Here is a 126427-nt window from a genome sequence, read left to right on the forward strand (position 1 = left end):
TGGGTGAGCAGGTCAGCCTGACTTGTAGGCCTAGCTGTCTTCATTTCAGTTCTCAGACCCCACAGCCAGCCCTTACACACAACTGGACAGTGTGGCTTCCTAGCTGAGGAGTCAGCAGCTTCTGACCCCCACCTGCCCAGAGCAGTGGTTGGGGAGTTGGCCTAATGAGATCATAGAGGATACTCAGGGACCAGGAGCCAGAAGCCAGCTGAGGGCTCTATCCCAACTTCCCTGGAAAAGGAAAAAAAGCCCTCAGGCCAGCAGAGGCGCAGAACTGAGACTGACAGAAACCTGTCCCTCCCCAGGCCTTTTCCAACCCACAATCCTCCCTACCCAAGAAGCAGCAGAGACAAGGCCCAAAAGAGGAGGCTTTTAATACAAAGAGGGCGGGTCTGGCCTGGAAAGGACTCAAATAAAGGGGACGAGAGTGTCAGGAGCCAGCGGCCGGGGGCCTGGGGGCCCTGCGGAGTGGGATGATGCAGACAGAGTTCCGAGCCTCCTTGATCCGCCACCATCGGCCAAGCCTGCAGGGGACGAGAGGAGCAGCTGAGGCCAGACTCAGCTCCACCTGGTCTCCACCCCATTCCCACCCAGCTGCCCAGCGCCCAGCCAGTACCACCTTACCCCACCCTCACCCCTCAAGGGGTGCCTCATACCTGTGCTCCTGCCCCACCCCGGCCACCAGGAAGTCCCCAGTGCTGGAGAACTTGAGGCTATTGATAAAGCCCACCTGAGAAGAGGGAGGGACAACATAGTAAGATATGAGTACAGATCCTGCCACCACAGCCCCAGCATCACAGTCAAGGGCTTGGCCGTCCCAGGCCTGGGTTAAATCCCTGCTCTGCCTCCTGTCACCTGGGCCAGCTCTTTACCCCTCAGGGCCTCAGCTTCCACATCTGTGAGATGAGGGACACAGAGCACCAGCCTCACAGTGAGTTTGTGAGGATTAAAGAAACAATGTACACCAAGTATGTCAGGCGTGGCCCAGGGCCTGGCTCCTGGCTGTGGGGCCCTGGAGACCCCATGACCATCACTGTTGACCCAAGCCCTGCACTGTCACCAGACGTCACTGACAGAGCCTGCCACTCTCCCCTAGGTTGCCCCAGGTCCCCACGCCCTAGCTTGGCATTAACCTGGCACCAGCCACAGGATCACAGTGCCAGGCCCTCCAGACCTTTGGCCACGCTGTTCCCAGCCTTCTACCTCAGTACCCAGGACAGTCTAGGACAGGGAGGGGAGTGGAGGAGGGGATGAAGGGAGAGGAAGAGGGGGGAGGCTTCCCACTAGGCCCTGTGCAAGGAGCTGGGACCATAAAGGGAAGTCATAGCTGGCCCTGCTCTGGGAAGGCCCCCTACCATAAGGGGCCTGGAAGTGTGGCAAAGGCTAAGCATTCAAGCCCCACTCACCAGGGGGATGTCGCAAAGAAGGTCAAGCCGCCGGAAGCCCTCCCCACACTGCCAGAGCCGCACACAGGAGCTGTGGGAGCCTGGGGGGACAGGGAGACAGTGGGCACCTCCTGCACCAGCCCACCCTATGACCCCCCCCTCTCTGCGGTACAGGGCACCCACCTGTGGCCACGAGGTCTGTATTGAGCAAGGCTGCCACTGACGACACCCAGAAGGGCTGCTCCAAGCCCAGCTCCCCCCGCAGTCCATGGGCCTCACGCTGCAGGGCAAGTGGCCGCTTCTTGGAGAGGCCCCACAAGGCCACGGAGCTGTGGACAGAGAGCAGAGTCAGTGAGGGGGCCACAGACAGGGCAGAAAGGCCACAGGCAGGAAGGGATCAAGTGCACACCAGCCATGGGAAGGAGACAAGGTCACCTGAGTTCTCTGCCTCAGGATCCTCATCTATGAAAAGGGGTTACCACAGCTCCCGAGCAGGGGAATCCTATGAGGCATGTCCAGGAGCAGTGGCAATGGTGGGAGGCATCCAAAAGGCAGCTCTTACCCATCGTCTGCGCCCGACACCATGTGCTCCTCGTTGATGAGCTGGATGCTGTCAATGGAGCCCCTGGAGACGGGAGCAGTGAGGGGCATGGCCCACCCTCACCCCCAGCCCACCTCGCCCCCACCTGGCGCAGCAGGCCGCCTTACTGGTGGCCATAGAAGACAAGCTGGGACTCCTCAGGGATCTTCCACACTCGGACAGTCCCGTCCCGGCCCCCGGCCGTCACACAGCACTCCCTGCTCAGGGCATCCAGTGCAGCCACAGCGTCCTGGTGTCCGAAACTGGAGGAGGGACAGAGGGAGAATGGGGTCACACGTGAACTCGCACACACACATCCGCACACCCTCTCCCCGCGCACACTCACAGGGTCTCCACGTAGGAGTTCTCTGCCACGTTCCAAACCTTCACAGAGCGGTCGTGCGACGTGCTGTAGAGCTGGTGGGTGCCTCTGCGGAACGCCAGCCCCTAAGGGTGCACAGAAAGAAGGCAAAAGGGGACATGGACTACAGCAGGCAAGACAGAGGTCAGGCCTAGGGAGGACTTCCTGAGAAAACAAGTCACAGGGCACAGGGAGCCAGCTCCCCGCGAAAGCTCTGTGGGCACTTCTGTGCAGCTCTATCCAGAGCCAGGGGCACACTCACCTGCCCTCGAGCAGCTGCAGACTTCTCAGAGGCCTCCCTGCTCCCTAGGCAAGTTTGACTCAGTCTCCCCCACTCTTCCCTAGCCCTTCACTCTGTTTATGTCCTCTACAGAGCCACTCACTACGCCAAAGTGCAGGTTCCCTGAGGACAGGGACCCTCTGCCTCATTCATCCCATTCCACAGAGCCCAGCACCAAGCCTGGCTCACTCAGGGTAAGTGTCCATGAAAGAAGGCCCAGCTCCTCACCGACACGGCATCCCGGTGTCCCGTGAAGGTGTACAGGTGCCGGCAGCTCTGGGCATCCCAAATGAGAATGAGTTTGCTGCGGTCGCCAGAGGCCTGTAGGGATGAGGACAATGGCCACAGGCACCCACTGTGTGCCCAGACCTCTCACTCGCCCCTGGGGCCAACCCTGCCTTACAAGGTACTTGCCGTCGGAGGAGATGGCCATGCAAAGGACATGGCTGCTATGGCCAGGGGGCTGCCCCTCAGCACCCTTCTTGGCTCGTGGGATCACATGAAGCTTCCGTCCACTCTCCATGCTCCCTGACACAGAGGGAAGAGAGAGGCTATTAGGATGGGGGACAGGACTGGCTGGCAAGCTCCCTCAAAGGCAGCATGGGGCCATGGGAAAAGTCCTGGCCTCAGGTCAGATCTGGCTCAGCCACTGTCAGGCCCTGGACAAGTCACCTCAGTTTCCTCATCTGTTAAGTGGTGACAATAATGCCAAAGGGCAGCCATGAAGCCCAGAAGAGAAGGGATAGGAAAGTGCTTTGGGACTGATGGTGCAAGTTCTCCCTGTTGATGAACAGGGAGGATGAGGACAGCACTCAGTTGTCGAAGGTTAGGAACCCAGGAGGACCAAAAACTCAATTCCAGGACTGTGCAGAGTCTTAAGCGTCCTCCAGTCCAACTGCCCACCTGCAGCATCAATTCTCACAAATCATCATGCTGCCTCTGCTCAATCTCCAATGACAGTGTCGGGGAGCTCACGAGCCCCACTCCTGAGCAGAAGCTTCCACTGTCACACAGAAAACACCTCTTTCAGAGCAAACCTGCCTCCAGAAGCCTCCCTCATTGGGCTTCAGTTTGCCCTGATTATTCCCTCCTCCCAAGACCAGCCCTCCTGGATGACCCCTGGGGGCCACACCCCCACCCAGGCATTCACTCACACTTAATAATGGTGCAGTCTTTGGCAGCGGAAAAGATGGCCGAGTCATCAGGGGTGATAGCCAAACACGTGATGGAGAGCTGGTGGCCCCGTAAGATTCGAATGTCGGCTGCTGCTGGGGCCTGGATCTGGTCAGGTGGGGGCTGGGTCACTGCGACTGGAGGCAGGAAGGCACCCCTACACACATACGCCACCCTTTCCCACCACCCTGCCCAGAAGGAAACCCGGACCCAGGGCCACAAAGACCAGACCCTTACCTGACTCTGTCTGCCCAAACGCCCACCATGTTCCAGACCAAAGACCCCGCAATGCAGCTTGAGTACCCAGTTGGGCCATCTGCCCACCAACCCGGGTGAGATCCCCAATTCCCTCCAAGGTACATCAAAGTGCCCTGCCCACTCACCTCCTTTGCCACCGACTTCTGCAGCCTGCCCCTCTGCTCGAGCTGCATGGAGAAGAGAGGTGAGATCCCAGGAGCAGGACCAGCCCCATCTATTCCCTCCCATCACCCTCCCTCCACACTCACCACATCCTCCTTCAGGCGTCCCGCCACCTGGTCCTCCTCAAATTCACGGGCTTCAGCTTTCTCCTCCTCTGTGTGGGACAGACCATACCAAGTAAATCCACGCCAAAACCCCACTTTTTCCTTCCCATCCCCACCCCACCACCTCAGTCCTGGACCCTGGACACTTAGGCTGTGTCCCGAGGGAAGTTCAGGCTGCCTCAGGCAAAGGGCAAGGAGGGCTGGATGGTCTCCTCCTGCCCACCCCCTGCCTTTACTTATCAGACCCTCCCACAGGGCAGCCAGCACCAGCAGCCCTGGCAGCCCACCAGGTACCTGACTCAGTCACCCATCAGGTGGCTGAGGCTGCCCCAGGCAGGCTTAGGCACAGGCCCCGCCTCTCACCTGCCCTGCCCATGGGCTCACCTTGCTGCCTGAGCTGCTCAAGGTAGAGCTTGGCCAAGCGCAGCTTCTTCTCCTGTGCAGTCTCCTCTAGCTCCTCCTCCTCCTCCTCAGTCCTCCTGGGAGCTAGGCTGTAGGCGGGAGGGGGCTGGGCTTGAGGAGGGCTCACCTTGCTCCTCTGGCCACTAGGACCATACCTCCTGGCTGCTCCCTCAGCCATTCAACCACCCCCACCCCTGCCAGCCCTCATGGCCGATGATTACACAAGCAGAAAACTGAAAGGGCCCACCCAGTGCCTGCCGTAAGGGTGAAAACAGACCCAAAACCCAAAGGGATCACTGTGAAATCTCTCAACTCTGGAGGGAAAGAGAAGGTTCTACAGGCTTCCAAGAAAAATCAGGTTGTGTACAAAGGGTCAGGAATCAAAATGGCTTCAGACATCTCAACAGCCACACTGAAAGTAGCAAGACAAAGGAGCAGCACACACCAAATTCTGACGGAAAATGCTAACCCCTGGAATGCCATGCCAGTTAAACCATCAACGACCAGTGAAGATATTGTCAGATATACAAGTTGTCAAAGAATTGGTCCTTCCTCCTTCTTTTAAGGATGGAGGATGTGTTCCTGAACAAGAGGGTAAACTAAGAATGAGGAAGGCAGGCAAGATCTGAAACAGGAGATCCAACAAGGAGAGCAGAAAAGGTAGATCCCAGAGCAACTGCCCCCAGAAATGGGGGAGCAGCCAGCCCGGATCCAATCCAAGGACCCGAGACACGCTGAGATTGTCATCGCCTCATCCTCAATGCCACAGCACCATCCTCTACCCTGAGGACGGGATTCCAGGTGACGTTTAACTGGTCTTGGCTTGACCTTGTGCTGGTGAAGTTCCCGCCTTCCCTTCCATGCCTCAGTCCCTGGACCAGCTGACAGCACTCACTTCACTCAAGACGAGGCCTACTTTGACTTGCTCCTGGCAGCTGCAGGTAGGTCATGGGAATTCAGAAGCAGAAAAGTCAGGGCAGCCCGTTCCCTCTGATCACGTGCCTGCAGATATCTAGTCCCTGTCAGGTGCCCCAACTGTTTCCCAGGACTCATACATGACCTTGCCCACGACTTCCCCAGAAGGGACCTTGGAAACTCTCAAGGAAGCCAAGGCCAGACCAGGCCCCAGAGACAATTTAGTACCCAGTGCCCAGCAAGCCTTCAGCCAATAGGGTTGGTGCTGCCCTTCCCATACCCAGCCAAGGTCAGAACTTCTACTCAGTTTACCCAAACTAATAAATCTATTGTGTAGGGGTTCACACATAGGAGACAGAACTCCACAGAAAATCAGGGGAAGTGGTCATTGTATGAGTCCACTCATATGACATTCTGGAAAAGGCAAAACTATAGGGACAAAAGTTACCAGGGGCTGGGGGGAGAGGGAGAAAGAAGCACAAAGGAGCAGGGGGGAATTCTGGAGGGTGATGAAACCCTTCTATAGCTCCATAGTGGTGGTAGTTACAGGACTATATACATCTGTCAAAACTCACCAAACTGTATACTAAAAAAGGTGAATGTTACTGTAGGTAAATTATACCTGAATGAGAAGACGAAAAAAAAGACAAAAAGGCAAGGAAGGAAGGAAACCAAAGAAAGGATTAACTCAAGTCAGGAATGGCAGTTGGGACTTCTAAGTTTCTGCAAATGGTCTACTTCTTAACCTCAGTGGTGGGTGCACAGAGGTTCATCATTCATCATTACCCTCTACAGTACAAATACATTTCATGAACTCTTCTGTATCTAATATATTTCACAACATATTTTAAAAACATTTAAAAGTGCTTAGCCCATGGCCAGGCACAAGCCTCCCACAGTAACCTTAGGACTAAGAAAAGTATATTAAGTCTTTCTGTGAGCAGGCTAAGGCCAACACGTATTTCAGAAGCAGAATTTCCAAAGTCAACTCTTAAAAAAGGCACCAGGATTCCCTGGTATGAGGGCCGCCATTCCACAGGGTCAGGCCTGACACCCTGCTAGTCCCCTCTGAAATCCTGCAACATACCCCACCCCCGTCACCTGCAGAATGAGGCAGGTATTCAAAGCCCTCCACAATCTGGATGCACCTACCACCTCTCCATCTCCCTTTCTGGTACACTTACACCCTAGACTTTTCTCTGATCCCTGAATGCCTTCCCTAACTCTCCATGAAAGAGTCCTCCTCATCTCTCTAGGCTCTATTTAAATGTCCCCTCCTCTGTTCCCAGAACACAAGCTGTAAGATATGCATCCCATTATAAGACATTTGGCTTTCACCTGCCTGCTCATCTCTTTACTCTCAACAGTGAAAAGCCAGTGCCTGGCATATGTTGAGAGTCAGGGGGCAGACCAGTCATTGTGAAATCGTGGGAAAACAGAATGAAGAACTAGCTAGCAATGCTTGCATCCCTCCCCCTTTGCCAGTCAGTCCAGCTTGTGTTCAGCTCCCTGCCATGAGCCAGGGAGGTCTCACTGGTCTCCCATTGGGGCTGGCCGTCCTCCCAACACAGAGACCCTGCAGGGAAGGAGATAAGACTTCTCAAGGTCAGAAACAGGAGGAAAGAGCCAAGGTCTGAGAGCCAAGGGCCAGAGTTCTGGGTTCTAGGCCCAGTTCTGCCCCGACTCATTGAGTCTTCATACACCATGGGCCTCAGTGATCCCTTCCACTAGGTAGAAAAGAAGAGCTCACCTCTCACTCTCCGAGTCGCTGGAGATCTCCTCATTCATCTTGCTGCCACCCTTGGACTTGCCTCTGTCTCCAGTAGAGTCGGCCTGGGAATTAATTATATGATCTCTTCTTTGATCAAGGGTCCGGACCACATCGGCACTGATCAAGGGCCCCTTCCGGTTTCTCGACAGCGCCGGGACTGGGAAAGATGGTGACCCCGGCTCAAGTGCAAAGCCTTCCAGGATTCAGCCCGAGGAGAGAGGGACAAAGCTGACTCCAGCTGGGGTCCCAGGAGAAGGGCCGGGGAGGTGACCGGGCCCCGGGGCCCGCGGACGGGATGGTGGTTCTAGTAGTACTGACCCCGACCAGCGGAAGCGCCACTCACCTTTCGCCGCCGCTTGCCGGCCCCCGCACTGGCCCCGGCCCCCGAGGCCGGCTTTCCCCGCTTTCGTGCTGCCGCTGTCGCCAACATGCCGCCCGCCGTGTGTGTTGCAGCGGCCGCCGGCGAACCCACGTGGCGACTAAACCCGGACCGTCTGGCAAGACTCCGCGCCCTGATAGGTTCCCACAGCCCGGCACGCCCCACCTCTCACAGCTCCATTGGGTCCTTCAGTAGGCTCTGTCACGCCCCCAAGTGTCCATAGGGTAAACGCCTTTGGCCTCGCCTCCTGGAGCTCCTATAGCCTCCCTCGCCAGGCTCCAGCAGGAAGCAAGCCTCTTCCCGGCGCTTCCGCCCCAAGGCTGTGGCGCGTGCGCTCTGCTACTTAGCTGACGTCTAAGGAGGGGTCCGACCAGGAGGGCCTTCTCTGTGTTTGCGCCCGTTGGACGCTGGGGGGCGCCAGAGATAGGGGTTCCATGTCCCGGAGCGTGCCTCCTCCTTGTCGGCGGCGGGGGCGAGAGTGAACCAGCCTGGCACTAGATAACCGGGGGATCCAGGTAGCCCCAGGGAGAGGGAGGCAATGCCCACACCCGGGCCTGAGGTCGTTGGGCAGCCAGTGGACACGTATTGCATGCCACAGGCCAGACGAGCAGCGCTAAGGGCGCGTCAGTCCCCTGGGTCCCCATCAAGTGTCCCCATCAAGTGTCCACGCATCCGTGGGAGATGCTGCCCGCCTCGGCCTGTCCGGCTTCTGACTCACCAGACTGGTGAGCACATAACTGGAATCCTACACTCCACCCTCAGCTCCACCCCTCTGGCGGTTGTCGGGAAGCCTAAGCCTTACAGAGGGTTGCAGAGGGGCCCTGGAACAAGGACTACCAGGAAGTCCTGATACTAGGCGGGGTAACCCACCTCTGCCAGGTCCCTGCTTCTCTTAGGTGAGTGCCCTATGGCCTGCTCACAGCCCTCCACAGGGCAGAGCTGGGTGGGACTGGCCCTTGACCTCTGGCAGTACAAGGGTAGTTGTCTGGGACCCTGGCTGGCACCCTAGAACTCTTGAGTGCCTTGGGAAAGGTTTCTACACCACTAGGTCCCAAGCTCTTGGGGGATATGTCTGGCCCAGGAGTGCTGGCCCCCGGACAGCTGCCCACTCTTCTCCATAGCTGGGGTGACTCAACCCAGCAACCATGCCAGGTCCGAGTTAACTGAGAGGGGGAGGAGCAGGCAGTACCCAGAGAGTGCTCTGGAGGGAGGAGGAGCCCAGAAGTGGTGGGGGAGATTCTCCTTTCACTTTCCCTACCACTTCTGGACACACTGGAGAGCTAGAGAAGGTAGGGAACCACTCTTCCTTGACCCGAGTTGGCAGACTGGACAGGGTCATGGTCTGGCCACTGTGACTGGGGAAAGGGGTATATCTGGGGTGCAGAGAGCCAGTTTTGGTCTGGGGCTGGGAATGGGGAAGTGGAGGCAGGCGGAGGCAGTGGGAGGTCACCAAAGGGCAAACCTAGGGTACAGCCATTTGTGCTGTGCCAGCCAGGTGGGGTGCAGAAGCTGTGGAGGCCTAAGGGCCCCCACGGTGCCCCAGAACAGCCATGGCTCCAAAGCGCAAGCCCTCTGTGCAGCGTGAGGGCCCTGAGAAGAAGAAACAGGGGTCAGAGGAGGACAGCTTCCACTCCACTGCCAAGGCCCTCAGAGCTGCGCCCACAGAGAAGCACATAGTCTGAGTGGACCCCGCATGCCCACTCAGCTGCAGCCCTGGGACCCAGGTAAGCTATAGTCCCCAGCCAGGCCCAGAGCCTCCTAGGTACAGATACTTTCAGACCTTCTCCCCTCCCCACTAGGACTAGGCTCTGGCCACATAGCTCATGGCTCCCAAATAAGCTATGTTCTCCTGAGACCCCAAAGGTCAGACGGGCTATATCCCATCAGATCTGGGCAGGTCGTGTCTGCTCTTCAGACCCCAGCACAGGCCCCTGCGCTTCTCAGGCTTCACCCCAACACACTTAAGGCAGGGCTTTAACCCCCTCAGTCTCCCCAGGGCTCACATATGTCCCCTCAAAGCAGCCACACAGGGTAGAGCCATGTCCCCTATGATCACCAGCAGGGCAGAGTTTTGTCCCTGTCAGAACCCCTAGGGCAGAACTATGTGTCCCTCAGATTCCTAGACCCAGTCATGTCCTCCCAGAACCTCCCCCCACTGCCCAAGTTTAGCCATATCCCCTCAGACTGTGTCCCGCAGGCCAGAACTGTGACCCCCTCAAGCCTTCCGAGACAGAGCCTCCTCTGACACCCTAGTACAGTCTGACTCCTGTTCCCATCAGACCCCTGTCATTTGCGGCCGTGTACCCTATCCCACCCAAGAGCAGCCCAAGCCAGCCTGCCCTCCCCACGCCCCCTCTGGCCCCAGGTGCATGAAGACTACGACTGCACCCTGAACCAGACCAACATCGGGCGCAATAACAACAAGTTCTACATCATCCAGCTGCTGAAAGACGGTGACCGCTTCGTCTGCTGGAACCGCTGGGGCCATGTGGTGAGTGCCACCTGCCCACCCTGTGCCTGCCTCCTACCCCACCTCTCCCTGCTCAACACACATCCCCCCTGCTCCCCAGGGTCCCCACAGGTTACTCAAGCTGAAAGGCCATGGCTGCTGACTGTGCCCCCTCTCCACCTCCAACTGTCCAGGGCCACTCAGCACAGGCCCTGGCACAGCTGGCACAGCAGAGGCCAGCAAATGTTTACAGTGGGCACTGTAGAGGGCACACCCCTGAGGGCTGTTGGTTGCAGGGAGAGGTGGGCCAGTCAAAGCTCAACTACTTCGTGTTACTGGAGAATGCAAAGAAGGACTTTGAGAAGAAATTTCGAGACAAGACCAAGAACAACTGGGCGGAGCGGGACCACTTTGTGGCCCATCCCGGCAAGTACACACTTGTCGAAGTACAGGGAGAGGACGAGACCCGAGAAGCCGTGGTGAAGGTGGAATGGCCAGGGAGGGTGGCTGGGCCCTGGGCTGAGGGGGGCATTGGACAGACAGACCCAGCCGGTTGGGCTCTGCCACTGCCCAGCTGTGCAATCTTAGGCACAGACCTCCCCTCTCTGGCCTCAGTCTGGCCAATCTCTGTCTAATGCAGGGCCCTGCTCCAGGTGTGGGTGCCCTGCGCAGCTGCTCCTGCCCACAAGTGCCCTCTACCCCTAGGTGGACGGAGGCCCAGTGAGGACCGTGGTTCAGCGGGTGTGGCACTGCTCCCTGGATGCAGCCACACGGAAGCTCATCACCAATATCTTCAGCAAGGATATGTTCAATAAGGCCATGGCCCTCATGAACCTGGGTGAGGGGAGAGGAGCTAGGCAGGGTGGCAGGGGCCCGGGGGTGGCAAGGCTGCAGGGCTAAGTCTGCGCACTCTCCCCTTTCCCTTAGATGTGAAGAAGATGCCCCTGGGAAAGTTGAGCAAGCTGCAGATTGCACAGGGCTTCGAGGCTTTGGAGGCACTGGAGGTGGCCCTGAAAGCCCCCACAGATGGTGGTCTCTGCCTGGAGGAGCTGTCCTCCCGCTTCTACACTGTCATTCCCCACAACTTCGGCCGCAACCGGCCCCTGCCCATCAACTCCCCTGAGCTTCTGCAGGCCAAGAAGGACATGCTGCTGGTGAGTGATGGCAGGTGGGCAGACAGTGGGGGTACCAAACAGACAGACTGGACAAGGGAGATGGGGGACAGATGGCCAAGAAGGCCCAAATAGATGGACTGCCATGGGCAAGCCGAAGGACATGAGAGGGGAAAACCAGGCAGATAGATGGGGTGGGGGTGAACAGGTGGACAGACAGGTGGGGTGGCCATGGTCTTAGTCATTTGGGAGGGAGAGGAGAGGCCGGGGGTCAAGTAGACAGACTTGCTAGTGCCCATCATCTTAGGTGCTGGCAGACATCGAGCTGGCCCAGACCCTGCAGGCAGCCCCTAAGGAGGAGAAGGTGGAGGAGGTGCCACACCCACTGGACCGAGATTACCAGCTCCTCAAGTGCCAGCTCCAGCTGCTGGATGCAGAGGCACCTGAGTACAAGGTGGGCAGGGCCCCACAGAGGAGCCCGGCTGACAGTGGGCTCTGCCCCTCTGCCCTCCAGGTGCCCAGAGGAGTCCCTCGCCCTCAGCCCTCTCTCCCTGTGTCTCTAGGGCCTGAGAACAGTTCTGGGACTGGGAGGCCAGTGGTAGTTCGTCCACACGTCTCTCACCCTTGGCACCCAGCTTCTGCTGTCCCCGCAGGTGATACACACCTACTTGAAACAGACCGGCAACAACTACAGGTGCCCTGCTCTTCAGCATGTTTGGAAAGTGAACTGAGAAGGGGAGGTGAGAGAGAGTCCCCCCAACTCCCTCCCCCATCCCTACCTCATCCCTTATGGAGGTGACCTTGGCTTATCTGTCCCTTAGTGACTCGGCTTAGGCACTCTGACCAGTTTCTGCCAGGCCTAGGTCTTGTGCATGTGTGCATGAGTGTATGTGAGTGGCCAGGGGGGCCCTCGGCCTTGGTTGTACCCTCTGAACAGCAAGGAGAAGCCCCTGAGTTTGGATGGCATGACTCTCCCTTTTCCCACCTCCTCTCCCCCCAGGGACATAGGTTCCAGGCCCACTCCACGCTGGGTAATCGGAGGCTACTGTGGCATGGCACCAACGTGGCTGTGGTGGCCGCCATCCTCACCAGCGGGCTCCGCATCATGCCGCATTCTGGTGGCCGCCTTGGCAAGGGCATCTACTTCACCTCGGAGAACAGCAAGTCAGCTGGCTATGGTGAGGTGCCACTTGGGGCCAAGCCCTGCGTGGGTATGGGGACGCTAAGGGGGCTGGGCCCAGTGCTTGCCCAACTTGTGATGAATCCGGGAGAGGAACCCTTGAATAGTTACTGCCCAGAGTACTCATCCTGCAGCTTGGGGGGACTCAGGGGAGGCGCCCAGTGGTCAGGGATGGCTTCCTAGAGAAGGCAATGCAGATAGGATGAGTGTGCCAACCAGACCTGGAAGGGGGCGAAAGAGGAGCCTTCGAGGTAAAGCAGCCAGGAGGTGGCACAAAGGCTGGGAGGCTGTGGCAGGTGAGGACCTCTGAGCATGACCTGATGATAAAGCTTAGAGCACATGCCTGGGGTGGGCTGTGCTCCCGGGGCTGGGGCCTGGGAGGGTCAAGGGAGCCTCATCTAGGGAGCAATGGGGAGCCCAGTTAGACTTGTACGTAGCAGGGTCTCAGTGGCTGCAGCTGTGGGGAGGGTGGCAGAGGCCAAGGCAGTAGAGGTGGGGGAGGAGAGAGTCCACAAGAGGGATATGTGGGAGGTGGGACGGGCAGCATATGGGAAAGGGTCAAAGGTGTCTCTAATGACCCCCAAGTATTTGTCCAGAGGTGTCCTCACTGAGGTGACCTCCCCAGACAGACTGCTCCTCAGCCTAGGCTGACCCCATCATTGGATACCACCACCACCCAACCATCTAAGAGAGCAAGGTCTGAGGATTCATCCAAGGGCAGGTGGGGCTGAAGTTCTAGGATGTCTGAGGCTGCCCAGGAGCCCACCTGGAGGACAGAGGAGCCTAAGAAAGAGTGGAGGGTAGCCTCAGGAGAGCCAGTGCAAGGGGGTCCCAGGGTAAGGGGTGAAGGATGCCGGTGGCAAAATCAGCAAAGCAGGCCAGGGAGAAAAGCCCTTCACCCCGGATTTGGTCACTAGGAGGCCATTACTGACTTTGGTGAGGGCAGCAGGGGGTGTAGAGGCCTGACTTCAGGGAGGGGTGGGAGAGAGCATGGCCAGAACAAGGGGGTGTTTTTAAGGATGGAGGAAGAGTGGGCACTTTTCTGGGCTGTGGCAGCAAAGCCAGAGGAAATAATGATGCAACAGAGGGGCCCAGGGAGTCAGGCAGGAGGGCCGAGCTGCCTACTCTGAACCTCCCTGTGTCCCCCGGTTACTGGCATGCACTGCGGGGCCCACGACATCGGCTACATGTTCCTGAGTGAGGTGGCACTGGGCAGAGAGCACCGTGTCACCACCGATGAGCCTAGCTTAAAGCAGCCACCCCCTTGCTTCGACAGTGTCATTGCCCAAGGCTGCACAGAACCCGGCAAGTCCCGAGAAGCTGGACAAGCCTGAGGTTAGAGGTGGGACTGAGATGGGGGACCGGACGCTTTCCGGGAGGAGGTGAGCAGGGAAGGGGCTGTGGAAAGGGAGAAAAAGAAGCAGGCTTTGTCACTGCAGTTATTCACTTTGTCATTTACCAAACACTCACTTATTTAACAAATGGTTCCTGGGCATCCGGGAGGGCTTCAAAGAAGAGGTGTCATTGAGCTTTGAAAGATGAGTGGGCATTTCCCAGGCAGAGAAATGGGGGAGGATATTCCAGGCAGAAGGCCCAGCCTGTGCAGTAGTAGTTTGGAGGTTGGCAAGGTGGGAATGAGCAGGCATGCCCTGTAGCAGAAGTGGAAAGCATGGGGGCCAGGACTTACTGGTAAAGCTGAGGACCAGTGACCCTTGGGTAACCATGGCCCTTGCTGTGCCCTGCAGATCCAACCCAGGACACCAAGCTGGAGCTGGATGGCCAGCAAGTGGTGGTGCCCCAGGGCCGGCCAATGTTCTGCCCAGAGTTCCGCTGCTCCAGCTTCTCCCAGAGTGAGTATCTCATCTACCAGGAAGCCAGTGCCGCCTGCGCTACCTGCTGGAGCTTCGCCTCTGAGCTGTCCGCCGGCCTCCCGTCATTCTCAGTCTTCCTGTCCATCCCTGGTGCCCCCATATCACCCGTTCTTGCTCCCAAATCTCCCTCCTGTGTCCCAGACAGTGATCCGACCTCCCTCCAATCCTTGTTAGTCCTGGTGTGGCTGTGGCCCCAGCCTCGCCCACCTCCAAAGGTGATGGGCATGATGTACCAGCGTTGTTACTGGGACACACATACAGTAGCCTATTCAAGGCTGTTTAGTTAGAGGGGCACAGGCTGAGGGTGGGTGGGATCCCACATCCACCTAGGCCATCCAGATTTGCCCAGACTGTCCATCTGAGAGGTGTGATCACCAAGGTAGGCTGAACTTCAGGCATGCACAGACAAGTTTATTAAACATTGTGTTCGCTCGCCTCCCGGCCTCTGCTTATCTGTGCTGTAGCTGCACCAGGCCTGGGCCTCCTTTTTCTGCACGGTGACCCACCACACCACACAGCAGCTCCAGCCCCACTCCAAGGAGTGAGTACTCACAAGGGTTGATGTGGGTCACATACACGCCCCACCCACCCTGGCCGATCTACATCCATTACTACAACAACCGACCTCCTCTGATCATTGAGCCTTCAGAGGAGACCATCGTCATCAACTCAGAACTGTGGGTCATTTGGGGACCCACCCAGTGATTCTATCATTTAGCCCAGACGTGGCCAGGCAAATCAAGCATTGCTCATGTCTTGGCACCAGACTTCCATGTGCATCTTATAGCTGAGTATTATAGACAAGTTGAGCACGTATCCGAGGGACACAGCTCTGCAATCAGGAAAGGAATGCCAGTTATCACCCCAGGTCACCCTATCCACAAACGAGGGGTGCAGGCGCTAGAGGGTGGGCCAGGATCCAGTCCAGGGTCACATGCTGCGTGTACTTGTCATGTCTCTTTAGTCTCCTTTAATCTGAAACCATTCCTCGGCCTTTTTTTTTCCTTCATAGCTTTGACATTCTTGACACTCCTGAAGAGAACAGGCCAGTTGCTTCCTAGAATCTCTCTCAATTTGGGTTTGTCTGATGTTTTGTCATGAATAGATTCAGGGCTGCAATTTGGGCAGGAACGTTACATAAATGATGTGTCCTTGGTGCATTATATTGGGAGGGACACGCCCCACTCTTGGTGATGTTAACTTCAATTGCTTAAGGTGGTGTCCACCAGGTTTCACCACTGGAAAGTTACCATTTCTCCCATTTAATTAATCAGTAATCTGTGGGAAGATACTTTGAGGTGCAAATGTCTCATTTCTCATCGACTCTCACCCACTGGCTTTAACATCCACTGATGATTTTTACCTGAAATTGTTGACTTGAGTCAATTTTTGCTAAGATGGTTGCAAATGATAGTTATCTAATTCCATCATTTATTTTATATTTATAAATTAATATTCTTTCTTTATCAGTACGGATTTGTGGGTTCTTATTTTATTCCGTGGGTTATAATCCATTACTGTCTTTATTTTGATACTTAAATTGTCCCAGATATGGCCAGCAGAAGGTCCTTCAAGCTGACTCCTGTGTCTACATCATTTTTTGAGCACTTCCTTACTTTCTGGCATCACAAGATGTTCCAGGCTCATCTCACACACACCTGGAATCAGCCATTTCTCCAAGGAGCCCTGGTTCCCTAGAGTAGGAAATGGTGTTTAGAATCCAAGATCTGGACAGTAGATATGCTCCTTGGTACTGGGGTGTCATTGCTTTCAAGTCTTTGTAGCAAAGAGAGCTAGGAAACATGTATATGTAAATAAATAAACACATCTATCTATATCCATTTCTCCAATTCCAGTCCAACACCACAGCGTTCTTCCGTTCTACCCCAAATCCATATTTATACCTCCCTTCTCTAACAGTTAGAACCTTGGTTTTCATCAACATCAATATATTTACTTATTTGCTTAATCCCACACAAAAAGGAATTTCAGAATTGCTACACCCATACCACTGTGAAAAACAAACTTTCTAAGCAGAACTCAAGATTTATTGAATCTTATTCAAGATTATCTTTTTGTCTTTAGACTGAGGGTCAGTGGTCAAGGTAACAGTTTGAACACAGGTTCAAATGTTACTTGGATTAGTTATTATTTCACTTTGGTGCCGTATATTATTCATTTGAAATACAGGTAAGTTCATTTGTTTCTGTTTATATTCACTTTTAGGGTGTTTTCCTCATCTCCATTGATTTTTTTCAATAATTAGAACATTAACATAGTTCCAAAAAGTCCCATCTATACAAAAATGTGTGCTCAGAAGAGTGTCCTTCTCCTAGCCCTTTCACCCCACTCCCACCCACTTGCTGTAGTTTCTGGTTTATCCTTCCTGCATTTCTTTTTGCAAATTAAAAAATAAATAAACTGCAAAATGTTTTAACTTTTCATTTAGTTGAGTGATTTTGAAAGGAGCATGCACTCTCCAACCCACCATAGCCCCCATCACTCCCTGTTGCCTCCCCTAGTCCACTTTTCTCGTTTGCCATACCCACCTGGCCCTGGTGAGCCCTCCCCAGGCCCTGGTGGCTCAGCAGCTGCCCCAGGTCTGCAGGCCTAACTGGGCAGGGAGAAGGCCAAGGCCTACTCCTTCCTCTGAACCAAGACCTCAGAAATCCAGCTCCACCTCGGAGAGGCACATGCCCACGTTCAAGTTGTGGCCAACTACAGGAAGGGGTGCCTGTGTGGACAGACCTAGGAAGCAGGTGACCTGGGTTCTAGGTACAACTCAGCTATGTGATCTAGAACACATTCCTTCCCTCTCTAAGCACCAATTTTCTCATCTGAATAATGGAGAATTGGACCAGAGCCCTTCGAATTCCAGTAGGAAACAAGTCAAACCTGGAGGTCCACGCCCTGGTGTCTACCACCTAGATCTGTGCTGATGCTGACCACGTGCCTGTGCTGGGCTCTAGGGGCACAGGCATGAGCAAGATGCAGATGAGGCCCCTGCTCTCCCGGAGCTTACATTCTAGTAAAACAGGTTTTAAACAAACACATGTGTAAATGTGAAATGTGATAGCAGGTAGGAAAAGTGCCAGGAAGAAAAATAAAGCAGGGTAAAAGGATTAGTGACGGGAAGGTAGAACAATTTTTAAAAAGACGGTCACTGAAGGCCTCTCTCAAGCAGAGACCTGAACTGGCTGAAGGAGCAAGCCAGGGACAGATCCGAGGGAAGGGAGTTCTGACAGAGGAAACAGCAAGTGCAAAGATCTTGAGACGGAAACCAGTTTGACGTGTGGGAGGACCAGCAAGATGATTGCTACGGCTGGAAGTACAGGAGGCAAGGAGGAGAGAGAGGTCAGAGGTGGGGAGAAGGCCAACTCAGCACAGAGGAGCTGAGACTCTGTTCTGGTGATGGGAAGCTCTGGGAGGGATGCGAGTAGGGTCATGATCTGACCTGATTTGTTTTCAGAGGGATCCACTTCAGCTGCTGTGTAGAGTGGACTGTAGGGTGTGTGTCAGTCAAGATCCAGTCAGTGAAACAGAAATCACTCTAGGTATTCCACACAAGGGGAATCTGATACAGGGAAGGAAGTGAACTACCAAAGGGATGGTAAGGCAGTCCAAAGATTGGCAACAGCAGGAAGTTCCTACCACACTTAGGCTAGAAGGGTAATGGAAGGAAATGGTATTCCAGTACCCAGAGACCAGGGTCACCCTGCAGGCCCCAGAACCACAGAGGGGGTCGCCTGAAGGAGAGAGAGGCTGTCTTCCACAGACGCAGATCCAGAGCCCCAGGCTAAGCATGAGAAGGAAAATACCCCGGCTTCTTCTCTCCTTGCATCCTCCAGTCTTCTGCTGATAACTTCCATTGGCTGAATATACCCAAAAATCAACTGGCAAAGGAGCCTGGGAAGTACAGTTCCCCGGAAGGCACAGCAGCACTGGGGAAGACTGCTAGGACCCAGGGGGCTGGTGCCAGGCCCTGTCCCTCCCTTGCCAGCTCTGTGTGTCTCTAAAGGGCAAAACAGGCAAATGACCAGCACAAGGTACAGGAGCAGAAGCCAGGAGACCAGTCAAGAGGATGGTGAAATGGTCCAGGTGAGAGGTGCCGGTGGCTGGGACCATAGTACTGAGAGTGGTGAGAAATGACTGGATTCAGATACGTTGATGGATTGGATGTGGAGTGTGAGGGAAAGGGAGGTGTCAATGAAAACTTCTGAGATGGAGTTTACCAGATGGGAACGCTCCTCCTCACTGAGAGGAGCAGGTTGGGAAGGGGTCAAGAGTCATGGTTCTGTTTTGGACAATAGGATGTTTGAGATGCCCAGTAGTCAAAGTACTGGGGGAGATGCTGAAGAAGCAGCTGGATCCCCAAGTCTGGGGTTGGGGAGAGGAAGGAGCTTCAGATACAAATGCAAGCCATCAGGGTATAGATGTGGTTTTGCCATGGGACTGGGCAACTTTACCTGGGGGCATATGCCCCACTGGAGTCACGTGGCTTTCCCTGAGCCAGCCACATTGCGGGGATGCCATACACTGACTGGCCAGGACTGGGCTTTGTGCCTAATCAGGAAAATGGAGGGTGGGGATCTTGCTCACCCAAACCACAAGTCCTGAGTGTTGGGGAGGGGTGGTTTCCTAAAGAAAACACAGGTGCTCTTAGCAGAAGGGGACTTACTTGCTAACAGCAAAAACAAAACAAAACAAAACACAACAGTTGCCCCCTAAGGCCTCCTCTCATTAATTCCACACACTGTCATGAAGCAGCTATTCAGTGCCAAGCTAATACGGCTGAGCACCACCACGGGCCAAGTCCTGCGATTTTTCCCTCACTTTACCTAGCCTCCTCTCCAAGAGAACTAGCCCTCCTGGGGGCCTGAGGGTACCTAGGGGTCTCCCTGCTCCAGCTCTTTCTTACTGGTACCTCAGTTTCCCCTCAGTACAAGGGCTGGATGATCTTATTACCCCCACTGAGGGGGACGGGAGAGGAGAGCAGATGGGAGGCCACTTCCAGCTCCTGGGAAAGGCAGAGCAAGGGATGGCTGACTCCAAAGCCCACCCTCTAATGTCCTCAGTCTAGACTCCAGCCCGTGCCTGCTCTGAGCCCCCCTCCAGAGGCACCCCCAGCACTTCCACAGCACAGCCTCTAGCCTCCAGCTGGCAGCTGCTAGGACCCAGGGGTCTGGTGCCAGGCCCTGCCCCTCCCTTGCCAGCTCTGTGTGTCTCTAAAGGGCAACATCAGAGTGACAGTCAGTACCATCTCCAGCAGGAACTGAGTTGCTGGGGCAGAGGAGAGAGCCGCAGTCTCAGCCTTGCACTCCTCCATGGGGCCAGCCAAGCCCGCAAGAGGATGGCAGCCTGGGCGTCGGAGCCAGCGCCTGGGCAGCCTATGAGGTGAGGGGCCAGCAGAGCAAGAGACGGGTGATGGGAACGGGGGGAGGGGGAGACGCTCCATTTCGCTCTCTGCATCCCAGCACAGGGTGAAGCCTGAACGCCCGAATGGCCAACACTACAGGGCTGAACGCCACAGAAGTCGCAGGCTCGATGGGGTTGATCCTGGCTGCTGTCGTGGAGGCAGCAGCAGTGCTGGGCAATGGCGCGCTGCTGGTCGTGGTGCTGCGCACGCCAGGACTGCGCGACGCCCTCTACCTGGTGCACCTGTGCATCGTGGATCTGCTGGCGGCCGCCTCCATCATGCCGCTGGGCCTGCTGGCCGCGCCGCCGCCCGGGCTGGGCCGCACGCGCCTGGGCCCCGCGCCCTGCCGCGCCGCGCGCTTCCTCTCGGCTGCGCTGCTGCCCGCCTGTACACTCGGTGTGGCCGCGCTTGGCTTAGCGCGCTACCGTCTCATAGTGCACCCGCTGCGGCCCGGCGCGCGGCCTCCGCCCTCCCTTGTGCTCACTGCCGTCTGGGCCGTGGCGGGGTTGATGGGCGCGCTCTCCTTGCTCGGGCCGCCGCCCGCACCGCCCCCTGCCCCAGCTCGCTGCTCGGTCCTGGCCGGGGGCCTCGGGCCCTTTCGGCCGCTTTGGGCGCTGCTGGCCTTCGCGCTGCCTGCCCTCCTTCTGCTTGGCGCCTATGGCAGCATCTTCCTTGTGGCGCGCCGCGCCGCCCTGCGGCCCCCGCTGCCAGCGCGAGGGTCCCGGCTGCGCTCCGACTCTCTGGATAGCCGCCTCTCCATCTTGCCGCCCCTCCGGCCTCGCCTGCCTGGGGCCAAAGCAGCCCTGGCCCCAGCGCTGGCCGTGGGCCAGTTCGCAGCCTGCTGGCTGCCTTACGGCTGTGCGTGCCTGGCGCCCGCTGCGCAGGCCGCAGCGGCCGAAGCGGCCGTCACCTGGGTAGCCTATTCGGCCTTCGCGGCTCACCCATTTCTGTACGGCCTGCTGCAGCGCCCCGTGCGCAGGGCGCTGGGCCGCCTCGCCCGCGAAGCACTGCCCCGACCCCCGCGAGCCTGCACTCCACGGGCGTGGCACCCGCGGGCCCTCTTGCAGCACCTCCAGGGACCTACAGAGGGCCCTGCCCTAGGCCCTTCTGAGGCACTAAAACAAGCTCCAGATTTGGCAGGAAGGGAGAGCCTGAGAAGGCCAGAGACCACCTGAGAGATCTGTCTCCCAAGCTGAGCTGGGACTGGAGAACGGAGGGCAGTACCAGAAGGAGCCCAGCCAGGGCCGACCCCGTGGCTTAGCGGTTAAGTGCGCGCGCTCTGCTGCTGGCGACCTGGGGTTCGGATCCTGGCGCGAGCCGACTCACCGCTTCTCCGGCCATGCTGAGGCTCTGTCCCACATACAGCAACTAGAAGGATGTGCAACTATGACATACAACTACCTGCTGGGGCTTTGGGGAAAAAAAAAATAAAAAATAAAAAAAGAAGGAGCCCATCCAGCGTCCTGCACAGGTTGTGGCAGGTGCCTAGCCTGGACTTCTGACTCTGGAACATGAGAAAGAAAAGGGCCTGCAGGGCCGGCCCTGTGGCTTAGCGGTTAAGTGCGCGCACTCCGCTGCTGGCGGCCCAGGTTCAGATCCCAGGCGCGCACCGCCGCACCGCTTCTCCGGCTATGCTGAGGCTGCGTCCCACATACAGCAACTAGAAGGCTGTGCAGCTATGACATACAACTATCTACTGGGGCTTTGGGGGAAAAAAAATAAATACAAAAAAAAAAAAAAAGATTGCAGCATTTTAAAAAAAAGAAAAAAGAAAAGGGCCTGCAGCCTCCTGAGGCCCAGAGGCTTCTGGGAACTAAGAATCCTAGATTCTGGGCCCAACTCTGCATGGCCTTGTAAAGAGACCTACCCTTCCGTGGGCTTCAGTTTTCCCATCTGTACCCGGGACCATCTCTAAGGGCTCCTCCAGCTTAGGTGGTTTGGACACTCACGGATGATCCGCAGGCCAAGGAAAGAGCAGAGGTGGGCAGGATCACAAAGAAGAGGACCTAAGGGCTCACAGCCAAAGGGATGGGCCAAGCAGGGCAGGGTCTGGATTACAGCCACAACAGGAGAAACCAGTGGAGAGACACTCAGAAAGACTTCCCTGACATCTGCACCGAGGAGAGGCTGAACAAAGCTACTGGAACTCCTCCATCAGCCTCTAAAATACCCAGAAAACAACCGGATCAGTTTGGTGCTGGAGGCAGGAGGCTGGACAACATGACCCCCAAAGGACCCTGAAGCCCCAGAACTGGCAAATGGAAGGAGCCAAGGCCCAACCAGGCTGGTGGATTCACAGATGGGGGTCCTCTGGGGCCTCGGCTGCACCTATTTTCTGAAGGTTTTGCTAACACCCACAGTGGTTCACAGCTTCCTGGTCTCTGAGAATATTTATTCAAAAACAGGGATTGAAAAAACTGTACAGAGTTTGTCTGCTGCTGAGAACTTGGCCCCTGCCCCACACCACTCCCCCAGCTGCTCGGCAGTGCCCCCTCTCTGGGTTGCCCTCTGCCAAGCCCAGCCAGTCCATTCCAGTCAAAAGGGTATCAGTGGAAGCAGCAGGAATCTGCAGGGAGGTGGGGAAAGAAGCATGGCCCCCAGCCACCCCCAGCCCTCCTCCCTGTTCCCCACAGGGGGGTAGTAGGCTGGGAAGCCCTAAGGGATGGGGAGTACATGAGTGACCTCCCCCAAAGTGGGGGCACTAAGGATGCTTCCTGCATCCAAGCACAGAGCTAGAGGGGGTGGAACCCCCTATTCCTGGGGCTGCCGCAGCTCCTAGAACCCTGGGCCAGAAACTGCCCCCACTCTGAGAGGAGGAACTCCCACAGACCAGGGCCAGATTGGGGGTGCATCCATGCGTCTGGGCATTAGCGGCATTTGGGACTCCACAGTGGAGTCTCCTTGGGCAGGTAGGGTGCGGAGGCAGCCCCCTGCCAGCGGTCCTGCCTGCCCCCGCGCCTGTGCCTCAGCTGGCCTCAGTAGGGGGAGAATTTCTGCCGCTCAGCTTTCTTGCTCCCATTGGCCGCTGCCATCTTGGCAGTGTAGGCTGCCAAGCCCGGCGGCGGCCCTGGGGAGGCAGGTGGTAGAGCCAAGAAGGGCACAGGCTTGAGGCCGATGAAGTTGGAGAGGGAGATGGCATAGGGTGTGCCCAGCAGGCCTGGGGGAGCCGTGGGCAGGGCCGTCAGGGGCGGCGAGAAGGGGGCAGGCAGGTCTGCAGGGGCTGAGCCAGGCGTCCCCCCAGAGGTAGACTTGGCCGTTTCTAGACTGGAGAGAAGGATATGGGGGGAAATGAAGGGGAAGGTGGGGGTAAGAGAGGGGGCAATGAAGGCAAATATAGGGGGCAAGATTAGATGAAAGAGACAAATTGCCAACAATGACATGGGGCAGATGTGTTTGGGGAAAAGATAGGAAAGTGGGAGATGGGGATGGGAAGAAAGGACAAGTAGATACAGTATGGGGTGAGGGGAGAAATGAAGAGGCCAAAAACCCAGGGAAAAGAACCAGGGATGGGGAAAGAGGACATGAGGGACGGATGTAGACAGGGAAGATGGGGCAACATGGAGTGAGTGAGGCAGGGTTAGGGGAGGAAGACGATGGACCCAGACAGAGAAGGGAGGTCAGCTCTCCCCACCCGACCTGTACCTTTCCCAGGCATTTAAGCCCTGTGAAATGTGACACACCCAGCCCCCAACTCACCAGGCAGTGATGAGGTACTGGGCCAGGGCGATGGAGACCGGGGAACCAGTGATGGTCACGTGCCGTTCGCCAGCACCTTCTGCTTGGTTCCCGATCTTGATATGTGCCCCTGACATCTGCCGGATCTCACTGATCTTGCTGCCCTGGCGCCCGATCACGCAGCCAATCAGCTGGGGGGAGGGCGGAATTCAACCCTAGGCGAGGCTCAGACCCCTGGGCCCCCCTACCCACCCTCAAACCACCCCATCCTCTGCTCACATCGTTGGGAACCAAGAACTCCTGCGAGCTGGTCTGTGCACCAGGATCCAGTCCTGGGGGGGAGAAGAGGGATTGGGCGTGGTTCTGGGCCTTTCCTGCCTCCCATGTCCATTCCAGGGGGGCTCCCTGGCCCCTTGGAATCTGCCCCCGCCTCCTTCTGCAGGGGCTGCTCACCTGGCACCATGCTGGGTGAGGCAAAAGGGACTGCGTGGCCAGAGAGCTGCTGGAGCTTGGTGACCTGTGCCAAAGAAGAGGGGTTAGAAGTCAGAGGAGGCTTGGTTCCGGAAGTGGTGCCTTGTGCTGTGGGTCACTCACCTCAGCTGAGGTCACAGCCCCATACTGACCCTGGACAGAGAAGCCCTGTGGGGACAAAGTGGATGAAAAGGGGGTTACTGCGACAGGTCAGGACATTTTAGCCAGTTACTCCTCCCCCCTCTCCCTGGACCTCTAATTCCTTCTTCCATCCCCTCCCCCATCTCAATCCCCCTCCTCCAGTAATGCCTCCTACCCCTCCTGCTGTTCCCCCTCACCTGGTTGGCGGAGAGAAGGACGGTACCTAAGGAGAGGCTTGGATGATATGGGATAGTGGCTCCTTTGGGTGGGGACTGGAAGGCACAAATAGGGAGGCTCTATCAGGACCCTCTCAGGCCTCACTGACCTCCCCAAGGGCTCTATATTCTCAAGGCCCTCCCCATGGCCCCCAGGTAAATGCATCCCAATATCCTGGAGCTCCTAATCCATCCCTGCAGCCCCACCCTGCCCCCACCTGGTGTCACAGGCATAGGATTTGGGGGCCTGAGAAGGCAAGCCCAGGGCCCATCCCATGTCCACTCTCCCTGTCCCAGGGCGGCACCTCCAGGATAACAGCGCAGATCTGACGCACACACAGGATGATGGCATCAGGCACCCCAGACACGGTGACAGCACGCTCTGTAGAGTTGGGGAGCAGGTCCCCTGCCACCTGCACCTGGGCACCTGTGGTCTGCAAGCAGAGAACAGAGGCCATTTCTGGCTGCTCCCATAACCCAGAGTAGTGCTGCCCAGGCTTGGAGCTCCCCAGGGGATAGGAAGCCATGAGCCTAGGTCCCCCCTCACAACTGGAGGGTGGGACTCCCAGCAGGTGGTATCCCCTTTCCCTCACCTCTCGGATCTCCTTGATCTTGGTGCCAGCCTTCCCAATCAGTGAGCCACACTGGCTTGCAGGGATGACAAGGCGCAGGGTCACCGGAGGCCTGGAGACATTCCCACCATTTGCAGGAGCAGTGCAAAGGTCCTGAGCAGGAAGACTGTGCGTTGGCCATGCTCAACCCTTCTGCTCTCTTGCCCCTGGAGCACCTTTCTGCTGAAGGATGAAGGAAGGAAGCCCTCCCCCAGTCCCATTCCAACGAGAGAACCCTGCCCTGGGCTTGGCCTCCTCTCCCACCCATAGCCACTGTGCGGAATTGCAGTCCTGTTACTCCTGGGAACCACCTTGGCCTCTCACCCCAGCTTGCTACACACCTCGTCCAGCTTGAAGGCGATCATGGAGACCGCATGGAAGACGGCTGCCGTAGACCCAGTGATGGTGGTGATGCGCTCAGGGCAGGAGCCCTCAGAGATGGTGATCCGGGCACTGCTCTGCAGGTACAGGACAAGTGCAGGGCAGCGGGGCTCCTTCTCCGCTTCCTGGCCAGGAACCTGTCTGCCTGCCCCACTCACCGGGCACAAGCCAAGGCTGGAAACAGCCACCTTCTAGTGGCACTCACTGGTCATCCCAGATGGTGGGGTTCAGGGATAAGGTGGAACAGGGACCTCCCCTTCCCTCCAAATCAGGTGCCCTAGGCTCCTCTCCCAAACTCGATCCTCACCTGCTCCCGGATTCGCTTGACAGTCTCTCCTTTCTGCAGGAGACAAAATAGAGAATGGCTCTTAGCCTGAATGGTTATTGCCTCCTTTCCTGGACTGAGGCCTCAGGTCGAAGGGGACACACAGAACAGAACCGGGTACCTACCTTCCCAATTATGCTGCCCACCTCCTGCAAACAAGACAAGAGTGGAGTCAGGGGGACACCAATCCCCAGACCCTGCTCCTCCCCGCACCGGGGGCAGGGGCTCCACAGGAGAGAGGCCACCTGAGATCAAACTCCCAGTTGGTCAGGCTTTGTTTCACCTTGCCCTCTGCCCCCTCACAAGCCACAGTGGAGCCCCCACCAACTCACCTTCCCATGCATCAGCATCCGCAAGGTGAGGGTGATGCTGAGCTCTGGCTCTTCCTCCAGCCCCGCATCTGAGCCGCTCATCCTGTCAGGCGGGGCTGGGGCCACAGTGGCCTGGGAGTGTGTCCACGCTGCGGCCTGGCTGGCTCTGGTGGGGTGGCAGAAGAGGGGTGAGAGAGCAGCTCAGGTCTCCTTTGGGTCCTCTGCCCTTACATGGGGACCCCAGAGCCAGGCTAACCAAACTCCCAGAGAGGGAGACAGTGTGGACTCCAAGTTTCAAATGTCATAATGACCAGTGTGTGCTTGTGTGTAACTCACTAGCTGTGTAGCACTGGACAGCTCATTTAACACATCTGGGCCTCAGCCTCCCCATCTGTAGGAAGGGGGATACCAAGTCCTACCCCCAAAGAGTTATGAGAATTAAAATGAGATAAGCACACATGTGGTAGGCACCTAGTCCCCATGAGTATCCTTCCCTTCCTCTCGCACATTAGAAGAAAGAATTAACTAGGAGGCCTATGGGAGTCCAGAGAGGGGGAGCCTCCTCCCTGACCTCTTGGAAGAGGGGACCTTGTGGATTGGGCCTTGAAAGTTGAGTTAAGGCTGAAAGGTTACTTCAAACAAGAGGCATGGCATCCAGGGGCCAGAGCCCCCACTGGCCAGAGTATGGAGGAGAGCTGGAGAGGAAGCAGCAGCAGCCATGGGGAGCCATGGGAGGTCTTGAAAGAAGGGTGGAAATGAAGATCATGAGGCTCTAGGAGGGGTCCTCTTGCCCCTGCCTTCCCCAGACCTGGCAAAGTCTTGGGGAGGGTGGGGGGCAGGCCAGGAGTCCCACCGCCAGAGGCTACGCCTGTCCACTAGAGGTCACTAAAGCAGAGGCTCCCTGCAGACAGCCGTGAGCAGGGTTCATTCAGCACCTGGGGGTTGGCGGGGAGGTTAGGGGAACAAGAGTCTACATAGAGTTTTCCAAGCACTCTCCTCCATGCTGAGGAGGCAAGAAGTGTCCAGGCTGGCCACATTCCCAGCCTGGAGCACTTTCTATTACACCAGAAACAAGTCACTTGGACTCTTTTCCTCACCCATAAAATGGAGGAAATGCTTCCCCCCAGGACTGGGTGATAGGTGATGGGTAAGAAAGGGACCTGGGGGGCTGGGGAATGTCAAAGCCATTAACTGATGGAAGAAGGAGGAGCCAGAGATTAGCTGCTGGGATTAGCCCAGCCGCCAGCCCTCCCCACCAGACCCCTTTTCATGCCCCGACTTAATCCTGAACCTTAATCCTGCTTGGAAATCCCTCTCCTCCAGCCGCTGTCTCCTGCCAAGGCTCAGCCTTGATGGGGAGCTCACTGGGGGACCAAAACCCGAGGAGGAAAACAGAGAGTGGGACCAACTGGTGCCGAGTCTGAGCCAAGACCAAGCCCTAACCCTGCAAATTCCTTCTGCAAAGGATGAGTGTGCTGGGCCTGGAGCACTCTGGAGACCTCTGGGCACCTTCCCCTCAGCCCCCTGCCCTATCCTCACATGAGGGTCAAGGGCATGGAGCTCTGTCGAATGCCCTCTCAGGATCCAGAGCTTGGGCATGGAGTAGGAAGGGGGTGCTCCCAGCCTGGCTTTCTCAGGAAGCCTGAGCAAGCCACTGCAAGTATGAGGCTTCTGTTTCTTCATCTGTACCATGGGGGTGACAATCCTGTCCCCCTAAGCACCCAATAACTGTTGCCTCCCCAGCATCTGCTCCTCCCTCCCACCAAGTAGGCTCTCCAGAGGGCAGAGGTCAACAACGGATGCAGGGACTGTGCTCTGCGAGCATCCTGGCCAGCCTCATGCTGGCTGCCCTTGCTAACATTCCCCCAGCTGCCTGCACTTCCCCCAGCAAAGCACTTGTGATGACGTGCTTGGTTTCTGCCTCCCTGGACAGCCAAGCCCAGGAGCTCCTTAGAACAGCAGCCAAGGCTGCCACTTTCTCCTTGTGTCCCCAGAGCTCAGGCCAGAGAAGGTGCTCAGAACATACCAGTTAGCTGAACAGATGAATTCACCAAACAGGAGGGGAACCTGATGTCTAGAGAAGATCTGTAAGCTGCCCAAGGTCACAAAGAGGTGGGACATGGTAGCCCTAACAGGGTCCTGCCTGCTAGTGCAGAGTTCCATCACATCCCCATCTGCCTCCCCTTTCTAGCTGTCCCATCTGGGTTTGTCAGTTCTCATCCTAGAGGGGGTCTCTTCAAAGGTGGAGAGGAGGCTTTAGCAGTCCCTGAGACCCCTGCCTGGCTAGTAGATGTGGGTTGTGTTTGGGAAGGACTGACAACTTGTCCAGAGCCACGGTCTTGAGCTCCAGAATTTTCTGGGGCTCAGGGACCCCTTTGGGGTGGTAAACGGTGGGGGACCTGATATTGTCCCCATTCTATTTCCACATCACCTCTTGTGGGCATAAGCCTCCAGGAAAAACAGGGCAGAAGGGCTGGAATGTGGTCAGAACTAGGGCTCCTGCCCTGAAAAAGGTACCTGGGTCTGCAGCAGAGCCCCAATGCCCCAAATTCAATGGGTAACCTTTACCCACCTGTGCTATGTGGGGGTGGGGGGGAGTGGCGGGGGGGAGTTGCTGGTCTCTCTGTGTCCTTCCTGTTCTGATGGACTCTCAAAGTCTTTCCCGTCTTTAGGAGAAAACAAGGCTCCTGACATAGGTTTCCCAAATTATTCTCCTAGGGGCCCTAAGAACAAGCAGCCCTATTAGGCATTCTGGCTCCCCTCCTGCCCTCACCGGGGCTCTAGGGAGTTATTTGCTGCTCCAGCCTGGTGGGCCCTGGGTCCCTGCTGGGCCACCCACATGGCAGCCATGCATCATGCCACACTGACCTCCAGCTCACCTCTGGGGGTGCCCAGCCCCCTCCTGGTCAGCAGGGCTCCCTGGCAGAACATACCAAGCCCAGAGCAGGCCTCTGATCCCAGTGTTCCCTCCGGCTCCCGAGGCCCCCTCCCCAGACCCAGTGCCCACTCCTGCAGCCCCTGGCTTACTGCCACTCAGGAGTAGGGGGTGGGGGTGGGGTGACAGCTGTGTAAGCGATGGCGGCTGCCCCTTCCTGCCCCTCCCCCCCAGCTGTCTCTCTCTCATGACAGCTGCCCAATCAAAGGGCCGGGGGCTTAGCCAGCTCCCCACCCCATGCAGGGATCAAGTGTCCACCCGGCTTTGTTCTGGAGCAAGAACAATCCAGGGGAGGGGAGGGCTCCTGGGGCCAGGCGACTCCAGTAGACTGGCCCGCCCCTTGGGGGATTCCCTTGGCTCTGCTGACCAGAGCGTCTGGACCAACTAGGGCTTGTAGACCCACCTGGGCTGGGGAGAGAAAGGGAGGTCCAGTCTCCAAATTCATCCCCCACCTCACATCCCCTAACATCCCCCTCAGCACCTCCAGCCCCCAACTAAGCAGCCTCCTTCTACTCCTACTCCAAAAGCAGCCATGCTGGCCACACCCAGTGATGCTGGGGAATGGCTTAGGGCATCAAGTAAAGCAGGGCGTGGCAGGGGGGTGGACACTGGGCCTGGGGGCGATCAGCGTTAAGGGATCCTGACTCCCCTGCCCCTCCCCTTCTCTGAGCATGCTCATCCTTCCTGATTAGCCAGGCCTCCACAAGAACTGCCCCAGCATCCTTAGACCCAGGCGCCCAGTCTCTCAGCCTTACAGCCTCCCAGGATGGCCATCCATACCCACTTCTTAGGAGAGTTGGGGGAGAAGGGGCCTGCAGGGGAGCAGCCTGAGGTCTGCGAGCTTCAGCCTCTGCTTTCTTGACCCAGGGCTGCCCTGTAGACTCAGTGCTAGGCAGGGAACAGAAGCTCTGACAAGCTGGCTGGTGCCAGAAATGCTACAGCCTCCTTAGAGTACCGTTAGGCAACCCCCCAAGAGTCCTCACAGCCAAGGGAAACTGAGGCAGGCCCAGGCCCAGACTGGGCTCCAAGAGAAAGGGCACAGCTTCATAGTACAGCCCCACCCACTGGTACCTATCCCCTCACTGTCTGACCCAAATTGAGAAAGGTCTCTAGCTTCTATTCTCCATGCTGGAGACTGGGTCACTCTCCCATTCAACAGCCATCCTTGGCTCCCCAATGCCCAAGGAATAAAGCCTGATCTCCATAGACAGGCACTCAAGGCCCTTTATGATCTGGCTCTTGCCAACTTCTCTTGTCTCATCTCCACCCCATCCCCCACACACACCAGGCTGCAAAACATGCCTAGCACCTCCAGGCCTCTGGGCCTTTGCCCAGGCTGATCCTAGTTTGAAATGTCCATCCTCTCCACTCTCTGTCAAAGTCTTTCTCAAATGCCACCTCCTCTGTGAAGCCCTCGCCAACCTTCCAAGTCAGATATAATCACTCAGGCCTCTGCGCCTCCCAAAGATATGCCTGCGACTCAAAGGAGCCCCAATGGGACATTTCTGAGCCTGTCTTTCCACCACATAGATTGCTCTAGGAGGGCAGGAGCTTCTCCAGGGAGGCAGGAGCCAGGAACCAGCTGAGTGTGCAGGGAGAAGACAGGGCTCACAGGGCTGGAGGCATTAGGGACCAGAGATGAGGCTAAGGGTCCCAGAGGAGCAGTGAGGGTGGAGTGAGAAGACCCAGGGCATGGGCACCAGCCACATGGGAGAGCCAGGCTCTGCCTGGACAGGATCCCTAGCTCCCATTCCTCAGCACCCCCAGCCCCTGCTCCTGCTGTTTCTCTGGGTCTAGGGCTCCCCGGGCATGTCACTAGGGTGGGGGATTTGCACTGTGCTTTGAGACTTCTGGGGGCCCAGAGTGGGTTTCCCCATGGGGAAGGGGGGTTGGAAGAAGAGCTGGGGTGTGGCATAGGTTTCACAAAGTCAGGCTCAGCCTTTCACAGCTGAAAGGACCTCACCAGAGAGGAACCTGAGGCCCAGAGAGGAAGGGGCTTGTTTGTAAGGCTACATGAGCGGCAACTGGGAGAGCTGGGAGAACCCAGGGGTCCACCTGTGTGGCTCAGAGCTCTTTCCTCAAGAGGTCAGCGCCATTGGGCAACGGTGATGGAGGCTGGAGGGGGGCCAGTGATGGGAGTAGGGAGGGTGGACAGAGCCTGTCTGGGGACACAGGGCGGGGCAAAGCCAGCCTTCCTATGGCCCGGGCTTGCCAGGGTGTGTGGGCCGCTGCTCCCAGCCCCCACCCTGAGCATGCAAGAAGAACAATCCCCTTGTGTTTGGGCAGCCTGAGCCTGCATGCTGATGAAGGCCAGGGGGGGCTGGCTGGGGTGCCTTGGAGGTCGAGGGGCTTCCAGGGCCAGGAGGGGCTAGGGGGACCTTCAGATGGGAAAAGGATAGGGCGCCAGGTGCTGGCCCTGAAGCAATGAGGGTAACCCCAGGAAACAGTGAGGGCTGGAGCTGAGGTTTAAGCTCCTGGGGAGTCCTTGGGGTCTAGGAGTTCTTTGCGGGGGAAGGAAGGCCCCTAGGGACGCATGCCCTGTTGGTCCAGCATGAAAGTGATCATCCTGGGCATGGTGGGGACCAAGGGTCCACATTCTGAGAGGAGGGAATACAACTGGCCCTAGGTGCATCCCCTTGAAGACCACTACCCAGGGTGGTGCAGCCGGGCAGGGCACTGGGTGCCACAGGTCTCAAGATGGCGGGCCTGGGATAGGGGAGTGAGGAGGCGGGCACCTCCCTCTCCTGGCCAGGCAGGCATGAGGGCCAGGCTGAAGTGAGTAGCCAGAGCCCCATCCACCCCCCAGGACTTCAGCTAAGAGGCTAGGTAAGAGCTGAGGGAGTGAAGAGCCGCAGGGGACGAGGGACCACTCTGAGCCTCCAACTGTCACTTCACACACTCCTGGCCTGGAGGTCTGTGTCCGGCCCCGCAAGGACTGCAGAGAATGGGAAGGGGTGTGTGCTGAGCCAGGAACTGCAGGGGAACGGCAGATGGGGACAGAGAGGGAGCAGAACCAGAACCCGAGACAGGAGGTCGAGAGAAGAGCAGGTCCAGAGGACAGAAACAGCAGGTGGGATGAGGGCCTCAAATCTGGGGTCTCAGGTCCAGAAAGCCCCTCCCTGGTGCCGGGGGCTCTTCGCGCAGACCAGCGCCCCCCACCTGTGCAGGCCTGGGCCCATGTGGGACAAGGAATGTGCTCCTCAGTCTCCCAGTCCCCCAAACCCGGGACCCGGCCTGTGGACTCGGGCGCGAGCTCCCCGCCCCTGGCCGAACCCCCAAACTTCGCGGCCCGCGGTGCCCCGCCCGCCCCGCGCCCTACCTCGCTGGGGCTGTCCTGCGGCGGCGGCGGCGGCGCGGCGGCTGGGCCGCTCAGTCCCACATTGTCCCCGGGAGAGGCGGCCGCTCACAACTGCGAGTGACATCAGCTGCGAACAATGAGGGGTTTGACAGGCGCGGAGCCCGGCCGGCCCGGAGCCCGGCTCCGCGCCCCCCCCACCCCCCGGCCCGCCCGGCCCGGCCCCTCCCCGCCCCCTCCCCGGATCGGATTACAGCGCGGCGGGCCCGCCCCAGCCGCCCCAGTGCCGCAGCCGCCCGCCCCGCCCCGCGCGCCGCGGTGCGCCCGGAGCGGCGGCCGCTTCCGGGAGGGCTGGCCGACCCTCCCCTCGCAGCTCCTCCAGCCCCCGGGAGTCGGGGGGCCGGGGGGGGGGCCATGAAGCGCGGTCCCAGCCGCGGTCCTCCCCGCGCCGCCCGCGTTGCGTCCGACTCCGAGTCCCTCTGCTCTCGGCCGGCCAGTCCTTCCGCCCGGCCCCTCTGCCGAGCCCCCTGCACCCCCATCTCGGCCTCGGCCCCGCCGCCAGCCCCCGCGCTGCCCCGCTCCGGCTCAGGTCGCTCGGAGCTCGGGCTTCGACCCTCCGCCGGGCCTGGTTCCCGGCTCTCCTCGCTTCTGCGCCATCCATCCCCGCGCGTGGCTCTCACCCACCAAGACCCGCACCCTTCAGCCACCCACAGCTTCCGCGAGGCCCGGCCCTTGTCCGCCCAGGACAGGTTACCGGACCAGCTGGAGGAGGAGTCTGAGAGCGGTGTGACCCTGTGCACCTCAAACCGTGATTCCCCCAAAGCTACCCCCAGAATTCCTTTTGGGGCTAGGGTCGCGGCACAGTTGAGTACTCTACTCAGGAATGGATACGGGGAGGGGGAGCAGCTGGGCTATGCCCAAGCCCTCTCCTTGCCCCACTGCACCCCTGCCACTGCCCCCTAGAAAGCAAATCTACCTCCCCCTCTCCGTAATCGGCTCAGCCTGGTCCCACTGACCTCCACCTCCCCCCACAGCTGAGTCTCTTGGCACCTGGATGTGTGTGGGTGGTGAGGGGAATCCAATCTCCCTTCCCCTCCATCTGGCCTGGTGGACAAAGGGCAGGGGGACCATCTGGACCCGCTACGGTGGGGGAGGGGCCCGCAGTGGCGGTCCCAAGGGGTGGGGGAGGGGCGGCGCTCTGGAGACAGCAAGAGTCTGGGGGGTCTAACTGCATCATTTTATTTCACCGACCTCCACTCTCCTCTCCCCACCCCCCAAACCTCAGAGCAGAAAACAGGCTTGGCTGAGAAGACCCAGGCCTAATAACCTGGGGAGGTGTGGGGCACCCAGAAGGACGGAGAAAAGCAGGGAGATCTGAGGGTCAAAGGGGTGGCCCTTCCCTTTTGCGGGGCAATTCTGGTCTGGGGCCAGCTGCAACCTGTAGGTGAATGGAGTCCAGGGCTGGCCACACTCTAAGCCTGGCAGAGGAACTCCTGCAAGAGCTGGCCCTGGGGGGCCCCACCTTCCCAGACAGTGGGGTGCTGCATGGTTGGGAGGGCACATGTGCCTGTGCAAGTGCTTGTGTGGAAGCACAAGTATCCATGTGTGTATGTGCATGCAATGCAAAGCTGCGCGTGACAGTGTGCGTGTCATTCCAGAGTCGCGTGTACCTACGTGGTTGCTCCCAAGTGAAGAGTCACATTTGGGAACATAGATGGCTCCCATGTGTAAGCATGCATGTGGGCATGTATGTATCTGTGGCCTAAGATGCAGGAGTGAGGGGTGTGACGGTCCTGCAGGGTAGCCAAAGGAGGAGGTAGGAGGTAGGAGGGGGAGGCTGGGCAGAGCAGAGGAAGGAGTGCAAGCCAAGCAGGAAAGCCTAAAAGAGAAGCTCAACTAACGGATTACCCTCCACCAGATTCCGTCCCTTGGTTCCTGAATTTTTTTCTCTTGATTTCATCTCTTCAGTCTGTCACTGCAAGAGAAAGAGGAAGAGGAAAAGACAGACCCCAAAAGACAAGAACCAGATAGACAGACAGACAGACACACCTGTTGCATGTGCATGATGAGCAGGTGCCCATGGAGGGAGGGGGAGAGAGAGAGAATGAGAGAGAGCCAAGGCAGGCAAGCAGCCCACTCAGACAGCAGGGCTGGGCCTCACAGTCCCTGCAGGAAAGCCAGCAGCCCTGTATGCCACTCCTCGGGTTTGTCAAGATAACAGGGGTGCCCTGCCCCCTCCATGACCAACACCCGGTGGTTGGGCAGCTGCTTCAGGTGCTCAAAGCTGGTCTGACCCATGGGGTCCTGGTCTCCATATACGATAAGAGCTGAAGTCTAGAGAAAAGAAAGGGAGGCAGAGTCAACAGGGACCTGTCACACGTGCCCCAGCCTCCTAGACATCAGCTCCAGCCCTCCCCATCACTTCAGACTCTCTCCGGGTCACCCCAAATGAGGGGGGGAGACAAGCTGGCCCATGGGGTGGGGGAAGAGGCCCCCGCTCCCAAGGGACAGGGGCATGGATTTGTGTTTGCCCCAGCACACAGTTTAGGACAGGGCTTGGCACAGTAATCTGGTGCTAAGTAAACCAAAGGGCGGAGTTTAGTGGTTCAGCTCCTCCTAGACGCCACCCCTTGGTTACTCCACCCCCAGATGAGGAAAGGCCCCGGGGTGGACCCTTCTTTGCTCCTGGCAGGGGCATCTCAGCCTCCCACATAGGAGTACCTTCACACTGGCATAGTCGGCAGCATTGATTTTGTCAGTGCAGATAGGGGCCACCGGCACATAGCCCCGGACCTGGGAGCCAGGGGCCGTGAGGAAGGGCAAGGAGTACATGCCACTCAAGGATGGGCTGATCACAACCGGGGGTCCCAGGTCCAAGGCATCCACCACAGCTGCCAGGAAGCTGCTGGGGGCCAGCTCCCCAACAGGGGCAGGGGCTGCTGCTTCCTTGGAGCGCCCCAGACCTGCAGGGATTCAGGTGTGGGATAGACAAGACAAGGCGGGTGAGTGGGAAAACAGAGGCGAGAGGGTCCCTTCCTCCAGGAAGCCCTCCTAGGTCAATCTCTCTATGCCAGGTTCCTGCAACACGCAGTCTGCCTGAGTTTATTCCTACCAAAGCCTAGATCTGTCATATCTGTGGCAAGCGTGAGGCATTTCCCTCCATGTCTATACCCATCTCCTCCAGCAGGACAGTGTCCTGGAAAGAATCAGGCTCTGAAGTCCAACACTGCTGGGTACAAGTCCCAATTTTCCATTTACTACCTATGTGACCTTGGGAAAGTCCCCTGAGCCCTCTCTCAGCTGCTCAGTTTCTCCATCTGTTAAAAGGAGATAACAAAAGTATCTACCATTTAAGACTGTTGTGAAAATTCGGTGAGTTAACTGCTTATGAGGCACCTATCCCAGGGCTGGCAGGGTGGGTGCCTCGAGGACAGCAGCTCAGGGGCTGGCTCTGCACACAGATCTCCCCTCCAATTAGTCAGTTTCTACCTTCCCCAGAAAGATTAGCTCAAGACATTTGCCTTGAAGCTCAGCCCAACCCACTGTCAGAACCAATCCCATCCAGGACTGGAGGCCCACCCACTGGGCACTGAAACCATACCAGCCCCAGCTGGCAAGAGGAGCAGGTCAGCCATGCTGCCCCTTCCACACTTGGCACCATGGGCTGGGGCCTGCTGGTCCAAGTTATGACTAGCAGTCTGGGGCTGCCCCTGCCTCCCCCAGAACCCAGCTTAGGGCTTTGTACGTGGGATCATGACTGGGGGCTTAGCCTCCCACCAGGCCGTGCCCTGCTCCAGGAGGCTCAGTCTCACTCCTCAGGGCTTCCAACAGAGCCTGTAGTTATGGCTCTGTCAAAATATTTCACTTCCAATTGGCTGAGTGCCAATTATGATGTGTCAGGTACCGGCCACATACTCACATGGATAATCTCATTCCATTCTCACTAGAGCCAACCCCTAAAATGAGTGTGGTTATCTTCCATTACAGATGAGGAAATAGAGGCTCAGAGACACTGAGACACTGCCCCGGGCAACACAGTTAGAAGCAGCTAGCCAGTGTTCAGACTACATCCGGATCAAGGCTAGAAAAGCTCAAAGGCCCTTGCCGTGTGCACTGCGCCCTGTCAGTCTCAGGGCCCAGCCTCGCTAGGTCTTCCCAGTCCCACAGTCCCCAGCCCTGGCTGCCCAGTGAGGCCCCACACCCCCCGTCCAGAAGCCTGCCCCAGAAGTACCTGGCAGGTCAATGGCCACAGCCCGGTAGCCAGCCTGGGCCAGCATGTGCAGTGTACCGAGGTTCTGCCAGGTCTCAGAGGAGAAGCGGATGCCATGCAACAGCAGCACAGAGAAGCGGGCGGCCTGTCCATCGCCCGGCCGTGCCTCTCGGAAGAAGAGGCTCTGGCCCTGCACCTGGATGGTGCCCTCCTGCTGCTCCACGCCCGCCATACCTGCCGCTGTGCTGGTGAAGCGCCTGTGGTTCAAGGCCAGGCTGATGAGGAGCCACAGAACACCCTGCCCAGGTGGAGCAGGGAGACTGCCACAGAGAGGGGAGGGTCCCTCAAGGAGCAGCAAGGAGGCTCCCAGAACTCTGGAAACATGCTTGGGGGTAAGGCAGACATAGGTGTTATTTCTGCCTCCGACACTCACTTAATTGTATGACCTTGGGCCTCAGTTTCCTCATCTGAAATATGGGACAGTAAAGCCTACCTCAAGAATTAACGAGTTAAAAAAAAAATTGACAAGTGAAGGTGCCTGCCCTTGGAAAGAACTCAATACATGGGGCTCCCATTACGCTTATTGTCCTCATTGTTGTTATTCTTTTCTACAAATGGGGATAATACAATAGTACTTAGTTCATAGGGGGTTGACAGGATTATATGAGGCCACGCATGTAAAACACTGGCACCGTGCCTAGCACATATTAAAGCACAGGAAGTGCTCAATCAACAGTAAGTAGCTGACTATTTTGTTTATCAACCTCTTTCTCTTCAAGGCACTGTTACAGGGTCGTATGTTGGCACCGCAGGCCGGAGGGGGTAGGAGTTGGAGTAAAAAAACCATTTTCCGGAGGCGGAAATCGGAGCGCTGAGCTGGGAAAGGCTTTGGATTTCCGGCCCGCAAGGGACGCGGGGTGCTCAGCGCGCTGCCCACTGGGACCCAACGCGCTGACGCCGCGGTCAGGCGCGCGGTCACCGGCGGCGCCACGGCTCGCTCTGTCCCTTCCGAGGACCTCAGTTCTGGCTCGCTGGGCCTGGTAGGGCGCACGCGGGAGGGGTGAGGGGAGACCCGAGAGAAGGGACCTGGGGAGCCAAGATGAGAAGGGGAGAAACTTGAGGTAGGTGGGGGTGGGTTCTAACTGGAGAGAGGAAGAGAGGGTCGGGGGCGCAGAGCGGGTACCTGGGGAGCTGCGTGGGCTCGCGCAGACAGCAGGCAAGCGAGTGCTGGCGGCGGATGGGGCCAGGGCGGGGAAGCAGGGACGTGGCCCCGGAGCGGGGGCCAGGCCGTGCTCCGGGGCGCCCTCTTGTGGCCACAAGCCATCGCAGGGCCGGTCGGTGCTGCTAGACCTATCTTTCTTCTCACAGCAGCTTCAATTTCCCCGAGCCCCTCGGCCCCGCGTGACCCAAGCACCGGGCTGGATGCGGCCCCGAAACGCTCAGCCACCTGTCCCACATGCACGTAGCGAGGAGGAGGGTTCCTTTGGGGTCGCATCCCTGCTGCTCCCTCCCCCACTCCTCCCCACCCCGCCTCATCTCCAGCCTGAACTGCCTGCGCCCAGAGTGGAGCGCCTGGCACGCAGTTGAGGCCCGACAGGTTTGAGTGCAAAGCTCTGCCAATGTCCGGCCAGGTGCCCTTGATCGTTTTCCCAACGCCTCTGAGCCTATTTCCTTGCCTGTAGAGTGGGTCTGATGTTGCCCACCTCGCAGGGTGCTAATAAAGAGTGAATCCTGTGTGCTCCGCGCAGCCTCCCTTTGCTGGGCCTGGTTGCCTCGCTGAGCCCTGAGCCTGGGGGCAGACAAGACGTTGGTCACACGTCGCCAACCAGGATATGTGCCATAAAGAGACGTGAAGGAGCCTAGAGGTCACCCCGGGCTCTGACTGAGTGGGTGTGTATTTGTAGGGGTCAGGGAACTGGTTGAGAGACCTGGAGCTGCTGCATAACAATAATATCTGGCATTTACACAGCGAGGCCTCCGCGCCAGACACTTTTCTAAGGCTTGACCGGTCCTTAAGTCCTTAAGACAACCCTGTGTGGTGGTGACAGACGAGACACTGAGCGAGGGTGAAGACGTTCTGGTGGGAAGAAGCCGGGTGGCTCTCCCCCCGGCTCTCAGGCCGAAAACAATCCGGAAAATCTGGACAGGAGGCCGGCCTGCGTGCTTTGGGGCGCCGTTCTCTAGTCCCCCCCTCCTTCGGGGCCACTAGGCGCGAGGCCTGCGCTGCGGACTGCGCAAGCGCGCCTCCGTGGTCCTGCTCTCCGCCTCCTAGTGTCAGCCGCAGCCTGCAGAGCGGAGGAGGCCACGGTCGCGGCGCTGTTTGGCTGCTGGTTCCGCGTGGGTGGGGTCCCTCCCGCGGTGGCTGGCCCGGTCGACCCGGTCAGCCCGGTGAGTGTCCCCGGGGAGTGAGGCCTGCAGGGTGCCCGGGGGTGGGCCATTCTTGCTCCGCCCCTTGCCCCGCCGCCCTGGAGCAGAGTCCTGTGGGAGGGGCAGGCGCTGGGGCCGCGAGTGTGCGTGTGTTTGTGTGGTGTGTGTGTGCGCGCGCGTTTGTCTACGTGTGTTCTTGAGGGTCTGGGTGTACGTGTGTCGGTGTGATGTGTGTCAGTGTTTCTGTGTGCCTATGTTGGGGGATGTGTCGGTCTGTTGTGCCCGCTTGTGTCTGTGTGTGGCTATTGTGTATATTTCTGTGTGTGCGTGTGATTTTGGGGGTGTGTATCTACTTGTGTGTCTTTGTGTGTATTTCTGAGGGTCTGTGTGTGAGTGTCCATCTGTCTGCCTGTGCATGTATGTTTCTTGGGTGCGTGTGTGATTTTAGGGTTGTGTGTATGACTGTGTGCTTGAAATTTGAGTGTCTGCGTATGATTTTGAAAGCGTGTGTGTGTCTATCTTCCCACATGCCTTCCTAATGCCTGACTGTGTGCGTGATTTTGAGAGTATGTATTTCAAGAGATCGATTGCGCACAGGCGTGTGCAAGGAGGCTGCGTGTACGTGCAGGGAATAGCTTATGCAGCAGAAAAGGGTGTGGAGCAAGACTCGATGTTTGTGTGTACACCTTTGTGTCATTGTCAATGCATACGCCAAGGACCTAACGCGGGTACAGCTCCCCACCCCCGCCTTGTATCTTAGCGTAGACACGGTTGCCAGCTACCCGCGCCCTATGCCCTATCGTTGTCTAGAGCGCCCGCTGCCCGGGTTGCCAAGGCAACGGCCGAAGTCCCGCCCCTCCCTACTGGGAGAGGAGCCCGGGTTCCCCAGGCCCACCTCAAGGAGAGGTACACCGAGGATGCTCCCCCTGGTGTGAACCTAGGGTAACTTCGCGTTGGAGGCGTATGTCAGAAGCTGTTCGTGGTCAGAAAGAAGAGAGGAGTGCGCTCTTCCCCTGCTCAGCTCCTAGCTCTCCATCAGCACCAGAGGGGCTGCCACTGCCCACTCACCACCTGACCTGGGAGCCTGGGGGTGGGGGCTTGGGAAACATCCCCAAAGCGCCTTGGAGAGGTGGGAGGGGCCCGAGACAGTCCCCAGCTCCTACCTCCAGCCATTGCCCAGTTGGCACTCAATAAAGATGTGTTTACTGGAATCTGGGAAGAAGGCAGGTGTGCTCATCCTAGGCCCAAGAAATGATGACAGGACAGCCTGTGTTCAAGTCTACTCTATTATTGAAATCTCACAAGAGGTTTGCGAGGGCAGCCAGAGGTTATCCTTCTCCCCATTTTACTGACAAACTGAAGACACGTGGCCAGGAAATGGCAGAGTGGAGTCTCAAAGCCAGGGCTAACTGCTCCCACTGGGTCCTGGGTCCTGAGGTCTGTCTTCTGGGCTGACGAAGGACCCAGACTGGAGAATTCCATGAAGCAGGTCATTTGGCATGAAGCTGTTGGGGGGTGGGGGGCGGCATTCATCTCTCCAGCCTCTATGCTGCCCTTTCCATTTCTAGGTGTACCATGGTCCTCCCTGGCCCCACATCCCGTCATGTCTTGGCATTTCCTCTATCACGGATATTCTCCATGAGCCTTCCTCCCACTTAACATCAGCTGGGGTAGAGCACTAAATATTCCCATCAATTGTAAAACATTCTGGTTTTAGCATTGTTGTATGCAGTGATAAAAAGAATCATTTCCAAACGTGCCCTCAGTGGGACGTTGCTTTGCACATAGTCTTTCACCTTTGATGACCCGCACCACTCTGTCCACCAGCAAGGCTCTAGTTCATCCATCACTTCCCAACCCCATGGTTTCCTCCTTGGCAAACTGAGTGTGGCCTGGCAGTTAGGATCCCAGCCTAGGTTCAAATTTGAGTTCCCCCACTTGCTACTCTGCACTCTGGGCAAGAGAATTTACCTCTGTGAGCTTCAGTTTCCTTGTCTGTAAGAGATCTGTAATCATATCTGCTCCCCCCTGTTCTTGTGTGGACTCATGAGCCCTTGTAAGTGAAGGGTCAAGCACAGGGCCTGGCTGTCATCAGCACTCAATGAACGGAACTGGTTTTAGCTGGCACAATGATGATGGTGGTCACTGAGCATGCTTTGTGCCAAGGGGACATCTCAGATGCTCCTTCTCACACTGTGGGGCATCTGAGCCCTTGCCCTGGCATGTGGAGTAGTTGGGTGTGAACCCTAGACCCTTGCCCAGAGCAGAGGAAAAGGCAAGGGCTGGAGCTTTTCCTCTGCTGGGTACTTCTGGTGGGGTTTGGGATGGGGTCCAGAGAGCCTTGTGGGGGCTCAGCCCCAGCTTCTTCTCCCACTCCTCTCCTCTCCTCTCCTCCTCCAGACTGTGGTACAGACCTCCATGAGCCGGTCCCGGGTAGCCTTGCTGGGCCTGGGCCTGCTGCTCATGCTGCTACTGTATGTGGGGCTGCCAGGCCCCCCTGAGCAGACCTCCTGGCTCTGGGGAGACCCCAATGTCACAATCCTGGCTGGTCTCACCCCTGGCAACTCCCCCATCTTTTACCGCGAGGTGCTCCCGCTCCACCGGGCACACAGGTGGGTGCTGACCCCAGTGTGTAGTAGAAGGACTAGGCCCAAGGGGAGTCCCTGTGTGGAACCCCAGCTCAACTCAGGGTGCTCAGGGCCTGGGAGGACAGTGGAAGAAACCTAGGAAGAAAGAACAGGGGGCCAGTCCCAGACCCCCAGGACACACACTCTCCTGTATGCCCACAGAGTGGAGGTGGTGCTGCTCCATGGAAAGGCCTTTAACTCCCACACGTGGGAGCAGCTGGGCACACTGCAGCTGCTGGCGCAGAGGGGCTACCGGGCCGTGGCCCTTGACCTCCCAGGTGAGAGCCCCGACCCCTAGGTCTAGGGAGGCAGCGTGCAACAAGTACAAGGGGGGCAGCTTCTTGAAGGGGGGTATTGGAGCGGTAGGAAAGCCCTAAGGTGTGGCTGGGGGGTATCTGGACCCCAGTGTCTGGACAAGCAGTGGCAGGTTGCAACAGAAGATGGCAACATGAAAAGGTCTGTGTTTTTGTTTCCTACCTTTATTTTATTTTCTACTTAAAACCTGCAGTGTGGATTGTTCCGGTCACAGAGCAAATAGAAACATGGCTTACTTCACAAGCGATTGCATGGGGAGATCTCACTGTACTTTTTATGACAAACTAGGTAGCTTTTTGGTTTTTTAGCTGCACAAATGATTTATGCCATCATTCTTGTCGTTAAAAAATCAAACAAGAGGGACGCCCTCAGAGACCCGTGCCACCTTTCTCTCCCTCTCACCTCTCTGAGCAGTTTGGGGGTACCAGGCCCTCTTGGGCATTTCCATACATAGAGTTACAGACAATATGCAGGATTGTGTGGTGGGGTCGCAAACATGTTTGGTGTCCTGCCTGCTTAGCAAATCTATCTGCAACTTGGTTTTCTCCCCCTATGCATGTCTTATGGATCGTGCCAGTCACTATGAACCTCCCTCTCTGTAGTGTGTGCCACTGGAGGGATGGCCAGGTTTTATCTGGCCATTCCTCTACTAGTGGATACGTAGGGTGATTTAGAGTTCTCAGTGTCAGTTGAAATGCTTGAACAATGAAGCCAAACCATCTTGGGACATGCTTCTTTGAGCATGTGGGTAGCTCAAAGGACAATTGATGGGTCAAAGGACACACATTTTAAAAATTTTGACAAATATTAACTTACCCTCCAAAAATACTATATGGACTTATCCTCCCAGCAGTCATGTATGAAAGTGCCCTTTTCCCCACATCTTCCCTAACACTGCGTATTATCAGTCTTTTTTAGTTTTGCCAATGTGATGAATGAAAGATGTTTTTCTAGCAGGCCTATCACATTACAAAAAATGGCTTCTGGCAAGTTTGGGGTAGCATGTGCCATGTGCCACTGCTCCCCATCTCTTTCCCCCACTATGGTGGGCAGGAAGTCCTGAGCTCCTGCCCAGCCTCCCTCAGCTGGTGCCTTCTGCTGTTCCCAGGTTTTGGGAACTCGGCACCTTCAAAGGAGGCAAGCACAGAGACAGGGCGGGCAGAGTTGCTGGAGCGAGTGCTGCGGGACCTGGAGGTGCAGAATGCTGTGCTGGTGAGCCCCTCCCTGAGTGGCCGCTATGCCCTGCCCTTCCTGATGCGAGGCCGCCACCAGCTGCATGGATTCGTGCCCATCGCACCCGCCTCCACCCAGAACTACACTCAGGAACAATTCTGGGCCGTGAAGGTACTGGGAGGAGGGTCTCCAAAGGTCCTGGCTTCCTGCCCCTGGCTCGAGTCATGGGGGGAGAGGACTCAGATCTCACTTGGAGGACACACAGCCCCATCCCTGATCTGGATGGAAGAAATGGGGTGTTTGGGGAAGATTTTCTAAGGAGGAGGCTTGAGGGTCAGTCCCCCTCAGGCCTCAGGACCACGGTCTCTTGCCTTGCCCTACAGACCCCGACTCTCATCCTGTATGGGGAGCAGGACCGCATCTTGGCTCCGGAGTCACTGCGGCAGCTCCGCCACCTGCCCAACCACTCCGTGGTGAAGCTGCGCGACGCAGGCCATGCCTGCTACCTCCACAAGCCTCAAGACTTCCACCTTGTCCTCCTTGCCTTCCTCGACCACCTGCCTTGAGGTCGCCCATGGCCCAGGCCCCAGGCCTGGCCTGAACTTGGAGGGGCTGGACCAGCCTCCCACCAAAGAGGCAGCCCCCGGTATTGGAGGGCAGAGGCCGGAGGGCCAGGCCCAGTCAGGACCTCTCATTTCATCTCACAGGCACAATAAAAAAAAGCATTTTTGTCATGCCTGAGGAGTGACAGGTTCTATTTCCTGGAGTTGCTGCACGTGGGGCAGGAGTGGGAGGCAGGTCTGCAACTGCTTCGGGGCTGGGAGCTGGAGGGAGCGCTCCAGCAGCCTGGGAAGGTTAAGAACATGGGCTACTTCCCAGCTCACCACTCTGTGCCTCAGTTTCCTCATCTATAAAATGTTCATGATGGTAACACCTAGCTCAGAAGGTGGTTTTAGGATTGAATGAGTCTGGGTAAGTGGAGCACGTGGCCACACAGGGCTGGGGGTGGGGGGAGGGAGGCAGGAGTATTACCACTGCTGCATGACCACTGGGATGGGTGGGAAGCTGAGGGTCTGGCAGCTGAGCTAAGTCAGGAATGCAGGACCTATGGCCAAAGGGAGCAGGATGTGTAGAGGTGGAGTGGAATATGGTTTAACAATTAACACAGTATTGTTGGTGAACCACCAAGCTTGCTTGCCCCTGTGTGTGTGTGGGTCAGCAGCCCAAACTTAAACCCCAGGAGGGCTGGGATTGACCCCTACCCTCCCGGCTTGCCTCCTCTGGGCCCAGAGGTTGAAGTCTTCAACCCCTGCCCCTCCCCAAGCTGACAGCCTCTGGAGCGGAGGGAGGAACTGGCTGAGAGATAAAAGGCAGCTGGAACTACAACTACAACAATGTGGGCAGCTACAACTGTGTGCAGCCTGTGCGTGACCAGTGGGGCACCTCCCTTTATCGATAACTCCCTCTCTCGTGGCTGCGGAAGAGCCAGGGAGCCTGTCACAGGGTCAGCCAAGAGTGTGCCACCTGTATGCTTTTGTGCTGTTTCCCCACCTCTCACACTGTCTCACAGCATGGTGATTACATCCTCTCGCTGTGACATCCTCTGTCACACAGGTGCTGTCACAACCAACCACCATCTCACACTCATATTGTCATACCCACTGTGTCACTGTTCCTGTGTCATTGTCACACGGTCATACCCACTGACATACACTCTTAGATTTGCCCACACAGTGGCACGTTCACATGATCACACACTCGGTCTCACAGGCGCCCGTGTGTCCATTTATCCTTCATTCCTGGCACGCTCTCCGGGCATCAGCTCTGTGCCCTGCCAGGGACAGAATCCTGCAGGTTCCTGGACCAGCCTCCTGGAGCTCACAGTCTGGCAGGACAGATATGAACCAATAACCTCTCCATGCAGGGGCCGAGGCAGACAGGCAGGACCTCCCTGACTTGCTGAGGCATTTTGCAAAGGCGAGAAGTAGGAGACTCACGGCAGGGGGTAGGGGGGCAGGCAGGTGCTAGCTCTGGCAGGACTTTGCACTGCTGTACCCTGAGAGCAAAGGGGCCCCAACGAGGCGGCCGCGACTTTTCGGGTCAGTGTCTGCCCTCCTCTCGTCCAGACCCAGCCCAGAGGTTGTAGGAGATGGAGCCCTCTGGGGGCGGGAGCATCCGGAGCTCTCCGCCTAGGTCCAGGGGCGGAGCCTGGGGGGCGTGTCCTGCTGGGCGGGACGGGGCCTGCGGGGGCAGGGCCAGCCGGGAGCTCGGCGTCCGCCACGGGAACTGGCGGCGGAGGCAGCTGCCCGGGGGCAGGATTCGGTTTCCCAGCCTCAGATTACCAGGCGGAGGCTGGACCCAGGGACGTGTGGAGACGCCCGCACCAACGCGGCCGTAGAGACTGGGACGGCCTTTATTCGCAGTCTTCGGTCCCGCCCTGCGATTCGGGTCTGGCCACGTGGTGGGCGGACCGGGGCGGTCCTGAGCCTGCGACTTCTCAGGACCCTGAGTCCCGGCTCCAGTTCCGGGCGGGCGCTGAGAGGCGAGTGCGGGCCCAAGACCAGCAGAGAGCGAGGTGCGGGGCTCTGTAGAAGGGTGGAGAGATCTGGGGCTCCCTGGCATGAAATCCGGGCAACTGGGACAATTTTTTTGAGGAGAGTGCGGGGAGTCAATGTCTGGGTTTAAACCTGGCACAGCTATTCTCTAGCTGTCCTTGAACCTCTCTGAGCTTCAGCTTTCCCCTCTGTAAAGTAGGCATTCAGAGGCAGAAACTTCTTGGGGCCCTTTTTGGGAATTAATAAGCACAGCGCCCGAAACCGAACAGGGCTCTGTAACTGGAGGCTCCGAAACAGGGCGTCCTCCCTGTGGGACGTACGGGGAACCGCCCGCCCTGGGGAGGGGCTGTGTGCAGATAAAGTCCACCAGGCCTCAGCAGCTGGGACGGGTAGGCAGCCACTCGCTTTGCCCGCAGCTCACCACGAGCAGCGCCATGGCCAGCAAGGGTCCCGAGGGCGAGCACCCATCCGTGACGCTCTTCCGCCAGTACCTGCGCATCCGCACCGTCCACCCCGAGCCCGACTATGGTGAGAATGCGGCAGTTCCAGGGCCTGCGGTGGGGCTACAGGCGCGGGGACTGTGCTCTAAACAGGCTCCAATCCATGTCATCCAGCCGAGCCCCACTCTGCTGCCCGAAATGGCGTCCCATCCCCTCTAGCCATTCCCCAGGTCAACAGACTGCTCAGCAGCCCCTCCCGGCTCTGGAGGAACCATTTCCCCAGAGGCTGTGCTTCTCCAAAAGTTACTCCTGGCAGCTATTTAAGCAACAACACCTCACTCCCCAGGGCTTGGGGTGGGGGAGGGAAGACTGGGGCAGCCACAAGGGAAGAAGACTCTCCCAGAAGCCTACTGAGGGTGGACAAAGGTCACAGCCCTTAGGGAATCAAGCTTGGTGGCTGGGAATTGTATACATGGATCTAAGTCCGTGCTCTGTGATTTACCAGCTGGGAGAGGTTGGGTGAATCTCATGTCTCTACCACCATAGTTTTCCCGTCTTTAAGGAAAATAACAATGACACCTGCTTCTAATCCTGGACTTCCCACCTGGCCTTCCACAAAGGGTCATTGATTAGCCAAAAATATCATTGTCCTTGGAGACAGAAATGCAGGTGTCTCTGAGGGATGTGGAATTTTGTTGAGGAGGCAGCAGCCCATTTCGGGGTCTGTTCCTCTCTCTGGATGTACCCTCCAGCTCTGCCTGGGCCAGTGGAAGGCGTGGGTAGGTAGAAACAGCCCCAAGATTCTCTGTGCTCCCAGGGGCTGTGGTGGCCTTCCTTGAGGAGAGAGCCCACCAGCTGGGCCTGGGCTGTCAGAAAGTGGAGGTGAGCCTGGGGCCCTGCATAGGGAGGGGAGGTGGGCCTGGGACACCTCCCCACCCTGTGCCAACTACCCCCTTCCTGACCCTTTCCAGGTGGCACCTGGCCGTGTGGTGACTGTGCTGACCTGGCCAGGCACCAACCCCAGACTCTCCTCCCTCTTGCTCAATTCCCACACAGATGTGGTGCCTGTCTTCAAGGTGTGTGTGGTGGTTGGGGAGTGGTGCAGCCCTTGGGGACAAAGATAATGCAGACTTCTAATCAACCTCAGGGAACCCACAGTGCTGGTCCTGGTCGTGACTCTCAGCATCACATGGCATTACTCCATTCAAGCAGCCTTTGTCCAGCAGCCATTCCATGTCCAGGGTGGGGGTGGGGGTGGGAGGCAGAGATGAGGGATGGCAATCAGCTGCCCTCTTCTGTCCCCTTCACCATCCCACCTGTCACCCAACCTTACAGTGGGCTCCTAGAGCAGGGCCACAGTTGACCAGAGTGGATTAATGACTAAATTTGGGGCTTGGGTCGCTCTTCCCATTTCTGCTCCCAGGAACATTGGAGTCACGACCCCTTTGAGGCCTTCAAGGATGCTGAAGGGTACATCTATGCCCGGGGTGCCCAGGACATGAAGTGTGTCAGCATCCAGTGAGTGTCCTCCATTCCCAGTCCTGCACAGTGTCCCCACTGGCCCATTGGATTGACCCAGGACCTGGGGTGTGATTCGAGAACCTCAAGGCCAACGAACATCTTAACCCCTTACCTTGGGCAGAAATTCCTGCTGTGACTATTGCATGATGGGGAGACTGAGGGACAGGGACTTTCCAGAGTCCCCTGCCAGGCTGTGGCAGAGCAGGGCCAGGGTCCAGGGCTCTAGCCTGCCTGCCCAAGCATCTGGTGGCTCCCCTAGCACCTGGCTTACACCCTCTCACTGCCCCTTAGGTACCTGGAGGCTGTGAGGAGACTAAAGGTTGAGGGCCACCATTTCCCCAGAACAATCCACATGACCTTTGTGCCAGGTAGGAGTGGCTCAGGGAGGGGGGAGGGTGTGTTGGAGGGGAGGCCCTTTCATCTCACATTCCTGCTGCTTTCACAGATGAGGAGATTGGAGGTCATGGAGGCATGGAACTGTTCGTGCAGCGGCCTGAATTCCAGGCCCTAAGGGCTGGCTTTGCCCTGGATGAGGGTGAGCAGGGTGGCAGGCTGCTGAGCGGCCAGCATGGAGTAGGGAGACTGCTAGTGGAGGCTGGGCTGCTCCACCCTCTGAACCCCCTTTCCCTCTTCAGGCTTGGCCAACCCCACTGATGCCTTCACTGTCTATTATAGTGAGCGGAGCATCTGGTGTGAGTATGGGCAGCAAGGGAGGGGGTCACTGTGCAGATAGGAGACTAGGCCCAGAAGAGGCAGGGACCTGCCAAGGGTCACACAGCAACTTGGGGCCTGAGTAGGCCTTGAACCCAGGGCCTTTACCTCCCAGCCTCTTCCTACCTGAGCTTCTCCTTCCTGAGCTTCTGAGGGTAGGCCCTAACTGTTGGGCAGAAACCAGCTCTACACTGGTAACCCTTTGAGGGGGACAGAACCCTGCCAGAGGAGCTTGGAATGAGGGGAAGATGCGGGCCCACTCCAGAGCTGATTGCATTTCCAGCTCCTCCCATGCTGAAGACACTCCCTCCCCCCTGCATCTCCCAGGGGTGCGGGTCACGAGCACTGGGAAGCCAGGCCATGCCTCACTCTTCACCGAGGACACAGCAGCAGAGAAGCTGGTGCGTGGCACACGGGGAGGGGTTTTGGGAGTTCCTGAGGCTCTATGCTGAGGCCACTCTCACATCTAACCTCACACTTTCCTAGCACAAGGTTGTGAGCTCCATCCTGGCTTTCCGGGAGAAGGAGAGGCAGAGGTGAGGCAGCCTGGGAAAGGGGGCGAGGGTCTAGGAGGCTGTGCAAGAGAGGAGGGAAGCTGAGCCACCTTTTTTTATCTGGTGTTCCCCCTTGCTGCCTCTGCTCCTGCCCCCCATTGCAGGCTGCAATCAAACCCCCACCTGAAGCTGGGGGCTGTGACCACCGTGAACCTGACTAAGCTAGAGGGTGGCGTGGCAATTAATGTGGTACCTGCCACTCTGAGCGCCAGCTTTGACATCCGCCTAGCACCGGATGTGGACCTGAAGGTGCCACCTCCACCTGGGTTTGGAGGAGGGAGCTCGGGTTATCAGTCCTATCCTAGAGGCTTAGGGAGAACCTGAGAGGTCAGCTCATCTCCCTTCTCATAGGCTTTTGAGGAGCAGCTGCAGAGCTGGTGCCAGGCAGCTGGAGAGGGGGTCACCTTCGAGTTTGTTCAGGTATCAACTGGGGACCTATGATGGGGGAGTTGTGGGAGCTGGGGAGACTGTGCTTGCCAAGTGTGTATCACTGTAGGAGTGTGTGTGTAGTGTGCCTGCATATGTCTGGGCATTTCTATAGCTACAAAAGACACATTTTATTCACCAACAAGCATTAGCTGTGGAGGCCATGTTGGGTGCTGGGGAGTACTGTAGGGAGTTAAATTCGACAGTTCTTGCCCTCATAGTCCTTACAGCATGAAGGGGGGAATAGACATAAATATTTACACTATAATATTACTTTTATATAAGTATGCACACATGTGGTCCAGGAAGGGTGGGACCTTGTACTCTGAGAACCTGTAATTGGAGTATTTGACCAGTCTGAGAGGTCTGGGAGACCCATCTTGAGGAAGGGACACAGGCTAGATCTGAAGGATGGGCAGGAACTAAGTAGATGGAGGGCAGGGGAAGGTCCCACTTACAGCTTTGAGAGACTGAAAGAGGGCCTGTGGCTGGACTGGCCAGATGGATGTCTGGGGTGGAGGTAGGAGCTGGGCCTGTGCCAGGCACAGCCCACCCTATGAATAGGGCCAGCTGGCCAGGCCCTGTCTTGATCCTACCATCCTTCTCCTCCCCCTAGAAGTTCACGGAGCCCCGAGTGACATCTACTGATGACTCAGACCCCTGGTGGGCAGCATTTAGTGGAGTCTTCAAGGACATGTAAGTGCACTGGCCTGCCTCCTCTCCCCCTTCCCTCTTCTTCCCCCACCTCCCTTCCACCTTCCTTTGCCCCTTCAATCCTTCCCTTGCCCTCTCCCCTCTCCGCCTCCCCTTTCATCAGGCTCTTTCCTCTGCAGGAACCTCACTCTGGAGCCAGAGATCTTCCCTGCTGCCACTGACAGCCGCTATCTCCGCAAGGTGAGCCGCTTGCAGTAGCGTGGGCAGTGGGGTGGGCCTAGACACTGGCCTTCCCCCTAACGGCTCCTCCTTGCCCTCTGCAGGTGGGGGTCCCAGCTCTGGGCTTCTCACCCATGAACTGCACACCCAGGCTGCCGCACGATCATGATGAACGGCTGCATGAGGCTGTGTTCCTCCGTGGGGTTGACATATACACACGGCTGCTGCCTGCCCTGGCCAGCGTGCCTGCCCTGCCCAGTGACAGCTGACCCCCATGTTGCCCAACCTCTACCCCTTGAGCTTCCCCCCTGCCCAACAATAAAATCTGTGTGTGGACAGGGGCCGCTTATGAAGTACTAACAGCAAGGATGTTCGTGGAGCAGGGATTCTCTCATTTCCCTGGGGACAGGCTGTTACTGTCCCCATTTCACAGATAAGGAAAAGCAGCCTGGCTCTGAGTACTTCCTCCCACCCCATGCTGCTCTGTGCCCCTTGACACAGCCCACCCATCCTGTACTACCCAGTCATGTCTATACCCAGCAACAAGAAGCCATAGTTCCTGCTCTCAATGGCCGCCATACTGATATCTGACTTGTGAGGTCGGGGATACCATTCCCATTGAGGGGGACACCAAGACAATAGATCTCAGGGAACCACAACTGGCTTTCTGGGAGCACACTCAGGATCCTGACAGGACCACAACCAGAGGCTGGCTGAGCCCTTGCCAGATGTGGGGCAGGCAGAGGGGCAGCTGGCAAGGCATGACTGCTAGCATCTGTCAACGCCTCGGGCTGACAGGAAGGGGGTGTTGGGAGCACGAGTCGTAGAAGGGCAGGAGCACTGGTAAACCAGGTCAGTTCGTCTGAGGGTCCGCAGCACCCTAGCAGGAATCACGGGTCAGTGTGTGCAGAGTGGCCCATAAGCTGGGCTTCAGTCTGTTGGCCTTGCTACAGCCCCAGGCAGTGCTGAGAGTCAGCCACAGCCCCAAGACCTGAGCCTACTGCTCTAACTGATCTCTTGTCCTGTTCTCACCTCCAACAGCATGGGGCTGGGAGATAGGGAGGGCTGGCTTCTGAAGTTCCTAGTTGTGGCCAGAAGGCAAGTCCAGAGCCTGATTCTGTGGCCTGCAGGCTTAGTCTTGGTAGTCACAACCCCTGTTCCTGGAGTTCTAACAAGGAGCCAGGACTTTGGCCAGTTTCAGCTGCCTTGAACCCTCATAGCAGCCCTCTGATGCAGGTTTCACTGAGCTCCACTCTAGAAGCTCTGCTACAAGAGCTTACCCAAGACTACACAGCTTGGAGGTAACAGAGTCAAGATGTGAGGCTCAAGAACTGGGGACTTGTGCTTCCTACACACAAGGCAGGCTCCGTGTGGAAGCTGGAGGCCGAGGCCAGCAAGCTGGCTGTGACCCTAAGAAAGCCTAGTTGAAGCCCCTGACCTGAGGTCTCCTCTCCCCCTTCAGACTGGAGCAGGACAACTGGGAAAAGGAGTCTTCATGCCCCTGTCCTAGGGCCTAGAGCACAGGCCTCACTTTGGAAGCTATCTGACCTGGTGACTTCTGGCTAAGCCAAGCTACCTTCAGGACACAAAACCTGCTCCTGTTCCCGTTCAAGACCCCACCTCCTATCTGACACCTCCAGGTGAGGGGCAGTTGGCCACCCACAGAGGATGCTAGGATGACAGTCAAAAGCTAACAGCCCAGCCCTAGCTGGGCAAATTAAAACTTCCTGGGGCCCTGCATGGACTACCTGGGTTCCAATGCTACCTCCATCTCTTCCTAGCTCCGTGATCTTGAGCAAGTTTCCTCACCTGTGAAACAAAAGATACTAGTAATACCTACTTGAGAGGTAGGGTGACCAGGGGTTGCACCTGTTGCCCCAGCATAATTAATATTAACCCTTTTTGAGCCTCCCAAGTACCCAAGGTTGGACCACAAATTACAGGACCACTTGTACCAAAAGGCTGGTTTTGAGGATTAAGTGTAACCAGGAACAGTGCTCCACCTGGCGTCTTCTATAGAAAGCCTCCACAAACGCCTGTTCCCACTGCACTACATGCTTCACGGGCTCTTCTGAGGACTAAGACTGCAGGTGAAACAGCCGATCCAGGGGGCACAGCAGAGCCCAGCCCAGTCGTGCCAGTGAGGCAGAGCCACCAGTGCCCTGCCTCCCAAGGTCCCTAGCACTTGGGGGACCAGCACAACTCAGAGCAGCGGATGCTGGCCAAGTACACAAGGAATAGCCCAAGTCTGGAACACCTCAGGCCAGAGTGCAGAATTCTCCAGCAGGGTCCCTCCCCTTTCCTCTGGGTAAGCTTCAAGACCTAACAAGGATGTTTGGGATTTCTTTCCTCAGCAGCCTACCCAGTCAAGCAAGTTATGTGCCCCAGCTTCTCTAGGGCCCCCAACCATTTCTCATTTACCAGGTCCCCTTCTTGCACCCCAGGGCCCTATTTCCCCTGACTCCCACCCACACCCTACCATCCAGAGAAGGCTGAACTCTTCTCCCACACAAAATGGAGGTACCAACTCCACCTGAACCCTGGTCCCAGCCCTGGGATCACAGACTGACTGATAGATCCTGCCTCAGGTTTATTTGTACAAATCGCACAGGAGGACTACCAGCCCCATGCAGAGAGCAGCCCAGGGGTCACACCAATCCTTCCGTCCTCACACTGGCAGACAAAGGCCTCTACTCTGGAGCCTTCGTGGGGGCCTGGGCACCTTTGGGAGCCTGAGCCGCAGTTGCAGCCACAGCCTGGGCCTTGGTTTGAGCCTTGGCCTTGGCTTTTGGCCGGCAGAGCCTGAGACCCTTGGCGATGCGGGCACGAGCACGTTTCCCGAGCTTGGGGTGAGCGATGTAGGTAAGTCGGTTGAGCTTGCGGCTGCCACTCTTTGGGATCTTGGGCTTGACTTCCTTGGGCTTTACAAGAGCCTTGATAGCCTCGGCATGTGCACTCATGGCCTTGGCATTATTGGCCTGCATCTTCTTCAGGCCCTTCTTGTTGTGCTTCTTGGCAAAGCGCATGTTCCTCAGGAACTTGGGGTCCACCTGGAAGGCAAGAAAGGTACAGGCAGCTATTAGTGCAGCATGTGGGGGCCCCCAAGTCACCCCTGGTGCCCCTCTCCACAGTAGTACCCAGAAGAGTTTTGGGCTCCAGCCAAGGCCTACTAGGGGCTTAGACAGCATCAAGTCAACCTTAAACGCTGAAAAATACAACCTTTAGAAACTATGGGCAGAGAAACATGTACCACGACCCCAAAAGCCAACACTCCACACTGCTAATGCCACAGACCACATTTTCAGAGCTACACACCCAGAGCCCAGGAAAGCTCAAATGCGAGTGCAGAAGGCAAGAACAAATGAAGGCTGCCCTGCCTGTCAGGGTTGCAGGACTTCAGCTGTGTTTCTTCTGAAACCCCCAGGGCCACCCCAATCTCCCCTTAAAGAAAGGTGTCAGTTAAATACCAAGCCTGGTACAACAGTTTCACAGCAAATAAGGTAGAATAAGAGACTAGGATGGGGAAACCGAGGCTTAACGATTTAATGATTCACTCCTCCGATCAGGTACCAAGGGTATAGGGGAGGAGCAAACTGGGGAGAGGGCTCAGTTCAGCTCTGACCCCTCAGCCTTCTCAGTGAATCCTTAGAACTCCCTGGCACAGAAAGGGAAGGTGTCCCCCAAGCCCAGCACTGGATCAGATCAAGGTCATATGGCTGGTCCATGTGGAGTGGAAGGCTCACAAGTTACCGGGACATACAGACAAGGCCATTCCTTCCCTTGAAGTGCTCTGGGTGAGGAATGGAGACAGATGATCAAACAAGCTGCCCTCCGCAGGCAGGTTACACCTGACCAGGGGGTTACATCCTGGGCTGGGAAAGGCCAAGTAAAGCTTTATTGTGGGTCTGGCAGCTTTAAGTCCCAGAAAGACAAGCACAGTTAATAACGGTGCTCAGGCAGATGCCGAAGCCAGAAAACGCTACACGAAAGGCCGCGACTATGCAACTGGAGCCAAAAGACACACTTCTAGGTGATTCAGTGCACACACTCACCCCCTTAAGAGATTCGTATCTTTGTGATCGAGGTTTCTTGATGCCGTTTCTGTGCCATTTTCGCGCTGTGGGGAAGAATAGGAATGAGACGAAAAAAAGATTTCCTCCCAACATCACTGCTGGCAAGCCTGGGCGAACGCTTACTTCCCAGAGTAGGTCTTCCTGAGATCCGGGAAACCCCTTATCACTGAATGCAAAGCACCGTGGGTATCTCAAGTGGACCCCTGGCTTCTAAACCTCTAACCCCAAAGGTAAAACTGGCTGAAAACAAACTCAGCCTCGGTATCTCTAATCCTTGGTAGGGGCTGGGCGTGAGACGGAGGCTGGGCCAGGGGAACTTACACTGGTTGTGCGTGGTGTGGTTCTTGGACTTGGCCATGTCTGCACCTGGAGGACAAGGGGGAGATTAGGGCCGGGCCTACCTCTGCCGCCCTGATATGGAAGGACTTGACGCCACAGCCAGAATGAGGCTGCAGATCAGATGCCTTGCATCTCTGGCCTCCACCCGCCTCGACTCACTGTGCACGAACCGACGCCAGCCCCCGCCTCCCAAACTCAGGATGGTGCCGCGATACCAACCGCCCCCGCCGCAAGGTTGCGCTCTCCCCCAAATCCGCGTTCTCCCCTTCCCATCCACTCCTTGAGAACCCAGGAGCACCACCCCTGCCCCGCGGCCTCCGCTCCCCACAACCACGCAGCCGGTCTCCCTGTCCTCCCCGACGCTTGCGCCCCGCCGCCGTCCGGGAGTCGCGGATGGCTTTGGATACCGCGCAGCCAGCACTCACTGAAGCCCGCAGCTCCCGAAGCGCCTCGGGCCGGAAAAAGAAGGGGAAAGCCGCGCTGCAGCACGGGGAATAGGGTCGTCGAGGCCGGAAGGTACTACTGGAAAAGCTTCCCCCAGCGCCGGGAAGAAAGGTTCCGAAGCCAGAGAGGGCACAAGCCAGACCGGAAGGAAGTGCAACAAGCCTGGCCCCGCCCCCTTCAGGTTTTACCCATCCGTCTCCCTTCTACTATTCCTCCTGGGCTAGCCTCTTGGAGTCCAGGTCTCATTAAGGGTCCGGAAGGCGAGGGGAGTCTTTCAGGGATGCATGTTAGGCAGGGAGTGACAGAAGATTTGTGTTCCTAAAACGAGCTCCCAGCTACTGCATGGAGAATGGACTGTGCAGGGCAGAGGAGGAGGGAGAGCTATGAGGAGGCTGGTGCAGAACACCGTGGAGAGTGATGGCGCCTGGACCTGAGGGGGCAGCGGGGATGGAGAGGAGTGGATAAGGAAGGAGAGTAAACTGAACTTGGGATGCGGAAGATGAGAGAGAGGAAGGAGGCCAGGGTAGCCTGTGTGTTTTTGGCTTGAACATCTGGGTGAATGGCGGTGCTGTTACAGAAATGGAGAAGATTGGGGGAGGGACAGAGGTTTTGTTGCTTTGCTTTGAGGGGACCAGTGATCCAGATTTTTCTTTTTAGTTGCATTAAATGTGATATGCCAATTAGACATTAAACATGAGTAAGCGTTGCTGCCTAACAACTCTCTGTTGCCCTCTCCACTGCTTACCCCTACACTTCTTTCTCTGCACAGCAGTGGGGCCTGAGGACACTTTTTAAGATACAAGTCAGATCTTGTCATTTAAAGTCTGCAAGGACTTCCCCTTGCCTTGGAGATAAATTCTTTACCTCGCCTACCTCTGGCAACTCTCTCCTTATCATTCACTTCTCTCTAAACCCATAGACTTCTTTCTTTCCTGCTAAACACAAACGCCTTGTTCCTGCTTCAGGGCCTTTGCACTTGCTCTCCCCTCCACCTGGACCACCTTCTCCCTGCTCTTTAGGTGGTGTGCTTTCTCGGAGAGTCCTCCCTAGACTGCCGTATCTAAAATACAGACCCTCTGCTCCATCTCCCCAGTTACTCTGCGTCCTCTCATTCTGTTTTCTTCCTTCATAGAACTTTCCCAGACTCTAATTATGTTCTTTATTTGCTTGTGCTTGTGCCCATTGGCAGAAGCCCCATGAGTTCAGGACTGGTTTGGTAACCTTCATTTTCCCATTGCCTGACACAGCACTTGTTATAGAACAGGAGCTTAATAAACACCTCCTGGATGGACATTCCTTGACAAGGCAGGTTTATGGAGTGACAGAAGCATATTGCAGAGAGTTGGGAGTGAAGGGGAAAGGAGGATGTGGAGGCAGGACATGCAGATGACTCCTTACCGAAGCATTCCTGAGAAGGGGAAGAGAAATCTGGCAGGTGTGAGTTAGGAGAATGAGGAACAGACTCAGATGCTGACGGGGTGACCTAGTGCCAACAAAGAAACAGTTGAGGCCAGAGAGGAAGGTGTCTCAGCAGGAGCAAAGTCTTTTATGGGTGCTGAGGACAGGTGGAGGAGCTGGTGGGCAGAGGTGGGGACTGCAGAAGGTGGGGGTGGTGTGATACCTGCTGGTGAGTCAGGGCCTCAGCCCAAGGAGTGGGAGAGTTGGGGCCGGAGGTTGGGACCAGGAGGAGAAGGTTTGCTACACTCTTGAGAAAGAGAAGCAAGCAGGGTAGGGGCCAGCAGAGGAGACTGTGACGACCTTAAAGGAACCAGGCTGCCCCACTGTGTGGCCTTCCAGCTGGCCAGTAGCTCCCACAGCTCCTAAAAAGTGAGCAGTGACGCCTGCTCAAGATTCAGTTTTGCCAGGCTGTTATGACGGTGGCAGAGCAAGCAGTGAGCAGAGAGCCACAGTCTGACAGGGGAGGCAGATTCACAGATAGATGATGGCCATACAGTACCATTGGAGCTGCTATAGAGATAGGCCCAGGGTGAAATCCTGGCTGCCAGGGAAGGGGGGAGGCAGTGACAAGAGTGAGGAGCTTTGGCTGTGATCTGAGGGTCGTGGGACAGGGCCAAAGGGGACCATGACCTGGTGCCACTAGCCTCCATGCTTTTCAAAGTGGGAAAGAGGGTAGGGCCAGCCACATGTACAGGGATAGTTTTCTTCCTTCCTTCCTTCCTTCCCTCCCTCCCACCCTCCCTCCCTCTCCTTCCCTCTCTGACCTACCTACTTACCTCTTTCTCTCTTTTTCTCTTTGTAAATGGAACTTTATTATACAAGCTCTTCTGTAACCTGATTATATTCATTCAATCATAATTTATGGACGTCTTTCCCTGTTCATGAAAATCATTTGTAATCCTATTTTATTTTACATGTTTAAAAACATTCTGGGGCCAGCCCCGTGGCTTAGCAGTTAAGTGCGCGCGCTCCGCTACTGGCGGCCCAGGGTCGGATCCCGGGCGCGCACCGACGCACCACTTCTCCGGCCGTGCTGAGGCGGCATCCTACGTACAGCAACTAGAAGGATGTGCAGCTATGACATACAACTATCTACTGGGGCTTTGAGGGAAAAATAAATAAATAAATAAAATTATTAAAAAAAACATTATTCTGAGAAGAGGTCAATAAACATCATCAAATGTCAAAGGAGTCTATGACACAAAAAAGTTGAGGAGCTTAACCCTTCCTCTGGGGTCGACACACTCCCACCCTCTGTGAGAGAGCAGCTCTTGCCCCATCTCAAGTCCACGTGGAGGCCTGGGTCCACTTACCATCTTCTTTGGTGTGGTCTTGGGCAGAGCCACTAGCTGGACTCAGCAGAGCGTCTTATCAACCAGGACTCTTAAGAGATGTGAGGCCTTGGCGACCAGACCAACCTTGGCCTGGGCAGGGCTGAAAGTGATCTCCCTGAGCTGTGTGGCCTGCAGTGGCATTGTCTTGTCCAGGCCTTGTCCAGAGCCACAGTCCCAACCACAGCCCAAGTGGGATCCAGTGGGGCCTCCTCAGTGAAGACACAGGGTCGGAGACATCTGGGGTTATTTTCGCCATGCCTGGCATAGTCCTAGGTGCATGTGGGGACCTGGTAAATGTTTGAGGAATTAAGTGTACATATTTCACAAATCCAGGCAGATGGCAGAATTGTGAGGCAAGAGGCCAGTCAGCTTGGAGGGATTTCTCAGAGATTAGAGTCAGCTCTTCTACTGGATCCAGGTCTCTGCCTTCTAAGCCTCTGTTCTGAGTGTAACCTGGGAATAAAAATAGTAATTGCCTTGCAGGGTTAAACTGGGTAATTTGAGTAAAGCACTGAACATTGTGCACAGTACACATTAGGTGCTCAATCACTGTTGGTCCCATCCATGCCTTTTCCCCACAAGGCCTCTGGGGAGGGGGACAGGGCTTAGGGAAGGAATGTCACTGGCAAGTGAATGGTAAAAATGGGGACAGGATGCAAAGGAGGGCCAGGATGGAGGGAAGTGACAGTCCTAAGGGGTGCTGGATCCCCTCAGTCCTGAAGTTTCAGAGTCAGGGACCCCCAGTGTGCACAGATAAGAGGGACTATGAGTGGGTTATCAGAACCAGGATGTTTTATCCATAGGAGAGAAGCCTGGGGGGCAGAGAAGTGGAGGCCCCTAAGCACTGGGTTGGGTTTTGAATCTGCTTAGAAATCCCTAAGTGAGAGGCCACCTGGGCCTCAGAGGGCAGAGCTGTGACAGAGGGAGGCAAATACCAGCTCTGTGGACGAGGGTCATTTCTGCAATCAGAATTTCCTCCAAACTGTGGGCTGCTCCCAGAGGTAGTGAGCTCCCTGATATAAGAGATGTGCAAGCAGCAGTTGAATTACTGGGTATGGAGGTTGAAACATGGGATAGAGGGTTGGAAAATACAACTCTTAAGTTCACTTCCCTCCAACAGTCTGGGATTCGAAGCTCCTGGGAGGAGGAAATGCAGTGGGCAGCATCCAATGCCAGGCTGGGACTCAGGCTCTTTCGAGAAGAAAGAGGACAGTTCAGGCAGAGGTTTGGAGGTACAGCCCATTCCTCAGGTCACTGGGTATGCTTTCACAGCCCAGGCCACTGATTTTCCCTCTGGGGAGCCCCTGGCCCAGGAATGATGTGGTGTCCCCAGTCCGGAATGTGAGCTTGTCGTCCGCATGGGGGCAGCATGGGACCGCGGAAGGAGTGGTGCAGCTGCTGGCGGACTGGAGCTCCCCTCCCGTGGGAAGCCCTCTGAGCCTCTCAGACCTCTCACATCCCCGTGTCTCACACCCATCCCCCCCACACTCGCCACCTATGGATCAAGCTCCTGAAGCATTCTCGAAGGTTCTCTGAGGTAGGTTGGGTCTCCCCTGGCTCCAAGCTCCTGGTAGTGGTGGTAGGCGGGGGAGGGTATCATCCCCCAGACAGGGTTCAGAGCAAAGAAAGCAGAACCTGTGGGTACAGCTCCTGCTGGTCCACCTCAGAGTTACTGGAGGCCATGTCTGCTGGAGGTTAAAGGAACAGGTTTGACATCAGACAGACTTGGGTTCAAATTCTGACTCCCCCTCCACAGCAGAGTGACTTCACCTCTCTGAGCCTCAGTCTCGTCTCATTTGTAACAGTGTGGAGGGCAGCGCACAGTGCTGAGCGGGCAGGAAGCCTCCTGGAGCCTGTGTGCTGAGACCACACCGCAGCCTGGGGAGGTGCCGGGATTCTCATCACCCTATTTCACAGATGGGGAGACAGAGTCCTTGGGCGTGACTAGAGGTCCCACAGCCAAATGGAGAGCTACTGTGGTCCAGATGCCCACCAGGACCCAGAAGAGCATGGGATGGTGTATGCCCAGTGAGGTCATGGAGGGAGCCCTATGACACTGACCACCAGGTGACCCAGGAGAAGCCCAGAGTGGGGCCTCTGTGGCCAGCAGATGCCCAGAGTGGGGGCGTCCTCTGTGCTAGCCCCTGCCTCCACTCAGACCCGCTCGTCCCACCTAGAACAGGCCTAGAAAGGAAGAGAGGGTGTTGGTAGTGGTGGCAGTGTGTCTGGGAGGAGGGCCAACTCCTGCAGCTCAGGGCTGGGTTGGGCTCAGATGGCCTCAGGCAGGCAGGGACTGGCAGGGTGAATGGGGAGAAGCTTAGCAGCACAGAGAACTGGCCTGCCAGGAAGGGAAGGAATGGAGTAGGTGGGTGCTGAGGTGGCTGGACAGGGCAGGGCTGCACCCCTGAGAGGCTCCCCCACTCCCACCCCTCCCTCTGAGGTGGAAAACACACAACAGGCTAAGGAGACTCCTTTTCACAAAGAGGGTCTGAAAAGGAAGAGAGAAGCTGAGTGTTGGGAGGAACCTCTTTCCTTTGCCTGCCCAGCAGCGCCCAGGGGAACCAGCAATGCCATTGCCATGGCAACCACAGCCCCTCCAGCTCCCCTTTCTCCTTTAGCCCCATCCTGCCTGGATGCCTCTCTCTGCACCTGCACCACCTGCCCTCCCAGCCGAGGCTAATGAGAGGCTGGGGGTGGGAGATGACTCCTCGCTCACCAACAGCCCGGGTTAATGCCAGGCTGGGTCCCAGGACCACCCTTGCCTCAGGATCAGATGGAAAGTTCTTTAAGGGGAAGAAGGCAGGATGAAGTGCCTCTGCAAGAATTCTTCTGAATGAACAAGGAGGCTGTCACCTCCCAAAGATTTCAAGCCCCAATCCTCGTAGTCCCCACTCCCTCCAGGAGACAGAGGCTGCGACCCAGATCCCCAGGCTGAGTTGAGAAAACCAGAGCTGGGGAAGGGGCCTTGAAGATCATCTAGTCCCCTCTCCAAGCCTGTGAGTGGGGAAACAGGTCTTCAGAGAAGGGACTTGCCCAAGGACACATAGGGAGCATGTGGCAAAGTCAGCAAGGAAACCAGGGAGGTCAGAGACAAGTTTGGGGCAGGAGTCCTTACTGTTGGGCTGAAGGACAGGCAATGAGGGCCACGGGAGGGCTGCAGCCCCTGGGAACTGGGAAGGCTCTTGGCCTGTCCTGGTCTGCTCCTCATGTAGTGCCTCAGGAACCCCTTCCAGACCCCATGCATCATGGACTGAGTGAGAGAGAAGGAGGCCCAGGCCTGTTTGGGGAGGCACAAGGGACAGCAGAAAGGAGCTGGGGATCTGAAGAGGGGCACAGGCAGGAGGGCTGGGGACCCTGAAGGTCCCATCAAGTGCCCCCTGAGCAAGAAGGGCTTGTGGCCATAGGCAACCGGCTTTGGCCCAAGCGCTGCCCTTTTCCAGCTGTGTGTCACTGGGCAAATCACCAAACTTCCCCTGGGCTGCCCCTCCCTCCCCCTCCCCCTCATGTAAAATGGGGTCAGCCACGCAGGCTGGAGGAGATTCTTGTGATGCAGCAAACAGAAATGGTGGCACCTGGCTCTACCCCAGAGATGTGTAGATGGGCCCTGTGAGGCCTAAGCTCAAAACCCCTTATGTCTGCTGGGCCAGGGCTACTGCCATGATCACCTACTGTGTGCAGAGCCTGGGGCTGGGAGGGGAGGAAGCTGTGGGCTCAGCACCCAAAGATGCAGAACAGAGAGGGGTCCATCCAGGCCAGCAGCCTCTGGGGGTTGGAAGAGGGACCTGGAAACCTTCATGGGAGGAGAGGCATGCTGCTGGGGCTCCAAGGCAGGCCCTGTAAGATCAGGCAGAGGTGGGGAGGGGGTGAGGAAGACACAGTGGGCTGGAGGGGGAAGAGGCTGGCATTCGCTCCCCATGGCTCTCTGGCACTGGTTTCTAGATGATCAGGGCTTCCCTGTGCTGTCACTGCACCCCCAAAGCCCCAGAGGCCTGGCCCGCAGTGGGTGTCCTCACCTTCCCGGCGCACAGCTCTAAGTCCAGAGGTTGGGTGGAAAGGGGTCTCCTGCTGGGGCCTGGAGCCAGGAGCTTTGCATCAGTTATCACTGGTCCTCACTGCACCCTCAGAGTGGCCTCTCTTGTTAATCTCATGTTGCAGGTGAGGAAACTGAGGCTCAGAAAGGTGAAGTGGCTTGCTCAGGGTTACCCAGCCTCTGCTCCTCTGTCAAAGCCACTCCTGGAAGCTCTTCTGGGTTTGGACACTGCCTGAGACTGTCACTTTGATGACAGCTTGGGGAAAGGAGGGCTATGACTTACCTGAGGAACGACCCTCTGGTAGACTGTGCTCTGGCATCCACAGCAGGTGGCAGAGGGTGGGGGGCCATCTTATCCTCCCCAGTACAACATTAGCCAATCCTTCCTTTCTGTGTCCACTCCACACTTGTCAGTTGGTAGTCACGTTCTCAGGCACCCATGGTCCATCCACTGGTGAAGGCTGGAGAACAAGACCCAGATCCTACCTTGACACTTAGCAGCAAGGTGACCTTGAGCAAATACTCAACCCCCCTCTGGCTCGACGTCCTCACCTGTAAGATGAGGATGAGGGCACTGCCTACTTGGCAGGTTGCGGGGAGGCTCCAGGGACCTGTTCATGCCAAGCACTTATTGGCAGCTGGCCCACGGTCTCTGTCCCACTTAGCAGCCTTCCTGAGACAAGGCTTGAACCAGCCAGAAGGCAAGGCAGGCAATGTGGGAATCCTTCCCAACCCCCCAAATTTCCCCTGGAAACATGGAGGCTGCCCACCCCCAAGGCACCCTGCCCAGAGGGGGATGGGAGAGTGGGCATGGCCTCCTTGCTGTGGCTGGAATGGCGGGCACAGGGCCAGGAGAGGGCTAGGTGAGGAGCAGCTGCTGAGTGGTGGCAATGACCAGCATGTGGGGACCCCCACAACTCCTAACAACCTGGCCCCAGTGCCCCAGAGGCAGTGGGTGAGAGACCCATGGTCCTGGCTCAGCCTGTCTCAGTGCTGCTGCCTGCCTGGCATGAGGCCCAGGCAGCACTGGTTTTAATCGATCCTTTTCCGCAAGCAGCTCCTGGAGGCGTGGGGGCGGCTTTCCCTTGACTAGCATCTCCTGGAGGACGCAGCTTGGCTAAAAATAACTTGAATTACTGTGCTCCGGCCCTGCAGGGAGGAGGGGCCTGGGGGCTGCGGGGTCTGGAGACTGGAGGGAATGTTGCCGCAGCCCGGAGTGGGGTTCCCTGAGAGGAGATGGAGAAAAGTGAGTGTTGGCAGGTGGGGAGGGGTGCAGGACATTGAAGGGAGCGGAGCCCTTTCTCCCCCACTTCTCTCCAGGCCTGCTCCTGGAAGACAGTGCTGGAGCAGAGCTGGAGGTGAAGGCTGGTCCTAACCCCTGGACTTGCATCATGGAGCGGGACCAGCTGGCTGAGGTGGTGGCAGTGGGCTCCTTCCAGCACAAAGTCTGTGTTTGGAGGACACCCCCCCACATACACTCAGGGCAGGAGCAACCTCCACACCCTCCCCCCTGGCACTGCTGAATGCAAGCAGTATCAGGCAGGGTGTTAGATCTGGGCTCCTGTTCCCCATCTCTCCCTTCCCTGCTCTCTGACACTGAGTCCCAACTCCTCTTCTGAAAACCGAGTGCGACTGCAGAATTAAACACTTGACTTCTGGGCATGCTGAGGCCGCCTCTCCAACCACGCCTCCTCCATCTGTCTGGAGAGGCAGCATCAGGCTGCCTGTCACCCCCTTGGTATAGGGCTGAGAAAGCCCATCCTGAGCAGGGTGGGGACTGTGTCAGGGTCCGAGAGGCCCTAAACCAGGCAGGACCTGGGGTCCTCGGCACGAAGGGGACTGGTCAGGGAGAATGAGGGCTCCAAGTGCTCATGGGAGGATGGAAGGTAACTGCTGGGCCCAGGCAGAGGGCTGGGGTCAGGTTGCACAGTAGGCTGCTGGCCCTGGTCTAGGGACAGTGACTTCACCAGTACTGCCCTCTCTGTCATCTCCGGCTTCACACCCCAGGGCCACGACAGAGCGTGAAAGGGAGCACAAGAGGCTCAACGGCAGGTCCAGGGTCGCATGGCAGAGAGGGGACAGCATGGCCCTCCCTGCACACACACAGAGCCCGCAGAGGCAGTGGGAGATGTACTGCTGGGGGACCAATCAGCCCTGCAGCAGGGAATGGGTTGGGACTAGGGGTCCCTGGGTAGTAGCCCTCCATGCTCTGTGCCTCAGTTTCCTCATCTGTACAAGGGGGGTGGGTTGGACGCCCTGGAAAGCCCCTGACAGCATTTGGGGGTAGATGGAGAGTAGAAGACGCCGAAGTAGGAGTAGAGAAGACAGCAAGGGCAACAATGTCAGTTCTCTCTCACCTGCCACTGAGCGCTCACGGGGCTCTCTGTAACATTCTGTTAGGATGGTCCTAAGGTTACCCCCATTTACACAAGAGGAAACCGAGGCTCCGAAAGGAGAAGTGACTCACCCAAAATCATACAGCTTGCACATGATGGACTGGACCTTTGAACACAGGACTATGCAAATACAGAGTCTGTTTTTCCATTTCATCCTATTCTGAACATGGAGCCTGGGGGACCAGATATACTTATGAGGATGACTCAAGGTGGGGTGCGTGAGTATGGATCCAGATATGAGAAGTACAGAGTCGCTGCAGCTGGGCCCCTACCCAGACCTCCCCTCCCGCCAGGGTTGGCTCAGGTCACAGGGAGCCTCATTCTGGGGCACCAGTGAGCCTGGGATGTGCCTGTGTGTGCAGGGTTTGGGGGAGAAGAGGGAGTGTGAATTCTGCCAGGGTGGGAGCAAGACAAGTGATAACAATAATGATAATAAAATCCCCCCGACCCCCGGAATATTTTTAGGAACACTGTTCCTAAGGAGAAGCTAAGAACAACACAATATCCAGTGACAGGAGAATTGAGAAATCAACCACAGCTCCCACAGCAACGTGGGTGAATCCTAAACCATAACGTGGAGTGAAGAAAACATGTTACAGGAGATCACATTCCACCCAAGCCATTTTTATAAAGCCCCCTCCCTAAAGTAAAACTAAAAAATATTGTTTTGGTATTCATATGTATATGACAAAACTATTTACAAAAGGCCAAGAAGTGGTAAACTGTGATTCTTGATACACTGGTGGAGGCAGGAGTTGGGCAGGGGTGGCACACATGGGGAAATTCCACCAATGAACATCTATCGCTGGCCTATGGGGTGCCAGGTGTTATTCGTGGTGCTGGGGAGGATGCAGGCATAAGCAAGACAGACATGAATCCCAGGCCTCATGGCGCTACGGTCTCGCAAGGCAAATTTCGTTCCTGTTCTTGTGTTGTGTGGTAGGTCACCAGTGTCCATTATATTATTATGCATTGTCACTTAAGGATATTCTTTTATATTAATCAAATATTATAGTTAAATGTTAAATAAGGAATAAAGTTAATTGCCCCCCCCTCAAAAAAAATCCCACCCAAGTAGGTGAACTCTGGAGGCTGAGCTCCTCTCCCTGGCTCTTATCATTGATATTCCATCACATTCATCCAGAGGAGTTCCAACCCCTGGATCCCTAGTCCCCCTCCAATCTCCAATCCCAGCTGAATGTCCCACAAGGTCATTCTCTCACTCATCATCAGGCAAGGGTCAAATTTGGCTTGTAGTGCCAGGTTGGTAGGTGGGGCAGGGTACCCGACCTTGGGGAGGGTCAGAGCTAGTTGAGGAGATAAAATGTAACGAAGAAAAGTGCAGAGCCTGGGAAAGATCCCTTCACTGGCCCAGAGCTCTGGCACTACATTAATAGAGGTAGAGGGTGCAGAAGATGAGTGGTAACAGGTCTGCTCTGTCTCAAGCTCTTCATCTCCACTTGGGGGCTCAATCTGCCATCCATCCATCCATCCACCCACCCATCCATCCATCCAACCATCTGTCTGTCCGTCCATCTATCCATCCAACCATCCATCCATCCATCCATCCATCCACCCAACCATCTGTATGTCCATCTGTCCATCCATCCAACCATCCATCGATCGATCCATGCATCCATCCATACATACATACATACATCTATCCATACATCTATACATCCATCCAACCAACAATCTATCTATCTATAGTAGGCAGAATAATGGCCCCCAAAATATGTCTCTATATGTCCAGAACCTGTGAATATGTTACTTAATATGGCAAAGGGGAATTAAGGTTATAAATGGTATTAAGGTTGCTAATCAGCTGACTTTAAAATAGGGAGATTATCCTGGATTATCTGGGTGGAGCCAATGTAATCACAAAGATCCTTAAGATTGGAAGAGGGACTCAGAAGAGAGAACATGATGGCAGCGTGAGAAGGACTCATCATGACATTGCTGGCTCTGAAGATAAAGGAATGGGACCAAGAAACAAGGAAAGTGGGCAGCCTCTAGAAGCTGGAAAGGTGAGGAAGTGGAATGTCCCCTAGACATTCTGTAGGAACACAGCCTGGTCAACACCTTGATTTTAGTCTAGTGAGATGCATTTCAGATTTCTGACCTCCAGAACTGCAAGATAATAGACTTGTGTTGATTTAAGCCACTAAGTTTGTGGCAATTTGTTACAGCAGCAATAGGAAACTAACGCACCATCTAACCATCCAATCCATCATGCAACCATCTATCCAACCATCCATCCAACCTTCTACCTATCCATTTATCCACCTGTCCATCCATCCAACAAACCATCCATTCATTTAACAAATATTCATGGAGTGTCTCCTTTGTATCAGCTGCCAAACTTTGAAGGAGAACAGTTGCCACCTTCCTGGAGCTCCCCATCCACTGGGGGAGACAGACACAGGGTTTCAATCCAGGGGCCTCAGTGCTAGCGTGGTGGAACACGAGGCAATTGGGAAGGATTGTGGGAGGACTCATGGCTCGATGACTTTTGGTAGCAGGAACAGGACAGGGAGCAGTGCAAGACAGTATGAGTCTACAGGGTTGTGTGCACATGTGTGTGTATGTGAGTCAGAGCACTCTAACTCTGAGGAGCAGTTGGCAGGCGGCTGGTGGCCTCAGATCCCTACAGTAATCGCCACACAGCAAATTAATGTGTTTAGCAGGAAATACCTGGGTAGATGTGGCAATTAGTGTTGTGGAGCACAGGGTAGTTACACCAGTGATTGTCAGCAAGCCCAGCAAGGGGAAAGGGGTGGAGCGGAGGGGGCTTCAGCCACTTCTCCATGGCTTCCACTTCAGCCTCATGGGATAGATAGGGAAACTGAGGCTCTGGGGAGGACTGTCTAGGCCACATGTCTGGAAGGGACACCCCGGGGCCCCAACCCAGTTATATCTCCAGGTATCCCCTGCAGAGTGAGTACAGCCCCATTTCCCTGGCTTGAAGATGGCTTCCCACAAGACTCAGGATGGTGTGCAGGAGAAGGAGCACTGCTCAGGGAGTTAGGAGACCTGGGTTCGAGGCTGAGGTGAAGGTGGCAAGTCCAGATAAAGCCCACACTTAGCATCTCCAGGCCTGGACTCCTAGGCCAGGGCTCCGTCTATGACCAGACCTGTGAGCTGTGAGCTCCCTGAGGGCCGTCTCGATGCTCCCTGTCTCCTCAGGCCTTAGCACACAGCACAGCGCCTGCTGGATGAACACGGTGCTCCTTGAACTCCCAGCTCTGCTGCTTAATCTTGTGGTGCCTCAGGGAGGTAACTGGCTGGCCAAGGCTCGGTTACTGCATCTGTGAAGTGGGATGATTGCACAGGTCTCTGGGAGGACTCAGCATGTGTGTAAACACCCAGCCCAGCACCGCACCATCCATGCTGCTGTCATCACAATTATACACAATTTTCTGCTCCCCCAGCACCCCCACCCTGCCGCCTGTCCACCCTCCTCTCCCCAGATCCCCAACCCAGCTTTTCCACCACAGCCAGGAGACTTTCCAGCCAGTTATGCACAGTCAGCTTCATTCCTGCATTCCTGACTATGCTCACAAAGGTTCCTTCCGGGAATGCCCTTCCTCTGTTCTCTGCTGGTCCAAGTCCCCTTCGCCCTTTGCAGGGGCTCCCTCCCTGCCTCCTCCTCTCCTGGCTGTCACTGACCTCCCAGTCCTGCCCCCTTACTCTGACCCCGAGTCACACATACACATACACACACATACAGACACACACACACACAAACACAAACACACACAGACACAACTGGTCCACATCCCTCCCCTCCCCACTCTACCCTGTTTCCCTCACTGCCATCACAACCAGGCTCTGCTTGAACCACAAATCCGTGAGGCCCCAGGTCTCACGGAGTCTTTTCGCTGCATTCCTGGATGCCGTGCTGCCTTGGAGGTGCCATTCAGAAGCCCAGAGTCTGGAACTTCTGGCACATTTCAGTGATGCCCAAGGACAGAAAGATGGAACATTTGAAATCAGGATTGCCTCTGACTTTCTGGGCTGTGGAGCCCCTTTCACAGATGGAGAGACAGAAGAATTTGAGAACAGCTTCTCACAGCTGGCCTCCAATGACTCATATTTCGTCTCATTTTATTCCCACAGCAACTTGCGAGGTAGGCTCTCTTCCGATCCCCATTTCATAGATGAGGGGACTGAGGGTCTGAGAGGTGAAGCTCGCATAGCTCATAAGGGGAGGAGTCACTTAAAACACCCAGTGACCCTCTACTTTACAAAAGTAGCCACAGCAGGAACTTCTGGAACAGTTCTGTCTGCAGAGGAATACTTAGACGTTCTTAACCTCTCAGGCTGTCTGCCTTCAGGCCTGTCTGAGGGTCTCCCCACGGGCCCCGCTCTCGTCTCAGAGCTGCCCTGTGAGGCAGGCCCCCCAGAGTCCTGTTCCACTTTGCTGGAAACACTCAGGGTCAGGGTGTCTTTGGGATTCTGGTTTCACTACCCTCCTCCACTTTCTTCTCAAGGATGGTTTTGGGGAAGGAATGGGCTGGAAGCAGAGCCTCCAGAGGGCCATCCTGGAGTTAGGCCAGGGGGCAGGTTTGGCATGACTTTTGGCAGCCAGGGAAATGAGCTTCCAAATGCTAGGGTCCAGCCTCCCGGTGCAGTCCCATCTCCTTCCTGCCTCTCTCTTATCCTGCCACCGTGGCTTTACCCCTGGCTGTGCCAGGATCTCCACTGGAAGACCAGGGTGGACGCCTCTCTGAGGCCCACTCCAGCCAGCTGGCTGGGTGACCTCAGCTCAGCCTCTTGACTTCTCTGCACTGGGAGTGTCCCTCTGAGCAGCGGGCAACTTTGGACCTCGAAGACCCCCAGGGAAATGAGGGAAGAGACTTTCAATCCCAGCACAGACACCAGGAAAGGAACTGGATCAGGGAGGGGGCGGCCTGGGTACTTCCTGCAAGCTGGCTTAGTGCTAACAAGGACATTCATGAGAGGAGGCCCCGCACCCCGAGATCGGACTTTCCCCTCAGGCCCTGCCTGCAGAGGCGGCGGCTCCCAGCACAGTCAGGCGGAGGGGCAGTGCATCTATCGTGCCCAATCCCGCTAAGCCTCATTCTAGACTCTGCTGTGTCCATCCAGCTGCCCTGCTCAGCCCTCCTGGGGCAGGGCCGGTCTAGTGCCTCCACCGACTGCCTGGTGCGTGGTAGGTGCTTGCTGAGGGGTACCCTGCATCTCTGTCACTGTTTTTAGCAGAAGAAGATCCACCTCCAGGCCCTCACATGTGCTGTTCCCTCTGCCTGGAACAGTGCACCCCCCACTCGGCTCAGCCTAAAGGTCATCACCTCTGGGAGGCCTTCCAGGACCACCCTAGCCAGGCCAGGCCTCTCTCTCCACACCTCCCCCAACACCACAGGCTGTACCCTGGTCGTGCTTTGTCCAGGTCTGTCTCCCCTTCTGAGCGGGGGGACTCCCCAAGGGCAGGCCTAGGCCCCCCAGCATCCCCGGGACTTGGCCAGGACCCATGGGAAAGCTCTCTGCTTGCTCTTCTCTGCCGTTCCTACTCCTGAACACACTTTGGCACTTTTTCCCTGGAGGAGCCAGGCAGAAGGGGGAAGTCAGCCACTTCATCACCCTCCACACCTCCTTGACCCCCTTTTCTGGGTCTCTGCTCCTCCCCCAACAGCCCACCCATCTTACCAGAGGGCCACCAGGCATCCATCTCTTCTCTTCAGGAGCAGCCCTCAGCAGGAGAGATAGTGGGTGGGTGGGATAGGGTCCAGGGCTGAGGAAAGGGGGGCTACAGGAGGATCCCTGAGAGACGCCTCCCCCGCAGCTCTTTGTGTCCACAGCTTGTGATGGATGTGTGTGTGTGTGGGGTGAGGATGGGAAAGATGGCAGTGGCTGGTCCTCAGTCCAAATCCAGGTCACTCCTGGCCTCCTCAGCAGCCGTCGGCAATTAGGGGCCAGCAGGACATGGGCAGGCGGGTGGCAGGAGGCCTAATTGTCTGAGTTTTCAGGTAATTAACGGGAGGCTGTCTGGCCTGTCCCCATGGGGCCCAGCGTACGCCACCCCATCCCCCGGGCAGCCCCAGCCGCCTAATGAGGCCAATTACTGAGTAGTGCTGGGCCCCTCATTAGCCACTTGGAAAAGTCGTGTGGGAATAGCACTGGGGGCGGGGCTCAGCCAGCTGTAGTGGAGGCTGGGCTGCCCCAGAGAGCAGGGTGCAGGAGGTGCTGGCTGTAGGTCTCTGCTGCTGCTCACTGAGGGTTAGCCTGCCCCACATCTAGGACCTCCCTTCTTGCCTCTCCTCTCAGGACAGCAGCTTTAGGTCAAATCCTCCCCTTGCCACTTCCCAGCTATGTGGCCTTGGGCATGTCACTCCCCCGTCTGACCTTCTGTTTCCTGAATCGGTGATGAGGGACATCAAACACCTGGTGCATAGTAGGTTCCCCACAAGGGTGTCCACCTTTGTCCGACAGTGCCAACTCTTTGACTTCACTCATGAGGAAAAGGAGGCCCAGAGGGGGTAGGGCCTGAGGTCACCAGTGTGTCCGGAGCCCACTCAGCAGGCCTCTGGAAGCTCAGGGCAGCAGGGATGGCCCCCTGGGATTCACCCCAAGGGACCTCAGCAGCTGGGTGAGGAGTCCTGGGAGGGGTCAATAGAGGTGGTCTGGCGAGGGAGGGATGGGTCTAGGAGCAGCTGGACCTTCCAGGCACCTGAGCCGAGTGGAGGTGAGGAAGCGGGAAATCCCCAGGAAATGCGGGGCTTTGGAGATCATGGTGGAGCTGGAGGGCCCTCCTCCTCCCTGGATGCTCCAGGACACGCAGGAAAAGCCAGCTGTCACGTGCCAGTGCCCCAGCCTGCTGTCTGAGCCAGGAATCCGTTCTTTCTTGGTTGGTCCACACCATTCCTAGCCCAGGAGAGCACTATGCCTTCAGGTGTTGAGTTTTTTTGGCTTCTGTGGCTCCTGTTTTAAGAATTTTGTGACCTAATTCCATGCTGACAAATTCCATGCTGTTCTGGCTCATAGTCATCAGCTAATGCTACTTTTGGTCCTACTGCCAGCCTAGAATCTAGGTCAAGGGTTCCCAACTGTGTCCCTCAGGAGCCCTCAGGTGGGAGTGGAAGGGGAAGGCTACTGACCCTCCACCAAGAGCAGCTAGACTTTGATCTCTGATAAAATATTAGTAGCTGCTTCTTCGTGAGCCTTACCGTGTGCCAGGCAGGCACAGGGACTCTGCCTCCATGCTTACATTTTTTCCTCATAAAACCCGAGAGGAAGGTAGCATCACATTCCCATTTTATAGATGAGGGTGCTGAGACTATTGGAAGCTGAGGCTGAGCAGCATGACCCAAGTCTCACAGCTGGTGGGAGGGAGAGCAGGGACGGGGACCCAGTTTCCACTCTGAGCCACCAGGTATAAGGTCCACAGCTAGCAAGAAAACTGGGTGCAGGAGTTGGGAAGGAGTGTCACATTTATCATAATTTGTTTCCTCCAGGTCGGGGGGTGTGGGCACGCTTGCCTCTCTGCCCCAGGGGAGCATGGTCCCAGCCCCAGGTTACCCCGGGCCCCCGCACTCCACCACATGGTGTCTGGGTGCACGGGGGTCCATCTGCCTGTCTATGTTTCCTTTCCCTCTGCTGTGGGCTCTGCCTCCCCCGCGGTCCAAACCAACAAGATCCAGCCCAGAAATAGCATATATTTCCAGCCTTTGCTCATCCAAGTCATAAATCACCTGGTGTGACGTGCTTCTTGTGTCAGCTTGCTTCAAAACTCAGGGTGGGGGTGGCTGAGTGAGTGTGAGGAGCTCACAGGGCTTCCTCCAGGCTGAGAAACTGAGAGCAGGGAGCCGGGGTAAGCCCAGGACAGAGGCTCAGGAAGGGAAGTGGGGACCCCTCCTCACTAGGCCTGGGGCTGGCTTGGGGGCTCAGCCTGGGGTAGGAGTCAGGGATTGGTGGCCCAGATTCAACGTGGGCCTAAGGACTGAGACTTAAATTGGAGCTGAGGTCAGAGATCAGAGGGTTGGGCTTCAGTCTCGTCCAGTGGTCAGAGGTCCAGACTTGGCTTGAAGTCAGGAGTCAGAGGGCAGGGGTCACTGCTCAGAACTTCATGAGGATGGAGAGCCAAACTCAGTCTGGGGTCAAGGTCAGGACTCAGGCTGAAGTAGGTCAAAGCTCCAAGGTCAGAATCAGACTGGTGCTGAAGGCCACAGCTGACTGAGGAGGAGGTCCCCAAAGACCTAGAAGCCTTTCTATTTCTTGGAAATAACCTGGGGCAGGACCAGTGACAGAGGGATGCCTACAATAAGCAAGACATTGGGATTGAACGTGACTATGAAAAGGACTGGGAGCAGATCTTGTGCCCAAAGTCGCCAGAGCAGGGCTGGGGGGCCTGGCCTCCAGCCCCAGCTTCCTGCTCTGGGGATGAGAGACTCAGTTGTTCATGTCTGAAGCATGGACAATCGTGGCACCCGCCTGCATGTTGATCATGCTCCTTCAATGTTGCCTATTTTTACCCTCGAGACTGTGGGCCCCGGAGTGGGGGCAGATGAGCTAACACAGTGAGAATGAGTGGTCGAGGCAGGTGTGTGAGACACCTGGTGTGGATTCGCGTTCCTTCCTAGCCTCTGTGGCATGGGGTGCCTCCGGGGCAGAACTGCGCCAAGGTTCTAGGTGCCCAGTCACCGCCCAGGGCTCCATCCTCTCAAGCTGCTGAGAGGTGGCCCCGCAGCCTGTTCAGGCTTCAGCTGTCCCACCTGGGCAGTGTGCAGGCGGCACTGACCCAGGCACATTTTCCGGGCCTCCATTCTGCCAGCTGGGTTTTCCCGCCTCTTCTCTGTTCTGGGCCCAGCATGGACAGATATGTGGGGACAAGCCCACACAGCAGCCAGTGGGGGAGCAGGGGGTGGAGTAGACAAGCAGGAATGAGAGGCCAGCAGGCAGAGGAGAAGGGTGCCAAGGAGGAAGCCTTATCACAGACCTCTCTGTTCTCATCTCCCACGGGGCCTGGTCACAGCCAGCCTCAGGCTGTTCACGCACCACTAGGGCCCTGACCCAGAGGTCTCCCCCACCCCAGGGGACCACAGGGAGATTCAACCAAGGGGGAAACCAGGCATGTGTGAGGGGGTCGGGGCTGGAGGGAGGTGAGAGAACCCCTGGGGGACAGGAATGGTGGAGAGCAGCAGAGGACATGCAGACAACGAGAGAGGTCTGCCTGCCCGCCAGGATGCGAGGCCTCCTGGGTTTGGCTGTGGACGTCCTGGTTACCTCCTCCAGCTGAGCTATTAATACACAGCTATAACCCACGCACCCTTGCTGGGAGGACGCCGAGTTCCTCAGGGGCTAAAAACGGTCTGAGAAGGGGGTGGGCCAGGCCTTCTCCCTCTCTTCTTGTTGGAGGAGCTAGGGCCAAAGGCCAGGCTGGCTTGGAAGGGGGCTGGAGCCAAGGTGGGGGTGCAGAAGGTGACTGAGCCCTGGGGGTGGCCTAAGGATTCCAGATCAGAGCAGGAAGGCACTGGGCCAGTCCAATCCCCGTGCTCAAGACGCCCCCTGAGTGGGGGGCTCGCCAGTGGTCCCACCCAAGAAGGGACCACCACCTAGCTCTCCTGGCTCCTTGCCCCAACCCAGGCCTCATCCTTCCCCTCAGACCTCAGCTTGGTCTGCCACAGGTTGCAATGGGGCTGGAGGCTGGAGGCTGAAGGCTGCCAGTCTCCACCTGCCAGGAGGGGCCCAGAGTGGAGCGGGCTCCAAGAGGGAAGTTTGGAGCCTCTGGTGGGAGCTGGGCCGCCTAAAGCACAGCCATTCATGTTTCAGTTTCATGTGTGAAATCTCGATTATTCACAGCGTTCTCTGAGGAGGGAATTATTGGCAGCCCCATTTTATAGATGAAGAAACTGAGGTTCGGTCATCTCCCCAGAGCCTGAGCTGGATAGACCCGGTGTGTCAAACTCCAAAGACTACCCTCTGTTGCCTTCTGTTCTGTCTTTACGGGAGGAGGTTTCTTGGTTTGCTTTGGGGATCCATGAAACAAGTGTTTCCATCCAAATGCCCCAGGCCCGCTGGGGCAGCTGGACCAAGAATGAGGAGCCTGCGCAGGCCCCTTTCTCCTGCATTGGTGAAATCCCCTCCCCAGGATCAGCAGCCACCTCTTCCCCCATTCCTGGGGCTCAAGGGCACATTCTGGGGGCCTGTGCTGGTCTTCTGGGCTCAAAGCCACCAAGACCACCTGCTCCCTACTATGTCCCCCTCCCTTCCCATGACAGACGCTCCAAGATCCAGACACAGACCACAGAAGAGTGCAGACTTGGCTGGGAGAGTCCAGAAGAGAAAGCGGCTGAGAGGTGTCGGCCCCAGAAAGCCCCCTGCGCCGGAAATCCTGACAGCTGCCTGGCTCACAGGTCCTGGGCACTGGGCCCTGACCCAGGGGCAGGCGGCGGCCGTGTCAGGTGTCCAGAGGAGTTGGGGGTGGTGAGGTTTGGAGCCAGGAGCAGTCTCTCTGTGGTTAGTAAGGCTGTCGACACCTCCTGGGCTGCCAAGGCAGAGCTGGGCCAGGGGAGGGGTCCTGCCCTGGTCTAAAGGGTTTGAGGGGGGAGGCAGGCCCTATCCTGAGGGTCTGGGGAAGGAAGCACAGTTGTATTCTAGGCTGAGAGAGACCTGGCCCTGCCTAAGAGAAATCTGAGGAGGGGGACAGACTCCTAGACTTGGGATCTGGTAGAGGGGGGTATATTTCCTAAGGGCTGGTGGGGAATGGGCTGGGGTTGTTGTCCAGCCTGACAACAGGGAAGGCTGCCCCATCTTCTGGGCTGGGGGGAAGCTCTGGACCTGCCTCCCCCTGTTCACTCAGCGGGGAAGCATGTGGCTCTGCAGAACAAGGCAGGAGCCCTTCAGCCTCAGGCTGACCACACAAACAGCCCCAGGGCTTCCCTTCCCATCCAGGAAAGAAGAGGGCCTAGCCCTGCCTGGATTCCTCAGCCCCTGGGGAGGGTCCTTGCCTCTGTGCTGATGGAGGGGGTGGGAGACAGGCCAGCCTCAGAGAGCCGGTTCCAGGGGAGCCAGTTCCAGGGAGCCTGGGCCCTCCCAGGATGGGCCCCACCTGCTCACTCGCCCCATGCCCCCTCAACTCTCCTAATGCCCATATGCTCACCCCCTCTAGGGCCGCCTCCCCAGGCAGTCTTCCTGGATTGATAGAGACAAGGAGGCACCATGTTCCCAACTCCTATACCAGGCCTGGAGTGTCCATGCCCTCCCTATCTCCTCGGAGCCCCCACCAGCAGAATGACCTTATGAAGGCTTTGGGCCTCCATCTCTCTTCTCCCTAGGCTCTCTCCTAGACCCCTGGCCCTCTGGTTCTCTGGCTGAACCAGCCCCTCCACCACGCCAGGTCTGGGGTCTTCTCCCTTCTCAGCTCTCCTGCTACTCAGTCTGGGGCTCTGGCTTCCCCCTCTTCAGTCAGCCCCCTGCCTCATGTCTCTGTCTCTCTCTCTGGGTTTATCTTTGTCCTTTGGTCTCTGACTCAGTACTGACTCTGTCTCTCTGTTTTAGTCTCCATCTCTGCCCCTCTCCGTCTCTGTCTGGCTCTCTTTGCTCTCAGATATCTCAGCCTTTCTGTCACCGCTGCTCTGAGACCCTGTCCTGGCCGTGTCTTCTCTGCCCACCTGGCCAGGATGCCTGCTCACACATATGCTCTGACGTCCGCTTGCTGAGCCCCGTGAAGAGCTCAGACAATACTTGTGCTCTCAACTCTGGCCCAGTTCCGGGGGAACTGCTGTGATTCTCAGAAGACAGGTGAGGGAGAGACAGGCCAGAGAGCCATGTACTTGCCCATCCCTTGGAGGGCCTAATGGTCCTGGGCCTCCCTCTGCTCAGGCCCCTGGCTGTGGTCCCTACCCAGGCTCCCCACTCCAGGCACCGTGGCTTCATATTTCACCCCACCACTTATGGCTGTGTGACCCTGGGCGAGTTCTGAACTTCAGTTTCCTCTTCTGCAGAGTGGGGCCAGTGGGGCCCGCTTCAGCAGGTGTCGGAGGATGAAACCTCAACGCACGTGGTGGGCTCTTGGCACTGTGTCCAGCACATAGTAGTGCTCAATAGAGTCCCCATTACTGTTACTGTGACTGTAATTCCCCAGGGTGGGGGTGGGCTGAGCCTCTGCTGTTTAAAGTGTCCCATGTCCACCCCACGTCCCACACCTGTCCCTCTCTCTGTTGGATAGAAGACATCCCCCCACACTTGCGACCTTCCTGTCCTCAGAGTCGGTCTGAACTGCGCACTGTGGTGCTCACCAAATTAATTACTGCTGGCTTGGGGATATCTTTTTCTAAGAAGACATTTTTCCAGGGGGAAAAGCACGCAGGAGCTATAATTAGTTGGGAAGAGGAAGAAGAGCGGAGCGTGTGAATCACCAGCCCCAGTGACAGACGGTTAGAGCAGCACAGAAGTTTTGGGAGAAGCCGCTGGGGCGTGGGTGAGTTGGGGATGGGGTGTAGCTCCTGGGCAGGCTGGGGTCCTCGAACATGAGGCGTGGTCAGGGATGGGGACTTCACCTGTCACCCTGAAGCCTTTATGCCCTCCCCCTGAGACTCTGTCACCCATCACCCTATCAAGGTCCCAGTTTCTCAGCTCCTGCCTGCCCTGACCGTCCCCAGGCCTTGTGCCTCCTCATCCCAAGGCCAACGCCAGTCCCGCTGACATGCACCGGGGCAGAGAGACTTGCAGCTCAGATGAGGAGGGAGAAACTGTAGAGGGTTTGAGTTGCCAGGGATTTGGAGACCATCTAGTCCATTCATTCATTTATTCACTTGTTCATCAAATACTAAAATACTGCTGTAGGCCTGGCCCACAGACAAGCAAACTAAGGCCCAGAGAAGTGCCATGCCTGGTCGAAGGCCACACAGCTGCGACTACAGCAGCCTCTCTCTCTGTCCTGTCACATCAACTATGCCAAGCCAGACCCTGGGCAGGGCTCTGGGCCACTGAGGTGACTATGACCAGGCCCCACTCTCACTGAGCCCAAATCCTGATGGAGGAGGCAACCAGGCACCTGTCGGGGAGAAGGCCAAGGGCCTTGAAGTGGGACACGCAAGGCTGTGGCATCTGGAAGTGGCTCTTGATCCAGGCTGGTGGTCACAGAGGGCTTCACTGGGGAGGAGGTGAAAGGTATTCAAAGGCTGGAAACAGCATGATGGCCCATCATGCTAAGAGGGACGCTAAATGACTCTGTGGCTGGGCTCACGAAGCAGCAGGAGTGGGGGGTTGCTGGGAAGTGTGGCTCCTGGGCCAGGTATTACAGTGCCCATTTCCCCAGTGTTTCTCATGAGCAGCTCAAAGGGCATGACCTACTGGCTGTGGCACTGTTTTCCATGTGGCCCTGGTCCTTGGGGACCCTTTGCTGGTTCTTTCTGATGTCTAGGGCCCACTAACCCAAGGTAACCACTGTCTGGGCAATCAGGGGCTAAGGAGGCTGAACCCCAGGTTTCTCCCTTCCTTCCCCTCCCCTGGCTGAGGGCTGGCTAATGAATTCTCTAGGGGTCTCAGCCCAGGCCTCAGAGGGTACACTGGAGCAGTGTGGCCTGTGCCTGAGAGCAGAGGCCCCAGGTCCCCAGGGAGAGGACACTTCCTCCTCTGGGAGAGTATGGCATCATTTAGCATACAGAGAGCTCCCTCCTAACCCCAGACCAAATTAGCCTTCCAAATTACAGGCTGCAAGTCCTCCAAACTGGGGACTGGGTAGGAGAACAGAGGCCCAGCTCTCTTTCCTGCTTCCTGCAGGGATGGCTTGTTGGAGGGCTTGTTGGCACATCCCAAATGACAGGACCATGTTAGGAAAGATTTTGGGGCACACACACCCTCCCACCCCAGGGTGCAGGGATCCCCAGGTCCTAGGCCCCAGACCAGCATCCAGGCTCAGGGCAAGGCTGTGTCCTCCTGGATTTGACAATGAACTTGGAACCAGGACATCTAGTCGAGGCTAGCCCAGAGTTCTGAGGGCATTTTGGGGGTCATTCATTCAACAAATATTTTCTAGGCACATTCTCTGTGCCAGGGATTGTGCTGGATCCTGAAACATTGAGTAGCAATGGAGGTGACAGACATGTGACCAGGCAGGTCCAGGACAAATGAGCAGGCTTGTGGTAGGGGGTGTACAAGTGGCTGTGGGAGCCCCTGATGAGGTTGGGGACAGCTTCCTGGAGGAAGGGGTATATAAGCTGAGTCCCAAAGGATTAATGTGCCCTTAGCCAGGGGAAGAGAGAGGAAGATAGTTCCAGGAAGAAAGAATGTCAGGTGCAACGGCCAGGAGCAGAGAGTGAGGGGTGGGCACCAAGAAGTGGGGTGAGGCACTGGTTTATTCGGTGGGGGGCTTGTCAGCCATGTTGGGGTATTGGATTTCATCAGGAGTACAAGGGAGGAGGAGGTCTGTGAGCAGGGGAGTGGAGGAGGTTGGGGTATGTGTGCAGAAGCAGAGCTGGGCCCATAGCCCCACCCTGAGGGCTCCTGGTAAGTAACAACGGGGGTGGGGAGCAGAGGAGGGGGTCCCTGAGACCTCCCACCTTGGCCTCCTTCAGATCCCTTCCAGACGGTCTCAGGCCTTAGGAGAAATAATCCAGTTTACTGCAAGGAAAACATGGGATTATGATTGTATTTCTTTTTTTTTTTTCTTTTTTTGGTGAGGAAGATCAGCCCTGAGCTAACATCCATGCTAATCCTCCTCTTTTTGCTGAGGAAGACCGGCTCTGAGCTAACATCTATTCCCAATCCTCCTTTTTTTTCCCCAAAGCCCCAGTAGATAGTTGTATGTCATAGTTGCACATCCTTCTAGTTGCTGTACGTGGGACGTGGCTGCAGCATGGCTGGAGAAGCGGTGCGTGAGTGCGCGCCGGGATCCGAACCCAGGCCGCCAGTAGCGGAGCGTGCGCACTTAACCGCTAAGCCACGGGGCCGGCCCCCATGATTGTATTTCTTTCTGTCCTGAAATTAAGGTGCCTTCCTATGTTTTTGCTAATTGGTTTGGGACTTTTCATGTTTTTGTTTTAGAAGAAAATTATTATAGATGTTGAGAATAAATGCAATTATTGTCTGGTGCTGAGTGCAGACAATGAAAGGAAAACACCTCCCTGAGCTCGTGCACTCTTGTGTCACAGAAGAGGCAAGTGAGGTGGGGAGGGAGGGACAGCACAACGAGGCCACACAGCTGGCACAGCCGCAGCCATTGTCCCCCAGGAGCAGGAGGGAGTGGTTCTCAGGGCTCAATGGAGCAGAGAATGCCTGGTGGGGGATTCTTACAGTGGGGTAGAGGAGAAGACCTGGGAGTTCCTCCAGCTTCTGGTCTTGCTTGCACACCTCCTGGGCTGGAGAGCTCACTGCTTCCCGACTGCCTGTGGTGAATTTGCCCAGCTACAGCTGTTGGGCATTTCTTCCTGAGTAGGAGGAGGTGCTTCTCCCCTCCAGCTCCCACCCAAGGTTCTCTGCATCCTAATCTGTACTCCTGCCCTCGATCTCTTGTCTTCACCTCCTCTGCCTGAGGTGAGGCTCCGGCCAGGATGGACTTTGTGGGCAGGGCCCTGGGCTTCTGCAGGCTGCATGGCCCTGGATCTGATCTGTCCTGGGTGAATGGTACTTGCAATTCTGTGCCTGATGGCTGGGAGGGTTTCCGGGCCAGAGCTTCCCCAGCTGACAGCCAGCATGGGAGCATGAGGAGAGGCCCACTGTCTGCTTCTGGGATGCCCAGCCTGTTGTCCAGCATGTCCTGCCTGGCCCAGCCCAGCCCAGCTGAGGACACGAGCCAGTGGGTAGAGGCAGGGCCTGACACAGTTCCATGGGCATCGAGGCACAGAGGGGTGGGGCACCAGATCAATGTGCTCTCACTCAGCAGGCTTCTGTTTGCCCCTGTCATGGGTCTGGCCCTGTGATGACCACTGCATCCTCAGAAATGAATTAGACACAGACCTGATTCCTGCCCTTGTGAGCCCACAGTCTGGCCAGGCATGTGGGAGACAAAAGAGGACAATAACAAACCTTCATCCCTGTCCATGCCAGCAAAATCAGCTCTAGACTTTTGGGAACAAAATCCTACATAATCCACCTTCCACCCAGCAGCTAGAGTGGGGCATCTTGAAGTCACCTCTGGCCTCCTGCTCCTTCTGTTTGACCTGCCATGGCTCCCAGTTGCTGGGCCCACAAGGCCCCGTGTACTCTCTCATCCCGCCCACCCTCTGGCCTCTCCCTGGAACTTGACTCCTCCACCACTCACTGCACTGAACACTCGGGTTTTCACGGTCCCTCTGGCCATCTGGCTTTTGCCCAGGTTGTTCTCTCTGCCTGGAAAATGTCCTCTTCCTTTTCACTTTCTAACTCCTACTCACTCTTCAGAGTCAGCTCCCCAGTCCTTTCCCTGGGCAGCTTCCCCGGCCTCTAGACTATGATGGCCCCCTGGTCCCTGTCCCTGTAGCCCCCTACACTGCTCCTCTGAGCATTCATGGAGCCTGAAATTAGATCTTTAGTTGTGGGCTTATTTGGTTGACGTCTGCTCCCGCTATGGAGAACAGATAGTGGGCCCAGTTTCTCTTGGTCACTGCTGTATCCCATTGTCTCATTCCCAGATGAGCCCAGAGCATATGCTTAATCAATACATGCTGAGGGGCTGGCCCAGTGGCATAGTGGTTAAGTTCACACGCTCCGCTTTGGCAGCCCAGGGTTCACAGGTTTGGATCCTGGGTTTGGACCTACACACTGCTCATCAAGCGATGCTGTGGTAGCATCCCGTATACAAAAATAGAAGAAGATTGGCACGGATGTTACCTCAGGGCCAATCTTCCTCACCAAAACAAAAAGAAACATGCTGAGTGATGAGTAAATGAATGTAAAAAGCACAGTGTTTCTATTAATAGAAATTTAAGTTCAGGCACATTGGGCTGGTAAGATTGAAAACGCATGTTTATACCCACATGCCGAGGATGTTGCAAAGATGGTTACATTGGCTCCTAAAATGTAATCAACTCTGAGCCTGCCTCAGTGTCACTGGCAGTGGCTGGTTTGGGGCAGCCTTGAAGTTAACAGCAACAGCAGTGACACCAGTCATGTGTTGGGAGCCACCTTAGCACCAAATAAGTGCAGAATTTTTTCAATGAAACATTATATTTGGATGCAAGAACCTAGGGTAGAATCAAAGATTCATGTGGAGCCAAGATTCATTCATCAACAGGTATTTCTTCAGCACCAACTACATGCCAGCAGTTGGCTGAGCACTGAGGACTTGGCTGTGGATGGACAGACCTGCCTTTGCCTGTATCGGTGTCAGGCTGAAGCCAGGAGGAAAAGCAGGATCAATGGACCTGACCCTTGGCCCTCCGACCAAAGGGGAGGGAAGATATTTCCTCCCGTGGGACGTGCAATCTCTGAGCACAGCTGCTGTCTGCAAAAAGGCACAGACTGACCCTGTCCTGCAGGCCTCTGAAAGGCCCAGGCCAGCCTGGGGCCCTGGAGACTCCATTCCTTCTTCTGGGGCCCAGGGCCAGTCGCCCTCACTCTCTGGAGCCAGTGTTCAAGCAGCTGTTAGAGCTGGGACGGGCCAAAGGACCCCACAGATACAGGCTCGTCGCCTCCCCTGCTCATGCCTTTCCTGTCCACAGGACGCCACTCTGCGGCCTGCACATGGGATCCAGCCCCTAACCAGCTTTTGCCCAGGGTCACGTAAGGGTCACGTACAGGTCATGTTCAAAGCAGCCCCTCCCTGCTGCCAGGTCATGGTTCAGTGTGTCCTGCTGTATGTATGTGTCCAGGTCGGGGGCATGCAGTGGATGGGGGGCTCTGGGAGAACAAGCCTCTGCCTTCCCCTCAGACTCCCCAAGACAGGGCCTTGTCTCCTCTTGTCTCAGACCAGAGTCCCCAAGGGCCTTAACTAAGCAGATGACCTGCAGTGAGACAGCCAGCCTCCCTGGGGCCAAAAGCCCCCGTCCCCACCTGGCAAGATTCTTGGGTCAGTGGCCTGGGATCTTCAGCCGCCATTGTGCTGACTTGTGCTGACGTGCTGAGGCCCAAGTCCTTACCCAGCTGTGCCCCACCCAGGCAGGGAGGGCTCTGAAGGACACAGACAGCTCTTCCTCTGTCAGGACAGTGGGGCCATTTATCAGGAAGATAAGCAGGAGCCAGAGGGCAGAGTTGGCGGAAGGAGCTGTCTGGAGGAGATAACCTGGGGTCACTCAGAGGGCACAAAAGGGCTCTTGTCCCCACCCTCGAGCCACCCAGGCCCAGACCCTGCTCAGGCCCCCTGCCCCTACACCTGCTGACATCAGACTTCTGGCTATCTTACCTCACGGAAACCAGTGCCCTCTGAGACAAGGAGCTTATGCTTCGGTTGAGCGTGGAGTGCGTTTCCTCTTCATATTCAATGCCATGGCAGGGCCCCTGTGATTCTGCCTCACCTACTTACAGATGGGGAAACTGACGCCCAGGGGGCAGACTTTGGTCTGCTCTTGTCAGAGGGAGCAAGCACAGGGTCCTGACCTGCCCTCTGCCCTCCCCCACACAGGGGGAGGGGAAAGCCACATGGCGCTGCGTTACTGGGCACTTACTATGTCCCGGGGGCCTGCGTGCGTGGCCTCTGTCCTTTCCCCTCTCCCCTGTGGGCCAAGCATTGCTTTGTCCTCCTTTTCCAGATGGAGGCAATTCCCAGAGAGGTGAGGTCACCAGCCCAAGGCTAAACCACTGGGAAGTAGCTCAACTAGGGTTTGAACTTGGGGCTCTCAGCTGTGCCCAGAGCCTCGGCTGACCATCAACCAGCACTGTCTGCCCAGAGGGGCCTTGGGTGCCCGGCATAGGCCAGAACAAACCCACTGGGCAGAGAACTCTGGGATCCCTCTGCCCAGCTAAAGCTGAGACCCCCAAACTGTCAGAATGCCCCCAGGCTGCTCTGCTCACGCCACCTGCTACTTTGGCTCTCAGTAGGGCTCAATAAACATTTCTGAACAAATGAACAAGTCAATAATGAGCCAACACATGAGCATAACTGATGACATTTCCCCTTTAGGAGTCCCTGGAGCTGGCCAGGCCCTTACTTGGGGCTGTACACACTGGTATTATCTCCCTGTTTGGGATATGTCTGTCCACCACCTGCTGGGTCCTCATGGTGGTCCCATCAGAAAAGACGGTGCCACTTTTGGGAGCCAAGAAGAAGAGCCCAGGCCTTGGATTGCAGAGATGGGGAGGAAGAGGAGGAGGAAGGAGCAAGGAGACCCTTCTCCTGGGCTGGGAGCCAAACTCATCATTGCCCCTTGGTGGAGACTTTTGCAGCCCTGCAGCCCTGCAGCCCTCACCGTTGTGGGCTCTAAGGGTTGGTGTGTTCAGGGTGTTGGAGGGACCAGGGCTGGTCTTGGGGATGAACTCTGGCTCTCTTTCTCTGCCCCGTATGTCTAGGGCAGTGGATTTGACCCAGAAGCAGCCTGAGGCTTTTCAGGAAAGTATTTTTACATGAAAGGTTGGAGGGGGACCCCTGAGGAGCCTTGGAATTCATCTGGAAGGCATGCAGGGCCTTTCTGCCCAGGACCACCTTCCCGGGCTCTGGGTGCTCTTTAGCCTAAGCATTCTGGGCAGGGAGAGGGGTCTGGATTATGCAGGGGAGGGTGCGGGACCTGGGAAGGAAGCCAGTGAACATGACAGTCATGCAGAAAGGAGCCCACAGTGGCTGTGTTGGGGAAGGGAGAACAGACAGGCACAGCCAGCCAGCCACGCCGCTCCAGCCCCCTGGGTGTCCCCCACATCCAGAGAAGCCTTTTCTTGAAGCTGGCTGGGGCCATCTGCTCAAGGCTGGATTCATTGGAACCTCAGATGTGGAAGTTTTTTTATCCTATGACACTGATTAAGTCACCTCATGTCAACCAAAGGAAGATAGAGACCCCCAATCCTCAGGAGATAAGCACCTGGCTGCCTCCTGAACCAGCAGGGACCAGCCCCGGGCAGCCTTCTCCAGAGAAATGCTCACCCTCAGGAAGTGGCCCTGGTGGTTGTGGGAGGCAGTGGGCATTGCCAGCAGTAGGACCCCACATGGAGCTGGTCCAGCCCCTTGGGGGACAGATCAGGCACATGACATAATATTGACAATGAAACCAGGGAGTAGCACCACTGAGCTCTTGCTGTGCCCCAAACACTGCTGAGCTCAGCCCCGGCTGCTCTCCCGTTTCATCGAATTCTCATGACCCTATGAGGTTTGCACAATCATTCATCCCTCTCTTAAAGATAAGGAGCTAAGGCCCAGAGGGGTTAAAACCCTGGCTCAGAGTCACAGAGTATCAAAAGTCCAGCCGGCACACGTGCATTCACTCACAGAGGGGCCGGGAGGCTCTCCCAGGGCAGGTCCCACTGTTATCGAGCACACTCCTTGCAAGAGTGACTGTGACAGCAGAATTCTTAATGGGGGAGCGGGGCAGTGTCCCTGAATGACCTGAAATGCCCACCAATTAAGTCCATGCACAAGACCCCAGCGAGGTGGACGTGGAAGCTGGCACAGAAAGCGGTCCAAGCCTATTGTGGGGGAAGGTAGCTGCAGCTGTACGGATGGATCCCATTTGTGTCACACACGTTATAGATATAAAACCCGGGTGGCACTGGGGCAGATGGAATACCTTGTACACACGTGCTGGAGGGGCACCCAGATAGCCCAAAGACCACACCTCCCCGTACTTTGGTACACCTGCACACACAGGCCCCCTCACCGGGGACCTGCCAGATCTCTCTTGCACTTTCTCTCTCTCTCTCTCTGTCTATCTGGGCCTCTCTGCCCACCTGACTGGGGATGACGGGGATGGAGGTGGGCTGGGCCCAGGTGAAGGGTGCAGAGTCCCGGCTGGGGCTCCAGGGCTGGCCCAGACGGTGGAGGTTGGGGAGCCTTGGCTTTGCCCTTGCTCGGCAGTCCCACTCCTCCCTCTCATCCTCTCTCCTTTCTCTTGCTTGCTGCCACCTCCTTCTCACCTCTGAGATGTTCTGAGGAGTCCTCCTCAGTGGCACCAGCCACACAGGTGACACTTCATGTTGCCTCAGTCACACTTGGTGCCTTACCCCCTGCCCTGCAGTCCCCACGTTGCCTCTGGGCATCCGTCTGAGGCCAGGCTGACCTGTGGTGGCTGCAGCCTCACTCAAGCTGGGCTCCTAGCCTGGCTTGGGCTGAACTTGAGCTGGATGGAATAAGGGAGCTGCTGGCCTTGATGTCCCGCTGCCCCTGCAGCAGCCCTGGGCCCAGTGGAGTTGTGGGGCCTGGAGGCTTCTCGGGCAGTGGCAGTGCCCAGGGTAGTGCCAGAGAACAGAAAGGGTGTGACGATGGAGGGGTGAAATGGAGCATGGGGTAAAGCAGGGGCAGGGCTGCACCCTTGCAGACAGGCCTCCCTGGGGCAGGTCATGGCCCTCTGTGCTTCCCCATCTCTGCCCCTAGCCCAGTGCCTGCCTGGCTGTTCCCTGCGGCCCCAGGACACAGAGGGGCAGGAAGCTAGGCAGCCTCTGGTGCAGACTTTCTGTGGTCTTGGGCCAGTCAGGGCAGCATGTCAGGCTCAGTTGCCCCATCTGTTAAATGGGGCAAGTTGGTGGCAGACTGAGGAGAAGGTGCAGGCTCTGGGGATGCCTACCAGGATCCAGGGAGACAACTACCAATGACTGCAGGTTTATCTGCAGCCAGGCCCTTCTCATCACTCTCTCCAGCGCTGTGCAGAGTCATCCTTCCATTTAAGGACTATTGTTCTCCTTGGCTGACAGATGTGGAAACTGACTTGCCCAAGGCCACACAGCTTGAGAATGCTGGTGCCAGGATTTGAACCAGTTGCCTCTGTCAGGCAACAGACTGTCTGAGTGGAGCAATGGACTGCCAGACACTGGCCCAGGATCGGGGCCACCTGAACCCTGTGCTGGCCAGAGGAGGCCCCACATGACCGACCTGCATGTCCATTCAGCCCACCCTACTCAGAGCTGTTCTGCGCTCTTAGTTCGACGATGTGTGGGGAAATCAACCTCCCATGGAGCCTGCTGAGAACCGGCTACAAGTCCAACCACCTCACTGTCCCAGCGTCAACTCCCAAAGCCTGAGGCCCAATCCCCCAGGCATGTCCTTCTTCTCACCTTTCCCAGGCTGTGCTGCCCTCCCGCCCCCTTCTCTAATTGAAGCTGGTCACCTCCTTCCAGGGCCTCCTCCTAGAAGCTCTCCCTGACTCCCCACTCTTCAGCGGGTCTAGACTTTGTGCCCATGCCCAGAATTTCACCACCTGACATACAAGGGCCTCTCAGGTGCCTGGTGCCAGGCCTGGTGGAGCTCCAGACTGCAGTTGGCCAAGGGACCAAAGAGGACACCACACAGTAAGAAGAGCAGAAGTGCTGGAGGCAGGAGACCACTGTGGGCTTCCTCTGAATCTTAACTTCCTCTAAATCTTAACTCTGAAACTTGCCCAGCAGGGTTTTGGGAAGAGAAGGGAAGGCTGGCCTTTGGCTCGGGATCTCCAGGCTGGAGTTGGTGCTTGTTCTGTAGGAGGCAGCTGCCGGGTTAATCAGGAGGCCACCCAGGAGGAGGTCCCGAGGTTGGCTCTTTCTCTGCTTGCTGGGGGGGTGGGGCAAGGAGTCCATTCACGCTTCATGACTTCCGTGAGAGCCTGGCCAGCTCTGATGTGCAGGCTGGAGATAGGTTGTTGGTCCTCTTGGGCTGAGACTCGGGAGTGAGGTAGGGGCTGCAATGGTGCCCCAGGGGCAGCCTGGGTCTGGAGAAGGCCCATCCCTGGCCTCCTGGGGTCTGCCTGCCTCCTCCTGAGCTGTGACAACACCGGTCTTGTGCCTGGCCAGGCTGAGCTGCACTAATGAGCAGTGAGGATTAGGGTCTGCCGGGAGCCCTGACAGTGGGTGCTTGGGGACTTAGGAGAGGCATCTGCTAAGAAAAGACCTGCTGCCTACACCACTTCTCTTCCCAGTAGTTGGGAGGTTGTCGAGGACCAGTCCCCCTCTGGGCTCTCAACAAGCTGGTGCAGTACCTGCCCCTGCTTGGCCTGCCTCCTTCCTGTTCTCATAGCCTGGACAAGCTCCATGCTCCCTACCCCCACCTCATTCCTGCCCCCAGCCTATAATTGTAACTGGCTGCCCCCTGAAGACAGCCCTTCCTCCCATTCCCCACTCCCACCACTCCTTCTTGAGAACAGGGTGTGCCTCAGCATTGCTGAGCCTCAGTTTCTTCATCTGTAAAATGGGGAGAATGACGCCTATCTCGTGGGATTTTTCTGAAGATGCAGTGAGATCCTGCATACAGAATGCCTGGTGCAGAGCTGTATACAGCAAGGCCGCACTCAATGGGGGGTGTTCTGATCATGCTGGGCCCTGCACTGCTCCTCTAAACCTCTGAGGTCCTGCTCTGACATTCCCCATTTTCCCGACAAGGAATCTGGGGTTTTGCAGGGTTAGCAATGTGCCCAAGGACACACACAGCTGTATGTGGCAGAGATAGGACTCAAAGCAGGGCTGTCTTGCCCCTGCGGGCACAACTCCATTACTATGACCTGCTCAGCCCACACATGGAGGGCATCCATGGCCCTCAGCAGAGGGCAGCCTGTTTTGCACAAGGTTTTCTGTGCTGCACCTCAGGACGTCTGAGCGCAAGGGACACCAAGCACGTCTGCATGGCTCTGTGTGACCCTCCAGAGTGGGCTCTGAGCCCAGGTTGGTGAGCTGGGCTCTGCAGGAGCCCCCTTGCCCCCAGCACCTTTCTCTCAGATGGGGCAGGAGCAGGTGGCCACAGCTGAATTCACTCCCCCTCTCTCCGTGTGGGGATCCCTGAGGTTGGAGCAGATGCTGCGGCAGCACGTGTAGTGCTGAGAGGTGTACCTGGCCTGGCCTGGAGCCGGGCAAGTGGACTCTGCAGCTCCGCTTTAGAATTCCAGGCACATCCTGAGACTGCAGCAGAGGCTGTTGGGGTGAAGTCAGGGCCTAGGGTGAGTGGCTGGTCGAGGCCAGAGTAGGCACGCCCCAGCACTTGCCGCAGCACCATCAGGAGTGCGCCGCTGGGGGTGCCTAACAGGCCCCTGCTGGCCCACGCGCCCTCCCTCCTCTCACGCCTCCGAGGGCTCCCTCCCCACTGCCTGCGGGGTCATGGCTTTGTTCCTTGGCTTCACGCTTTAGCCTCCCTGTAAGCCTCCATTCTGTTGCCCAAAAGATGGGGAGAAGAAGCCCTTCCCATGAGGATGAAATAAGGTGATGTGTGCCTAGAACAGAGCCGGGCACACAGGAGGGCAAATCCATGTGGTTTCCTGTTCCCTGGCTCCACTGGCCTGTGAGCTCCTGGAAAGCAGTATCGTGTCTTAAACTTCCTGCTGTGGCCTATGGTGCTGACGGATTAATTACCAATCACTGTGTTGTGCTCCTTGCCCAGCAGCTTGTGTGTCTGTCTCTTGGACTCACGTGGAGCATACAAGGCAGACGTTCCACTCACTTCCTAATGGAAAAACAAAGTGTTTGCAGGCGGCTCGTCCTCAAGGCCATGGTGGGGTAACGGGGGACGGGGCAAATGACCCCCTGAGGGCCTGTCCAGCTCTAGGCTTCCCAAGGCCTAGACAGGTAGGGGAAGAGGTGGGCCTCCCTGTGTCCAGGCACCCCAGACTAACGCCATGTTGAGGCTGGGGAATGGCCAAAGACGGGGAACATGAGGACGACCCCATTAAATGGGTCCCTGCGGAGTGTGCTGTCACGGTGCCCACCAGCCCGTCCTGGAGAAGGACATCAGCCTTACACCTTCCCAGAGACTCTTGGAATTTAGCAGGGAGTGGGAAAACAGCACTGTGAAGAGGACAGGCAACCCCAACCCCAGCCCTAATCAAGACGCACAGGGAGGGTAGAGCCTCTAATGACCTCCACTTGGGAGGGCAACAGAGTGCAGGACCCCCAGGGGTGAAATCTAAGCAGACTCTCCGGAGAAGGGGCCTCCAAGAGCCCCATGGTTGGGGAGAGAGAAAGCCTGAGTCCTAGAGAGGAGAGAGGGAGGACAGGGAAGGGATATGGATGTGGGACACAGGCCTGAGCAGGGGCCTGGGCGCAGCGGGCAATGTCCTCTGTGGGAGGATGGTGGGCATGACCAGAGCACTGTGGGAGGGGACCATACTCCTGGAGGAGGCTGGACACCAGCTTCTGGGACTGATGTGAGCCAGGGGTGGGTGGCTTCAGGGTCACAGACCCAGGTCCTGCTTCTAGACACGGCAACTCTGACAGCCCCCACCCCGAGCATGAGAGGGGCAAGGACAGTTTTCTTCCCATAGCCTGCAGAGCTGCTGTGCCCTACCCTCCTCTAGCCCCAGAGAGGGCCTGGTCTGCTGAGCCCCCCCAAAGGCTTGTAGACTCCATCGGGCACCCCAGCTAGAGGCCACTGGAGGGACCATCCGGTGATTAAAGGGGGGATTCCACTCCACCGGTGGAGATCATCTGCAGTACGTTAGAAACACAGGATCCGAGCCACTGAAGCATTCTTGATCAATTAGCCACGTCTGCCATGGGTGGAACGTGGGACAGATGAAGTGTGATGGCCATGTGATTGCAGCCCTTCATTGTACAGATAAGGAAACTGAGGTCTAAAGAGCAACTCTCCTAAGACCACAGAGCAAGTTGGAGACTAACGCTTCTCCTTTCCTTCAAGGGTGACTTCCTTAGGGCAGATTCCCGGGACTGCTGGGTTAAAGGGTATGCATATTTTTAGGCCTTTTGACCCAAGTTGCCAAATGGCCTCCAGAAAGCATCTCCAGGTCCCACGTGCTTGGTGGTTTGTAAGGCAGCTATGAGGGGGAGAAGCCACCCCCGCCCCACTCTGGAAGCTCAGTTAGACCTGCGGCCTGGGACAGGCCTGGGCTCCCCCTATGGTAGAAGGTCTCAGCTACCGGGACATCAAGGCCCATAGCCTTACCTGGCCCTTCCCTCTAGGGGGACTCGGCAGTATGTAAGCCAGCCCTGCCCTCCTGGAGTCTCCTGGGGGCCCCACAGGCAGACAAGCCCTTGCAGGGTGGGCAGGGCGGTGGGCACAGCAAAGGCACTTAAGTCAGTCGGGGGCCGGGGTGGCTTCCTAGAAGAGGCAATGCCAGCTCAAGTAGGAGACAGCTGGCTGGGGAGAGAAGGGAGAGTCAGTGCAGCCAGTCTGTGGGGAAGCCTTGTCCCTACGCCTCCCTGGGACTGGGCCTGACCCCAGGATTAAGCTCCCCTATCCATCCTCCTGCCCAGACAAGGGCTGGGGTTTGGGCAGCCCTTCCCCCACCCCCCAAGTTACTGAACTTCTCTGGGCCTCAGTTGCCATACTCATACAGTAAAATGAGAACCCAGTAGAGGAGCGTGGGGAGCTTGTGTGAAGTCCAGCTTCAAGCAAGTGTCACTGCTGGCCCCAGATACTTGGGAGGCAGAATTCTCCTGGGAAAGTGGGCATGACTGAGGCCCCTGGAGCCCCCCACCCCAGAGGTCAGCTCAGATAAGCATTCAGAGTCCTGCTGTCGAGGAGATGCCTGAGACCACCTTCCTTCAGGGCTTGACCTCTTCCCCTCTCTCTGCCCTCTGTTCTTTGAGACCTGGCCCCAGGGTGCAGTGGCCCAGCGCCCTGCTCCTCCCAGCCACCTGCAGGGTCACCAGACTGTGTCCTCCACCTTCAAGGCAGCATTTCCACCCCCTCAGTCCTCTAGCTGGGACACACTCCACCATGTGGCTGCTTGGACAGTGCCTGAAGGTGTGTCCCGGGGGTCTTCCCCCAGTGGGGTGAGGCCCTTGGAATCCACCTCCAGCCCAGGGCCAGCAGGCACTGAGGGGTGTCTGGGAGCTCCTGCACCCGGCCCCACAACAGCCACACACAATAACAGCTGCTCCTTTCCTCCTGGGGCCTGGTGGCTCAGACTAATCACTCCCACACCTGATGAGACAGGTATCTTTATTATCCCCATTAAGTGAGGTTTGGAGAAGTGAAGGGTCACATAGCTGACACCTTCTGAAGGTGGGACTGCAAACCAGTCTGACTGCAAAGCCAGACTCTCGGCTGTACCACAGAGCTCACCCCACGGTACACGGCCATATATGATACCCACCTGGCTCGGCTGTTTCCAGAGCTTCTGGTTCATCAGAGATCTCTGATCCCGACCACAGCCCCCAAGGAGGGCATGAACTTACTGTGTAGAGGTGGCAGCTGCGGCCCAGAGAGGGCAGGGCTAGCCCTGGCTCACACAGCTTGGAGCCACTCACCAACCTCAGGGCAGCAGTGGGGTGAACACCTACCAGTGAGAGGCTCTCAGGAGTCTCGGGGCTGGGGGAAGGTGCCATCAGAGCATCATTGTGTCCTCCTCAGAGTGACCCTTCATGGGAGGACACAGGCTGAGGACAGTGGGGTGACCATTTTGGGGCCTGTTGGCTAATAGACGCTGGTGTGTTTGGCCCAGCAGGTAGTTTACAAGAACTCAGAGTGTCTGAACTGGGAGCAGCCCTCAATGCGTCCAGCCAGGGTGCAGTTGGGGAGATCGAGGCCCAGAGAAGGCAGGGACCTAGCTGCAGGCCCACAGCCCTTCAGGGGCAGAGCTGGAGCCAGAATCCAGAGCCTCAGCCTCCCCACCCTGCTGTGGAACACTGGGGCAGCTGCACCTCACCCTCAGGCCTCAGTAGCCTCCTCTGCTTAGGACAGGCCCAGCTTGGGCAGGTGCTGCTGATGCTGGCGCTGAGCCTGGGGCACAGCCTGGAGAGTGGGGGCAGTGTTGGAGCTATGGCCCCACCTGGATCGGGAAGTTGCCTGAAGCCCCATCACTCTGACCCCTACCTCACCCTGATGGCCGCTGCAGCAGATCATTCTGATGACCCAGTGTCATCAGGCCAGGCTCTCCCCAGGCATCTTAGGAGAGCCTCAACTTCCCTATTCCCTGGAAGGACACAGTTTAGGAGCTGCCTTGGAATGAAAGGAGGTCAAAACTGTGCTCAGAGCCCAGGTCTTGGCCTTCCGCAGCTGGAGTTACAGCAGGGGCTCAGCTCTTAACCCCCTCCTAGGGTCCTGGCTGGCGGAGGCCTTAGGCACCAAGAATTCTGAGGCTGGTGGTCAGCAAGACTGGCAGCCAGGAAAGAAGGGGCCTTTGGCCAGGTTAGGGTGGGAAAGCGCCCACATCTACTCCAGACTGCCTGGCACTGGCCCAGGCTGAGCCAGGCCCCTCCAACCAGGCACCAGCCCCACCCCCACCACGTGCTCCTGGGAGCCCAGATGAGGGGGGTGCCAGGGCAGGCAGGCTCTGGGGAGGGATGGGCCGGGCATTTCCTGCTGACGGGTGCCAGGCTCCAGTCTCCTAGAGTCTTAGTCAGAGGAAGTGAAGCCAGGCAAACGTGCAAGGCATGTGCAGTGCCGCGGGGCCTGGCGGGGCAGGGTAGGGAGGACCGGCAGCTGTAGGAACCAGGGAGCAGGCCTGGCCCTGCAGGTCCCCGCAGCCCTGCACACCGGGTCTGCTCTCAGCAGCCAGCCTATTGCCCAGCACCCAGCAGGGTCATCCCGAGACCAGGCCCCAGTGGAGACCTGCCCAAACTCCGGCTCCCTCCCGATCCAGTTGCTGAGCCTCTGCTCTGTTGCTCACCTGCTGTGGCTTAGACTAGTCACTTCACCCCCTGGCCTCGGGGTTCTCATCTGTGAAGTGGGGAAAATTGTAGAACCCCCATGCCCCCGGCTTTCCCTCACCCCAACAGCAGGAGCTCACCCTCCCAGTTTGGCCCACTCTCGGAGTCCTGTGGAAAGAGCCCACCAGGGCAGAGACTATGCCCTCCTCGAGTAGAGGGGGCGATCCAGGCCCAGAGTGCAGAGCCCTCTAAAGAGATGGCTGCTTAAACGGTTTATGTCATGCAGATTGCCCAGTGGTGACCCCCAGCCCCTTGGCCTTGCTGAGCTATCTGCATCCCCACTCTCCGGTGGGCCCAGCAGATGGAGCCTCCCTGCCTCCACTGGGTGGTGAGTTGTCAACACCATGGCTGTCTGCAGGACGAAGACTGTGGGCACCCGCCACGAGGCCACCACCCTGTCCCACAGCCCCTTCTTCTAAGGGGGTGCCTTGAGCCCTGATCAGGCTTTTCTCTGATCCAGCTCCGACCACAGTGGGTAGGAGGCGCAGCTTCTGTCTTGGTCCCCAGACTGAGACCTCTTCTGCAAGGTCCCACCCGCCTCCCTCTTGGGATGCCCCAGCAAACCCTGGCCAAATGGAGAAGGTAGGAAGCGTAGGGGCTCAGGGCTCCAACCCCCAGCCCCTAACAAAAGGAGGCAGGAGGTGGGGCTGTGTGTGCGGAGAGAGTCTGCCCCGGGTAAGAGTCCTGGCCCCCCTGGCCTCTGTACAGCCAGGTGTTCATGGCGGACTGAGGCTAGCCTAAGGATGAGCAAAGGTGGCCTTGAGCTAGCTCACACCAGGAGCACAGGCTAGGCAAGAGCCTGTGAGGACTTGGACTAAGAGGCCTCCTCTGCTTTCCCCACGGCGTGGGCCGGGGGCCCCTCCCCTAGAGTATCACCCCTCCTCACTCAGTGCTCTCACTGGGGCCAGCGCTGGCTGGGGGCGGGAGCATGCATGGAAAGTCTCACCCTCCAGGGTAGCAGACCATGATGGAGCCTGGGAGACCATCTCACCCAGCCCCCTTCCTGCAGACCGGAGACCAAGGCTGAGGAAGGGGAAGGACCAGGGTCAGAGCCTGGCGTCCTCAGAGCGGCTCTGACCCAGCTCTGACTGAGCCCAGGGGCAAAGGTAAGGAGGGCAAGGAAGGTATCCGGACGGATGTGGCTGGGCCAGATGGGGAGAAGGTGCCAGGCTCTGGCCAGGCTGGGCAGTTGGCCTCCTTGCCCGGGCCTGGGCTTGCTGGGGGCAGCAGGGCTCAGGCGGGCGGGCTGTTGATCCAGCCCAACAATGATGAAATGGCCCCTTTGTCCTGCGGCGCCAAAGTTGCTGTGACTGGAGGAGGCGTGACGTGAAAGGGTCATTGTTCCCACTTGGGCAGCCACTCAGGGAGCTGGAGGACCGACCCAGAGCAGGCTTCATGCCAAGGCTGAGCCCTGCCTACTGCCTGCGGCAGTCGGAGTGTCCTGGGCTCTCGGCTTTCTACTCTTGGCCAGTTTCCCCCAGGGCGGCCTGAGCACAGGTATCCACCCACCGTCGTGTCTCCCTCCCTCCCCTGAGCTCTCCAGTCTGGAATCATGATATCGCAGGGCATGAATGGGGCGCACCCCTAGTGTTGGGGGCTGGGGTCTGCTCTTTAGCTACATGTGAGCCACGAGTGCCACGGAGAGCTTGGTGAGTAAAGAAGGTGCTTTGTCCTGGGGCAATGAAACACCCTGGTGACATTCACATCCCGAGGCTGTGGCCTCAGGGAACTCCTCCCTGCACCTTGCAGATGAGAAGAGAGGGGCTCAGAGAAGGGAATTGGGTGGCCCCAGACCACACAGCACTAGCTGGTCCGCTGATACCCTGGCTAGACCTCCCTCCCCGTAAGTCCCCCTACCTGAGGACCTCCATTGTCTCTGGACAGCTGAAGCCCACTCCTTCCCAGCTCCCACCCCTCTCCTGCCCCTCCAATCCATTCCTCCCTGAAAAGCTGCCTCCTGAGATCTTTCCAAAACCCAAACCTGATCAGGTCCCTCCTTGGCTTCAAACCTGCCACGTCCTCCCACATCCAGAGCAAGTTCCAGCTCTCGTACTGGCATTCAAGGCCCTCACTGCACTGTAGCAGCCAGGGGTGAGAGGCCTTGTCTAGAGTCTGGAGTCCCCCTCCACCCCTCTGTGGGAACGCTGACCACAGTAAAGACTGTTTTATCTTTCCGGGTCCAGCCTCCACTCCTCTGCTCCCACAGGTCCCGCCCCCTCCTCTCCCTCTCCCTCCAGGTCCAACTGCCTCCAGCCCCTGGGGCTCAGCTGAAGAGCCAGGAGGCTGGGCAGAGGTGATCAGGAGTGGCTGGTCTAGGCTGGAGATGGAGCCCCCTTCTCCCCACCCCAGGTGGCCTGGCTGGCTCCAGTACCCAGAACTACCCTCCTCCCGGGCTCTCCACTGCCCCCAGCAGCTGGCATCAGGCGCAGCCTGACCCAGGCTAATTAAACCCTCCCCCAGCCCAGAGGAGGCTCTGGCTCCAGCTTAGACTTTTTTCCCTGGAGGGACGGAGCTAATTAACCGAGAGGGTTTAATTAATCAATTAGCGTGGCCTCCAGACCCCTCCACTGAGCTGTGACAGTGGCAGATATTTATAAACAGAAGCTGCCAGACCCTTCTCTGGCTGGAACCAAAAGGGAAGGTGGGCGATCCTGGTGGGCACAGAGGCAGTGATGACAGGGGCTGCAGAGGCAGGAGAGCCAGTCCATGGGGCAGAGGTGTCCACCTCCTGGGCACCACCAAAGGACTGAGCAGACACAGAATCAGCAACACCTGGACACGTGAGGATACACAGTGAGACATGTACTCTGGGGACACACGTAACACCTCCATGTGCACAGGTCATGCAGGCCTGACATCCAGTGCTGGGCCAGTTCCCAGAGGGGTCCCAGACAGTGGCCAGAGGGCTGACGATGCCCAGCAACTGGCCAGCAAGGCCTCCAGGAGATGAGGCTGCACAGAGGGCCATGGGAGCCAGAAGAGGCACCAGAACCTCAGCTGGGGGAGGAAGTTAGGAAGGCTTCCTGGAGGAGGAGTCATTTAAGCTAAGCTCAGGGCAATAATAGATAGAGGTAGCCAACTGAAGGGGGTGGTGGGTGATACAGAGTATTCCAGTGGGAAGAAATAGTATGTGCAGAGGCCTGGAGGCAGGAACAGCAGGAGGATCTTCACCACCAGGTGTCCCCTTCTCTGGGAAGCCTCCCAGACCTCCTCACCTGTTAGAGTTGGGTGTCTCTGAGTCTCTGCCCCTCGAGCCCACTCACTCTAGAACAGCCCTGACTCAATGCCCCTTCCCAAGCCTCCCTGGGTTGTCAGCTCTCCTCCTCTACCTCCCCTGCCTGGTCCCGGGGAACCCACAGATGCATCCCAATCCCTTCAGAAAGGGGGCTATTGACTCCCTCCCTTGAGATGCTGCTTTCCTGGGGTTGGCATGGGTGGGAGCCCAGGTGGTGTCAGGATTGGGAGAGGTCAAAGGCCCAAAGCCACCCTTGACCTCCTGGGATAGTTGAGAGCATGGACTCCTGAGTCAGCCAGACCTGTGCCCAGACCCCGGCGTGGCCCCTTCCCAGCTTCGCTGCTGTCTGTCTTGGCTTCCTCATCTGCCCATCAGGGATAATCCAGCACCTCCCTCCGAGGATTAAATGAGTTTATCATGTAAAGCTAGCAGCACACGCCGGCCCAGAGCAAGGGCCATGCATTGTTACTCTTACGGCAATTAGAGTTGCCAGAGGATCAGATACATCAGCAGAACTCCCAGGCAAGGCAGCATGAGGCGCAGCTGGAGCCGCTGGCCCCAGGCAGGGGCTCTGGTTGAGGAATGATTCAGGCCCCCACGCTTTGCTGGGCCCCTGCTGGGTGCCTGGCACAGCCGACACACGGCTTCTCTAAATCAGCCACAGTAGCCAGAGTTAAAAGACAAACGATCCTACTTTCTTCTCGGAAACCAATTGGAAAAATGGAACACAGGTGTTTGCCCCGGAAATGCCACTCCTGGGCATGAGGCCCGGGGAAAGAGCCTGAAATGCAGAAAACACTATATTCAGAGTCCCAGCCCAGAGGTACTGATGGGACAACAAAAACCATGACAACCTGAGTGCCCGGCGGCCAGGGAGGGGCAGTGGTGTCCAGCTTCGCTCTTTCCCAGGGGCAAGGGAAAGAGTTGCAGGGGCCTGGCTCCAGGGATCTGAGGAAAAGTGTGAGCCGGGACTTTTCTTCTGCCTTTCCCTCACCAGGAGCACCGTCCCAAGCCCCCATGTTAGGCTCTGTGGGGAAGAGATGAGAAGCAGCTCCTGTGAGCCTAGGTTTCAGGCAAGGATGAGTGGGAGCGCTAGAGGCAGGCTCGCATAGGTGTGGCGTCGAGGATGCGCAGGACTTGGGAAGTCAGGGGGCTGGTGAGGAGGGTCTTTGGGCAAGCAATGTAGGAAACGGGTTGAGCAAAGAAATAGAGTAAGAGAGAGTGGATTGAGATCAGTTGTCAGTGGATTCTGACAGTCTCAGGAAGACACCCAGAATCCATGATCAAACCATCCCCAGACATAGGCTGGGAGCAAGGAGGGGCGGACCATGGAGCTGTGACCAGGAGCAGGGCTCACCTGGGGACCCCCTTTCTTGGCAGCACTTTCGATTTCTTTGGGCCTCAGGAGAAGGGGACACTGTGGGCTAGTCCCCTGGGCAAGGAGGAGGGGCAGGTAGATGGAAGGAGCAAGTGGTCTCAAGGGGCTGCAGCAAAGGGGTCTGCTGGGGCAGAGAGGGGCCTAGCCCGGCCCACCCCTCCCCAGCCAGCACCCTGCCCAAGCCCCCCACCCCAGCCAAGGCCCCCAGCCCTGGACTCCAGCCTTCTCCTCTCAGGATGGGCACTGGCTCCTAGGCTACTCCTGATGCCAGGCTGTCCAGCCCTTGGGACAGAGACGAGAGCCTGGGCCATAATTCCTGAGTCCTAAGTCTGAGGGTGGGGTCCCTTGGGGTCATTATTCTCATTTCTCGCCTGTGCAAACAGGGAACTGAAGACTGGATGGGAGAGAAGGCTTGTCCAAGATCACACTAATCCACAAATCAGTGATGGCTGGCCCCGGGAGGTGCCCCTCTGCGGGGGCGGGGGTCACAGTTAAATTAGCCTCACCACAACTCACATTCCCAAGGCCCTGCCTTCTCCTTTTAGATCCACAATTCTTATCCCCACCGTACAGATGAAACTGAGGCTCCGCAAGGGGCTGCTGGGGCTGTGCTGTCCTGGGAACCAGTCTCAGTGTGAGGGAGGACCTTGGAGACCCCTCTTCTCTCTGAGTGTTCAGCGTGTGGGTGCACGGTGAGGGGTGGGGACAGGTGAGTGGGGACTCAGACTCCAGTGGTCAGGGTTCCACCACAAACCCACGCACGTCCATCCTTCTGCACGGTATGCTGGCTGGCATTCAGGACATGGACGTAGAGTCAGACAAGCTGGAACCCTCTGTTCACACCATGGGTCCTGCCTCCCATGAGGCTCAAGTCCTGCTGTCCTGCAGAAGTGTCCTTCTCACACCCTGTCCCTTGCCACCGTGGTCCAGCCCCCATCACCCACTCTGAATGACTGTCCCAGCCTCCTCACTGTTCCCTGTCCTGCACACTTCCCCTCAGGCTATTCTGCACTTAGCAACCAGGGAATCTTTCTAGTGACAACCAGACCCTGTCAGACCTGGGCTTAAAGCTCTTTAGGGGCTCCTCTGTCCTCTGGACCACAACTGGGCTCCTCACCGGCCCATTCAGCCCTGGAGAAGGGGCTACAGCTTCTCCTTTGCCTGCGGCAGGGGTGGAAGGGCCCTGGGGCCAGAGGAGGAGGTGTGGGTGTGGAGGGGGGCCCGATGGAAATTCTACAGATGCACAGATGATGGCATCTGTACAGGGCAGATGATGACCCCTGGAGGTGTGCACAAGGCAGCCCTGGGAAGGGGGCTGGCTGCCTGAGCAAACGGGGTTCCAGCAGGTCGTCTGTCCGGGCTCATCTGACCCAGCCAGAGACAATGAGGCTGAGGCCTCATCTTACCTCTGGAGAGTTGCTAATGTTCTTTAATGGCCATGCCTGGGAAGGGATGACCACACCCAGGCCCCACCCTGATGAGAGGAGGCTGGAGTCAGAGGCAGGTGGCTCCTTGTTCACAATGGGACCTGCTTGGACTTGTCCTGTCTGAGAAATGAGGGGGCCGTGTGTGTTTGTGTTTGTGTGTGTGTGTGTGTGTGTGTGTGTGTGTGCGCGTGCGCATGCACATGCATATCTGTCTGCTCCTTCACAGGCCGGAGGGCAAAGGCCCCCAGCCTGACTAGGGAGGCAGGACCTGAGAGGGGGGAAGGCTTCACTTTGACTCTGACTCTACGATGCCCCATCTGAGCCTCGCTGTCCCCATCTGCATGGGGTAGGGGAATAGGACGATTCTGAACCCTCCCTGGGCTCTCAGGTCTGCTGAGTATCAGGAGTCCGATGGGACTCAGCCCAGGAGGCCTCAGGGAGGAGATGAGAGGGCTGTGCCCAGATAGGGCCCAGAATAAGAAGGGGAAATGTATCAAAGACCAGGACCCAGACACCCTCCATGCAACCCAGGCTCCTGGGGCGCCCACAGGTTAACATGTTAGCACGCTCCCTCCAGAGACACCTGGCTCCTGCCTCAGGCTCTCTGGCTTCTGCTAGGGTTTGGGTGTGGGTGCTGGTGTTTCCGGCCACATTCATACTGACGCAGAGGGCAGGCCCAATGCAGACATAGTGTCCGGGGGCAGGCCCACATGTGCCAGGCAGTGGCAGCAGCAGAGGAGGGGGCAGGTTCCAGCATGAGCCTGCTGCCTGCCCCCACCCTGCCCCTTTTATGAGAGATGAGTATGCTTGCACTCAGGGAGGGGCCCTGGGGGGGGGGAGTTGCCCCTCTCCTGGGGGCTGGCTCCCCCTCTCCCAGGCTCAGAGCGTGATCACCCTAGGGAAATGTTCATTTCTTTTGTTATCTCCTTGTCAGACCTCCGCAAAGTGACGGCTCCACAGTGTTACAAGTTCTTTCTCATGTCCAGCCTTAGTCACTCCTGCTATTGTACCTGATTCATTTATCAGAGGACAAGTTGAAGGCCCCATTATCCTGCCACCCAGCCTGACATCACTGGACTTCCCTCAGGCATGTTCCCACTCCTGGGACAGCCCAGCCGGCACAGGAAATGGCTGCTGGATGAATGTGCCAGTGAGTGAGTGAGTGAGCGACCGAGTGGTTCAGATCCTCCTCCTATAAGAGCTAAGAAGTGACTAAGAAGTGGATGAGGGGGTCCCTGGGGCCTGGGCTGAGATGGAAACAGAAACAGGGACCTAAAGGAAGTCAGAGAGAGTCTGGAGGAAAGAGATGAGACTGAGGGCACAGAGACAGAGCAGATGCAACCACAGAGAGCCAGTGCCCAGGAGCTCAGGGGACACCGGCACCAAGGGCCTCCGCCAAGGATGACCTGGAATGGACAGGGCCCATGGGGGGACAGAAACAGGGTAGAATAACAGGAGCTCAGAGTGGACCATGAGGCGGATCAGAGGAACCATGAGGCAGGAACTGGGGACAAAGCTCTCAGGGACCCAGGGTGGAGACAGCTGTCTAGAGTGAGCATGGCATAGCCCAAGGTCACAAAGCGAGGACGCAGGGCCCCAGCCACCCAGCCCTGACTTGGCCCTCTGTCCCCACGAGAGGGAAGCTGAAGGGAACTGTGGCTAGGCATGGTGTTGAGGTGTGAATTTCTACAGATGAGGACACTGAGGGTCAGAGAGGCCACCTGGCTTGAGGTTGCACAAGAGGTAAAGCCCCCTAGTCCTCGGTTTGAGGAGCCGGCTCAGGAGGCAACCACTACTTCCACCCCCCCATCCTGTGCTTGGGCACGCTGGCACTGCCAGGCACTTACTTGGCCTATCGAGGGCCCAGCCCCCAGCCCAGCACTCGCGGGCACTCGCGGGCTTCCCCAGCCCTCGCTGAGGGCAGCCAGAGGGAACAAAGGCCCAGTCTCTGCCTGTTCAGGCCCCCACCCCCTTGCCTGCCCCTGGCACAGAAGGACCAGAGCCCTGAGGGAGCCCAAGAGCAAAAGCAGCACCGGCCCCTTTGCCAATGTTGCGAGAACACCGCCCCCCCACCCCGCAGCCCCAGGCCTGCTGACTGCACAGCAGTGTTCCCCCATTCTAAAGATGGGAAAGCCGAGTGAGAAGAGCGAGGAGCTGGCAGCCACACAGCTGGGATTCGAACCCAGGCCCCTTTGCTTGCAGAACTTGCTTTCTACCCCTTATCATATGCGTCAACATATGACTGTGTTCTGGTCAAACGTAACTCAGAAGCAGAGATGGGTCAGGGACAGAGAAGGTAGAGCCTGGACAGCCCAACAGGGAGAGTCCTGGGAAAGGATCTGAGTTGCCCTCCCCCATCCGGCCCTGCCTGCCTATCTTCCCTGGGGCCAGCCCAGTGCTGGTCACAATGGAAGGGATAAAGCCAGGTGAGATGCAGAGACAGGGAAACTGAGTCAGCACCCAGGCTTCCTAGTTCCTGACTGGGGCTTGCTCGATCCAGCCAGAGGTGAAGGAGCCATAAGCCCCTCTGGAGCCTCCATTTCCCATCTGTAACATGAGCTGTCGCTCACTGGGGGCCTCGATCCCTCAGGCCATGGCCACCATCCTTCTCCAGACCCCTTTCCTGCGCCCTGCTCCCACCAAGGGCAGAGCCTTGAGCCCCCAGAGGGGCCTGCGTGCAGGGCCAATGCTCACCTGCTCTGGAGAAGCTGGCACGGCCCACTGCTCCCCGTAGGCCCAGATCAGGAAATGAACACACTGTGCTCATCACGCCCCGAACACAAAAAACACTGGGTATCTGGGTGTGATTGACCCCACTTCACAGAGATGGAAACTGAGGCCACCCAGCTCCTGAGAAGCAGAGCAGGGCTGACCTGTCTCTGACCAGGTTTCACATCCCACTGGTGTCCCAGGGACTGTGGGGGTGGGGAAGATGATAAACGCACATCCCCTGTCCCACCTCCAAGAGCAGCAAGAGAGAGGGCCAGGAGCTCGGAGCCCTGGGGCAATCCAGGCAAGGTCTGAGTGGATAGCCTTGGGCGATTCTGGGTGAGCAGGGGCTCAGTTGTGTGACCTTGGTCCCCGAAACCTCTCCAAGCCTCCATCTCCTGTCAACCAATCAGCAAAAGTGCACAGAGAAAGCCCCGATGCCCCTGCCTGCAGGACTGGGGGAACGCCCAAATCCCAGCTTCACCCAGAGGCCTGGCTGCTCCTCCCAGCTGTGGGCACCTCTGACCCGTCAAAGCAAGGGCCCAGCAGGACCCGGGCCGGACCAGGCCACCACCTCATGCAGAGCAGGTGCTGGGGTGGTGGCCACAGTGCCCCTCCTTGCCCGAACCCCGTGGCCCCAGGCTCTTATTGGACACCACAACTCATTTTAAAGAAAAAATAATATTTATTTGCAATATAAACAAAGTCCCGCTGCTGGTTCGGGAGATATATATGTATGTGTGTGTATATATATGTAGGGTCACAAATTTTCCTTCATAAGATCATAAAGCAAAACTGGCCACCCTCTTGGCCTACCCTCATTTACACAAATCTGATGCGTCGTTCTGGGTTTTTCTTTTTAAAAGTAAAAAAGAGAGAGAAAGAGAACCATGTACAGCATGGAAGCTTTTTGTCAATTTCTCAACTGTGGCAAGATTTTAATCCGCTGCCTTAAAGAATCCCTGAAAACAACCCCTGTGAGGTAAGATGCAGTGGGGGGCAGAGTTTCCGTGGCCTTGCTCACATGCTGAGTGCTAGCTCGCTCAGGGACCCTGGCCCGACCACTCACCCCTGCCCGGCCCCCATGCAGTCCTGACACCTGGTAGAACTGAGGTTGGAGAAGGAACAAAACAGGAGGAGGATAACGGAATCCGTGGCTTTGTTCTGCGCGTACTGGGGGTGGGGTGGGGGTGGACAGAGTCTCACATCCCTTCACTTGTCCATCCTCGCTGCCGCCCCCCTCACCTCCCCGCTGCCCCTGCCCTGGGATTGAAATGGGTGCAAGTTTCCTGGTAGTAGATGGGCAAGATGAGCACAGGGCAGGCTTCCACGGGACAAGGGGGCTGGGAGTGGCAGCTGAACCAAAGCAACAGCCAGGGTGAGGGGCAGAAACTTGGGAGGCAGGGCTGGGCTTAAGTTACCCCAGCCACTGGGCCTCCACTCTCAGTTACAAACAGACAGAGACAGAAAGAGACAGAAGTAGTGGGTACGTACAGAAAAGGGCCCAGGGCCCAGGCCCTGTGAGGGGCTGAGCCCAGAGGGCTAATGCTACTGCCTGGCAGTCCCCCGTGGCCCCACTGGAGGGGCAGCTGGGAGGGCAGAGAATACAAAGGCCACCCGCCCAGCCCACCAATCACAACTTGCAGCAGTCATCACCAGCAAACGCAGTGCCAAGTTGGGCTGGGCCAAGGTGGGAGATGTGGGCATGACCAGGGGTCCGACGCCGAGAGCTGCACGCCACCCCTTCAAGAAGGGCCCGCTGCAGAAACGGAGGCTTCACACATGTGCAAAACGCATTTGGTCAAGATCAACACGGGGTTTGTCTTTTCCGTTAAAAAAAAACTGCTTTTTGAAATAGAAAGAAAAACAAAACGGAGAACACTTCTCTCTCTCGCAGGATCAAGAAAGGGATGAAATACTGGTTTATATAATCCACCATTGCATGTAGCCTGAAAATAACACTTTTCATTAAAAAAAGAAAAATCAAGAAGAGCTCGAACACTCTCTGTGCTCCAGGGAGCTTGGATTTACCTGCCAAAAGTAAAAAGTAAACTCAGGTCCGTGGATGTGTCTTTAAAAAACAGCCAGACTGGCTGGGCCATCAACAGAAAGGAGTGTCCTAGGCCAAGGATGAGGCCTCGTTGGACTCTCAAAGCCATGTGCCTGAGAGCCGAGGGCCTCTCCAGAAAGTCCTGCAGAGAGAGGCCTCGCTGTGGGCTCCGGCCTCCCTGGGATGGTGAGGGAAGCTCGGCCACCCATCAGCCTGGGCCTCTAGGCACAGGCGATGTCCAGGTTCCTCAGGCCAGATGCAGCAGGCGTGGGCCCTCCCACCTGGCCCTGAGAAGGGCCTGGGAGGTGCTGGCACCCCGCCCACCTGTGCCCCCAGCCTCATGTGGACTCAAGAGTGTTGAGTGGGAACAGGTTGTGGTTGGTGGGAGTGGAGAAGTAGAGTTGCTCGCTGGGCGTGTGGTTGTCGCATGGGCTGCTCAGCCCCAGCGTCCGCTCGAAGTCCAGCAGCTGCCCCATAAAGTTGAAGTTGGGTGAGATATTGGACTTTTTCCTCTTGACAAAGTCGTAGGCGTCATTGAGTGACAGGTTCATCTTCTGCATCAGGTAGGCCACAGTGACCGTCACTGAGCGGCTGATGCCTGCCAGGCAGTGCACTAGGACACCACACTTCTTGGAGCGGGCCTCGTCTGAAACACACAGGCATGGGTCAGGGAGGCCCTCCTCCAAGGAGCCACAGCAGGTGGGGCGGGGGCACAGATGGTGGCATGGTCCCTGGCTGGCGCTGCCTGACTCTTGAAGTCCCACGCAGGGAGGACAATAACTTGGGGCAGAGGTCAAGAGCATGACTGTTAGCTGCATGTTAGCTCCAACTCACTGGAATCCCTGCACCTCAGTTTTCTCATCTATACAATGGGTCTCTCACTCACAGTGCTCTCATAAGGACCTGTGCCAAGTGAAGGCTCCACAAACACGAGCAACTGTGACGACTGTAATCACTGCCAGCCCTACTGTGGCTACAACTGTGTGCTACGACTGTGCCGAGGGTGTCACCTCATCCTCTCAGGTCATCTGCACCATGGCTAGTAAGCGAATTTTATAAATGAGGAAACAGACAAAGCAACGAGTTCAAGGCCCCAGCGGTTCCTGCTAACTCGTGGCACCCACCACTGCCAGCCCATGACTAGGGGTGGGGCTGTGCTTGTTCTCCTGGTGCAGCTCCCATGCGCACCCCTGAGAGCCTCCTGGGAAACAGGCCTGAGGGAGGACCCTCCACAAGGGAATGGGGGGCCCAGCCAGTCCCTAGGGCCTCAGCCCTGCTCCTGAATAGCCAGGGACTGGAACAAGGGCCATGCCAGAGGTATCATAAGTGGGGTTTGCTTAAGTGGGGCCCACCCACCCCACTTACTAGACTTCCCCCAGCAGGCCCACGTGCCAGTAACATCTCCCACCGCAGCCAACTAGGTTCTGCCACCCTCCCCTCCACCCTCCACTCTCCCCGCTTCCCCCAGTGCCGCTCTCAGACTCCTCTGCCTGATACACAGGAGGAGCTCAATAAATACTGGTTGAGCCACTAAACAACTCAGTCCTGTAACCTCTCCTCCCCTGGACCCTAGGGCAGCTGCCTCTCAGTGCCACAGCTGTGCCAGGGACATAGATTAACAAGAGGCAGCCCTGGGCCTCAAGGACCCCATCTCCCTGCTTCTGAGCCCACTGGAAGCCAGGCACACAGTTGGCACTCAATCAGTGCACTCCTACAAGATGAGGCACAGGTTCATAAATTGTTCCTCATCTAGTGCTTATTGCCTCTGGCCTGGCAGAGCTTCCCCTCCCCACCCCCACATGAGGGCTATGCATGCAGTAGGTGCTTAATCCAGATTTGGGGACTGACTGGGGAAAGATTAGCAGGGGAAGAGACAGATGTTGTGCCTTGGTGTGGAGCCGTGTAGTCTGACCTTAAGATTTGGGGCAGGAGAAGCGGGTCGTGGAGACAAGACTCCAGTGATGACACACCAGGATATGGGGAACGCCTGGCCCCCAAACCCACTTCCAGGTGATCCAAAGTGAACCCACTTCTGCTGGCTTTATTTTTAGCCCTCTCAGGGTGTGGCTGGGTGGTCGTAGGGGCTGGAGCTTGATCCTGTCCCACTGAGTCCTATGGGATGCTTGGGCCTCAATCCTTCACTTGTCAAATGGGGAATAAGGTTCCCCCCAACCCCTATATCCTGTTCTGTCCCCCTCCCCAGATGTGGAGGGGGCTTCAAGAAGGATAAAGGCCCCCACAAGCCAGGCTCAGCTCTGGGGAATCGGGGTGCCCCTCTTCACTCCCCTCCCTCCCACTCCCCCTGGAGGGACAGCAGGAATGCTGAGGCAGCACCCATAGCCCTCTTGGCCATGTCCTCCAGGGCAGAGCTGGGACGCTCCGGACAATGCCAGTCACAGCCCCTCCCCCAGGCCTCAGCTTCCTTCCTTCCTCCCAGCCAGGCACCTAGTTTTGGTTCCCAGTAAGCGGATGAGGCGGGGAAGCCTCCCACTTCCTGTTATTAAAGCGAGCCCAGCCCAGCTGACACCAAAACGCCCTCCACTGGACACAGCCGCCAGCGGGAGAGGACTGCCCAGGCCATCCCCTCCCTGCCACCGGAGGCTGGGCAGAAAAACTGGGCCACCAGGCTCAGAGAACCCAGGGTTTCCATTCCCCCTGATCTTGTGTCCCTTCCTCACAACCTGGGTGAGAGCCAGGGCCAGGGAAGATGACCTGGAGTTTAACAGCCTCCAGCTGGCCAAGGAGGAAGCAGGATGGGAAGGTCAGAGATAAGGCCCAAGTCAGCTGAGGCTGGGGATGTAGGAGGCTCAGAGGGCTCTAAGCCAGACAGCAGAACACACTGTTCTGGGGGAGGCCTTCCTCTGCCTCCCCCTACATTCTCTGTATACCCCCTATACTCCGAGCAAGCCCCACAAGCTGCCTGGAGCATCTAGGGCCCCACCAAGGCACGCTGGGTAACCACATTCCAATAGCTGCCTATTTGGGGTAGGCCTTTGGCTCTAGGGCCACCCTTCAGCTCCCTCAGGTACACAGTAGAGCCCAAAGAGGCACCGTGACAGCCCCAGCCTGGAGAGACACGTGTGCTGAGGGGTGACGCAGAGAGCGAGACCTGCGGGAGCTCTGTGAGCTGTGACATTTCAGCCCACTAAGCCCGAAACGGCGGGGCCAGAGAAACACAAGCCGGACAGTAGGGAGCCCAGGACTCGGGGGACTACTCAGCGCCTGAGGGCCTTGGTGACTCACAGCAGGCCTGGGTACACCCATGGGCACACGCTGGCACATGCAGGGCACACACAGGCCTTGACAGGCCCAGAGGTACCCAGTCAGGTGCGGGCAACACCCAGAGCACACCTTGACGCGCCTGCCCACACAACCTGCCCAGAGCACAGCAACACCTACCAATGAAGCTGATGGCCTCGGGGAAGAACTGGGAGAGGTTCTGGCTCCAGTGGTCAGAGATGGGGATCTGCTTGTAGGTGAACTCGCCACCGTGCTCAAAGGCATTGGGGAGGTTGGGCGTGACATTGAGGATATACTTGATGCCATACTTTCCGAGCACGTCCAGGTTGGTGGAGTCCTTGGCGCAGCCGAGGTAGAGGTAGGGCAGGATCTGAACGGGGAAGGCCGGTTGGCTGGATGGCACAGGACTGCCGTCTGACTCGGTGGCACTGCTGGGCAACTCTCGGTCTGACTCACCGTCCGAGCAGTCAGAGCTGATGCGAAGGCCCCCCAAGCCCAGCACTGAGGTGGGCGGCGAGCCACTTGGCGAGGACAAGCTGTCCACGTTGGTCTCGCAGTGCTCCGAGTACTCTGTCTGGAACTTGTTGAAACCACCTGTGGCCAGGGTGAGACAGGGCCTGGGTGAGACTGCCGATGCCACTGGTCGATGCCCCCAGCCCAAACGGTCTGCACAAGACCAATGGTGGCCAGGGCTCCCCACGTCAAGCACCATAACACCAACAACGGCCAACATGGGCTGTGCCAAGTATGTTGCACATGTACCTTCTCCTGTTTTCTCCACATCTATTCTATGACCCACTTCACAGATGAGGAAACTGAGGTCCCAGGAGGTGAAGTAACATGCCTGAGCTCCATACCCTCACCCATCAGGCTTCAGTGCCCCAGCCACACCACACCACTTGAGCACTTGAGGACAGACCCCAGCTCATTCCTCTTCCCGTCTTCCATGCACACCTGGCACCCATGGATGCTCAATAACTGCTAAGTGATAAAGGAAAGCAGACAACCCCACCTCAGGCCAGCACCTGTGGATTTGCAAACCCCTCTTATAGATGAGACCTCTGATAGATAGGAGCCAGAGCTACATCTGGGTCAGTTAGAGGCGGAGAGGGCCTGGGCTTCTGACTGGGAGTCCAGTGCTTGGCCACCACCCCCAACCACAGTCAGGGAGGGTAGTGTGAAGGTATTGGCTGGCACTTTCCCCCAAGAGAGACTGGTTCATAAAAGGGGTCCCAACTTCACCTTTCCAGAATCCCCCCTTAGAACACAAGACCCCCCAGCCTTGGACCCACAGAAGGGGAGGGCCGCTGGGGGCTTTACAGGGACAAGAAATGGGGAGCGCCCTGCAGCTAGGCATGGGCCCTGTGCCCGAGGGTGCCGCAGGCCTCCCCTCCCCTCCACGCCTGCCCGCGCTGCTGCCAGCGAGAGGCCATTTTGGAATGTTAATTGGAAACACCGGCTGCAGCCACTCGCGCGCGCGCGCGCGCTCTCTCTCTCTCTCTCTCTACCCCACCACCCCACCGGCGATGCCTCCCCCTTCTATAAGCTCTGGGGAGGCAGGCTGGGGATTTGAGGGCCCGGGAAAACCAGGGCTGGGGCAAGGGACACTGCTTACAGCCCTACCCTAAGCGCCGCCAAGATGCCGTGATCCCCAAGTGGCGAGACCCATGCCGGGATGTCCGGAGTTCCCCACCCAAACAGTCCCTCTGCTCTGGGAGCCGGGATGGTGCTGTGAAAGGCTCCTGTCCTGGCCCTGGCCTTCCAGGGACACGCATTACAGGCTGGAGAAGGTAGACTTGGGTGCCCTGTCGCCCTCGGGGTCCCAGGTGGGGTTCCTCACTCCTCTAAGGGGCTCAGCTGGACCTGAGCGCTGCCATGGCTCCAGCAACAGGAAAAAAGGAAAGCCTAGGCGGGGTAAAGTTTGTTCAGCCCACTCGAATCGTGCCGAGAAAGGGGTGCAGAGGGGGCCCCCGCGCCAGTCTAAACCCGCATCGCGGGGGCCGGGCTCCCGGGAGGGGCGGATGCGGGCCGGGGGGCGACGTGGCGCCGGACCGGGCAGGCTAAGCGCGTGCAGAGAAAGCAGCCTCCGGCGGAGGCGTCAGCGAACCGCAGGAGAGGCCCAATGCCGGACTGGGTCTCGGCGCTGCCCTCACCTTGGAGGTAGTAGGCCTGGCAGCCGTCGTCGCGCAGCTTTTGCAGGAGCAGGCCAAGCACCGAGGCGGGAGCGCCGGGCTCTGGCTGCCACTCGGCCGTAGCCTCATCATAGAGCAGCACGGTGGCCGCCTTGCAGCGCGTGGCGAAGCGCTCCTTGTCGGCGTGGTTGGGGATGATGGAGCGGATGGGCAGGTTGCCCTTGCGCAGGCGGCGCAGCATGAGGCCCGGGATGGCCAGGTTGATGGCCGTCTCGATGTGCGACGACTCGAAGAGCTCGTGCGGCCGGCAGTCGAGCAGCAGCAGGGACGCACCGCCGCGCGCCTCCAGCTCCTCCTGCAGCCACTCGGCGCTCTTGCAGGGCATGGCCCCCGCACCAGTCGCCGCGCCCGCCCCGATGCCAGCGCCGGACCCGGACCCTGCATCGGGCTCCGACCCCGCCCCGGTGCCCCCAGCCGCCGACGCCCCCGAGGCCGACATGTGCGCCCGCGCTGGGGGGCCGCGGAGCTGGTTTTTCATGGGGAGCGCGGGCGGCCCGGGGCCGGGGCCGGGCAGCTCTGTCCTGGGACGGCGCCCCGGCCGCGCGGGCCCCAGCCGCGTCTCCGGGCGCCCGCCTCCCGCCGAGCTGCGCGCCCGCCACCCCGGCCTCCCGACCTCCGTCCCGCCCGGCCCTCCGCGCGCGCCGCGGCCTGACAGCCCCAATTAAACGGCGGCTCCGGCGGCCGCGCGCCGAGGCGTCCTCCGGGGGGCGGGGCCGCGGGGCCGGCACCCGGGCTTAAAGGCGCCGCGCCTCCGCCACCCCTCCCCACAGGGTACGCGGGGGCCCTCGCGGCCCCGTGCGCCGGGAGATCTGCACCCCGGCCCTCGCCCCGCCTTAGCGCCGCCGCCGTCACGCCTTGCCCAGAACTGGCTATGACCCGCCTAGGGGGCCCAGCCAGGACGCCTGCGCTCCCAGCTCTTCTGTGCCCCACCGTGAAGGGCTCCCCCGGGGGCGTCCTGCGCCTGGCATCTTCTCCCCACATTCACAGAAGCAGAGTTTCCCCGGGGACTGGGCGGAGGGAGGGGGCGGTCACGCTGGGCCAACCTCGCCTCCTCCTGTCAACCCCATTCATTCATTCTCTCAGCGAGTTCATTCAACAAATGGAAATTGAATGCCTACTACGTGCCAGGCACTGTGCTTGGGAGGTCACCGCTTTAGGCGACTGCATAGTCCCTATGATGGCCACAGGCTCCGAGATCTGAGGTTGGGTCTCATCCCAGTAGGCCTGATTGGGAATCAGCACCTAGGCGCCTGGAGAAGAAGGATGGCCCAGGGCGGGCTACCCTCCATGGGCAGGGATAGACAAATCCTAGAAAGGACCAGCCCTGGGAAGAGAGAACGAGCCCTTTAAGAAAGCTTTACAAACCGGGTAGTGACAGGCGCCGAGTGAAGTGCCACGTGACTTTTCTAAGGGGCGGGTGGGAGGGGGAGTAAGCGCTCCTTTATAGGCAGCTCTCCTTCGCTTACCTCCTTCTCAATGCACCAATCAACTCTCGTGGTAGGCGGGAGCGAGCCGGGCAGATGGCCAATCGTGGCCAGAGGAAACGGTGAGGGGCGGGAGGCGCGGCCCGCGGCAGGCCACCCAGCGCGGGAAGTGGGCGGGGTCTCTGCGAGCGCTGTGTGTCGGCTCGCAGGCAGGCGGGGCGGAGGAGATGAATGGATTCACAGGTAGCGTTGGAACAAAGCGGCTGGACAGGAGCGGCGCGCGTGCGCAGGGCCTGCCGCGCTTTCCCTACGGAGCAAGTCCTGTCAGCCTGGGAGGGGAGCTCGCGGCTGGGCCTGCCGTCTGCGTGGTCCGTTCCCTGCGGGGCGGAGTGCCCCCACCTCCTTGGGGCTTATCCCTCCCACTCTGCCCAAGGCTTGTCGGCTGTGAGCCACCTTGCCTTTACCCCCAGCCGGAGGGAATGGGGGTCAGAGGAGGGAGGCGGTGGTGCTTGAGATTACCCGAAGGATTTGAGCTTGCCCCTGATCAGAAGGCATCAAGAGGGGCAACCCTGGAGCAGTCCCGCTCTCCCGAGTCTTCCATGTGAAGGATAGATAGTCTACTCCCGTAGGAGCAGTGGTCTCTCCCACAGTCACACTTCCAGAAGGGCCACAGCATTGCAGCCAGAGATGGTTTTATCCCCCCAGGATTCAATGCGCGGAGAGGTGAAAGGAGAATCAGGTCTCTGGCCTCGCCCAGGGTTGTCTTGGGGTTGCTGAGAGAGCCTCCTTCTCTGGGGTCCTAGGACCTATGGAAAGAGCTTCCAGGGCCTGAGAGGCCCAGACCCAGATTCTGCCCTACCCCTTGCTGTCATGTTTTGTGTCTCACCTCTCCGGGCCTCAGTTTTCCCGCTGTAGGAGAGTGCTATCTGGATAGTGCCTAGCCAGTGCATCACAAATCTATCCAGCTGGGAGGGTGCTTCTCTGGGGTCAAGCCCTTGGCGGGCAGTCCAGGTGCCGGTTGTCAGGGATGGAAGCAGCATTCAAAAAAGAGGCCTGAGCAGATCCACAGGGGAGGGGACCTGCCGGCCAGTGACCCATGCCTCAGCGGGCTTGTTGAGGGCCTACAGAGCACCAGACACTGCCTGGAGCTTCAGCGACAGCAGTGCCTGATGAGGAATTGGCCACTGCTCTCACTAGTGGGGCACAGCTGAAATGGGAAACTGCACTGTGCCCCACAGTCCTGTCCCCCATCCTTGAGGAAGAGCCTTCCTGGAGAGAGGAAAGGAGGCCTTGCCACCCCTCACATTAGCTCATGATGGCTCCCTTGTCTCTCTCTCACTCTGGACTCCTCTGGGGGGACATACACCCTGAGGAGAAACTGGTGAGGATGTGTGGAATTGGAAAAATCCCCTGGGGATAGAGGGCATCTTCCAGCAGAAAGAGAGGCAGTGTTTGGATGAGTACAGGAGAAGGGAGGGCATGTGGGGAGGGGGTGACAGTGGAAGCAAAGGGGTGGAGGAGAATTAGCCTGGCCATGTGAGGTGCCAGCGGGGCCCTGGGCCTCCATCACCCAGGGTGGACAAGAAGCACAAAGCCTTGGTTCCTGAGTGGAAGCCCTGCCTCCATTCTTGAACAGTTAGACACAATGCGTAAAACGGATCATAGCAGCACTGTCCTTGCCGTTATAAGTCACAGAACCCTCTGACTTATAAGGCTCAGAGCACAGCAGGAACTTGCCAATGGTCAGACAGCAAGAGGCCAGAGCTGCCCCTGCCCAGGGCCTTGCCCCATGACTATGAGCCTCCCTTAAGGATGCTGGGAGAGGGAGCCTAGGAGAGGGAACCTGGTGCCCTGGGTGAGGCCTTGGGGTCAAAGACATTCCTCTTCTTCAGGAATGTGGCCTTTTCTGCCCTTCAGGGTTCAGACCCTCCTTTACCTGCAGCCCCCAGGAGAGGTGCCCCACTCACCTAAGGGGCAGGGTGAGCTGGTCTCAGGAGGGGAACTGCAGATGGGATATGTTTGAGCTCTCTGAGGTTATACCCTCCCCCACACCTCCAGGCCTTTGCACATGCTGTCCCCTCAGCTGGAAAGTTTTTTGCCCTTACCCTTTGCCTGCCTTCTAGAAGATCCCAGCTTAGGTGTTACCCTCAGGGAGGCCTCCTCTTATCCTCCAGGCTAGATTAGCCCCCTGTTCTGTGCTCCCAGGACGCCTGCCCCCCATCTTTGCTCTGGACTCTGTCATAGTCACTATTCAACACCCCCCACCAGACTTTCTCCCTTCAGATGCCCAATGGCATGTCTACCTCCCCTTAGGCTCATTCCTCCTCCTGCATCTCTGTCTCATCCCCGTTCACCCAGGCGCCAGGCCCAAACCCACGAAGCATGTCTGGTGCTGCCTTCCCTGTCCACATGTCTCCAGCCCCAGAACCACACAGCAAAGGGGCTTTTCCAGCAGGGCAAGGCTTGGCCATGATGGTGGGACATTCGATGTGAATGGAGAAGATGTGGACTGGTGTGCACCCCCATATACACACATCCATATGGTTGGTGACCCAGAAGCTGTGTCACCAAGAATAGTTTAAGCATCTTGGAGGCAGACTTCTTTTTCTCACTGGTGCCCATGGATTTCTTAGAGATGGGCCACCATGTTTTGAATGGCATGTGCCAGGGAGGGAAGAGAGGAAGAAGGTCAATTCCTTGCTCTCCTATCCTAGGAGGCTTGCACAAATTTAGAGTGAGCTCCTGCTTGCTTCCAGGAGGGCAACTTTCTAACATGGGTCTACTTCACATCCCACTACAAGAGCTGAGCAGGGGCCAGGCACCCCAGCCCATGGTGCCTGCTGCTGGTGACGAAGCCAGCTTGTCCCCAGGGCAGCTCCACCAGGCTGGGGAAGGTGTGCCATCAGAGCCCTGCCTGAGACCCAGAACGGGGGTCACTCCATTTGCCCCTGAACTTTGGGACAGCTTCTTCCTCGTCCCTTGGTGAGGTGCTTGCCTGGTTGCAGTCAGAACAGATAATGTGTAAGCGAGGCCAGGAGTAGACTGTGAAAGGCCTGGCAACTCTCTTGCCCTAGACACACCCATGCATGTGCATACACAAACACACACACACACACACACACACACACACAAGGACACACACAATACCTAGCCATATATCCACATATGCTCACAGGCACTTATGTGTGTGTGCAGAAATACATAGATAAGACCTACAATAGGTGTGGAAATATATAATACATGTGTGTACACACACTCACTGTTATATGCACACACATATGTGTGGGCACTTGCCACTCTTGTTGGAGAGTGCCCAGACAGGTACCCCAGAGGGGTTGTTACAAGCTGCTGGAATCCATGGTCCCCTCCCCCAGCCCTCCAGTCCCCTAGGCTCACCCTACCCTATTGGCTGTTGCTAGGATCTCCATGGTGACAAGTTCTGGATGGGAGGAAGCCCACCCCTTCTCTCCTGCCAGCAAGGGGCTGCCCGGGCCTGGGTGATGGCAGTACTGCATGGGGAAGGCATTGCCTGAAACAGCTCTGGTGCTAGGGAGCCATGTGCCTGTTCATCCTCCACTTGCCCTGCCCAGGTGTGTGGGGCAGAGGGGGTAGGAGGACAGCCCTGGGAAGCAGGTGGGAGAGAGGGTCACACCCAGGAAAATCAGAGAACACTTGGCAGAATGGAAGCCTGGGAGTTCTTGGAACTCCCCTAGGCTGCCTGGAGAAGGCAAGGGGGAAGGAGTGAAGGGAGCCAGGCCGCTGTGGGGACCTCCCCCCCACACCACCACCATTTGTGCTCAGAGATTTTCTGAGCACCTGGTCTGGGCCAGGGAGTATGCAGGGCAGTGAAGTGGGACTTCTGTGGGGGATGGGAGGAGACTAACATAATTCCTCCCTCTCCCAGCTCTCTCCCTAGCAGTGACGGAGCAGGCCCCTGGCCAACCTCCCCTTGTGGATTCCCTGTGGCCACTCACTTGACAGTGTGCCTCTCCCAGCCACGTACCCAGCCCACTGGGGCCAGCCTGAGGATAGAAAATAGAGGACAAATGTTCATCACTCTCCATGCTTTGTCCCTGGCAGACATTACTAGTCAATCACAGCATTTCCTCTTGCTGAGCCATCCTATGGCCTCAAAAGCCTTCCACGCAGGCATGACCAGTTGATTGATTGTGGTAGACAAGGGACATAAAACCTATTTGCTAAGGCCCCAATTCATAGCCAGACCAGCTATGGTCTCTCTGTCCCACCACCCCCTGCCCCCCTGCCCCCATAACTTCGCCCTGACCTCCTCCTGCTCCCTACTCTGTGCCCCAGACACAGCGCCCCTGCCTCCACACACCTCCTCATTCCATGCCCCCACCCTCTGAAACCATCTCTAGCTTCTGAGGGGCCACGGCCTCAGGAAGCCTGCCCTGCCTGACCTCAGCAGAATCTGCTCCTTCTCCTAATTCTCTCCTGTGGGGTCCACTATTTTTCACCCTCTACCCACTTAGGGGCAGTTCAGCCTGCAGGGATGTGGGGTGGAGCAGGTCAGGGTATGGAGCCTCACCTCTGTGACTTCACCTTTGTGAGCCCCCTTTTATCATTGGATTCCCCCCATGAGGTCACCAAGAGTCCTGGGCCCGGCCAGACCTTCCTCATGGCCCCACCCACCCTCCATTCCAAGCTCTTCTCAGCATGGGGTTCCCCTAAGAGGAAGGGGGTCTGCGGGGCTGGTCGGCCCGGGCAAGTGAGCATTTCAAACTCTGCTCAGGGCTGACTTGGGATTGATGTCAAGCAGGCCTGGCTTCTGTCCCTGCACAAAGGCCATACCCTGAGTTGCCCCCATCCCAATGTAGCTTTCACATCCCCAGCCCTGCGTTCACCCCAGATTTCCCAGTGAGGGGAGCAGAGCAGGGCTTGTCTGTCCGTTCTATGGATGGGAAAGCTGAGACCTGGAAGGGAAATGTCTTGCCCAAGGGCCTGGCTCCAGCCCCAGCCAGTTACTCACCCACTGGGCCTGGGGTGAGTCATGGTGGCCCAGGTGATGGGAAGGAAACACATAAACATGGGCAGTGGGAAGGGCACTCCGGGGGTTCGGTGGATGTGTCTGCCTGGGGCTCCCAGCTCTGAGCTCCCCCACACAGGCCCTCATGGCCTTACTGGGCAGGCGCACACCTGACTGTCTCAAATCATGTTCCCTTCTGGCCCAGTGTATGGGCTTTGCATGAGGCCTGGGAGAGCTGTCACCCCATCTGACAGATGGGGAAACTGAGGCACAAGGTTAGAAATCAAGCCGTGGTGGGGAGCTGGGCCCCAGACTAAGAACCCAGATTTCCTTTCCCCCAGCCCAGGGGTTCTCAGCTGGTTCTTACTGTGGCTCCAGGCTCCTGCAGGAGGAGACCCAGGCACAGTCCACAGGGAGCCCCTGGCTCTCGCAGCTCTTTCCCATCTCTGGGGTGGCAGGAGGCCAACACTGGCAGGGCAGGGGACAGACTAGGGGCATGGGCAGCCACTCACCCCATAAGGAGAGGGGGCTGTATCCTTCCTGCACATGGCGTGTGTGCTATCAAATGCTCTTTCCATTTCCATGGCATACATGGCGAATCCTGCCCAGGACCCAGCTTCAGAATCCATCTGCCTTCCACTGTTACTACACAGTCCAGGCCCTCCGACCTCTCCCCTGGACCATCTCACTAGGCTTCCCGCCCCCTGCTGCATCCCCACAGTCCATTTCCCACACAGCAGCCAGAGGGATCTTTTGAGAATGGAATCAGACCTGGCCCTCCCCTGCTCTGAAGCCTCTTATTGTTGCAGGCCTGTCCTCCCAACTCTGCTCTGTGACCACGGGGCCCTTGGTGATCTGGCCCTGCCCCTCTCCCCGCCTCCTCAAGTCCCTCAGGGTCCAGGATTCTCTGGGCGCCCTCTCCTCTCTCTCCCTCACTTCCCCAGCCCAGGCCCCACATCATCCTCCCTGCTCTCTCTTCAGGGCCTTTGCTCTCATTGGCCCCTCTGCTGGAACCCTCCTCTCTGGCTTTTTCCTTTGACTCGTTTCTTATCCTTCCCTCCAAACCCACTGGTCCTCCAGAGCCAGAGTGGACACCTGGGAAGTGGCTGAGCCAGTATTGGAACCCCAGCCTCCTTCTAGACTCTGTTGTCAGCTATGAGCACATGGTCCTGGGATTTAAAATGCTTTTGGCTTTCCCCTGCCACACTGGAGGATTCCAGAAGCCTCTCCCTTCCATTCCCCACTTGGGCCTCAGCTTATCCTGCATGACCTGCCCAGAGTCACTCAGTGAGATTCCATGGAGCCAGAAGGCTCCTTGTCATGACAAGATGAATCCCTGCTCTCACTAGGCCTAGCAAGGCCTCGTCCCTGGCCTCAGGCTATAGGTCTCAATTTCCCTCTTCCAGAGAGGGTGCCCCCTCCCCTGACTCAGGTGCAGCTCATCCTTCCGCTGAAGATTAAGCCCAAACTCCTGCCTCTTGGTGGACCTAGGGGTCTCTGGGGTCCCAAACCTGGGTTCCGGTCCCATAGCCCACCATTGGTGAGCCTGGCGGAGGGGCTGGGCTGGTGAGGGAGCCCCATCTGCTGACACTGCGATCATCCCTAGAGAGCCAGGAGAAGCAGCTCGCCAGCCCTGGGAAACCAGGCAGGCTGGATCTGATTTCCCTGGGGCTCAGAGGTAGGCAGAGGGGAGAGGAAAAGGACTCAGGTAAGCCTACGTGGGCCGGGTCCCTGCCCCAAAGCTGTGGGTGAAGGCCAGAGCCCTTTCCTCTTGCACCCCCCCTCCCCAGAATCTTTGCCCTGGGCTTATCCCCCCTCCCTCTTACAACACTCCAGGGCTTGTGGGCAGCACCTCACAAGCCCACCCGGGGCTCTCAGGGATGGAAGCCAGGGATTTGAGGGAGCAGTGCATTGTCCTTAGCTGCCTGCCTAGCTGGCCACCATGTCACCCTGGGCCTACTGCTTGAAGGTTCTGATCCTTCTGAGGCCACCTTTGCCAGGAAAGGCCTGGAGCCCCAATGGTTTGAGCAGGGGTGGGGGTCAGGAGGGCATCTCAGCAGGCATTCCCAACCAGAGCAAAGGCAAGGAGCTGTGATAGAGTTGGGGGTGGTGCCCTGGTTCTGTCTTTGCCAAAGCAGCCTATGGTGTTTTGATTAGGAGAGCCAGCTGTGGCAGGCTTCTGACAGTAAAGCCAGTCCAAGCTTTGAGGCTAGGAGGGTGGAGGAAGCTGGGAATTCCCAGGACACCTGGCGGGCGGATGTGCCAGGGGCCTGGGCTGTGTCTGCTTCAGGTGGGCCAAGGGGTGGGGGCTGGTAGGTCTCTCTGTAGCTGCCAGGCTTAATTGTCTCATTAGCATCTGCCTGCTGCCAGCCTGGGCCTGTCTGGTCCCCTCCCCATCAGCCCACACAGCCCTGTTCTTCAGGAATCCCTCCTACGAGGCATTGATGGTGACAGTGACGGTGACCATGTGACCAGGATGAGGCTGGGGAAATGGCCTGGGAGCCAGCTGGCCTGGTCCAGGCATGAGGTTGCTGGGTTGAGGCCTCACCGCCCAGCCCATCCCAGCTTTCACACCCAGTGCCATCCCACAGGGGCTCAGCGGTCCAGCTGTCTGCCTGGGGCTGGATGTGCAGTGTTCCCACGTAGGCGGGCACCAGTGGCAGCACCAGGAAACAGTCTGGGGGACTCCCCTTCCTGGCCTGGACCTGCCTGGCCCAACTCCTGCCACAGGGGTGCATGCCCCAAGACCTGGGAGACTCCCTCCCTACAAAGACTAGGGTCCCTTGGGAGAGAGGAGGAGTCCAATGAACTCTGACTCTCAGGGCTCCTAGGGGGGCCCTCTGAGGTAGGGATAGGGTAGACTAGGGGCCAGCTCTGCCTGAGGCCCCTGCCCACAGCTATAGCTTATGCAGTCTCCCATCAGAAGGTAGCACTGCCCTGACCCCCATCTTCAGATGGGACAACCCTCTGGCCTGAGCCCTGGGGGCAGCTCAGAGCCAGGGCTGGTGGGGGTGAGGTGCTGAGAGGGCACTTTGGCTGGGGCTGGAGCTGGAGCCCTCCATAGAAACCTCCCCAGAACCACCAGGCCAGGCCCAAAGAACCCAGGCTGGGAAGTGCCAGGATTCCCCAGGCCATGGGTATTACTGGGACACAGAGCCCCCAGGGAGGGAGCTGGAGCCTGCAAAGCTGAGGAGCTGCTGTGGACTTGGGTGGCCCCTGGATATACCCTACCCGCTCCATCTATGAAGTGGGGCAATACTTTCTGCTACCCTAACCCCCCGGGGTGTGGGGCAGCCAGGCAGGTTCCATATTGGAGCCGTCAGAGGGAGGGGCCTCCTTGGCCAAAGGGGCTTGGCACAGACCCCAACCACCCCCTGCACTGCAGGAGCGAGAGTGGCCTTGGTGTGGCACCTGGCCTAGAAAAGGTCAAGTGCTGACCACCTGCCACCCTGCGCTAGACATAGAGGGACAGCCCTATATGGCCCTCAGAGGACCAAGGTGTGAGTGTGCCATGTGTGCTGCGACAGGACATGGTGAGATGGGGGGAGACTGGGGAGGCTGACCAGGAGACTTTCTAACCCTGACTCCACCACCAGCCTCCCCTCTCCGAGCCTCAGTTTCCTCCTCTATAAAACGGGGGTGCAGTCTACCACGCAAGACGGCTGTGAGGCAGGGGAAACGCGTCATGTGAACGGCCCAGCCCAGGGCTGAGCACAGGACCCCCTGCTCAGGCCCCTTGTTCCTGGACAGTGGGGCGAGGGCCCTGGAGGCAGCCAATGACCCCCTGTGGGAAGGCCTCCTAGGGGGAAGGTTGGGAAGGGGGCCTGTAAGCAGCTGTGCCAGGGAGTGTGGGCAGAATGGGTTCTAAGCAGAGAGGCTGGACCCAGCAGGGAGGAAAACAGAGACAGAACAACTCTTCTGAACCTCGAGCTGGTGGCTGCCCCATCCTGAGCCTGATGTCATGTTGGGGGCGGTAGCAGGGACACTCCTGACACCTGGGGCCTGCCTGTGCAGATCCTATCCCATGGGCCAAGGCCCTGCCCACCAGCCTCATGCCTCTGACTCTGTGCCCATGCCTGCCCACCCACTTGCCTGCCCTCCCATGAGGAAGGGTCAGGAGGGAATCAGAGTCACCAGGGCCCTGGCACGGTTCAAGCATTGTCCTACCCCCAAGGCTTGGCCACACCAGCCCCCTGCTGCCTCCTGCTCACCCTTCCTTAGCTGTCACCCCCATTCAATTCCCACTCTTTTCTCAGACCCAGAAGATAACAGCCCCTGTTCGGACCCTCAGGGAGCCTTTTCCATCAGGGATCTTTGGCCCATGCCTCCTGCCTCTTCAGAGCTCTTCCTGTAGCATTGTCCAAAGTGGGACCCACAGAACACCAGGCCCTAATAAAAAGAGTCATGTGGTCAGATGTCTGGGAAACATTGTGAACTCTGCAGCCCCAGCTGCACAGCACACAAGTGTGTCAAAGTCTCTGACAAGTCCTGCAGGGATGTAGCTGGCTTTATTTTGTTCATCTGGCATTTCCCAAACTCTGGTGATCACAGCATCAGTTGTTTGCATAACCTCCACTACCAGCCCATGGGACTGTGCCCTCAGCGTGCCCGTCAGGAAAGAAAGTGGCCTTATGTTGCCCAGTGGCTGTTCGTACCACATTCTCTTCCTTGGACTGCCCTTTTCATTTTCAAATGGAGAGCCGAGGGTCATCAATGTAGTCACTCAGAATCCCACACCCTTCTTCTGGCCCACTCTAGGGGCCCTGAGATCTGCTTTTCACAAGCTGGTCCAGCTGTTCCAGTGGGATCAGAAGCTATCCTAGCCAGGCTCCTAGGGAGGCCAGGATGATGAAACAGGCGCCGGAGAGCAGGCTGGGGAGAAATGAGATGAGCCGGATGCCTGGTCATGCTTCCCCCAACCAGCCATCAGCCAGTTCTTGGCCATGACCAGCTCCTGTGGTCTTTAGCTCGAGGCTGCACAGGGCCAGACAGTGGCCAGACGGGAAGGCCACTGCATCTCAGATTGGGGGCTGCGGACAGGGCCCCCTCACCAAGCCCAGGCCAGAGTTGGGTTACGAGCCCTGAGGGTCTCCTAATGAGTTCCACATGTGTGTGGATGCCTCCAAGAGGAAATGGGAAGGGGCTGGGGAGGGGGAGAGGGGCCTGAGAGGGGATTGGAAACATGTGTTTTGGAGGAAGAAGACAGGGAGGAGGAAGGGAGGGGGAGGAGGGGCAGAGGAGGCAAGAGGAGGGGAAGACTATCCCCAGAAGTCCTGGTGCCCACCCCCACCAGGTTGGCTCCAGGCTCCCAGGCCCCTGCAGGAGGCTCCCAGGCCAGTGGTCTGCTGGGAGACTGGTGGGAGAGACCCCTTAGAGGGCCCACTCCTCTCCTGCAGGCGGAAAAAGCCCAAAGGGAAAAATCCCTGGCCCTGCTTTTCTGGGGTTCTGAGCCATTAGAGGCAGGGTAGAACCAGGTGGGCGGTGGGGTCCATGGGGGCACGAGGAAGCTCCACAGCCAGCCAGCCTGCCAGCAGCAAGATGCTCATTCAGATCCAGCCTGGCTGCCTCTACCCCACCAGAGAGTCCCGGGTGCAGCAAGGCCACTGACCTGTCAGCCCTGACCCCACCTTTGCCCTTCTTGGCTAGCAGGTAGGCAGTAAGGCCTGGCATGGGGTTGGCTGCCCCACCCTCCCTCCCTGTCCAATGTGGGCCATGCATAGGCACCCAGATTGACCTGGCAGCTGGAAGCCTCATTAGGAAAAGGCTGTGCAGGAGCCATGTTGGCATGTGGGGTGGGGGTGTCCAGCGAGAGAGACCTGTGGTGGGTAGGGAGTGGAGTCTGAGGACCTCACGGGGTACGATGGATCCCGCTCCCAGGAGCACTGGTTGAGCCCCAGGTTTCCAGCCAGCTGACTGAGGCTGAGCCTGGAATGGACCTTGTAGCCAGCTGGCTGCCCTGCAAGACTCTGATGCGGGGGGTCCAGGAGGTGGGGACCCAGGAGGTGGCCCCCATCTCCAGTCACCTCCCCAGGCCATGGGTCAGAGCCCAGCAGGGACACAGCCTGTGAACTTTGTGTGAATTTTCTCAGCAAATCTTTCCAGCAGCCCTATGAGGCCACTCCGGCTCATACCCATGTCATGGATGAGGAGGCCAAGGCACAGAGAGGTGAAGTCAGAGAATTCCTGGCAGTAGGAACAGTAGGTGCAAAGGCCCCGGGACTGGAATGTGCCTGGTATGCCCGAGGAACAGTGAGGAGGCTGTTATGGCTGGAGGGGCATAAGGGGAGGTGGGAGGGTGGTAGGAGTTAGGGGTGGGGACAGGCAGGATTGAGTAGGGCCTCTTGGCTGTGGTGAGCACTGTGGCCTGTACTTGGAGGAGGCTTGGAAATCACTAGAAGGGGTTGAGCAGGGATGGCATGAGCTATCTTACAAGTTCCTTATTTTATTACTTATTATGTTTTAATCTTACAGCCTAGCACACTCTGGCTGCTATGTTGAGAACATTGGGGTAGGCCAAGGGCAGCAGCAGGAGACCAGGCAGGAAATGCGCAGGCAACATCTCAGCAGGGCCTGGTCCTTGGGGGCTAGCTCTGGGATGGCCTGAGTGATGGGCAGGCCCGAGCTTCTGGGAGAGGTAGAAGGGCCTCACCTGACCTGCCCTAGCCTGAGGGTCCCATCCCTCCCCAGGGGCCTCCAGAGCTGAGGCTCCCCCAAACCAGGGCATTTATCCCCAACGGGAGACTTCGGGACACCTCTCAAAGGGCATGGGCACCCTTGTGGGGCCTCACAAATGGCCCCTATTCCCAAACACACCCCAACTGCCAGGGGAGCTAGATCCAACCCCAGGACCAGGACAACTCCGGGAGCAGAGGTCAGCTTTACAGTTCCAGCCAAGAAGTCCGCAGTAGCAGCCCAGATGCGGGCCAGCCCAGGCCTCTGCGACAGAAAGCACTTTCTGTTTCCAGTTAGCAAGCACATGGGAGCTGCTGCCTGGAGGGTCTGGGCAGACTAATTACATTGCTTCTCCTGCTCCAAGTTTCAGAGGCTTCTGAGGAGCCAATCCAGGAGCAGTTGTCATGGAGGGAGATTCTGGGAGCTGAGCTGGGGGTGGGGTGGGGATGTGCTGGCCCTGGGGAGCATGACCAGCACTCTCGTCTCAACTGTGCACATGAGGGCATGACTTTGGGGTGGCTCTGGCTGGGGTCAGAGTTGAGGCGCTCAGTGTAGAGGTGGGGCGGGGCACCAGAGGAGCTTCTAGGGGAGCTGGATGGTTCTTGAGACACCTGCTAGGTCAAGGCAAGGCCCTGGGCTGAGCCCAGCCAGGGGAGGGCAGGGGACAGGGCATAAGTCTGGAAGAAGAGGCCAGTAGAGCAGAGCATCTGCAGGGCGCACGTGCCCTCGGCCAGGCCTCAGACCAGGGGAACGTGGACTGGATAAACGTGGGCCCCAGGTGCTCAGGGACATCCATGGCTCCAAAGTCAGTCTCAATTCCAAGGCTGAGTGCAGGCACCCAGCTGGGGAAGGATGGAGATGGACAGGGGCCGATGTAAGTATGCTGACTGACACTGCTGGCACCAGCTCCAGCTCCTGCAGGCCAGGCCTCTGCCCACTGGGTACCCACGAAAGATGCCGAAGTCCCACTTTCTCAGGAACACGCACTAGGGCCGAGACAGGGAAGCTGTAGGACATGACTTCCTTTCTTGCCCGGGTTCCTTGTCCCAGCACTCAGATCTCTCCTGGGTGGTAGGAGAGAGTGGGTGTGGGCCGGGGTTCCTGCCACAAGAAGCACTTGCAGGCAGACAGGGCTCGAGGTGGCCTCCCCCAAAGCGAAAGCACTCCTGGGCCTTCTCTATAAATAGGTGCTTGAGAGAGTGTTTCCACATGGCAGCTCCCAGCCAGAGGAGGGGCTGGCACAGAAAGCTTCCTAATGGCTCTGCCCCAGGCTCTCTGGCCTGGCTCCAGTTTCATCTTGAGCATGGCCGTGAGGGCCCCACGTCCTGGGCCCTCGTGGGTCGGAAGGCAGGGTGAAGCCTCTAGAGAGAGACTTCCCCTGAGAGGCCGAGCGAGTGAGTCCAGGGCACCAGGGTAGCTCGGCTGGGGTGGGCTAGAGCCCACCAGGCAATGGAACAAGGCCCTGTGCCAGGGTGGAGATGCTCACAGGAAGTGCAACTATGCCCCAGGGTGCCGGGCCGCCACCAGCCTGCCACTGCTGCTTGGCAAGGTGGGCCCCTCCTGGGGCGGGGTGGGGTGGAGCAGGGGTGCTTAGCAAGAACCCCAGGGGGATTTCTGTCCCCCTTAAATGGCCACACACCAATTAAGGTTGGAGCCATCAGGGGCCCATCTTGAGCAAATCGTTTAGATGAGGTTAATGACAGGGAGCCAGGACGACAGGGCCAGTGTGACTCACCATGCTTTCGCTTGCTCAGCGGGCTGGGTTTCCGGGATTCTGGGCAATCACAAACACCCACTCCCAAGCCTGTGCTGGCCCCTCCGTGATAGCAGGAGAGGTGGCCTTGGAGCGCTTGCCTCCCCAGGTTGGGGGGCTGCCTTGAGCCCCTCTGCCTGCCAGCCCAACTCCCTCCTCATGTGACACCCATGGCAGGGTCCACAGGATCAAGAGACCTTAACTCTGGCTACTTAGAATCAGAGCCAGGGGACCGTGGACCATAAGCCCCCACCCCAGCCTCACTGACACATGGGCCAAGTTCCAGAGAAGGGGCCTGAACTGCCAGAAGTCTCCACCCAGGCTGGTGGGGGGTAACCTCAACAGCCACACATTAACCATACTCTCGTTCTGTGCCAGTCACTGCTTTGAGCGCCTCGTGTGCCCAGAGACAGGCACTCTCTCACAAACGGAGTCTCCACAAGGTTAGGGAACTTGTTCAAGGTCACAGAGCTAGCAGGGGGCAGAGCCAGGATTTGGACTTGGGCAGTGGGTCAGGGGCCCCTGACTCCAATGCTCTGCCCTCTTGGCAGCCCACTACCACACAGATATCATGAAGCTGTAGCAAGCAGATCACGGGACAGATGGATAAGGATGGTGCCGGGTGGGAGGATGGCAGAGAGTTTCTGGGGAAGGCTGGTTCCTGCCACTTGAGTCTCTGGAGGGACACAAGCCTTCAGGGAGCCATCAACACTTAGCCTGTCAGGTGCTCCTGGGGAGTGGTGACTCAGAGTGAAGGGCAGCCGGCGCGCCATGGGTCAGAGTTGGACTCAGCTGCTTTTCCTTTCTGGCTTGGTTGTCCAGCCCACCTGGCCTGCCTCCCTGGGTTTCTCTGGCAGGAAGTGCAGGTTCATCCCTGGAACCCCAAGAATCTGGCAAAGGGTAGGTGGGGGATCACAATTTAAGAACCACCTGTTCTTGTATTTCACATTAGGAAAATTAGGACATGAAGGGGGCGGGGTTGGGAATTGCCACTGAGATGCACTTCCTAACAAAAACCCCCAACCTAACCTATCTTCCTAGCCAAAAAAAAAGAGATGGCTGCAATTTGGTTTTCTGGAAGCTCAGTTACCAAAATCCAAAATCAGGAGAGATGATGGCTGAGCTGAGGCATCTGCATTTCCAGAGGGCTGCCTTCGAGCCTGGCAGCACAAGTGGGGGATTGGCAAGATCCCCCGCCACAGGTGAGCCATCGGGGAGGGCTGGCAGGTAATATCAAGACACAAGAAAGGCCCTGTCGGGGCCGGCCTGGTGGCTCAAGCGGTTAAGTGCGCACGCTCCGCTGCGGTGGCCCAGGGTTTGCTGGTTTGGATCCCGGCACGCACCAATGCACCGCTTGTTAAGCCATGCTGTGGTGGCGTTCCATATAAAGTAGAGGAAGATGGGCACGGATGTTAGCCCAGGGCCAGTCTTCGTCAGCAAAAGAGGAGGATTGGCATCGGATGTTAACTCAGGGCTGGTCTTCCTCACAAAAAAAAAAAAAAGAAAAAAAGGCCCTGTCACGTGGCCCCCAACCTCACCAAGCCACCTCAAGCCCACCCAGACCTCACACTCCTCCCTTGCTTGTGGGGACCCTCATATCCAGTCCTGCCTGCCACCAGCCCAGTGTTGCCCAGCTCTGGGTCCTGCAGCACCTTCACAGGGGGAGTTGTCAGAACTGAGGCTAGACGGACAGTCACCAGAATGGTCAGAGTGCCCTAGGGTCCCCTATCCCCCTTCCCCAGGAGCAACCTGGGCCCTTAGATTCTCACTTGGAGAACTAGTGAGGTCTCAGGTGAGAGCCTGAGCGGCCCCAGCTCTGCCCTCAGCATGATGATACACACTGACCCCCAGGCTTGCAGGAGGTGGGTCACTGTGTTGTTTTAAAACACGTGCAGCTCTCCAAGAACTATCTTTCCCCCAAATTCCAGGTTTGGCCGGTAGTTCCATCAAGGCAGGTGTGTGAGTGTGCAGGAAACCCCTCAGGAGGGCGGGGCCTGGGGCCTCTGTTGAGCACCTGCTATGCCACATTAGTGCAGCGCCTACCTCATCACCACCTGGAGGGGGATTATAACCACCACTTAACACAAGAACCTGAGGCTCAAAGAAGTTATGTCACCATGTCAAGGTCACACAGCTGGCCAGAGGCAGAGCCTGAGGCCTGACCCTGGACTGCCTGTGGCTCTCTCTGCATTCTTGTCGTTTACCAGGACTCAACATAGACTGTGTCCTTGTCAGCCCAAGCTCTTAGGCATTCAGGCTCTGCTCCTACCTGGAAGCCGCAGAGGCTGGGAACCTCATTAGCCGTGCGGTACTAACAGTTCCTGAGAAGATCTAACACTGTACCCCCAGATCCCAGAGCAGGGCTGGGGTGTTGGGGATAAATATCTCCCCGGCTGGCTGGGCCCCAAGAAGCCAAATGCTGAAGGCACAGACACCACCTAGACATACAGAAAATACTCTTTCCCCCACAGATGCAGAGGAAGGAGCCTATGGAAACCCTCATGAGCAAATGGAAATGCAGGTGCCTGAGGCCTCCATATCCCAACCAAAGAAGCCAGCTGGGGCCAGCCAGAGGGAGGTGGGTGGTACACAGGGGCTCTGGCTGTCCCTGCTCCTCCAACATCCTGAATGGCGGCAAACAAGTGTCCTGGGCTTCAGGTGATCCTGGCAGGGCCCTTCCAAGTCACTATCTTCATTCTCCCTTTGTGGGCCCTGGGATGGGGGACCAATTAGCTCTCACTCAGGACGAGCCACTTCTATGACAAGCTCAATGAAGTG

The 126427-nt window shown here is 57.6% G+C and overlaps 9 protein-coding genes across 15 annotated transcripts; 4 read left to right on the forward strand and 5 right to left on the reverse strand.

The window, feature by feature from the left end:
• Positions 1 to 355: 355 nt before the first annotated feature.
• On the reverse strand, positions 356 to 7897 carry RRP9 (ribosomal RNA processing 9, U3 small nucleolar RNA binding protein). Its single transcript, XM_004419768.3, has 15 exons — positions 7735 to 7897; positions 7371 to 7453; positions 4688 to 4794; positions 4286 to 4353; positions 4163 to 4204; positions 3761 to 3887; positions 3010 to 3134; positions 2835 to 2927; positions 2312 to 2412; positions 2094 to 2228; positions 1948 to 2010; positions 1569 to 1714; positions 1407 to 1486; positions 657 to 730; positions 356 to 524 (listed from the first exon to the last, which is right to left on the reverse strand). The coding sequence occupies exons 1-15, from the start codon at positions 7819 to 7821 to the stop codon at positions 431 to 433; spliced, it is 1425 nt and encodes a 474-aa protein (XP_004419825.1). The 5' UTR covers positions 7822 to 7897; the 3' UTR covers positions 356 to 430.
• Positions 7898 to 8127: 230 nt separating this feature from the next.
• On the forward strand, positions 8128 to 14786 carry PARP3 (poly(ADP-ribose) polymerase family member 3). The gene is given in 11 exon segments (XM_087431125.1): positions 8128 to 9494; positions 10136 to 10261; positions 10516 to 10704; positions 10925 to 11057; positions 11147 to 11373; positions 11639 to 11785; positions 11985 to 12071; positions 12332 to 12508; positions 13660 to 13816; positions 14257 to 14382; positions 14385 to 14786. Coding segments are annotated over 11 exon segments (1584 nt in total). The 5' UTR covers positions 8128 to 9320; the 3' UTR covers positions 14426 to 14786.
• A 5053-nt stretch (positions 14787 to 19839) lies between these two features.
• GPR62 (G protein-coupled receptor 62) lies at positions 19840 to 21065 on the forward strand. Its single transcript, XM_014792690.2, has one exon. The coding sequence runs from the start codon at positions 19882 to 19884 to the stop codon at positions 20971 to 20973; it is 1092 nt and encodes a 363-aa protein (XP_014648176.1). The 5' UTR covers positions 19840 to 19881; the 3' UTR covers positions 20974 to 21065.
• A 1086-nt stretch (positions 21066 to 22151) lies between these two features.
• Positions 22152 to 32330, reverse strand: PCBP4 (poly(rC) binding protein 4). Of its 3 annotated transcripts, none has more exons than XM_087431119.1 (13): positions 32183 to 32327; positions 25950 to 26094; positions 25743 to 25766; positions 25600 to 25632; positions 25253 to 25369; positions 24894 to 25025; positions 24606 to 24734; positions 24283 to 24357; positions 24068 to 24112; positions 23927 to 23990; positions 23753 to 23805; positions 23495 to 23637; positions 22153 to 23062 (listed from the first exon to the last, which is right to left on the reverse strand). In XM_087431119.1, exons 2-13 carry the CDS (start codon positions 26028 to 26030, stop codon positions 22774 to 22776), a joined length of 1185 nt encoding a protein of 394 aa, XP_087287245.1. In that variant the 5' UTR covers positions 26031 to 26094; positions 32183 to 32327; the 3' UTR covers positions 22153 to 22773. The 3 variants fall into 3 exon arrangements, with proteins under 3 accessions (XP_087287244.1, XP_087287245.1, XP_004419827.1); XM_004419770.2 differs by having other exon boundaries at positions 22154 to 23062; positions 23495 to 23664; positions 32183 to 32324; XM_087431118.1 differs by having other exon boundaries at positions 22152 to 23062; positions 23495 to 23664; positions 24606 to 25025; positions 32183 to 32330.
• Positions 32331 to 33354: 1024 nt separating this feature from the next.
• Positions 33355 to 37655, reverse strand: ABHD14B (abhydrolase domain containing 14B). The gene is made up of 4 exons (XM_004419772.3): positions 37552 to 37655; positions 36390 to 36625; positions 34880 to 35121; positions 33355 to 34492 (listed from the first exon to the last, which is right to left on the reverse strand). The coding sequence occupies exons 2-4, from the start codon at positions 36598 to 36600 to the stop codon at positions 34316 to 34318; spliced, it is 630 nt and encodes a 209-aa protein (XP_004419829.1). The 5' UTR covers positions 36601 to 36625; positions 37552 to 37655; the 3' UTR covers positions 33355 to 34315.
• On the forward strand, positions 37215 to 43582 carry ABHD14A (abhydrolase domain containing 14A). Of its 2 annotated transcripts, none has more exons than XM_087431122.1 (5): positions 37215 to 37489; positions 41136 to 41347; positions 41525 to 41640; positions 42786 to 43021; positions 43234 to 43582. In XM_087431122.1, the coding sequence occupies exons 2-5, from the start codon at positions 41154 to 41156 to the stop codon at positions 43414 to 43416; spliced, it is 729 nt and encodes a 242-aa protein (XP_087287248.1). In that variant the 5' UTR covers positions 37215 to 37489; positions 41136 to 41153; the 3' UTR covers positions 43417 to 43582. The 2 variants fall into 2 exon arrangements, with proteins under 2 accessions (XP_087287248.1, XP_087287250.1); XM_087431124.1 differs by lacking the exon at positions 37215 to 37489 and adding an exon at positions 38561 to 38756.
• A 1551-nt stretch (positions 43583 to 45133) lies between these two features.
• ACY1 (aminoacylase 1) lies at positions 45134 to 52583 on the forward strand. Of its 4 annotated transcripts, none has more exons than XM_087431120.1 (15): positions 45134 to 45425; positions 45822 to 45933; positions 46663 to 46727; positions 46817 to 46921; positions 47269 to 47363; positions 47658 to 47734; positions 47812 to 47901; positions 48002 to 48058; positions 48405 to 48478; positions 48564 to 48613; positions 48736 to 48880; positions 48983 to 49051; positions 49674 to 49753; positions 49891 to 49951; positions 51393 to 52583. In XM_087431120.1, exons 2-15 carry the CDS (start codon positions 45840 to 45842, stop codon positions 51438 to 51440), a joined length of 1110 nt encoding a protein of 369 aa, XP_087287246.1. In that variant the 5' UTR covers positions 45134 to 45425; positions 45822 to 45839; the 3' UTR covers positions 51441 to 52583. The 4 variants fall into 4 exon arrangements, with proteins under 4 accessions (XP_087287246.1, XP_087287247.1, XP_014648156.1 ...); XM_014792670.2 differs by lacking the exon at positions 51393 to 52583 and adding an exon at positions 50035 to 50499 and having other exon boundaries at positions 45135 to 45425; XM_087431121.1 differs by lacking the exons at positions 48564 to 48613; positions 48736 to 48880; positions 51393 to 52583 and adding an exon at positions 50035 to 50499.
• RPL29 (ribosomal protein L29) lies at positions 52508 to 54907 on the reverse strand. The gene is made up of 4 exons (XM_014792715.2): positions 54768 to 54907; positions 54325 to 54369; positions 53983 to 54047; positions 52508 to 52980 (listed from the first exon to the last, which is right to left on the reverse strand). Exons 2-4 carry the CDS (start codon positions 54359 to 54361, stop codon positions 52621 to 52623), a joined length of 462 nt encoding a protein of 153 aa, XP_014648201.1. The 5' UTR covers positions 54362 to 54369; positions 54768 to 54907; the 3' UTR covers positions 52508 to 52620.
• Positions 54908 to 101996: 47089 nt separating this feature from the next.
• DUSP7 (dual specificity phosphatase 7) lies at positions 101997 to 109397 on the reverse strand. Its single transcript, XM_004419780.3, has 3 exons — positions 108775 to 109397; positions 106781 to 107215; positions 101997 to 104027 (listed from the first exon to the last, which is right to left on the reverse strand). The coding sequence occupies exons 1-3, from the start codon at positions 109289 to 109291 to the stop codon at positions 103720 to 103722; spliced, it is 1260 nt and encodes a 419-aa protein (XP_004419837.2). The 5' UTR covers positions 109292 to 109397; the 3' UTR covers positions 101997 to 103719.
• Between the last annotated feature and the right edge of the window lie 17030 nt (positions 109398 to 126427).

Source organism: Ceratotherium simum, chromosome 5 (genome assembly GCF_057802395.1).
Source record: "Ceratotherium simum simum isolate JZ-2026a chromosome 5, ASM5780239v1, whole genome shotgun sequence".
NCBI lineage: Eukaryota > Metazoa > Chordata > Mammalia > Perissodactyla > Rhinocerotidae > Ceratotherium > Ceratotherium simum.

What these genes read in the sequence shown, in the direction of transcription:
- RPL29 (XM_014792715.2), bottom strand. Translation starts at nt 54,361, where the DNA reads ATGGCCAAGTCCAAGAACCACACCACGCACAACCAGT. An exon ending in CCACACCACGCACAACCAGT is followed by an intron (nt 54,048 to 54,324) that starts GTAAGTTCCCCT and finishes TCTTCCCCACAG; the next exon opens with CGCGAAAATGGCACAGAAAC. An exon ending in GATACGAATCTCTTAAGGGG is followed by an intron (nt 52,981 to 53,982) that starts GTGAGTGTGTGC and finishes CTTGCCTTCCAG; the next exon opens with GTGGACCCCAAGTTCCTGAG.
- ABHD14B (XM_004419772.3), bottom strand. Translation starts at nt 36,600, where the DNA reads ATGGCGGGCGTGGAGCAGCAGGAGGGCACCATCCAGGTGCAGGGCCAG. An exon ending in TGTGGCCATTGACCTGCCAG is followed by an intron (nt 35,122 to 36,389) that starts GTACTTCTGGGG and finishes GAATCCCTGCAG; the next exon opens with GTCTGGGGCGCTCCAAGGAA. An exon ending in CCGACTATGCCAGTGTGAAG is followed by an intron (nt 34,493 to 34,879) that starts GTACTCCTATGT and finishes TCTTTTCTCTAG; the next exon opens with ACTTCAGCTCTTATCGTATA.
- RRP9 (XM_004419768.3), bottom strand. Translation starts at nt 7,821, where the DNA reads ATGTTGGCGACAGCGGCAGCACGAAAGCGGGGAAAGCCGGCCTCGGGG. An exon ending in GACGCCTGAAGGAGGATGTG is followed by an intron (nt 4,205 to 4,285) that starts GTGAGTGTGGAG and finishes TTCTCCATGCAG; the next exon opens with CTCGAGCAGAGGGGCAGGCT. An exon ending in TACAGACCTCGTGGCCACAG is followed by an intron (nt 1,487 to 1,568) that starts GTGGGTGCCCTG and finishes CTGTCCCCCCAG; the next exon opens with GCTCCCACAGCTCCTGTGTG.
- ABHD14A (XM_087431122.1), top strand. Translation starts at nt 41,154, where the DNA reads ATGAGCCGGTCCCGGGTAGCCTTGCTGGGCCTGGGCCTGCTGCTCATG. An exon ending in CCGCTCCACCGGGCACACAG is followed by an intron (nt 41,348 to 41,524) that starts GTGGGTGCTGAC and finishes GTATGCCCACAG; the next exon opens with AGTGGAGGTGGTGCTGCTCC. An exon ending in AACAATTCTGGGCCGTGAAG is followed by an intron (nt 43,022 to 43,233) that starts GTACTGGGAGGA and finishes CTTGCCCTACAG; the next exon opens with ACCCCGACTCTCATCCTGTA.
- PCBP4 (XM_087431118.1), bottom strand. Translation starts at nt 26,030, where the DNA reads ATGAGCGGCTCAGATGCGGGGCTGGAGGAAGAGCCAGAGCTCAGCATC. An exon ending in GGATGCTGATGCATGGGAAG is followed by an intron (nt 25,767 to 25,949) that starts GTGAGTTGGTGG and finishes TCTTGTTTGCAG; the next exon opens with GAGGTGGGCAGCATAATTGG. An exon ending in TCTGCGCTGTTATCCTGGAG is followed by an intron (nt 24,358 to 24,605) that starts GTGCCGCCCTGG and finishes TGTGCCTTCCAG; the next exon opens with TCCCCACCCAAAGGAGCCAC.
- ACY1 (XM_014792670.2), top strand. Translation starts at nt 45,840, where the DNA reads ATGGCCAGCAAGGGTCCCGAGGGCGAGCACCCATCCGTGACGCTCTTC. An exon ending in TGGGCTGTCAGAAAGTGGAG is followed by an intron (nt 46,728 to 46,816) that starts GTGAGCCTGGGG and finishes GACCCTTTCCAG; the next exon opens with GTGGCACCTGGCCGTGTGGT. An exon ending in ATGAAGTGTGTCAGCATCCA is followed by an intron (nt 47,364 to 47,657) that starts GTGAGTGTCCTC and finishes ACTGCCCCTTAG; the next exon opens with GTACCTGGAGGCTGTGAGGA.
- DUSP7 (XM_004419780.3), bottom strand. Translation starts at nt 109,291, where the DNA reads ATGAAAAACCAGCTCCGCGGCCCCCCAGCGCGGGCGCACATGTCGGCC. An exon ending in CCAGGCCTACTACCTCCAAG is followed by an intron (nt 107,216 to 108,774) that starts GTGAGGGCAGCG and finishes CCCTGGCCACAG; the next exon opens with GTGGTTTCAACAAGTTCCAG. An exon ending in CGAGGCCATCAGCTTCATTG is followed by an intron (nt 104,028 to 106,780) that starts GTAGGTGTTGCT and finishes TGTGTGTTTCAG; the next exon opens with ACGAGGCCCGCTCCAAGAAG.
- GPR62 (XM_014792690.2), top strand. Translation starts at nt 19,882, where the DNA reads ATGGCCAACACTACAGGGCTGAACGCCACAGAAGTCGCAGGCTCGATG.